The sequence below is a fragment of the Dendrobium catenatum genome, unplaced genomic scaffold, assembly GCF_001605985.2.
Source record: "Dendrobium catenatum unplaced genomic scaffold, ASM160598v2 fragScaff_scaffold_1023, whole genome shotgun sequence".
Taxonomy (NCBI): domain Eukaryota; kingdom Viridiplantae; phylum Streptophyta; class Magnoliopsida; order Asparagales; family Orchidaceae; genus Dendrobium; species Dendrobium catenatum.
This window is the reverse complement of record NW_021319485.1, coordinates 601,624-745,802: the sequence shown is the minus strand read 5'-3', so window position 1 is coordinate 745,802 and position 144,179 is coordinate 601,624. Positions and strand designations below refer to the sequence as shown.

At 35.9% G+C, this 144,179-nt stretch overlaps 9 protein-coding genes and 1 long non-coding RNA gene across 22 annotated transcripts in view; 2 read left to right on the top strand and 8 right to left on the bottom strand.

Moving 5' to 3' along the window:
- Positions 1-10,824, bottom strand: part of LOC110096759 (DNAJ protein JJJ1 homolog) — an 11,806-nt gene extending 982 nt beyond the window's left edge. For both annotated transcript variants that reach the window (XM_020822831.2, XM_028697979.1), the window contains exon 1: positions 9,109-10,824. In XM_020822831.2, coding sequence (XP_020678490.1) covers positions 9,109-10,677 — 1,569 coding nt within the window. In that variant the 5' untranslated portion in view covers positions 10,678-10,824. The remainder of the gene's footprint in view (positions 1-9,108) is intronic.
- LOC114580445 lies at positions 799-2,348 on the bottom strand. The gene is made up of 2 exons (XR_003701843.1): positions 1,255-2,348; positions 799-1,156 (listed from the first exon to the last, which is right to left on the bottom strand). It is a non-coding gene; the product is annotated as an uncharacterized LOC114580445 (long non-coding RNA).
- Positions 10,825-17,779: 6,955 nt separating the features above from the next.
- LOC110096744 lies at positions 17,780-41,068 on the bottom strand. Of its 5 annotated transcripts, none has more exons than XM_028697978.1 (10): positions 40,953-41,068; positions 35,960-36,045; positions 30,650-31,065; positions 30,351-30,509; positions 29,434-29,568; positions 29,207-29,303; positions 21,107-21,328; positions 20,324-20,457; positions 19,212-19,725; positions 17,780-17,871 (listed from the first exon to the last, which is right to left on the bottom strand). In XM_028697978.1, the coding sequence occupies exons 1-9, from the start codon at positions 40,977-40,979 to the stop codon at positions 19,253-19,255; spliced, it is 1,749 nt and encodes a 582-aa protein (XP_028553811.1). In that variant the 5' UTR covers positions 40,980-41,068; the 3' UTR covers positions 17,780-17,871; positions 19,212-19,252. The 5 variants fall into 5 exon arrangements, with proteins under 5 accessions (XP_028553811.1, XP_020678468.1, XP_020678467.1 ...); XM_020822809.2 differs by having other exon boundaries at positions 17,780-17,859; XM_020822808.2 differs by lacking the exon at positions 17,780-17,871 and adding an exon at positions 17,897-18,452.
- Positions 41,069-43,017: 1,949 nt separating this feature from the next.
- On the bottom strand, positions 43,018-44,010 carry LOC110096767. Its single transcript, XM_020822841.1, has one exon. The coding sequence runs from the start codon at positions 44,008-44,010 to the stop codon at positions 43,018-43,020; it is 993 nt and encodes a 330-aa protein (XP_020678500.1).
- Positions 44,011-44,959: 949 nt separating this feature from the next.
- On the bottom strand, positions 44,960-46,534 carry LOC110096766. Its single transcript, XM_020822840.1, has one exon. It carries the CDS (start codon positions 46,532-46,534, stop codon positions 44,960-44,962), a length of 1,575 nt encoding a protein of 524 aa, XP_020678499.1.
- Positions 46,535-46,536: 2 nt separating this feature from the next.
- On the bottom strand, positions 46,537-48,223 carry LOC110096765. Its single transcript, XM_020822839.1, has 2 exons — positions 48,131-48,223; positions 46,537-47,910 (listed from the first exon to the last, which is right to left on the bottom strand). Exons 1-2 carry the CDS (start codon positions 48,221-48,223, stop codon positions 46,537-46,539), a joined length of 1,467 nt encoding a protein of 488 aa, XP_020678498.1.
- A 5,100-nt stretch (positions 48,224-53,323) lies between these two features.
- On the bottom strand, positions 53,324-63,019 carry LOC110096775 (ureide permease 1). 6 transcript variants are annotated; one of them, XM_028697976.1, is made up of 8 exons: positions 62,893-63,019; positions 61,365-61,644; positions 59,531-59,669; positions 56,850-57,024; positions 56,699-56,742; positions 56,503-56,615; positions 55,041-55,415; positions 53,324-53,920 (listed from the first exon to the last, which is right to left on the bottom strand). In XM_028697976.1, exons 2-8 carry the CDS (start codon positions 61,599-61,601, stop codon positions 53,765-53,767), a joined length of 1,239 nt encoding a protein of 412 aa, XP_028553809.1. In that variant the 5' UTR covers positions 61,602-61,644; positions 62,893-63,019; the 3' UTR covers positions 53,324-53,764. The 6 variants fall into 6 exon arrangements, with proteins under 6 accessions (XP_028553809.1, XP_020678515.1, XP_020678516.1 ...); XM_020822856.2 differs by having other exon boundaries at positions 61,365-61,638; positions 62,688-63,017; XM_020822857.2 differs by having other exon boundaries at positions 61,365-61,638; positions 62,709-63,017.
- A 1,184-nt stretch (positions 63,020-64,203) lies between these two features.
- LOC110096782 (erlin-2-B) lies at positions 64,204-83,613 on the bottom strand. 2 transcript variants are annotated; one of them, XM_020822863.2, is made up of 9 exons: positions 83,213-83,613; positions 69,194-69,314; positions 69,041-69,108; positions 68,763-68,822; positions 68,482-68,640; positions 67,070-67,216; positions 65,010-65,224; positions 64,810-64,918; positions 64,204-64,727 (listed from the first exon to the last, which is right to left on the bottom strand). In XM_020822863.2, the coding sequence occupies exons 1-9, from the start codon at positions 83,381-83,383 to the stop codon at positions 64,656-64,658; spliced, it is 1,122 nt and encodes a 373-aa protein (XP_020678522.1). In that variant the 5' UTR covers positions 83,384-83,613; the 3' UTR covers positions 64,204-64,655. The 2 variants fall into 2 exon arrangements, with proteins under 2 accessions (XP_020678522.1, XP_020678523.1); XM_020822864.2 differs by lacking the exon at positions 83,213-83,613 and adding an exon at positions 82,395-82,751.
- Positions 83,614-95,068: 11,455 nt separating this feature from the next.
- On the top strand, positions 95,069-113,584 carry LOC110096741 (bet1-like SNARE 1-1). Of its 2 annotated transcripts, none has more exons than XM_020822803.2 (6): positions 95,069-95,207; positions 95,942-96,010; positions 100,156-100,303; positions 112,657-112,713; positions 112,816-112,875; positions 112,977-113,584. In XM_020822803.2, exons 2-6 carry the CDS (start codon positions 95,997-95,999, stop codon positions 113,064-113,066), a joined length of 369 nt encoding a protein of 122 aa, XP_020678462.1. In that variant the 5' UTR covers positions 95,069-95,207; positions 95,942-95,996; the 3' UTR covers positions 113,067-113,584. The 2 variants fall into 2 exon arrangements, with proteins under 2 accessions (XP_020678462.1, XP_020678463.1); XM_020822804.2 differs by having other exon boundaries at positions 95,069-95,211.
- Positions 113,585-120,919: 7,335 nt separating this feature from the next.
- Positions 120,920-141,363, top strand: LOC110096784. Its single transcript, XM_028697974.1, has 8 exons — positions 120,920-120,969; positions 124,586-124,683; positions 131,394-131,491; positions 131,577-131,626; positions 132,121-132,216; positions 132,439-132,528; positions 132,693-132,732; positions 141,265-141,363. The coding sequence occupies exons 2-8, from the start codon at positions 124,613-124,615 to the stop codon at positions 141,312-141,314; spliced, it is 495 nt and encodes a 164-aa protein (XP_028553807.1). The 5' UTR covers positions 120,920-120,969; positions 124,586-124,612; the 3' UTR covers positions 141,315-141,363.
- The last annotated feature ends 2,816 nt before the right edge of the window (positions 141,364-144,179 follow it).

Below are 144,179 nucleotides of genomic sequence, written 5' to 3'. Positions count from 1 at the left end.
CAGAGGAAAACAGCAATTTCTATTGAAAAAATTAACTAACAGAAGAAAACAACAAGATATAAGTGATCATCTATTCGAGAGGAGGATCTTTCTATCCCAATCTCTAGACGAATCTAAAGCCCAAAACCTAAATATAAGAGACCTCCAATTTCATACAAATTCAAGATGCACTAACCCTAGGAAAAACAAACTATTTAATACATACAATTCAAAAGAAAATATCTCAACAATCCCTACCTTCAATTTCCCTCCTAAACTACCCCAAAAATCCTTCCTAAATTGCTACGTGAGTTTTGGCGGCTTAGTCGGGCGTACAAGAGAGGCGGAAGTGTTCCGCCTCTCTTCCCGCAGGCCGGTCCTGTATGGACCAACTGGACAAATCCATTGGACCGGTATAACAGAATCTTTGCGAATGAAATCATAGATGTTATGCCCACCACAGAGTCTTACACTCCTATGTAGCCAAAAGCTTATAAGCAAGATATGTGTAACAACCATCACGAGCGCAGCATACCGAATACGACCAAAGTAACTGCCACAACTGGAATGGAACCAAGAAACTTTTTGTTACAGATAAAGACGCCTTATTACAAGTAAATAGTCCAAAATAGTGCAGACCTAAAATCACATTAACCTACACCAATGACAAGCTTACATCTCTCGTCACTGCATGCACAAAAACTTGGAATAAATGCTTCGCATATTTAGTCATTACAACTATGCATTCCTTCAATAAATTCAACAATGAGATGAATATACCTTTGATGTGACCTGGTGGGGGGGGGGGGGGGGGGGAGGGAAATAAGGGCTTGGCCCGTATATTAAAAGAAAGAAGGTTACAAAAACCAGCACAAATGCTCCAATAAAAACCAGAGCTGCCCAAAAAGAGCACAAAACAAAGATAGAAGAAAATCCTGTAACTAATTACACAGAAACAGGAAGCAGAAAACTAAAACAGAAAAAGCCTGGAAGCAGCCAACACAAAATGGAACCGAAGCTTGAAAAATGGATCCATATGAGAGACTCCCAAAATCTTCACAAGCAGCAAAAGAGATCAATCCGTCCAGCCAGTAGTCACCTGCAGGAGCAAAAAAAAGGGAAAAACAGGCGGAATGCCCACAATGGCAGTTGGAATAAATGCTTGCATCTCTCGTCACTGCATGCACAAAAACTTGGAATAAATGCTTCGCATCGCATATTTAGTCATTACAACTATGGATTCCTACAATAAATTCAACAATGAGATGAATATACCTTTGATGTGACCTCTTAGTGGAAAGCCCAAGTTCCTTAGTTCAGAAATTGCAAGTTAAACATGATACCCCTGAAGAAGACTATAGCACAGGCTCCAATCATGGATAAGGGTGAGATAAAAAATAACGTTGTTTCGCTATGTCCTTGTCCTCAAGTTCACAAATAATTGTTTCAAACCTTGCATTAAAGTATTGAATTTTTTATGGGTAAAACCTATCTAGTGTTCCAAAGTCTAAATCGTCCTAAATCGTCTGCACTAGTGTCCTTAAATTGTCTGCACCCTTTGTTCAATTTCATTTAAAAACTTCAGCCATATCTTTCTTACCTCTAGAAGTGTTCTCGCGATAATTTACGTGATTCTTCAAGATGTAACTGTATGCAATAAAGTTTAATGAACGTTGCAAACTATAGATTGAAGCTATATGTTGGGCATGATTAAAATATTATTGGTGTTAAAATTCTATCACATGGTAGTCCCAATTCTCAGGAAAATAGTTCAATCAAAACAAGAATAAAAAAATTTCAAAATTAAACTAATCCAGGATCATCTGATATAAAATAGGAAATAGCTTAAACAAATGGAAATATTTTGGAACGAAATTTGTTTAGGTTTCATATGAAATTTAAGAGATATCACATGGATCATCCGGGCTTATGTACGGCACATAACTGGTCAACTGCGGAATTATATTCCAAATAACCACTTAAGGATTTAATACCTCAATCATATGCATAATCGTTCTTGGCTCTCTTTCATGCTCCTGGGATGACAAGCCACTCCCTCTTTAGTTGGGGTTAACTCGATGATCCTTACTTTTCATTGGAAGTGTTTCATAAGGATTTAAACTTATTCTTCGCAAATTATTTTAAAAATATCAAACTACCCTAGGTCTACCCCTTATCCTTCATAATCTTCCAAAAAAAAATTTATTTAAACATCTAATAGTACATCCCCTATACATAATTATATATCGTGAAAAGGTTGGAGTAGCTCCAATGGCAAATAAGATTTAGAGATAGTCGCCTTAGATGATTTGGTCACATAAAATGGCGGCCTTCCTATGACCCAATTAGGAGAGTAGATGTATTAGATTTGGCTTATGTTAAGAAAGCTAGAGTTAGACCTAAGAAGACTTAGTTAGAAAATATTAGAAATGACCTTTTTTTTTATTAGATTTAAATGAGAATTTGACTCTTAACGGGGCACAATAGAGAAAAAAGATTCATGTCGCCGACCGCACATATTGGGATAAAGACTTGATGTTGTTCTTGTTGCAGCTTATCGTTAATAGATGGACTCCAATCATTCATCTGATATAATTGTTCCTTAATATGTCCTTCCTAATTTTGTGACGCATCCATCAAATATTTTCAATTTTGTCAAGATTAATGTAGCTATTAATGACTTTTTAATGTCTCACACTCAATTCCATCAAACAAAATTGGTGGAATTGGAGCTTCATAAAATTTAATTTTAAGTCTCCATAATATTCTATTATTGCATAATATTCCCAAATCATCATCCTATAGTATAATACTCCTAACACCTAAGGTATTCATTCAACTTAACTCTTCAAGTTTAACTAGTGGTGTAACTGAGTCAAGTTGACTCATGAACCGCTCAGTCTCGACTCAATAAATGGTTTAAGAGCCAAATTTGATGAGCTAACAAGCTAGGCTTGAGCCAACCTGACTCAACTCGTCAGTTTACGAGCACGGTCATTTAAAAAATGTAAATATAAAGAAACCTTAAATATACATAAATTTAATATAAATTTGTTTAAATTATTAAAAAATATATATTGCTTTCTTATTTCAAGTGATTTATTATTCTTACTCATTTACTTTTTTAGTCTTCTTATTATGTTATTATAATAACTACTTAAATAAGAATAATATTCTTTCTTTTATAATAAATAAGCTCGCTCATGAGCCAACTTGAACTAGTAGAATTAAGCTTAAGCACAATTAATTAACCAAGCTCAAGCCAATAGTGGCTCAAGCTTGGCTTCACTCATACACACCTTAGCCTTAACTCCAAAAATAATATATATATACATTACTTATTAAAAAGACAAAAGAATGTCTTCCCATTGAAACAATGAGCATTGAAAATTCTTAACGGGTGGTTGAGTAGTTTCTATCTAGGTAACAGCCAAGTACTTGTTGCCACTAGCTCCCTCCATATCTCCCTTAGTCTTAATCTCAGTACCTATCTCATGAACCAAACAACAATCCACAAAAATTAATTCATGCTCGATGAATGACAAGCCACTAATCTCTCACTCTACCTCTTAGCCATTAATGAATAAAAAAGTTGAGGTTGAAGTGTTGAACTAGTTATGTCAGTGTTAAGCTCAATTTGTCAACTACTGAGCTGAATGAGAGTTAAGTTCAACTTTGATAAAGTTCTAAATACATTTTCAAAGTTTCCTTCATCTTCTAATAAGCCATACACAACGATTTACATGAGACATCCACTGATTAAGAGAATTGGGGATATAAAGAGGTTTGGACGCCCTAAACTTAATATTAGCATTTTGATATATGTTAATGAAAAAAGGCATGGCCGAAGTAATGGATTTTGACCAAGCCAAACAAAAATATCATGGAAAATAATAAATGTTCTTGATTTTCATTTTGGTCACTCAAATGCCAAAAAGAACAACAACAACAACAACAAAAAACAGAAGCGATATTTTACAATTATTTTTGGAAAAGTTCAAAACCAAAATCCCAACCACTTCCACCGCCTACGAACAAAAAATATAAGTTAGTGGATTGGGATAGTGACTTCATTTTTAATTGCATATGTTAAGCAATAAGCGACTATTGTTGCAGGAATTCAAATATTAATCTGATACAGCAGGAGAAGCAGGAGCAGCGGGAACGGCAAGAGCAGGAGGGCTGGGCAGCCTCAACCAAACCAGCTGGCCGGTTCAGCAGGAGCCGAACCAGTGAAAGCAAGAGGGGAGAGCCAAGGGGGGAATTCAGCAAAGCTTTGTGAGGCCCAAGGGGCAATTAATCAAGAAAAATTTCAATTACAATTGGGAGAGAATTAATTAGAGAAAGAAATATAATTTGAATTCAAATCTGAGAGGAAATTATTTAGGGAGAACCCAGTGGAGTTAATATTTATTATTTAAGGAGGAATAAAGGGGGTATTGTTTAGGAAAGTTTTAATTACAACTGTGAGGGAATCAATAAGGGAAAAAGATCTAATTTGAATTCAAATTTGAGAGGGGCTTATTTAAGGAAAGGGGGCTGATTTGGGAAAGAATTAGGAGAGCCTATTTAAGACTAACTATGGGATGATTTTAGATTATGCTTGATTTTGCTGGAATTAGTTTTACTTAGGTTGAGTGGGCTCTAGCCAACAGTTAGGGACTTGGGAGAGCCATATATTCCTCTCCAATTGAAGATCCAATTGTATCTTGTGTTTTTTCTTCTTAATTCTTTTAATAAAAAAAAAGTTTTTGAGTGTTCTTCTTCCTAACTTCTTGTGTTGTTCTCTAGTTTTGCAGAAATTGCATCCATTGCCTATCATATTGATATCATAGTGAGGTTTTGAGAGAGATGACAGCAAAGAAGATGGATGCATTTCAACAAAACCAGAGAAAGACATGGAGGAGAAGTTCTCAACTATCGAAGGAATATTTTCAACCATGGATGGAATTTTTTCATCCATAGAAAACCGAATTAGAGGGTTGGAGGAGAAGATGAGGAAGCCCTTGGACATGCAATCAAAAGCTCCATCGAAGATTTCAATGGCTAACCCTAACAAAGATTTGATCAGGATTCCGTTGGCTAAATCGAAGGGAAAGGAAATTAGATGGGAGGAGTTCGATGAATAGAGTTTATTTCATCAAGAGCCACCTCCTGGGCTATGATAAGAGGCGGATCAACATTTCCAGATGAGGGGCCAACAAGGAGGAAATTTTTTTTTTTGTGGTGGTAGGGTGGCCGACCGCTATGGGAGGCATTTCGAGCAAGGAGAGCGCACCATCAGAGAATGAGGGGGTCAAAAGCCACCTTCTAGGACTCCGATAAGGGGTGGAATAGGGTTTTCGGGTGGGGGGACAGCAGGAAGGGAGTGTCATAGTGGAGGTGGTGGGGTGGCCGACCATTATGGGAGGTCTTTTAGGAAGCGAGTGGATAACCGGAGGAGGGGGGCAAGCCAAGACATGGGGATCAAGCCATGTGAGGCGAGTAGAAGAAAGGTGGGATTCTCACCCTCGATACACAGGGAAACATGGAGGGATCACGACAATCGTTACACTGGAGGAGGAGGAAGCTATTGGAGCAGTGGCGATCCTAGGATGGGGAAGTTGAAGATGTTGATATTTGAAGGAGAGGATTCCCATGGGTGGGCATATCGGGTGGAGAATTACTTCAAAATGAATGGGTTGAGAGAGGAGGAGAAGCTCACGACCGTAGGGCTACGTCTAGAGGGGAAAGCCCTAGCTTGGTTCCAATGGAGGGAGGCTAGATACCCAATCTGCTCTTGGGAGGAGTTTAAGAACTATTTGTCGAAAAGTTTCCGAGTCATTTCAAAAGGAGACATACCGAGCAATTCCTTGTTTTAAGACAAGAGGTACTAATCAAGTGGAATGATCTACAAGAGTATGAAGCCACATGTGATCCATACAAGTTGATCGGGAGACAGTTCTCATCCTTCCACCTTAAGGACAAGGTGCATTTTTTGTCAGGGTAGGGGGGTGTTTGTATCATATGGCAGGAGGCAGAAGCAACAAGAGGGCTGGGCGGCCTGAACCAATCGAGCCGACCTGTCCAGCGGTAGCCAAACCAGACAAGGGCTGGGTGGAAGTAGGAGGGGAGCTAGGGGAGACATTCAGCTAGCTTTGTGGGGCCCAGAAGAGGCAATTAATTAAGAAAAGTTTTAATTACAATTAAGAGAAAATTAATTAGGGAAAGAAATCTGATTTGAATTCAAATCTGAGAGGAAATTATTTTGGGAGAGCCCGGGGGGAGTTAATGATGAGGACATCGACAGACGCTACCGACATGTTTATCGCCGGCGAAACCGCAGATCGTCGGCCACGATTCAGCGCCTCTACTTTTGATTGAGATGACATGATGTATTTTATTATTGTCTTGTTTGATTTACTGTTTTCCCATTTTACCCCTGTGGGGAGTTATGTTTCTTTGTAGCCCAGAGGGCAATTTAGTCTTTTTTCACTTTTATGAGTCAAGACCTATATATAGTGGTCTCTTGTATCATTTTGAATGGAATGAATATTTGAATGAAAATCTAGTTTTTGTCTCTTTGCTTCTTCTTCTTCTTGTCTTGCATGAGAGCTTGAAGTTAGAAAGGAGATCGAGAGCCCAAGGTGAGGGCGAAAAGCAACACCCACCAGTCATTGGAAGAGTCCGTGACTCGTGGTTTATCCCGGTATTCCGCTCTTCCTCATCTTCCCCAAAACCCGCCGGCCCCAAACCCATCCAACCCGTCGGCCACCACCCCTCCCTCTTGCCGCCGGCGAGACCTCCTCCTCACCGACCTCCTTTCCCCCATTCTCTACAACGGCTAATTTCGAAACTCAGGATTTGAAATTCGGAAACCTTCCAAATTTGGAACATCCAAATTAGGAAAGTTTTGACTCCGCTTTCATGACAAAATTCGAATTCAAACGGATTTTGTATTAATTCTCCTCACACATCATGCTTCCAATTTGGAAACCATCCAATTACTCCCCAAACCAATTTGCTCCTCTAGGTGCCGCCGGCCCCCATGCTTGGGTGGAGCCCATTAATGCCTCATTAAGGCATTGATTCCCCTTGAATTAGGAATTAACTCCAAATTATTTTCCCTCCTAATTTACTTAAAACTGAAATCAAATTTCAGTTTTAAGTTTTCAAACATTTTCCCCTCCCTCTATTGACCGCCGGCCCCTCCTCATTGATTTCCCCTCATTAATCCCACTTAATGCCTTAATTGCTAGATTTGAAATTTCAAATTCAAGTCATTTTTCCCTCCAATCTTAATCAAAACTGAAATTCATTCAGATTTTGATTAATCTCCCACTAGAAACCAATTAAACCAAATTGGTTTTCACGCCTTGCTCCTCCCCACACCCGCCGGCCTCCTTCTCCCCCGTGGAGCTTCGCCGCCCCTCATTCCCCCCCTCTTCCCGTCTCTTGAATCAAGAGTCTTAGAGGGAACAAAGGCGACTTCTTCCCTCTCCGTTTCAATGACGCATGGCGGACCCGAAGCTTGAGTGGGGTCTAGTATTCAACGCCGACGGGAGCATCAACGTCCTACGGTCGCCTTGCTTCGACGTAGGGTTTGAAGACGAAACTACCGTGGAGGAGTACTTGGAGAGAGTCGTGCCAATCCTTGCAAGCATCTACGACCGAAAACTGTCAAAGCACGCTAGGAGCCTCGACGGTCGTCTACGACTTCCATCCCAACCGGCAAATTTTCCTCCGACGAAGTTCTTCGGCGCCCTATCCCTAGTGGTAACTTCTCTCATCGCTTGGATCTTCTATCTCCGCCAAAAGTCCACTACATCTTGAGTGATACGGCCCCAAGGTGAACTTCTCATTGTTAAACGTTGGGTTTTGTTATTGTACTTTGCATATTAAATTCTCCTAGAATTTGGATTGAATCGGCTTGGTTAATCTCTATTGCGGATCTTTGGCCGAAGCAAGTTGATATTTTCAAATTCCTAACTCAATTTTATGTGCTAGTTTTAAAATTCATAAGAAGCAACACTTTCATCTTTTCTTTTTAAATTTCTAAGCAAACTCCTCGTAGTTTCACATCAGTTAATATTCATTATATAACTAGGAATTAAGGGGGAATTGTTTAGAAAAGTTTTAATTACAATTAGGAGGAAATTAATTAGGGAAAGAGATTTAATTTGAATTCAAATATGTGCAGGAATTATTTATAGAAAGAAGACTGATTTGGGAGGGAATTAGGAGAGCCTATTTAAGACTAACTATGGGATGATTTCAGATTATGCTTGATTTTGCTAGAATTAATTTTTCTTAGGTTGAGTGGGCTCAGGGATTTGGGAAATTCGGTCTACCTCTCCAATTGGAGAGTTGAATCTTCCTCTACAATTGAAGATCCAACTGTACCTTATGTTTTTCTTCGTAGTTCTTTAAATAAAAAAGGAGTTCTAGTGTTTTCTTCTTCCTAAATTTCTTGTGTCATTCTCTGATTTTACTAAAATTGCATCAACTTCGTATCATAATCCTATAAGGTTACGAGCCTCTTTGTAAAACTATAATATGAAATAAATTAATTTTTACTCGTGACTTATTTTTAGATAATATTGAAGCTTTGCCAAAAAAATTGCACAAATTCTTATTGAATTCAATAAAACTTTGATGAGGTTCTCACTAAAGGAGAAAAGAACATGCAGTAGATCCACAACAAACCAAACTAACATTTAAACTAAATATACACCATCATTTATGCTGACATTACGGCATGAGTACATTTGAGGAAAAAATTGACATAAACATGAAATAATAGTCTAAAACAATAAACTTCTCTGGTGCCTTGTAATGCAAATTTAAAGTGCTAATCATGTTAAACACCAAATTATTCATCTTTACACGAGTAATCTTTAACCCATGAATTCATATTAAGGTGCCTAAAACCATAAGATATTATCCAGAACCTGCTAAGGATTTGAAGGAAATATAATCACCCAAGCTCCTTAAGAAAGAATAGAAGAACATTATCAAAAAAAAAAAAAAACCATTTAATCTTTCAGCATTTTTTAAATCCCAAAACATGAGCATCTCGGACTAAATTCTACTAAGTCAAGCTAAATAAGGATGGTACAACTAACGGCTAAAAAACAAAAAGGTGATTACCTTCTGCTTCTTTCCTTTTGATGAGCTCTTTGAGTGAATTGTGTCTTCCCTTGCAGATCCTTTCCCATCTATTTGTTGCTTTTTAAACTTCAGAGTCCCGCCAACAACTTGATCTCCTTTAGTAATTTCTGAATCCTCCTGAACTAAAGAGGAAATTTCATTCAAATGGCCAACATTACTTTCATGAACTTCGCGTGCCCCACCAGTATCCCTAACCACATCCTCTCTAACAATCCCTTTTTTTGCTCTACGATTCCTACAATTCCTATGTTTTTTCAGCTCATGATATTCAGTAACGTTCCCAATTCCATTATCATTATCAGTATCAGGAACAGCAACCTGTTCATTTCTAGGTAAATCATCAGCATTCAAGTTCCCATTATCATCCCCTTCTTCCTTCAAGGTTAAACCATCCTTAAATGCCTCAGAAAACTTATCTGCATCACTCTCACTACTCTCATTATCCTCAGCCAGAGGCTCATAGTCAAAACTCACGCATAATCCTTCCTGACTAACATCCTTCAAGGCCTCGTCTTCATCATCAAATGCAGTCCGCAGCTCAGCCACTTTTTCCCGGTGCTTCTTAGACTGCTCATGATTCTTCCATTGCTTCTCGGACTTGAACTTCTTATTACAAACTACACAGTACATTTCCACCTCACCCTTCCCTTTCTTCTTCCTTTTATCATCATCATCATCACTCCAAATCATTTTGCTCTCTTCCAGATCATTCTTCGCCCAATCGGGCTCCTGGTACAGCATCGCCCTCTCCTTCTTCTTCCTCTCCTCTTCTTTCTTCCTCTCCCTCTCTTCAGCCCGCCGTTTCTCCTCTTCTTCGTTCTTCTTCATCTGCATATCCAGAACCCTCTTATCTCTCTTCTTCACAAAGGCAGCCAGCCCCCGCACTGCATCATTATGCTCCCTCTTGGCCTTCTTCCTCACCTTCTTATTTTCCTCCTCCATGAGCCTCCTTGCCTTCCTATTAGGCCCGGCAAAGGAATCATACTCATCCACCCAAGCAAAATCCATAACGGTGGAATACCCCAACCAATAACTGTAGAAGGCAGTGACTTGGGAGTACGGACTGTCGAGATTCCCGATAAGAGGCGCCGGAGCGACGGCATCAGAGGGAAACCCTAACTTCTCGGCGAAATTGAGCTCCTGAGCGTAGATTTTAGCAAACACGTCACCGTAAACCTTGAAGAAGCCCTTTCCAGAGTCAGTATACCCGGAATAGACGGACTTGGTGAAGAAAGAAAAGAGGTCGAGGTCGAAGAAAGACGAGCGCGATTTGGAAGCGGAGGAAGGGTCCGAGAAGAGAATCTGAGAACGGTGGGAGTCGTACCAAGCGCGCTCTTTGGGATCGGAGAGAACTTCATATGCATGCAACAGCTCTTGGAAGGCGGCGGTAGCGTCGCCAGCGCCGTTGGTTGCGCCGGATTGAGCAAGCTTGTCGGGGTGAAGCTGTAGGGCGAGGCGTTTGTAAGCGGAGCGTATCTCCTCCTGCGAGCAATCGCGACTGACGCTAAGTACATCGTAGAGACATCGTTTCTTCAGCTGCTCCGCCATTCCCGTGGGCTTATTCTACTTCCTGTTCTTACAGAATTAAAGCTAATTAGGGTTTTGGAGAAGAGGGGAAGTCTCGCCGTCGGCGATTTCTTCCCCCCGTTGGTCCGTTCTAAGAAACCTCAGATTAACAGAAATTATAAAAATAATGCGCTTATCTTTAACTAGGACTAAATACATATATAAGAAAAATAATTTTTTTCTAGGATATTTTTATCAAATTTCAACCTTGGTGATCAAATAAATTGCTAAGAAACCATGCCAACAAGCACCAAACACTGGACCACCAAGGTTACCCAACCTTGGCCATCAAACGTGCATGCAGTAAGACTGTTTCCTCATAGTCCTGATCCAAAATAACCATGACAGCCAAAAATGAGATCAACCAAAAACCACAACCACGAAAATAGTCACGGGAAAATCATTTCTTCTTAGTTTTCCTTTTACGGTTCCTGACAAAAGTATCAAACGAGCCAGTTTCCAAATTGCTATCAAAAGTATCATCCCCTCCAACAAACGACAAGTCATCATGAAGCCAATCACATTGCCACCGAACACTTTCCCCAGTAAGATGGGCTCTCAAATTAGCATTTGAAATAACAGAAATAGACACATCCACAAGAGGCACAATGCTAGCCTCCCCAAAGTCAACTAAGGAATCATCACGACCATAAGCTAAAGAACCATAATTAGTACACGATAACTCCACACCAACTGTATGAATATGACTCGCTCCAAAATTAACACAGTAGTTACTATTAAACAAAACCACACTGCCATAAGCCATAATCGGAGGACCCTCACCCTTACCAAAACCACACGGGCAACAGTGGGCAAGATCCCAACACAGTGGCATTATCCACCTTCAGCGGATTACCAAAGAGAAGCCCCAATCCATGCAAGATACGAGGAGAGAAAAAAATAGGGACGCAAATTAAGGAATGAAAACTAAATCGAGACAATGGAAGACTCATCCCCAATGTCATCGGAAGGAGACCATTTAGACACCTCATGAAGCAATTGAAAACTAGATAAGACCTATGACAAAATACCCTACTATAGTAAAGATCATTATCCGGTCTAATGATAACATGAGATGGATCCAACAAGGTAACAAAGAAAGCGCCATTTTAATGAATGTTGAAAAAAAAAATTTTGAATTGATGCAAGCGGAGGCCACCGCGAATGGAAGAAGCCAACAAGTGAAAACTTAAATGGTTCGGGAAGAGCAAAAAAACTCCTCTTCTGAAACCAAAAGAGCAAGAACGCCACAAAAAGAGGATCATATAAGATCGAAAAATCTACCAGGAGAAGATACCGTTAATGCCTCCAAAAACGAGCGGGACCTCGCCGATCCATCCTGAAAACCAGGATCGACTAATCGACAAACCGCCATTCTAGTAAAAGAACAAAAGAAAACGAAAGGGGAGAAGAACTTCCCTCGACGCGTGGAGGAAGAAACCAAGCACCGCTGGCAGAGAACAGTTAGGGCAAAGCCCTAGCCCACCACAGAGACAACGCCAGGAACATTTTTTTTTATCTTTGCATTATTTGAGACTATAAAACATGATGTTGAGTTAGTTTAGGTTACGTTTAGGATGGCTTTTTTGCTGCTTCTTAAAGCAGTGTTTTTGTTTAAAAGTTTAATTTTTGTAAAAAAATTGTTTTATGAAACAGTAAGAAAGTCGTCACAAACGAAGCCTTAATTAACTCAAGTAGTTGTTGATTTCAACCAAGCCTCACTATCATTATTTACATCATTAGTGTGCCGTCATTATTAAGGTTGTCATTATGAAATTTTTAATTCATTTATTTTTATTAAGTGATGCAAGAGATTGTCAATTTATGTTATATATTAAGAAAAAATTTACAATTATAAATTATAAACTAAATTCATATTATAAAACTACATTTATAAATCATTCATGTTAGATCATTTATCATTAATAAATAGATAAAACATAGTTTTTAATAATGTATAATTATAAATAAATAAATAAATAAACAATTAAATATGCTTAATCAAAAAATAAATATTATTCATATTATTAAAAAAATTAATTAGAAGTACATTAAAAGATAATATTATGTATATGTTGTGAACTTAAAACTTTCGATTAAATTATTTAGTCCACATAACATGAGAGCTTTGTTTTAGTCTAATGTATATAAATTTTTTTATTTGCATTTGTTAAAAGTTCACATGGGATCTTGGGAGTATTGATTAATTGGCAAATAATAATTATAAAAATTTAATGGTGCTTATAAAATTAAAATATATTAAATATAATATTTAAGTTAATACTATACACTAAATTTATTTAATTATTTAAATAGGATAAGAAATCAAATTCAATTCAATGATTGAATTAACAACTCTGATCGGTTCATTCTGGCTTGATATAAAGTTGATTTTAAGATAAAACGAACCGGCTATACGACTGGTTCACGAATGAGCTAGTCCAATTTTTGGGAAAATTTTAGTTATTATTTTTTGCTATTTTTAGAAAAATATGATTTTAAAAATTTGCTTTATAAAACAGTGAGAAAAATGCTCCAAATAAAATCTCTAACTTCTAAACATTTATGACACTGTTCTATTTTTCACAGTCCAAATGAAAATCATAGAACACAAATAAGCACTGATCAATTAAGTTCAGAAATCAGAACCGACTCTATATGCAAGAACCAAAGAATCTGTATTGGCTAAATTTTAAATGCATAGTTAATGTTGACTATTATTGCTGTGTCAAGAATAGAATAAGAGAGTTCATTATCTAACAACAACATCATCATCATCAACATCAAACCTTTATCACACTATAGGGTCGGCTACATGAATTCTTTCTTTCACCATTGCATTTAGTTAAGAGTCAAATTCTCATTTAAATCTAATAAAAATGACATTTCTAATATTTTTCTAACCAAGCATTTTTAGATCTATCTTTACCTTTCTTAACATAAGCTAAATCTAATACATCTACTATCCTAAACAAGTCATTAGAAGGCTGACATTTTTTTGTGACCAAATCATCTAAAACGACTCTATCTAATCTTATTTGTCACTGGAGCCACTCCAACCTTTTCATGTATATGCTCATTTCGCATTCTATCTCTAAGAGTAAAGCCACTCATCCACTTGTGCATCCCCATCTCTACAACACTTAATTATATGCTTCTCTTTTAATGGCCAACATTGTTCGCCAAAAAGTATTGACCATCTTATGGAATTTTCTCATAAATTTGAGGGATATTTTTCTATCACACAACATGTCTGATGCATTCCTCCACTTCAACCATCCAACTTTAATTCTACTAATAATATCCACATTTATTTCACCATCAACCGAGACAATAGACCCGATATATCTAAAATTTGTGCTCTTATTAATGACTTGATCTCCCAAAATCACAATCCGATCCACTCAAACGAAAACCTTTACAGCCTCCTTGTGTTTGAACACATCTAACAGCTCCTGCATACATATCCTTAAAGATTTGACTATAAGCATTATTAACCCCCTTCTTTTCTGAAACTCTCCATAGTACTTCTCTTAAAACTTTATCATAAGTTTTTTTTAAATCAATAAATATCATATGTAGATCCCTTATTCTCCTTATACTTCTCCATCAAATCTAAAACTCCATAGTACTTCTCTTTTAATTTATTATCTTAACATTATATGAAAATCAAATATGCATGGACAAAAAAAAAAATTATAAGAGACTAAATTTTTTATATGAAAAACTATATATATATATATATAGTCCGCATCGAAAGAGAGAAGAGCCTTACCACATTACAACTATCTTTAATAGACCATTTGATTATTTGTTTGATTGAACACTTTTGAGGAGTGACTAGAGACCAAGAAGTTCAATATAAATCATAATATTGATATTAGGAGTCAGGTTAAGTTTCAACGACATGCTTCAATCTTATAAATGATGACATGCATTGATATTGTTATTGATGACTAGTTATAAAGTCACATGCATCAATGTAACTAGGAGACAAATAGTTAAACTATTTAATGTCGAAGGGCCACAATTGATCGACAAATTTTGGAGGACTGTAATAATGTTATGATGGTCGGAGGATATATTCAAGCGACAATGGTCAGAGAATTGTAGTAGTGCAATAATGATCGGACATAATCGAGGGGCAGTCGTATGTCGATGGTTGAAGAACCGTAATCATGTGATGATGGTTAAAGAAATAGTTGGGTGACAATTTTATAATGCCCAAGAATCAAATTTAAAAGAATTCTTTCTTTTATTTTTTAATAATAACAATAACAATCAGAGCTATCTATAATTTTTACCAATAATATAAAATAGCAACAAAAAATCTATTGATAAAAACATCAATATACATATGTATTCATAATCCAAAATTATATACAATAGCAAAGAATTACACAATTACTACATACAGTCTATCTACTCCTCATTATAAAAGAAATAACTAAATAAAATAACATAAATGATCCTATTATTGATCAATCTCACGCTCCTGATCTCTACCCTAACCTGAAATCATTTAAACCATAATGAATTAAAAAATTCAGCAAACTAATAAATCCTACAATTGAACTCAAGCACAATAAAGAAGCAAAATTCGTAATGGTAGCAATCACTATGATCATGAACCTATGCATAAAACACAAAATTTATAAAACAGTAGAACAATCGATACAAAAACAAGTAAAACGACGCATTATAAAAGCAATAGAATCGATAAACCAATAAACTAGTAAATTGATAAATCAATAAATCAATATGGATGTCGAATCATATAAGCAGAAAACAATCCTCTCAAAATCATACGTCGTAGTAAGGAAACGAATAAATCAATAAACTAGAAACATCTATGAAAATTATTGGAATTTATAACTATACAGTACAATCAAATCAGTATACACATGAGAATCAATCATTCTATATCAATATCCAATCAGTATCATATATCTGATGCTCAATATAGAAAACATGCATTTAATAACAATAAATCAATAGTAGCATCAGTAATAATATACAAAGTCGACACTCATTGCTCGTCAGAACAGAAATAACTAATTATAACTTTCAATCAGTGAATCACGTAAATCAATCGAGGATAACACTAAATCTTAGTATTTAAAGAAAAGCTTATTACCATCATCATGTACAAGTCAATCATTCTCCAACCAACGTCAATAAAATTATCATTTACTCATCCTCACACATAGTACTATCACAATATTATAACAATAATAGCAACCAATTATTATTGAATCATACACTCATATTGATTTAAAATGCTTATATTACCAATCTCTATATATTAAAAAATATAATATTTATTCTAATAAATCATATAAATTATAATAATTTTTATTTTACCAATTGAACTTATGAAATCTTCAAGTTAAAATGCCCAGAATAATCACTACTATAACATATAAAAGATGTGTGATTAAAGTTCACTAAATCGAGAAAATGCAATAAATTCAATTTAAAAGAAATCAAATGGTCGAAATAAAAAAATTCAAAAACATAAATAGGATAACAGTCACATACCATAATCTGAGCAATTTTCACAAAAAATGCGAAGCAAGTTAATGACCAATATCCAGACTTTTCTTCTCTCCTCCTTTCCTCCCCTCCTTTCTACGGCTAGTCACAAAGCTAGTGGTGTGAGGGTCGAGTTAGTTGAGAGAAAACGGAGAGAATATATATATACACACACAAACACAACGTAATTTAGTTTGTAGCACTGTCGCGTAAACAACCAACGCCGCAACATTGCATTTTGAATTCATAATTACAGTAGAACAGAGACTTTAATGTCACGACAGGTGATGGAGGTTGTAGTCAATGGTCAAAAAATTGTAGCAGGATAATTGTACTCGAGAGGTTGTAGCCAGGTGACTGAAGTCAGAAGACTATAATAAAAAAATATTAGGATAAGTGCACTAGTCGGGGGATTGTCGTTGCAAGACCACAATACCAGAACGGGCAATATTGGTCAAAGGGCTATAATTGGGCGATAATAATTAGAGGACCATAACCAAACGTCAGTAGTCAGGATGCTGGTCAAAAGACCGTAGTTAGTCAATGGATGGTTGTTAGACTATAGTCAAGTGGTGTTACTCAACAATTTATATCCAATCGACATTAATCGAAAGGCCATAATCGAGCAATAATGGTTAGAGAGCTATAGTTGGGTAAAGGCGGCTAGAGGATTATAATCCGGTGTCAATGGTTGGAGGACCACCAACAAAATAACGTAGTCAGGCAATAATAAATAGAGGAATGTAACTAATCAATAGGTAGTCGAAATACCATATTAAGGAGAAAGATCAAAGGATCATATTCACACAATGATTGTTAAAGAACCAAAATTAGGCAATGATTATAGAAAAATTATAATCAAATGACGAATGTCGAATGATCATGAATCGATAATAATTGTCGGTCAATCATAATCGTGCAACAAAGATTGAAAGATGTTGGCCAATCGATGGTCCAACATCAATTGTGTTATGACAATGGAGATCAAGTAGCGATCTGGCAAAGATGGTTTGGCAATGGTACGACAGCAATGGTCAGTTGATGTTTTGATGACCCCAATTAAGAAGTGGTCTAAAGGCAACATTGGAAAGTATCTCACTGTTGATACCCGAGCGGAGCATCAAGATTCTTAAAGCCTTTAAACTTCCTTAATTCTCAAGCCAAGATCCTCCACCCTTCATATACAAAACATAGGCATATTTATAAATTTTTAAGATCAACATGCCACAAAAATATAATAAAAAATTATAATACGATCAAACAACCCATATTAATTCTCTCGATCATACACTATTCGTTTGGCATTTAAATACATTAATGAACAAAAAATTAAGTGATATTGAGCTCATTGATTTCATATCATCAACATACTTGATTTAATCATAAACATGCAAAACATAGAGATCATTTGAACTAATTAATATCTTAAAATTTCTAATACATTTCAAGTTCTTTATCCAAGCTAGCTTAGCACCTAAAATACAATTTTCAAATGTAATTAACATTTTTATCTTCAAGCAACAAAATAAGCAGTGTGGAGCAATACCTGAATACCTAAAGAAAACCTGTAGCAACAATCCAGTGAAATTCCCCAAGATGAATAAAGGAATGCTGCCATTGCCACTGCCACTGGCAAATCATCTAAGCACTTGTAAGTTCAAATAAATTTCAAGAACAAAGAACCACATCAAAGAGTGCTAATTAACAAGCAAATATCGGTGTAGAACAAACCATCTTGAATAAAAAAACAGAGGCCAAATTATGCAAAACTACTGAATAAATGCTGTTGACTAGTTTGAAGAACATTGCAGACTTCAGAATTAGCTTCATCAAAGGGGAAGAAGGTGGATTTGCCTAAGAAAATTGCAGACAAAACACCACCAAGTTGTTCTCAGAATTTGGAAGCTGAAAATCTATCCAAACAAAGGATTCAACTAAAGACTAATTCTATAGATCTAAACAAGTAATTTGCCAGTATTGTATTTACATTTTATAGTCATTTCTACTTCTATGTTATATAGTGTCGTTTTCAGTTTTTTCCAGCAACCATCTTCTTCCCCTTAAGCCAATCCTTGAACTTTTTTTTTTGGGTGGGGGAAACATTTTTCTTTTTCTGTTCACTAGCTATGATCTTGACGACGCCGGGTTTGCGAGGGATGGAAATCACAGTGTTGATGGGAATTGAGCCTCATGATTGTTGAGGCCTATACAGAAGAATTTTCCTGGAGAAGTGTTGCTGATCAGAAAATTTTTCACATCATCTTTTTATAACAACTGTAGCCTAAACCTAGATGAATGTATTAAAATAGATAAAGCTGTGAGAAGTAATAAAATTCAATACACTTGAATTTATGCATATAAAATGAATTACCATTTAGAAAGAAGTTTCTAGTTAAGTGTTAAATTTTACTTTAGATTCTCTAATTTTGAACAATTAAGATTGCCAGTCAGCTCATGAGAGCTGCATAAACCATATGATGATTTTAACAGAAAGCATAAATACTGAAATCATCTTATCACCACCATTACCTCAAAAGTTCTCAACTATGGACAAAAAGCCACCATAAAAATATGCTTCTCTCTGTTAGTAATGTATGCAAGATTTTCTTGGACTAAGAACTTCTACAACTCCATATTTTCAGGCCTTCTAAATGAACGCATGTCATAATCACAAACCTAATGGTTCCATAGTTAAATAAGATGAAAGGATTACGTGATAGGATACCCATAATATGCTTCCAAAAATGGTAGAAAAAAATAAGTGATAAAAGGTTTGTTTAAATGAAATTGCAGCAATTATAAAATCAAGGAGAGAGAAATCAGCAAATTTCTATCATGATTTGCAGTTCTATATAGGCAACCTCATTGTTCATCCATGTTAAGAGATTTAACCAAGTTAAATTAAGCCCAGTTCAATAACATTTAAACAAAAAAAGAATTAGAGAAAGATCCACATGTAATTTTGTAGATTTTTCCTTTACCTGGTAATGAAAGGAGCCAACTAATTTGTTGTTGGGCCGGCTCAACCATAATTTGTAGTTGTATTGGATGATACAAGATCCTTGGTTGGCGTCCCCCTTGGTGCTGGTACAGACCTTTTGTAAGCAGGAACTGGAAAGCCTGGTGGAGTACCCAAAAGATGCGAGTTAGTAAACTTCTTTAGGCTGAAGTTCTGAGGGGACCTCTGAATGGCCTTTGGGAAACCAGATGGCACGTCTTCAATCTTTTTGGGAACATCAATTCTTCCAATGGGCCAACCACCTAACATGTCAATTTCCATGTCAACTTCTCTTTCAAGAGAAGAACCTTGTGGCATATCAACCTTCATGTCGATTTCCAAAGAACTAACATCCCGGGGAATCTTAGAGTGACCATGTGTAAGATGCACCTTAGGCGCCGAAGGGCTAGTTGATTCAGCCTTTTCATCTCCATGAATAGCTTTCTTTTTCTTGAAATGTCGAAATACACCCCAAAGATACATATCCCCATCAAATACTGTAAGCAAATCACAAAATTTATATGATAATCCTGAGTGTTACCTCAATAAATGTAGTAAATTGTCATGCTACCTACAAATCTACAATCACTACTACAACAGTTTCATGACTGGATGAACTGGGAGCATTTGAATTAAAAATGAGCCATCCTCACCAAATAAAAGATGAGTTGACCATTACTTGTCAAGTCCAGTGACTCCTGTTTTCTAATCATTCAGCATATGTGAAAGGAGATTTGAAAGTGAAAGCAGAACAAAAAATAAAAAATAAAATCACATTTCACAGTATATTGGTGTGATTACAAACATAAACAGCAAGAACAATATAGAAATAGTATGAATAGCAGCACATATTGGGCAATGAAGAACTAATTTAAGAACACAACACCCAACAGTCGCTCCAGTGAATGCATGTAAAATTGATTCTAATCAAAATGCATGTCAACTACTAGAATCTTTCATGTATCTTCAAATTCTAGAAGGTAATCAGATCTCTTACAGTTACAGGACCTTGAAACAAGACCTTACATTTTATAGAAACCTTTTCCCGGTTATGCAAAATAATAAGAAATTTCATGAGATAATTCTGTAACTCACTCTGGGAATCAATTTGTAGTTGCGCAGATGTGAATATCAGTAGCTCAACATCTGCTACATCTGCTACGAAACCTTGTAATGCATAATCATGAGAATCAATGTGCTGAATAAAATGAGCATAATTTTCTTTATGCCTGCATTTGAAAAATGAATAGTAACATTAAATGGATCAGAATAACAGGAGTTAGTTTCAAGAAAGGGTGGAATGCCATAGAATAATTTAAGCCCAATAAATAAAAGATGCAACCCCGTTAACCTAAAAACTAAAAGTTAATGAGTAACAGAAACTATAGGTATATTAGAAACCAATCTCTCGTTTTAATTCTGATGTGGAACTTTTTACTCTCAGCACCCCAACAATTTGCCCAAATAAAAGATCAAGCAACTATTCAACATTTCAACCTAAAACGAAAGCTTTTTAACACTCAAATGACAAACACTTGGAGGTCAATCAATCACGTGGAAGCCTATGTGGGAGTCGAGATCCCTTTTGAATCTTGGTCGACCATGATACAAGCCACAAAGACAAATGAGAGTCGCAAACCACATAAAACATTTTAACTTTAGCTAAAGTATTGGCTCTGATACCATTTATTAGAAAAGAAATATGGAGCAGATACATGGTAACATCACTCTCATTTTACACATAATGTGGGATATTTTCAACAGGAATAAAATGAGAAAGTGTAAAATTATGTAATTATTATCAATCTTTAAATCATGAGAGATTACAGAAGCATACACCACCAACGGGACTAAACTTTTGAAGAGTTTCTTTATTACCTTTCTACCTCACACCTGAAGTACAAGGCCACATCATCCTCTGTTGGAGGACTAAGCTTAAAAATTTTTGGCCACACTCTTTCGCGAGAATGTATCTTGAACTGTAATGTTCCAGGCAAATGCTTTGAGGCATCATATGCTTTGGGAGACACTTGGCAAGGTAAATGCCCATTAACTGGACCATGGAACTGGGTAACCAAGTCCACCACCTCAAAAGCTCCCCTGTATAAAGAAAAGAAAGAATTATATACGAAATATATCAAATCAACAAGATTAAAGAAATTAATCAACACTTCTGAAATCTCCAGATCTGCAACAGATTTGCAGCTTACACTACTCAATGGAAAATGCACACCAAGTTAATGGTAATGCCACAAGGAAAGCTCAATATGTCCATGAATGGCATAGTAAAGCGTTGGAAGAATATGTCCGATCAGTTCTAAACATATCATGTTAGCAGATACTCGTAGTATAACGTGGTTAGGAGAGGCATTAGGTTTTTATTTTTTTTATCTTTGTAAATCGCTTATTAGCCGTTTCTTTAGTAATTTCTGTCTTTTAAGTTATTAGATTTTTTTTTCAATAAATACCCAAATCTTATATATGGAGGGGGAGTTTTTGGAGAACTAGTTTTAGGATTAATCCTGACAAGGGAGGGAATTCCTGTCCTTTGGGTGGGTTTCCCTAAATCTGGAGAGATGAAGAGTGAGGTTGTAGAAGAATCAGGGACTATCCTATCATCAAACACGTTTATCCCCATCCTTCTAAGGCCACAAATGCTCGTTGGAAGGTTCCAACCGGCAGCAGCCACCGTGCCCATCCTTCAGCCAAGACGCTGGCGGTTCAAGTTTTAGTGGATTTTCAAGTAGCTAGGCGGGAAAGTTTCTTGGTTGGCTTCTTAGATATGGTTCTTGATCAACAAGAAGCTGCTGTTAGGCAGCAAAGTTCAGGAGAAAGTTTGGCAAATTTCTAAGTGCCATTTAACTACAGAAACTACGTAAATAATCAATGGCCTTAGGCCATCTCCAACCAAACGCTAAACCAACATTTACCGTCCGCGAGCTGCTCCACCTGAACACGAAAAACCTACATTATTCTCGCAACAACAGGCAACGTGAACAGTGAGAAGCCAACATTGTTCACAAATGCTATTTTTTCCGTTGGAGAAAGAATATACCCAAAATATTCTTTTTTAGCGTTATGAAATGGAGTTCGGTTGGAGATGAGTTACAACATTTTGGAGTGGAAAATGAGCTTCAGTTGGATAAGCCCTTAGACCCCATGTGGCTCAACCACCTTATATAGGAAATTTGCAAGGAAGCTAAACCTACAACCGTCATTAACTTTTAGCTACAATCAGGTTCTCTCTTTTCTATTTTGCTCTAATTGACTTTCTTTTCTTGAAAACAGTGAATTTGTTATCAGGTTTTCTTTTTTCCACGTAGTTTGTTCATCATAGATTTTTTTTTTTAATGGCTATCTATTTAGTGTGCTTCGCACTTTGGTATGTGGGTTCGAACAACTCCAACCACTAGTTTAAGTAATTGATGTTAGTGGGAGCTGCTATTTTCTTCTGACCGCAAGCTAACACAGCCTTCAGTTACTTGGGAGTGAGAATAAGATGAGAAACTGTCTTATTTCAAGTTTGGAAAGTGGAACCTTATCTGCTTTCATTTTTTTTTTCTTTTGTGTTGTAGACGACTGAGTGAAAATTTTGTCTTGGGTTTCTTGTACATTAAGTGGGACTTAATACAATTGTTTAAATCTATTTTACATGAATATCAGCTAGAAGAATTCAATCTTTTCCCTTCTTAGTGCCGTTATCAACATCAAATTTTGATATTAGAGCCTTAGTTTTAGGGTGCCATCTAGGTAAAACTAACCCCGCAAAACCAATAAATAGCTATGGAAGAATTAAATAATAAAATTCAGCAATTACAAAATAAATTAGCGCAGTATGAAAGAAGTGAAGAAAACCCCATTTGTTTCATTCAGATAACAAACATTTGGATCAAGAGATGTGAAACCCTTTCCACCAAGCACTTCAAGAATCATCCAAATAGGATGAGCCTTATCGCAGAAGCGAACCAATGATACGTTCATAGATTAGTTGTATACAATAGAGCGTGTATTCAAATATAAAGATATATCTACTGATATGCGCATAAAACTGGTAACCAATAGCCATCGTCAAGAAAAATTATTTCCATTTCGGGGGAAAATCTTAAAAATGAAGGGATAAATAGTGTAGGAATAAACTCATTAAATGGGAGAAACAAAAAAGAAATACATAAAAGGTACTTGCAATATAATTTTAAACAAGATGCCTTCATTGAAATTAATAATTTCCAATAACAAAATGTGGGTTCCAAAAATTAGCACCCCGGCCTCTCCGCGCCTCTTTGTTGACGGGAAAAGCTTTAACGGATTTAGGTTTTGGGGTAAATTTTCAAAAGGAAGATTGGATTTTAGATAAGATACTACCCAGAGATTTCGCTCTCATTTTACAAGGACTTTATCATCTGAGTTATGGTTCTCATAGGCGTAAACTCCTATGATTAATTATTCATCCCGATAACAAGAAAAAATTTTCAATCAAGGCTAGCCGTTCAATAGGTCGCAATAATTACCTAACGTATAATAATAACAATTTTAGGGTTTGAATTTGGTTTTCAATTTTAGAGTTTAAGATTTGAAATTTATCATCATATATTTAAAACATGTGATGGGGGGAATGAAGACGAGCCCTATCAAGATCCCATGGCTCCATCTTCGCGGGTTGTCATGGTCTCTAGAGTCTAGTATACTTAGTCAAAGGAGCTAGTGGACTCAACCTGACTGAAAGAACCTTGTCAGCAGTAATGTATTTCTTTGTCCAAGAATACCTTGTCGACCTGAGGTGAATGTTTGTCTAAGATGGTGAATTTAAGTCAACCTTAGCTAACATAGGGATTTAAATCTTATAGAATTCACCCTATGTTGACTTTTAACCATTAAGAAACATAAGGGCTTTGGCCATGACCGTAATATAGTGGTACTATTTTGCAACAAAATCATCTAATCGGAGGGCAAGTGTCATGTCTTTGCCGGCGATAAATCAACTGAAAATGAATTGTAGTAATACATCACACAAGACCTCTGCTCTTTGTGAGCTGAAGTTATTCTCCAATTCATCATCCTCGACAAACTGATGCCAAGTGTGGCAGGATTTTAATTTTAAATTAATTGTTAATAAGATTTTCATTTAAATGTTTATAATTTGATTATATTTTAAAATTTTAATAGGAGTTGAGAGTTGAAACCTTCAGTTGAGATTTACATTCAAAGTGGTCATCATTGAGATGGTAGAACACTTTAAAATGCTTTTTTGGATTTTCATAAAAATTTTGAAAAGCATTTTAAAATTATGGGATCCCCTCCGATTGAGATTCACTTTCAACACAGTCATCATCGGGGTATTTGAGCATTTTTAGCAAATTTGCAAAGCATTCCCATATCTTGTATTTATAAGCTTGACGTAAAGATCAGAGCACATGCAGAACTTGTTTTAGAATATTGAACATAGCTATTGTCGAGGTATTTGAATAATTTTAGTGAATCCATGAAGCATTCTCGAACATCTGGATTTAAGAATCAAATATGGCGATTGGAGCACATGCAAGATATATTTTCAGTAATTAAGTATCCCTTGTTATCAAATTTAACAATTTGGATATGATCTTCCAAATATGGATGGAAGGATAGAAGAAAAACCCAATTAAGGTCATCAAAATCATTTGATACTTTTTTATAAGGTGGATCGATAAGATAGCCCTATTAATTACTTAAATTCTTTCTCATCATCATTTGTGAAGTCTTATTAATATTTATTGCACATTGCATTCTACGTAGCTCAAGGCGGTGTGTCCACAAGACTTGGACTACTTTATGTAATATATCAAATCAATAAGTAATTTGATAGGTCCAATTCACTATTTCATTGGCCATATTATTTCCCTAGACTTTATTTTTGAAAAGCCTTCTAGGATACTTAACCTCCCAAAACATAAACAAAAGTGATTCATTATCTTCTCAATGTTAGAACATTATAATAACTGATTGACTTTTATATAGGAACTTATTTAAAGAAAAATAATGATCATTGAAAATAATGTCTTGCCTCAACTTAATCTTACGTGTTTTGAAGAAGTTCACCTATTCTCCCTTTAATCAAGCAATTATTTTTATCATGGCTTTGATTTCAAATTGAGAATATTTAGGTTATCTGTTCGTTAATGAAGAATTATCAGAAGCCTACACAAAAGTATTTTGTTATATATCATACTGATGATGATCACTATACAAAAGAATTGGTTAACCACTAAAAGCATCTTGGAGAAAAACTCAAGGAGGCTCCTCAAGGGTTGAGAGATATATAATTGCCTGAATGAATCATGACTCTCGAATCATTTTGATTAAACGATAATATTCAAGAATTACATTTATGTTATTTTCATGTTTAAAACTGCATCTTTAATTATCCACTCATAAAATTCTTCTAAGACAGTTGGTGGCCACTACCAAACACTCAGCCAATAAAGTTTTCTTCAATGCCGAAGTGGATCTCAATGTCACGCAAGTCATCATATAAAGACTTGGTTCATTGGTATTATTATATTTTTGAATTGATTTTTGAATGTTTGAATGACAAAGAAGTCAATGATTAAGTTTAAAAGCGCATTGACTTCAAATCCCTCTTAACTTTAGAATTAATCTTCAAAATTATATTTTATTTATTATATTTTTTTTATTAGCCATTTTCACGAAAATCTAGCAACCTCTCGACATTCCCTTCCCCGCAAGTTGATAATTAGGAGGCACTTGCCGTTGTTCTTCTTTTCCGAATCAAAGATACGAACAACGCGATGTATTTAAATCAAAATTTTCCTGCTCGATCAAATATTGATGTAGACAAAGGGGGAGCAACTCATGTCAAAAAATAATTAGATTTTGGCTTCCCTTGAGTCTACTAGCTTTAATAAAAATGTGAGAAGCTGTAACCGATGTTGTTAGCTATTGTATGAGCTGGTCTTTAGTTCACTTATTGAACTAAGGGTTAGCTCATTATTAAGCTATTGATTTTAGCTCATAGTTATCTTATATTAAATGTTCTTTTTATGTTTTTAATTTTGTAATCATGTATGTCTCTTGGAATTCCAAACCGCCTTTAGAATCCCAAGATTACTTTTCCCATGAGTGGCTCCTTGGCTCCTCCATGGCCTTTAGTATTTTGTGCATTTGCCCCCTTGGATTCCGGCCGGCTGCTAGTTTTCCCGTGCCTGGGCTCTTTCTCGTAACCATGCCCCTTGGTTCCCGTGGATGCCTCTTCGGTTCCTTGGCTTGGGATGTTTTTTAGGTATTTTAATGCTATGTGATGTTTAGAATTCCTATGGGAATTTATTAGGTGTCTCTTGGTATTCCTCTTTCATACCTATAAATATGTTGTAATGTTTAAAAAAAAGTTATGAAATGTGATTTTTGGAAAAGCTATAACCTGCGGGTTTGCTTTGGAAATCCTGTGGGCTCTTTCCACCCTTTTTTCTCATCCCCTCCGGAAATCCTGTGGGCTCTTTCCAACCTTTCTTCTCGGGCTTCTAACCTCTTTCGTCTCTCCACAAGTGCCACTCCACCTGTATCCTTCTTCTCTAAGTGAAACAACTTTAGGGTGCCGTCAAGTGATTGAGTCAAAGTTTGTAAGTCGGTTAAATTTTGCAAGAGTCATTATTGTAAGTCTTTTGATTTCTAGTTTTTTACATTTTATTTGAAATGTAAGAGTTTGTTCTTCCCTTTTCTCATCCTTAGTCATTTTCGTCGGTAGAAGTCCAGTCCCTTTATTTGTGGGCGAAGGGTATAGGCACCCCTATATTTTTTGCCCGCATCAAATATACAATAGCATGAGAGCTTCAAATCAAACATTCCTGCCCGAATAAAAGATACAAAAGTGCAGGTCTTCAAGTTAGTAGTAGATGTTATTCAATTATTTAATATTTTTTTGAAAATCCGGCAACCTCCTGACATTCCCTACCTGCAAAAGGAGGTTAGGATGGCATTTGTCGTTTTTCATCCCGCTCAAATCAAAGATACGACAGCGCAAGGTCTCCATATAATCATCTCTCCTGCCCAGATCAAAGATACACGGCACAGGTCTTCAAATTGGCAGGTACCTGTTATTTCTCCCTCTTTTTATTTATTTATTTTACAAACACTCTCTCTATTTGATTTGTATACTCATATGCAGTAGACAGGTACAGATGATGGTAGGTTCAATCAAGTGGAGTCGATTGGGATTCTTGTGGCAGGGGGAAATCAGGTCGATCGGGATGAAGCAGACTACGAGAATACATGCAGCCGAGGGCTAGGGATCAGGCTGGTGATCGCGTGCGGGAGCAAACAACTCGGGTAAGAGATAGGGTGCGAGGGAAGGCTGAGAAGACGAGAGGGCAAGGAGCTCTAGAGAGTTGTTCCTGAGCACTTGAGTGCGAACGGACCAAGAGAGTAGCGAGCACGTGAATGTCGAATTAATTAAAAGGGAACAATTCTTCTGAGAGTTTTCTTATCGTGGGGGAGTTACATAAGGGAACAGATGTTCCATTTGGGGGTGAAATGGCATGTGGGGCCGGGCTGGTTAGCAATCAACACAAAGTTTGTTCATAGAGAAGAATAAAAAGCTGCATTTGAATAACTAATGTTGAAATGCAATGCTATCAAATCTGAGGAGCATACTATTACACGGTTCATTGATGTTTGCATCCTACTATTACAAATATCATATAAATACAATAATATTGGGCGTTTTTTCATATCACCAAATTAAATCTATCTACTTAGGAGCCTATAGCCTATAAAGATGATACTGGATAGATAAAGGAAAGGAGATTAAAAGTAACAAAAGAATATCAAGTGCAGTTTTTCATAGATAAGAAATTGCAAGAGTGATACAATGTGATTGCCATGGATGCCTTTCACTTATTATTATGACGACCACAATAATATAACAGACATACTATCCATGATGGTTTTAAAAACACTTTATCTATAAAATATGAAGGAAAGGTGGTGGTTTTGATACCCATGAGAGATTTATCAAGTCCTAGATTTTTCTAAAAACAAGTGAAAGACCATCCTACCCCTCCTTCATTCCAAATAGAAGGATAGGATTAATGACAAAAATTTTTAGGGGATTTGAAGGCTAATTCGGCTAAGTAATTAATCAATTTTATTAGATTTGTATTTGGGTTGATTTGGTTTGATTCGAGCTAATTAGCGTCGATTTAATTTAGGTTTGGGTCGATAGCGTTTAATTGAGTCGATTGAAGTACGCTCGATTTGAATTTAATCAATTTGATTTCGTGCGTTTAAATTTATTTAAGTAATAACCAAATTAATTTTTGATAATTTCAGCCTCGAGCATAGTCAAATTAACTCGTCGAGGCCCAATTAAATTTACTTGATTATTAATTATATTGATTTGGGCTTGAATCAACTCAATTTAATGATCAACGACAACATCGAGGTCAAATAAGGCTCGAATTGAGTCAACTCAAACTCGACATTGTCGAATTAAATTTATGCAATATAGTCGACTTCAATTAACTCAAATTCGGCTCGATCTGAAATTTATCGGCAATCAACAGGACGGTTTGGGTCACCAAAATTGAGGTCAACAACAGTCACATTGCATTGCTCAATGCATTCAGATAACAAGTTAAGAAGATAGAAAGCTGCACAAAACAATTATGCCTTCATTATTAATGCTAACTATCTCAGTATCATGCCACCACGCCTTTTTGTCGTTAAAAAAGTATATTAACAAAAGCATTGAAGCCAATGTTTCAGATACTCTCTAAATCTTGACAAAAAATAAACACAAATCAATTCTTTAAAATATTTTTCTGCATTCTGAACAAAATCTTGACATCGGAATAGAAATTTATAAAAACTTTGAAAAGATGCTTTCATCAAGAAATAACATTTTAATAACTTTGCAACAGATTTATCATTTGCCGGTTTCTTTCCTTAGTATTTAGAGTACCACAGTTAACACTGAGGAGAAAGGAATACCTCCAACAGGCTTCTACAGCATGATGAAGCTTTTCATCTGAACTAATAACCAATTTGAGTGGAAGCAACATTTTTTTAGATGAATTTTCGGCAGTGCCTGTCATCAATATGTAATAGGTAATGTACAACTGCAGAAGTGGAATATGAGGAAAACCATGAAAACCAGCAGGTTCACAGATCATGCTACTTCAAATCTGTATCTCTTTATTCTAGGAAAAGTAACTTGCCTGAATCGTGAACTGGCAGTACATTTGCATCACTTTTATCATGCAAATCTCTTTCTTCCTTGATAGCAATAGAGGTATTTGCAGGTTTTTCAACAAATAAGCAGTCATCCTGAGGCTTCAGAGGTGCTTTATTTTCTGAAAGAGGTCACAAAACTGTTGAGAAAAATTAATAAAAAAGGGACTGAATTAACAGACTACCACAGATCAAAGCTAATTGGCACTTTAGATAGCATACTAAATCATATGTTTTCCCATTTCTTTTCGCATATCTCAAATAATATTATCACATTTTGAATGAAAATTCTCACTTGAGCATGAGATCGCTATTCTGCGATAACTTTCTTTACAGGTGTTGGATAGACATGTTTTCATAAGTTTTTCTTTTTCTTTTTTCAATATATGGGGACAAAATTTATGTATCAAAGAGAAGGCTGGTAGTTGAGCTGATGGTAGTTAACAAAAACTATATAAGTTAACATTTTTTAGATGAATCTGATTTCATTTATAGAAGGAGAAAACATATAATTGCTTCCAGTAATAAAAATTTAGGTCTATCCAGAAGTTTTTCAATAACGAATCATAGATAATGCCAAGATTTTATAGGCTATGCACATTATTATTCCCAACGATTTAAAAATGGAACTGCTTTATCTATTCCACCTATCAAAGAGCTTGAAATAGCTTTATAGTATCGTTCTCCCCTTCCAGAAAAAATGTCATTGGATTGCATATAAGTAATGATTTAAATGTCAAAAAAATTTTGATATTTAACATTTTAAAGTTAAGGAATCAAGTATTAGCAGGTGAAGTAAAGAATCATTGAGAATCAATGGAGAAAGACATGAATATTTGATGATATTGGTTAATATTAACATGTTTGAGAGGAGGCTTAATATACAAATAAATCTTCATCATACCTATATGTTTATCTACCATGCTTATCTGTCCATCATCAGCGTGCAAAGTATCTACAGTATCAAATATAACCTCACTTGGTTTAGAAGAAACGTTACAAGCTAAAGTACTAGCTTTTCCTACAACAGGCTCCATTTTGAAAACTTGGGCAGTAGTCTTTCCTGTAAGAAAATTTAAAATACAAAGTATGCAAGCAAGCTTAGCACTGAACCATCCACCAAATTTTGTAGGAATACCTTCTCAGATAGGCATATATAAAACTAATTAATGACATCTAAAGTTCATTTAGATTATGCCTAACCTTTTTCCTTACTAACAGGTTTTGATGCCATAGTGTGCTCTGAAGGCTTAATGTCAATGACGTCAGAAACAGACCCTTTCTTGGGTGTAAAATGGGTTTTATTAGCGTTTGAACAGAGTAATGTAGGAGCAACTGTCTTCCGTGATATTGAGGGAGGCTTAACATATGCAAAATCACTACGGTGTCCAGAAGCACTTGGATTTCCTCTTCCATGTGACCTTTTCCACGATGTCAGTGTAACCACTTCTTCGTTGGTAATAAACTTTACTTTGCCAGCTTCAATTTTCCTCCAAGTTCTATTGTGCGAAAATTGGTGAGCTGGTAAATGTCTTTTACTAACAGCTTCAGCACTCCGTAAACATTCCTCACAGCGCCACCCATTTGGAACTTCGAAACACACAGAACTCATACAATACCTGGAAATATTTTAAAAAAAAACTAAATCAAACTATCACTATAAGAATCTAGAAACCTGATACTTGCAGGGAAAACCACCTATTTAACAAACTTGGTTACTGCTAAAAGACATTATAAATCTTATATGAAAAAAAAAAAGGTGGGGATATCAAAAACATAACTTATACAGTCAACTAGTTTAAAACTTAAAAGGAAATTTCAAAGTTGCAATTAGATTGGCTATACGATATGCATGCAAAAGTTGGGCAAAAAATTGTTGAAAACTATTAAAATAATCCCAAATATGTGGCCAGCATATTTCCACCTAGAACAACTCAATAATATGTTGAAAACACCTTTACCTCTATAAATATCCAATAATCCATGAACAACTTTTCATCTACAACAATCCAAATATATGTAGACAGTAGCATTCCATTTTTATCTGTAGTTAATTTTGAATTATATAATTAAATATTGATGTCCATATTTGTTTTTTTCCATAATGATTATATCTCTATATATTTATTGATAACTTATCATCTTATTTTATACATAGAACAAGGAAAATTCAATATTACAATTTTCCATTTTTACTCTCCCATGTTCTTATAATTTTCAAAATGGTATCTAAGTCATTAAGGTTCCACTCCTGGAGGTCAAAGGGTTCAATATGGCCTCTCTTCTCCATGCGGACTGGTCCTCCACAAACACAAAAAGGCAAAATTCATCTAATAAGAGTGGCAAAAATATATGTGAAGCATTCACTTGGAAAGAAAAAAGTAGAAACTTCCGCAAAAAAGATGATGAAAATTGCCATGAACAAGCCAGTGGTGAAGGAGCCAGAAACTCTGACTCTAGTAATCAGCTTAAAACCAAGATCCAAAACATAAAAAATCCATAATGAAATACTAGGCTAAAAATTTCCAAAGAGAAACAATAACAAAGACAATTGTGCCAGCTCTCTCCTTTCTGCTCCTGCCAATTGAACAACATTAATCAAATGCATTCAACTATTCTCCCAGTAAAAGCATATTCTAGAACATCAATGAAATAATCTTGGTTTCTTAGAAAAGTAAATTCCCATACGCCCTGATAACAAACAAGAAGCAAACTACAACTTGGTTGGTAGATTCAAAAGCGTTAGATCATATGACGAGAAAAAATGACTTTCTCAATTATAATCTAAGTCATGAAAATTAAAATGTTTAAATTGCATATGAGTTACCATCAAAAAGGTCGAAATAGATTCGGTCACTCTCTCAAAAAAAATCTGGCACTCGACTCCATGCTGCTAGTGCCTGATTAGATTATAAGTTACTATCAATCAGAAAGCTCACTTGTCACAATTGTATACCTAATTTTCATTTAATCTTCATCACTTTCAGGACTTGAACCTGCGGAGAGCAAATGAGCATGGAAGAACACAAGTTGCATGAGCGCGGAGAAGCATGCAAGTTGTGCGAGAGCGCAAGTTATGTGCAACGCATAGATAAGCAGAACAAAGTTAATCGGCATCGTGTGGAAAAGCAAGGCAAATCAAGCATTCACCGAGATGAAAATTTGCTAGAATTCTTTCATTGCTTATAAAATAAATGCAGGAAAACTATCTCATCTATTTGGTTTGGTATAAAATGTAGAGCATGATGAATCACTAAAATATAACAATAAGGGTTCCTCCACTTCGATAAATGATTTATGCTTTATTACGGTAAAGGCATCAAAGCAAAAGACTTGGTGACCTCACAAGAAAATTTAAATTAACCGCATTCAAAAATACTCTAAAAGCTTAAGGCTTCTAGGAGTATGAATTTGTAGCCAAAGAAATAAAAAATGAAACTCCTGATAATATTGATTGATTGGTTGCATGAGTTACTTCTACTTATCAATAAATTTATGCTTCATCAGTTCATTTGTTATGAAATAAAATTTTCTCAATTTATTAATAATGTAAGCATAGTTGTCACCAAAGCTAGAATTTTACATAATCGTGCGAAGGTTACCAAAAGACTACTAGGGGTAGTGAGGGTAAAATTCAACAATGATGTCCTAGTGCAAAAGCTGTGAAGTTAAGAGACTAGGTCCAATGGTACAATGCAAGCAACAACAGTAAAAGGGCAAATAAGTGATGACGTCTGAAAGCATCATTATTAGAAGGTAGCTGGAGTTGAGGCAAATGCCTTTCTTGGCATGAGGCTCCAACTTCCGATAGTGCATTTATGATTATTATTACCACGATGGGCTTGCGATGGTTTTCAAATAGACGAGTAAAGAATGTGAACCAGGTAATAAGAAAATCATTGAATTCAACATTTTGTTTTTGCAAGTAAACTCTATTTTGAGGCATTTAAAATACTTATAAAGTTTATTTAATAAATTTTACTTTATATCAAACACTTAAAAAAATAAAATTCCTACAATCCATTTACTTTACACCTAGAAAACATAAACTAAACAACACCTATAAGTACTATGAAAAGAGTTGTTAGAGTTTGTCATACATAGCTTTGACCTCTTGTTGAGCCTCTCAAATTAGAGGGGCAAGACAAGGACCCTTAAGTCCTAATATGTTTGGTATAGATCTAAATCAACACTTTCCTTTATTGAGGAACTTAACAATCAACATCCATTCAAGTGCCTTGTCACCAGATTAGAAGCAGAATTGGCAGCTATATCATGATTAGATTCATCTAAATATAATTCCTTCGACAGTGATAGGAATATCAATTATATTCAATTCATCTAAATATAATTCCTTCGACAGTGATAGGAATATCAATTACGGGATCGTCCGAAAATCAAATCCGACGTCGAAGAATTGGGAACGGAGGATGTCGACCCTTCCGTTGTCGTCGTACTCAAAGCCGTAATTCCACTCTTGCTCGTCCATGCATCCTTGGATTGGATCCGGATGGTCGCCGCAAGAAAAAATCTTCCAAAGGGAAGGTGGACGGCGGCTGGCTAAGGAAGGGGTCGCCAGCGGGAGAGCAAGGAGGAGGGGGCAGCTTGGTGCACGGCTGAAATTTGGTTTCAGTTTGGAATCATTAGGTGGGAGAGTTTAGGAAATTTTGGAATTGCAATTGATGTCATTAAGGACATTAATATGGGATGGCAATTGGGGAGCATGCACGGGAGCCGGCGGTAGAGAATAAGGCTGAATTTGGAGCTTAGTATTAAGTGGGAGAAGAAAGCCGAAAGAAGAGGGCCGGACAAGCTATTAGAGGGAAATAATTAGTAGGGGTTATATCAAGTTGGGCCCCACAAATATTAGAAAACAGATTTAAAAAAAAAAATCTGTAGGAATTTAGTCTTCAAATAAAAGGAAAGTTTCCTTTTATAAGCAAACAGATTAAGCAATTTGAATTTCAAATTAGTTTTGAAATTCCCATCATAACAATTGCTTAAATTATGGATTTACTTTAGGTAAGTAATCAAGCCTCAAAGATAACCGTAAAGCTTCAAATTCATACGCTAGAATAATGGGCTGTGAAGGCTGATTGAAAGATTAGCTAATCAAGCATTAATGGCTTGATTTTCCACGGCTGGAGCAACACAGCAACTCACGGCAGCAAGGGGGGGGGAGAAGGCTGCAGGAGAGGGAAGCCGTGGCCAGCACCTGGGAAGGCTGGCCGGCGGGTGATTCCAGCCACAATGGCCGGCGGCTCTGAGCAAGCTTTGCTGGGCGGCGGCAACTGTAGGGCTAGTGATCCAACTTCTCTCCAACGGAAGGTGTGGGCGGCGTGCTCGAGGATGAGGAGTAGATCGAAGAAACTAATGCCCGGAGAACTCACAAAGAGATCTCATGATAAGAACTCACTAAGAGATCCTTGAACTCACAAAGAGAACAACAAAATAAAATTTTCATTCATCAATTCATTAATTCAAATACAAGATACAATGGCCATATAAATAGGCCCAACAGAAAATAATGCGCAAAGTCTAAAATGCCCCTTGGGGCTACACAAGCAACTATTACCCTCAGGGGTAAAATGGGAAACTACGAAAATACAATCATAAAATGAAAACTGAAAATACAAGTGAGATCAAAAATAAAGGCTAGCAATCTCGGCCGTCGATCTCCGTGGTCGTCTCTGATAAGCGCGCCGAAATCTCCTATCGATGACCTCATCATGACGGGTCTTGCTTTGCCCTCACCTAGGGATTTCACATAAACTCTCACAAGAACTCTCAAGGCTCTCAAACACACCAGGACACAAAGTGTAGAAATTTTTATTCATAATAATCATCACCCTCCCAAGGGGGAGGCGAAACCTATAAATAGACAAAATACAACAAAACATCAAATGTCAAAAGTGCCCCCCTTGGGTCACATGATCCTACTCCCTCAAGTGAGGGTTAAAACAAAAAAATACACATAATAAATCAAACACAAACAAATGCTCATAAATAGAGTAATCTGATCATAACCGTAGATCTCCGGCCCAACTCAGCCGGATGTCCTCATCACCTAGTTTATAAAACACCATTAAAAGTTATGATATATATATATATATAAGGTCATTTGGTTCCTTGAAATTAGACATTATATTTTTTAAAAAACAATGCAGTTTATTAAATCCAACATTTGGTTGAATTTAGACGCCAACATTGATTTCAAACTCCATAGACCTCAAAATTCTCTCAATGCGGTGATTTTATTTACACACTGAAAATGACTGAAAATAAAATCATTGTTTATATTTTCTATTTACAAGAAACCAAATGAGCCTTGAAAGAAATCAGAAATCCCCCTTTCTCTATCTGATGACACATCAAATTATCTAGTCTGGATAATGCTCACATGATGATACCAATCTTGGCATTTCTAACCTGTTTCTTCAGACATTGCTTTACAATCATGATTAAACAGATTCAAGGTTAAAAAGTTTGTATTTCTAAAATAATGGCGCATACGTGTGTTCATTGTACACTTTGCAAAGAGAACAAGTTGCGATGGAATCAGCAAACCCAGTATGACCGCATGTATGGCAAACTTTGTCCTGGAAAGTATAAGTTGCACCAAAAAATGGTGTAAGATTTCGCTGAGGTTCACAGAAAATCTAATTTGTAAATGGTAAAACAAAACATACATATAAGAAATTTCTGGAAGTTGTTTTACATTATGCAAAAATCAAGCAAACTTAAGAGAATATCAAAAAGTAATTTAAGAGAACTTCAAAAGTATTCGATCATAAAGATAGCAGAACATGAATTGGATAATGCTTCACACCCAAAATAAATGCACAAATAAAATACGGTTTCCTTCAATTCTGTCCAACTTCCTCATTTAATTAAGCCCCAGCTCACTCACAGAAAATAAATGACAACAACTGCCATATCAATATCTATTTTAAGAATATTTCTTTTGGGAGTGTAGCATTGCTCTTAAGCATGTAAGATCCAAAATGGCAAGCACTTAATAGGTGTTCTCATTTTTTGGTTGAACAATTGCAATCCTCGTATCACTAAAATAACCAGTCTAATATTTAAACTAAATAAATAAATGCAAATTGCACTCAGAAGAGAAATGCATTCGATGATCGAGGTAGCATGCAAATTAGATGAGACAGGAATATTAGAAAACAAATATGCTAGCAACTTTTGGAAATAAAATTACTTAAACTACCTGCTAAGCTCTCATTAGAACATCATTAAACATGCCCTTATATTTTACATTTAGGACGGGTAATCTAAAATTTCACCATAACTTGAGAGGGCCAGTGTGACTCGTGATGTATGCAAAGGCAGGTCATTCAGTAGATTATATCAGGATAAAAGAACAAAAGATTGTGAAAGCAGGAAAAAGTTCAAGAAAGCTCGTTCTATAACAAATCAGATACCTATTTAAAAAAATTAAATGGGTCTAGAATAACATCTGACCATCTAGAACCCCTTAACTCATGAATCCCCACCAACCACTTTTGATAACCAAAAAAAGTCTTGGATGATCTGCTAAACTCCAGGTAATGTTACCCAAAATCAAAGCCCAAAAACAATGTTCAAGCCCTAAATTAGCAATAATCCCGGGGAAAAGGAAAACCACCACGTCAAATTTTCCAGACTTATAAAATTTTGGCTCTGATGAATTATTAAGCCGTTAGTCCTCCAAGGGATTACCAATAGAAACATGATGTGCGGTGGAATTGAGAAAATGATAGGAAATAGGATAAAAGAAACAAAAGAGATATCACAGAAAATCATCAAGGCATCTCAGTAAATCCTTAAGGAAAGAAAATTTGAAAACTGAAAAAAGATTGCAGAAAGTCCTATGAAAATCAACATAACTAGAAAATCCAATTAATAACTAGGGATGTCTTCAGTCTCAGCATCCAAGTTGGCGCCCTTGTCGGCTTGGTCTGGCACATTGACTTTTAGTTTATGCTCAACAACCTCTAGTCATCTCATCGTGTTTCTTTTTTTCCTCGAGATCGCATTACCTAATATAGAAGTCATCATCTCTAATGCCTGTTCTTCACATTGTTTCTTCTGACTAAGCTATTCCTTTGCTGCCATCAAACCCAATGCTTGAGTTTACCTCATGGTTCCTCTTATTGTCTGGATAACCATGGCTATTATTTCTCTTAATGTCGGCGCTTCTCAATCATTCGTTATAGTTAGTTATTGGGGTGATGATGGCTTCAGAATCTTAATGGACTTAGTCTACCCTGTTTTCTTTGTTTTTCCACCAAGGATTATATCCTCATCATCATAAAAAACTACATTTCAGATTAAATCAGATCTAATTCTTTGAATCTGTTTCTGAGCTAGTCAGTGTACTCTATTTCTTTATAGTGAGAAAGTTTTTGATGAGACATCCAATTCTTGAGATTAAACATATATTTATGTCTGACTAACATTTGGGTCAAGAAAATTCTACTCGACTTCTGAAATCTCATCATATTATTATTAGATTATTGGCGAAAAAAGAGTATTTTAGCACTTTTCCATAATACCTTATTATGCATGCGCCCTTTTGATGCATACCTTAAAGTGGTCCTCTCACTTTGACTCATCCATGGAACCTCCTTTCACCCGATTTAGAGTTTATTTTCCTCAGCTTCAGCTACACTACTTAAATAGTCTATATTTCTACCTTTGCAAACCATTGCACATTGATGCTGCTATCCTGTCTCTCGAGACTGTCTGTGACAAAGGTTCTGGTGGAAATGAAAGCTACATTGCCTTTGGAAAAGGAGGCTTAGATTGGCTCCTCCACCAGTGCCTATTGGTAGCAGATTGTTATTTTATGGCATTCCTTCGTATTACACTTCTTGCAAAGTAATTGGACATAATTACTCTAATTGCGTCAATGTGCATCCAAAATTAAGAAATCATTTGTTATTGATCTTAACAACAAGAACAAGGGAATCATATAAATGATCAAAATCTATCTTCACTCATAGATGATGCAATTCCACTTTCATCAACTCAAGCAACACAAAATTTAAAATAAACTCTACATGGTATTAATGAATCAGAGCCTTCAGATCCACCCCTTACTAAACCAAGCACGAAGAAGGATATCATAATCTCATCAGCATCTAAGTACATTTGTGCACATCCTCCAAATGAGTTATCCCTTCATTTCCCTCCTATTATTGAGGATATCGATGCACTAATTCTAAGCAGCTTTCTGACCCATATAGTAGTTTACTGAGTATTAATGGCCAAGTGAATGGGAGATCTGATAATATGTTTATCAACAGGGGTAGAAACAAGAAAAAACTTATCCTCATTCTTCAATATTCACTAGGCAACAAGCTAAGGACCAAAATGAGAGCTTTTATAGATCCTTTTACCTATTAGATGAATAGTTTCATTTTTATCAACATGCAATTTTAAAAATATATTTTTGCTTATTAAATTTTAATCTAGAAATTCATTATAATAGCCTTATATGTACTCATTTCATGATCTAGTTATAATATTAAGATTTGAAAGAATCTTTATTACATTAAAATCTAATTTAAAGTTTTAAGAATAAATAATCAAATTTGACCATAATTGATAATTGATAATTGGCCCCAAAAAATGAAAATACATGGTGGTTCAACTTCTTCATCTATACTAGTTAGATGATGTTACTAAATCCTTTCTCGTAAGATGGGAAGAGCTCTTCTATGGACAGTAAACATGGTAGAATTTCTCCCTAAGGATGAATATCAAAAACACTTTCCATGAAAAGAATCATGGAATTCCTTGAAGACAAATGATACATACAATTTGTTAGAATATTTGTCACATATCCTAATGCTACTAATAAAAGTATCAACAGTAGCAACAGAAGCATACCCTGAGTCCCTGACCTATTGCAAAACTTTGATGCATGCAAATGATTTTAGAGGGTTGAAAGAGAGTCGAAGGGAGAAACATCAATAATTATTTTAAGGTCCAAAAGGAGAGTGAAAACTCTAGCAAAGCATTTAGAAACAAAATAAACAGCCTGCAGCTGGAAATTGACTCCTACTTATCTTTACAGCACAGAACGCAACCATAATGAAATTGATGTAAGGCATAAGTTATCAGAAGAATTGCATTATTCAAGCCATTCAATTCACTGATATGGAATGCTTCCAGCAGTACGTTTCTCAAAGCAGCACTAGAATCAGGAGATAATTAAGAGGAATGGTCAAAATATTTCAATTACCATGATTGACACAAAGCTAAATGTCGCAAGCAATGTTGGAAGTGCAATTTGATCACTGAAGGAAGTTATATTAAGGAGACCAATCGCAACTGCAGGCAGGATACCTAAGGCATTTAGGATTGTTGTTTTTGATCTTCACAACCAATATTTTATGAAAAGTTCTGATAGGGTTTTTAGGTGATGAAATAAGAATATGATTTTCAATAAAAGATGATTTGATTATGAGACAAAATTTTATGAAACTAGGATAGCAATTAAGATTAAATTTAAAAATGAATTTAAATTCAGTCTTTTGAATGATTTATTAAAATATTAATTAGTTCAGAGAATCTGCTATTGTTTTTCACTATGGTTTTTCACAAGAGATGAGAGCAGAGAAAAGGGGTGTGAATTAATAATGTGCCGAATTCAGGGTTTTTTCCAAAATAAGAAAACAATAATCAGCAAGGGATTGGGGAAGGATGCACAAGGGTGAAAAGAAAAATGATGGAGGATAAGAAAATTGGAGTAAATTGCTGTCATCAAGAAATCAAATTGCAAAAAATCACTAAAATCAAGGGAGTGAGAATAAGAAATGATGAAAATGTAAAAGCAATACAGCAACAATTTCACAAAGATACCATATTGATGCAGAATATACAACAATATTACGAAAAGAGATAGAGAATATAAAGAAAACTAATAAATGAGATGCCATACAGTGAAAGAAAATCTAATTCTTATCTAAAAACTGGTAATTCATACAAAGGCAGTACAAATATCCTACATTGTTGGTTCCTTCCCTGCTTTCCTTCAATTGTTCTCATGGGTAGTGCTTCGTGCAACTATTTCCAAAAGTTCATGTCATAAAGTGATGTTTGAATTGGATAGTAAGAAAGTGAATATTCGTCACCCATCCATCAAACAATAATATCCTTCAATAAGAGTGGAAAAACCTCCTTGGCTTAAACAATGCACAGCATTAAATCTAACCATGAACACTCAAACATAATGACAAATCAAAGTACCGTACGGCGTACTGACACTAGCAAACAGACTAATCTTTTAAACCCTAAGGGACAGAAAAAAAAATAATCAGTTCACAGACAAATATGCGGTAAAGAACAGAGCCGATCAAACACATGCATTTCACCATCTAGCACCCATCACACAAATAGAAATCTCGTGAACAGAGGAAAGCAATAAACCATTTTTCCATTAAAAAAAAAAGCAGTAAAAGAAAGAACATTGAACAAGAGAGTACAACAGAGGCATTCTCACCTCTGAAGCTAACCCTCTTCTCTCCATTCCGCGACAGAGTGAGAGAGGAAGAGAGGGTTAGGGTTTTGAAACCTTCGCACTGAACTCAGACCCTCATTTGCAGGAAACCGCCAAATGCTCCCTTCAATAAACATTTTCAGATAAACGGCAACGTTGGAAAAGTTTGCGAAAAATATAAACTAATTATCGCGCGCCACGCGTCATAATGGACGATTATGATCTTATCTCACTTGTCGCGGGAAAGTACTATATTTATAATTCCCAAAAAAAAATACTATATTTATTTAAATTGACGCGATTACGGGACCTGGACGTTTGACCACCGACGCTAAACCCTTTTTGGTTTTCTTACTGGGCAGTCGCAACGCCTCTTGGAGTTCTTTTGTATAGTTAAATTCGGGTCTTTGTATAGGATAGAGCCCTGACCGTTATGGAGCTCAAGTATTTCACGCTAGGTATTGGCACTCGGTACCGTTGGGTATCGCTGGGTACCGTTAGGTACCCATATTTGTGCGGACGGTGCACACTCCGCACCTAATAATTTTTCCTCAAGCAGGCAATCAATTTGCAAAAAATATTCGTACATTCAAATTCAAATTAAATCATTGGCGTAGTTTGAAGACGTGAATATTTAAATTGAATTTAATTTTTAATTTTTATCTTATCGTTCCGATCAACTCAGATCTGAGTTTAAGCATTCCTTTTAGATTTAGGTTTTAAGATTAACATTCTTTTTTAAATGAAAATAACGACGAATGCTATGCAATATATAAGATTTTAGTTCAATAAATTTTTGATATTGGCTGAGGAAAAAAAACAACATAGCTTCGATCATTTGAATTCCTGCGAATTTAAAATTTTCATATCTGGGTCGGGTCGAGTCGGTCAGGCTGACAAGACAAAAATAAAAAAACGAAATCCAATTGAATATTCCACACGTTCGCTCCATGTGTTAAGATTTAATTGGAATTCGGACAGAGAGCTACGTCCAGACTCCGCACAAAATAATTTATCCAATTCACGCATCGCATACATAAGACTCGAATTCAAGATATCTTAGTTACTGGTCAAAACTTCCAACCAACTGGTCAAGATGAGTTGTGCTCTAAGCTTAAAGATATTCATGTTCTAATTAAAAGTTGAAAGTTGGCATATATACCGAGGAACTATTTTAGATTATCACATATTCACAATAATATAGAAGCAAATATAGACTAATAATGAAAAGAGTAATGCTTCTTACTTTGAGCAAAAGGTTAAAATGAGCAAATGATTCTTAAATTAATTATGATGGACTATTTTTTTTTTTTTTTTGCTTCTTACTTTGAGCAAAAGGTTAAAATGAGCAAATGATTCTTAAATTAATTATGATGGTTTTTTTTTTTTTTTTGGGGGGGGGGGGGAAATTTTGGGGCATAAACCCATATATTTCTATAAAAGAGAGTTACAAGATTGTAAAAAACAAAGTAAATCCATCATAAGAAGGACAAAACTCTTATGAAGGAAAGAGAACATAAAAAACCCCAACTATACTACCCTTACAATTGTAACAAAAAAAAACTATAAAAGCTCAAGCGGTAGTAAGTAAGATTCCAACAGTAATCCTTGAGTTTGCACAACCCAGTCCACAGCAAAAATCCCAGCATCGCAAGACTGCACAGAGATAACAAAAAGGCTCCCAGAGGTAGCCAACTGGACTCAGAAAAATCGGAAAGAACGTTTGATAGAGCCCTGGTTGCCCAAAGGCCGTCCAAGGTATTATCTAGGAGCCTCATCATCATCCAATTGGCCCATATATTACTCGAGATAGGGACAGAAATTCTCGAATTGCACCAGAAAGAGAAAACCCACTTAGGGTCAATACAGCATAAATGCCCGAAGTGATCAACATCAGCCCAGAATCTCTTAGAATTTAAATATGAGAATGTTAGCACGAATTGCCTCTTGGAACAACCACAAAATGAGGGCCACCAAAGCTGGTAGCGCACAGGCCAAAAGCAGCAGAAAAACCAAAACAGAAGTGACTTAATCCAGAATTTTACCAAATCCATTTTGCAAACTCTCTTTATCCTTCCAGAAAAAAAAATTTCTTTTTGATAGCATTGCAAATAATCTCTTTAACAGCAACAGGATTACTACAGGTATGGGAAAATTTCCTTTGATTCCTTTCTCGCCAAATGAAGTAGACAGTGGCCGAAATGACCAGAGAACAAAATTGTTTTTCCTTGGCAGAAAAATTCGGTTTGCGCCAAAAAAACTCATAAACTTGGAAAAGATTGGGTCTAAGATAAAAGAAACCAACATCTGGAAGCATCAAAGATAAAACCAGAAAAGTGTAATCACAAGAGAAGAACAAATGATTATGAGATTCATTGTTCCCCAAACAAAAACTGCAAGAGGGATTGGCAGAAATTCCCCTATGGATGAGTAAATCAGTAGTTTTAAGCTTTCCCATTAAAGCCATCCAAGAATAACAAGCAAACCTGATGGCATGCCTGCGATGCCAAACGTATTTGCTCCAGTCCACATTATCTAAATCCTTATAGAAATGATTAATAAAAGTCTTAAAAACAGGATGAGAATCCCCTTTCCAACCCAAGCAAACCGTGGAATCCATAATACCAATGTTACAAATTTTAGCAGTGATATCAGACGGCCAAGAAAGAGGTAAATGCCACATCCCATCTAAAATGATATCTTTAACCCTTAAACCAGCCATATCATTGCAGTAAAAAGTATTGCATAAAGAATCCTCAAACAGCCAAGGATCCCATAAAACAGAGAATTTCGAAGCAGGCGAAATAGAGATAGCAGCCTCCTCTTTAATAAGTTGAGCCTTTGCACAAATTAATTTCCAAAATTTAGAAGCAGAAGGAGAAGGGGGCTTCCAAGGTGATTCATACATTTCAAAACACCAATGACTTGTCAGAGAGTTCACATTATACATACGGAGAATGAAAGAACAGGCAACCGCATGATAAAGAGCTTCAAAAGATGGAATACCTAAACCACCCATACATTTTGGAGTAGTAACAGTCTTCCAAGAAATAACATGCATTTTCTTATCAGCATAATTTCCAAAAAAAAAGGAATTTAGCACATAACTTGGAAATGATCTTTTGGCATTTTTTAGGAATGATAGCCCCCCTAATCCAATAAGCAATAGTATTAGCAATCGTGAATTTAAGAAACTGCATTCTACCTGCAAAAAAAAGTAATTTGACTTTCCAACACGCAAGTAGAGCAGAAATTCTGCTCAGTAAGGGTTGGAAGTGAGAAAATTTAAGTCTTTGAGTGGTAATAGGAAGCCCCAGGTAAGTGAAATGATCCTCCATCATAAAAATCCCGATAAAGGAAGCAAGCTGATCAGCAATGAGAACCTTCTTAGAGAAGGTGATAGAGCTTTTCCCCTGATTAATAAGCAAGCCCGAGGCCATAGAGAAAGTGTGCAGAATATGTTTAAGGCAATCAAGATTTTCCAGTGAAGCTTCACCAAAGACAAGTAGATCGTCAGCATACATGAGGTGAGTAAGACAAAAATTTTTATGTTTAATACCCAAGAAAGAAGGCTACTAATGATTGAGGATACATTGAGACAACCCATCCATTGCAATACATAAAAGCAAAGGAGAAAGAGGGCAACCTTGATGAAGGCCCGAAGAGGACCTAAAAAACCCTTCCAGAGAACCGTTAAGGCAAATGGAGAAATGAACATCATAAATGCAGCCTTTTATCCATCTAATGAAACAATCAGGAAAACCTTTACATCTCAATCTATCAAGAAGAAAATCCCTAGAAAGGGAATCAAAAGCTTTCTTAATGTCAAGTTTAGCACAAAAAACTTTTTGGTTTCCTTTAAAAAGCTTAAGCATTTCAGCAGCCAGAATAATATTGTTAGAAGAAATTCTCTTAGCAATAAAGCCACTTTGACTGTCATGGATAATGAAAGGCATGATAGGCTTCAATCTAGAGGCAATGATCTTTGCAATAATCTTATAAAATACATTTCAAAGGGAGATAGGTCTGTAATCATTCATGGAAGAAGAATGAGAGCCTTTAGGAATCAAAGTAATAGCCGTAGCAGAAGCTCTTTTAGGCATACAACTAGAAGAGAAAAAGTGCTTAACCGCAAGACAAAGATGATACCCAATGATGTGCCAAATTTTTTGATAAAAAGCAAAAGAGAACCCGTCAGGACCAGGAGCTGAACTAGCTTTACCAGCAAAAATAACATTCTTGATCTCTAAATCAGTAATAGGAGCAATTAATGAATCCAAATACTGAGAAGGGACTTTATCAGCAACAGGAATGTTGCTAAAAGCTCTCACATCAACAATAGGAGCATTAAAGAGATCCTTGAAATACCTCACAAAAGCATCAGCAATATCATGGTGAGAGGATAACCTACCCCTAGGAGAATCCACCTCTTTAATATTATTTAAATTCTTTATAGATCTAATCTTGGCATAAAGAAAGCCAAGATCATCCTCTCCTTGAGAAAGCCAATAGGCTTTAGATCTTCGAGTCACCCAGGAAGCCCAATTTGCCTGCAAATGACTCAAAGTTTTATTCGAATCCTTAAGAGAGGCATTAAGCCGAGGATCCAATGGATTGGTTTGAATATCATTCAAATTTTGCATTTGATTCTTTTTAGCTTCCAGAATTTCACCAGAAAGAAAATTAGAAAATGGCCATCTCTTCTCTTTAATCTTGCTTTTAAGATCCCCCAGATAGTTATAAAAAGCAGATATAGGACTAGCAGTAAAAGGTTTACCAAAAGCATTCAGTAAGACCTCCCAAAACTCATCACAGTTAAGCCAATAGTTCTTAAACAAAAATCTGGAAAAAGTCCTCTCATCAGATTTTGATTTAAAGATTAACGGTGAATGATCCGTACCAGCAGGAGGATCAACTTTGTAAAAAGCAGTAGGATAAGCATCCAATAAATCCGAGTTAACCAGAATTCTATCCAACTTGATATGGATGGGGAGATCCACTCTTTGATTAAACCAAGTATATTTCATCCCAACCGAAGACAAATCTTGCAAACCACAGTCAAAAATGAAATTATTTAATTCACCAAGTCTCCCTTGCAATAAAGGAGAACCACCAGCTTTCTCATGCTCAAATCTGCAACAGTTATAGTCACCCAAGATGACCCAAGGCAGATTAATACCAGAAGACAGCATCAACAGATTGTCCCAAAGATCCTTCCTATCCTCCTGAAGGTTGCCAGCATAAATAACAGAAATAATAATAGGAGGAGAGCAGCCAGAAGCAAAAACCCCATGAATAATTTGGGAAGAGATGAACGTAGGAGAAAAAGAGACAAGAGATGAGTCCCATTTAACCCAAATTCTGCCCGGAGATGAGACATTGAAGTTATCACAGCATTTTTCATTTTCAAAAAGATTATGAGAAAAAGCAAACCAAGGATCAACAGCTAAAGAAGCCTGAATCTTAGCTTCTAAAATAGCCAGAAATTTGAGGTTATACAACTTAATGAGGTCTTTGCACATATTAACTTTAATAGGACTATTAAATCCTCTCACGTTCCAAGAAGCAAAAGTCGGCAAGGACATGGCTAACGAGGGTTTTTTGCCTTTTTGGTAGTGTTTTTGGCTTTAGTTTTTTTCGGAGGAGACTTAACTTTTTTGGCAGAGGCGTTAGTGGAAGAAGAACCAGAGGATTTCTGATGATTGGATTCCACCGTATGCGAAGAAGAGAGATCCTCCTCTTCTGGAACCTCCTCATCATCTCTGTCTTTAGCCGGAAGAGAATCCGTGAGGAGAGTAGAGAAACTATTAGTGAGGATAACTTGTGAAGGAAGCAGTACTTTAGAAGAAGAGGAGGTGTTAGGGATTGAAGTATCAACGTTGGGTAGGTTCAAATTGGGAACAATTCCCATATCAGCAATATGGGAGGAAGAAGGATCTTTAGGAATAACAGGAGAAGGAGAGGAGGTAGGAACATTCTCAGAAGAAGGGATAATAATGACTTGTGAATTGGTGGGGAGAGAAGCAGGAGAAGGATTCATGGAGGTAGAAATAGGAGGTTTAGAAGTGTTACCGAGAGGACGCGCCGCATGATTCCTGCTGCGGCTTCGACCACGCAAAACCTTCGAAGGAACCATCTGCTTAGGATCAGGATTAGAGGAGCAGGGGGCAAAAGGATGAAATAAGGAACCGCAACCTTCACAAGGAGTAGGCTTCCAATCATAAACCACCTTCAAGTTAATGTCTTCCCCATCCATATCAATAGGAATGACCTCCGGCAATAAGGAATTCTTAGTGATATGGACACAAACTCTAGCAAAAGTAAGTCTAGTTCTTCTGGCAGTGAGAGTATCAACAGATAAAGGCACACCAATGTAACTCGCAATCTTAGAAATACCTGAGGGTGTCCATAAAGCAAGTGGAAGATCCATAATTTTGATCCAGATGGGAATTGCAGCATCCTCATCCCTATTAGGTTTAAATTTCGGGTTCCATTTTTGTAAGATAAAAGGCTTACCTAGCAGGAACCACGGACCGCCTGAGAAAACCAACTCCATATCCTCCGCAGACGTAAATTTCAGGAGGAAGAAACCATCCGCCATAGACAGTAAAGAGAATGAGCCTTTGAGAACCCAAAGCTTGTTCATAGCCGCTAGAAGACGTTCATAATTAGGGCGTTGCCCAATGGAATAGCCTACCAGAGAATGAGTCCAGATATTCGCTCCTTCCGTAAAATCTACCGCTTTGAACGAAAGTTTTTTGGACGGAGAGACAAAAGACATAGGGAAATCGATGGTATTAGCTGAGGGGTTGGCGAGATTTTGAGCATAGGAGACTTGCGGCTTACTTGGAGGAGAACCAAGAACAGAAGAACCAGGAAGAGGGGGAAAAACATCATGACCCCCTCCATGATGGAAGAAAACGGCCTCACCGGCCGCCAAAGAGCCGGAGGAAAACAAAATCTCCAAGGAAAAGGAAACCCTAGTTGTATACCTTTTGCATTATTTTCCCCTTCGTTCTAATAAGAGTAGCGATCATGATGGACTATTTTAATTATGGACTTTCATAAGCATTTAGTCTGGCCCACCAAATTTGGTTAAAAATAGTTCATTTGCTTCTTAAATTTGATCCAAAATATCTTAGCATATGAACCACCAAACATTCATTACTCGCTCCCATTACAATTATTTGTTCAATTATTTGTTGACTCAGATCGAGAGCTCCATCTTCGATGCATGACATATGCACTCTATCGAGCATATCTTTGAAATTCATAACCGTTTTACCAACTTAAGTTCATCTTACAATCAAAATGGATGTTCGTCGACCTCAAGATCCAACGAACTCAACTTTCAACATATAAGGATCTCTGTTATTAGAAGCACCTTAGAAGGTTATAAAACTCCCATCTTTGGTGTCCACCTTCAGTAACTCAATTTAAATTATTTTTAAGTTTCTTATTAAAAAAATGCAAGATTTTAATTAATGAATTTCAACAATTATGAAAAAATTTCTCAAAAGTTTGCATTACCTCTAGTACTTCTTACAAAAAATTTGAATTTTCTCAAATTTATAATAGGTTAATGTCTCTATGTTTATTTAATTTCAAAATAACTCCAAACTGATAAAAACTTATCCCAAAGGTTAGAAGTGATCTAAGGAGAATTCCATGAAAATTTAGGATTATTTTGTTTTTTTATTTGATTTATTATAATTTATTTTATTTATTCACGTATTTTATTAATAAAAGTCATTAAAATGTTAGTTTTACTTTAATTTCTTAAATTCTAATTCTTATTGATTCTAATGATAATATATTCTTTAAGAAATTTTATTTTATATTTTATATTTTATATTTTGAATTTTATGAATTTTCCTAATTCTAAGTCATTAAAGGGTGTTTTTGAATTAGCAAATAAGAAGTTGAGTTTTTTTTTTTGCGACCTTCTGAAAGTTTAAGATTATTTTGAATTTTTAAACTTTTCATGATTTATTTATTTTTAGAATAGCTTAGGATTTAATATTTTATTTTATTTGTTAATCTTCTTAACCTCAAGCCATATTAATTTTGTTTCCTGAGTTAATTGTGAATTAAAGGCTTTTTGCTATTTATTTTTCTAAGTTTTATTTAAAGCTATGTTAGTTTTATTTTTCCTGAGTTAATTGTGAATTCAAGGCTTTTTGCTCTTTATTTTTCTAAGCTTTATTTAATTATTTATGATTTTTCAAAATTTATTAGCTAAATTAGTTTTTTTCTATTAGATAAATTAGGGTTCTTTATTAGGATTACAATTAGGGTTTGAGTTTTAAGTGGCTAAATAGATTAAATTTTTCATGAAAGATTCTATATAAGTTAAGGATGATTTCAAAAAAGTTTCGTGGAATTCTAAAATGTTCGAAATTTTATGTGATTTTTAATGATTTATTGAAGATTGGTCTGACCAAAGTTTAACTTTCAAGTGAATTGTACCTCATGACTAAAAATCCTATGATTTTTATTTTTTTCTTACTTCGTTCTATGTTTTAATATGAATCTAATATAGTTAATTTTCTATTTTTCTAAATTTTATAGATTTATTAATGAATTTTTAAAATTTTCATATAGAACTAGGGTGTTATAAAGAGTTCATTTATGGTTATGATTTGACCTATCAAATTTGTTGAAATTTCCTTAAAATTTAAAACTCAAATAATTAAAAATATGAAGTAATATCACTGAAATTTGAACTTTTGGAGTTAATTTGAGTTTTTAATGATTTATTCATGTCTATTTTAAATTTATTTTTCTAAAATTAGAAATATGCATTCTTAAGCTTAAATTTGGTTAGCAATTTTTTTTTCCCAATATTCTATGATGTATTTGGCTCCTCTAAAAATTGGTTTTATATTTTTACGATTTAAATTAAATTATTTACACACTACACATAAAGTTATAATCTTGACCAAACTTTCCTATGCTCCTAATGATCAAAGGGACTCAATTTTTAAATTCTAAAGAATTCTCCTCTATGGATTCATTTTTTATGAATTTTCAAAATTCTAACCTTTATAGGTCCTGCAAGACTAGTTTTTTTTTTTTTTTTAAATCTAGTCTAAATTTATCCTAAGTGATTATAGATATATCTCTTTTTAAATTTAATTTTGGTGTAGTTATGCCATCATTGACCCTATTAATCTAGTCAACTATCTCAACTTGACTTAAATCATGGTTCATATGATTATAAATTTATCTATGACTTTGGTTGCCCATATACTTCATCAAATTAATATCACATTAAGTTAATTAACCTAATATTATTTTTAGTGATTGCAACTTTTCTTTACTTAAGTGGAATTAACTCCCATAATGGGTGTCAATTCGGGTCAGCGGGTCAGGTTCGGGTCGAACCCGGAACTGACCCGGCACTATTCGGGTCAACCCGAACCCGACCCGTTTTTAAAAACGGGTCAGGTTTTTGGATCCGAACCTGACCCGATTCGAGTCCGGGTCAACCCGACCCGACACGGATGACCCGAAGTTGACCTAAAATTACTAATTTTCGGGTCAAATCGGGTCAATATTCGATTTTAGGGTCAAAATCGGGTCAATCTCGGATTTTCGGGTCAAATATGAGTTTTCATGTCACTTTCGGGTCAATTTCGGGTTGCATGGTCAACCCGAACCCGACCCGATTTTTAAAACGGGTGGATTTGTTCAACCCGAACCCGACCCGTTTCGGGTTCGGGTTGACCCGAACTTGGATTTTAGGCAAAAGTAAAAAAAGAAACATGCTTTCACGACTTAGCTCAAACCCATGGTCAACAATGATACAATTCTATGATTAACGTCAACGAGGGATTTCGACATTAGTTACACGAATCTCAAAAAGGCATAAGAATATAAATCATGCTTCACTTATATCATACATGATCATACAAACTCTAACCGAAACTTATGAACTCATTAGATATAGGAGAAATGTGTTCCGCGCTTGCTTGTCCAACCTCTTTGCTTGGTTAAGTTGTGTAATATTTCCTAGCATGCATTACTACAAATACTTTACATGCACTCAATGAAAGATGCTATAATTTTAAGATCTCTACATGAGACTTTAAACTCACATCACGTGATGTAACTATCGAGAGAGATTAGCTCCTATATATTACATACATAGATAATGTGATTCTAATAAAGCTTGCTACAGGACGCATTCATGCTTTATAAAACCATATAACTTGACATCTTCAATAAAAAGAAGTATCTCATTCACCAAAAGAGTAACTCTGATATATGAGAAATTCTCAAACTCCTTACACAACATGAGATTTTCATAACAGTCAAAACATACAACAAATTTGTTTCATGAAAATAAAACTAAAGTATGGATTCAATCATGGCTCCTAAAGTGCAGAAATCATTCGCATAAAGAAAAAAAAAATCTTTTTTTTTTTTTTTATTTTTATTCTGCAAACAAAACCATCCTCTTTCTCTCATGACCAAACTCAATAAAGGCTTATAGCACAAGATCAACAAATATGTCAATCACCTTCATCTTCAACAATCAGTTAACAGACAAACTTATACTTTCTTAGTTGAGGGAGAGAAGAAGGATGGAGAAGAATTAAGAGCTACAGAAGAGATGGCTAAAGAAATTTCAACAAAAAGAGAAGAGAAAGAAATAAAAAGGTGAAGTGGAAAATAAGGAAAGAGGAGAAGGGGAAGAAGAAGGAGCGACCTGTAGTGGAGTCGGCTGCTAGAGCTGCGGGCTGACGGGGACTAAAGGGGCGTCGAGCTCGGTCCAGACGTTGGGATCGGTCCGGAGGGGGGAGATCTAGGTCGGTCTAGGCGGATCAGCGGCGGGGTCAGTCCGGGGTTGTGCGAAGCCGGGAGAGTCGGGTGGCCGATGGGTTCGGTGGAGCTGCCGTCGGACAAAGCAAGGGGGGGCTCGGGTCCGTCTAGTAGAGGCCGGCGTCGGGACGGGAGCAGGAAGAGATCGGACGGGAGTCGGTCTTGCTGAGGTTGTGCGAATAAGAGAGATCAGACAGAGGAAGAGAGACGCGAAATCCAGAGAAAAAGTCCGCGCGAGAGAGGGAGAGGAAGAGAGAGCTTTTTTTTTTGCCTGAATGCCCCTCTCCGAAGTTTCATTCTGAGTGAATCGAACTCTTCGTCGAAAGAGGAAGCCCGCCAGTTTTTCGTCGCCGCGCTCCAACCTTCGAAAATTCCTTAAACAGCTTTGCTCTCTGTTCGATCTCTGCCTCTATCGCACTAACTTTGGATTAATTAAGCCGAAATCTATCATATACATCTTAATTGAATCACATAATTCATTTTGACTTAACCTAGGCTAATTCAAATGAATCTAAATAGACCCAATCCCTCAATTGAACTAAATCAAGTTTAATCAAACCTTAAATTTGAGAATAATTGTGCTTAAACACTAAAAAGAACTTGTATAAAATAGTAATGAACAATATACTAGCCTTAGAATCCTAAATGGTTGACCTAACCCAATATTAAACTTAATTCATCTTCATTTAGACTCCTCTTAGAAATCTTGCTAAATTGAATTTATATATGGTTTCCTTGAGTTTATCATAGTCACTTAGTAAATAGTTATCCTTGTAATAACTGTCATTTTAGAACTTGGTTGACTTGACCTAATTTGGTATGGATTCTAAATTGTTCTTATTTCATTTTGAAATTTAAATTACTTAAGTTATTTGAAATTGTTCTTATTAAATATGTAATAATCACCTACTATCTTTAGAGATTGCAAACAACTAAGATTACTAAGGCTTCGTTTGGGACAGCTTTCTTACTACCTCATAAAGCAATTTTTTAGTACAAAAATTTTAATTTTTTAGTACAAAAATTTTAATTTTTTAGTACAAAAATTTTAATTTTTTACTAGAAAGTTGATTTAAAAAGCAGTAAAAAAGCCGTCCCAAATGAACCTTAAGTGTTCATATGAGCAGTATGCCCAACAATCCTGCATCCATTTTGAAACTATCAAAAAAGTTAAGTCTAGCCCATAGCGGGAGTAGAATAAGCGCTTATCTCTGAAGTTGATGCCATTTAAATTTCGTTTAAGACTTTTAACCGTTCTTTAAAGTAAATTTTTAGTACAAAAATTTTAAATTCAAAAAAAAATTGTAACTAAAAAACTGCTTTTAAAAACAATAAGAAAGTTATTCCAAACAAAGCCTAAAACATCTTTCAAACTAAGGTTTCGTTTGGGACGGCTTTCTTAAAACAGTTGTACTAAAAAGCTGTTTTAAGAAGTAATAAGAAGCTATCCCAAACGAAGCTTAATCACTCCACGATGCATTCTAAGTTCAAGAAGCACTGAGTTGAGAAGAAGAAAATTATCATAAAAAGATAGGATTCAGATGATTGAGGCTGTAAGAACTGAAGTTGCCAAACTTCTAGAAGTCCAATACCTCTGCAACAATGATTGTCATGATAAAGAAGACCAAAGGAAAATAGGGGCTGTGCGTGAATTTCAACAAGAACACTGGAACAATACAATTTGTTTTTCATTCCAAACATAGCTGAGCTATTAAATATTTTTGCAAGACGGAAAGCTGTCACTTTGCAGAATTGGACAAGGGAAAGAATCAAAAGTTATGAAATATTGAACTGTAGCTCCAGAGAATGCAGCCTTGTAAGCCATTCCAACCACCAAATAGTAATTCTGGTGCTGCAGCAAAAGCGCAGAGCATATGTGCTTCATTAAGAAGCATAAGAGACAGAAACAGCTCAGTTCTTCATTCTGTTGCACCAAAAGAGTAGTTTATATATTTTGAGATATTAGAAAAGAGAAGATGGGAGCATCATCAAGACTTTCTGTGTCCAGAGGAAGCCATTAGAACAGCAACTGCGACTATGAACATGACAAGCATGCTTATCAGCAAAATGTAGGTTTTCTTGGATGATTTCCTGTATTCTCCAAAAAGAATTACGCCCCAGAAAGTGCTGACAAGCGGCAAAGCCTGAGGAACAATGGTTAGTTCATGAGATATTACTCATTAATCTCAAACAAGTTTAAAATAACATAGAAAAGGAAGCTACTTCAAGATTCTATGATATTTAAGGGGAAAATTTTCTAAATTGGTTTTTATGCAATTCACCAGTTTCTCTTTGGTAGTAAGTTATTTGGGTTAAAGATTAATCGGAAATCAATAGTAAATCCAGGCAAAGATTAATTTCCTTTCATTTCATTCACTTTCTTGCCATCCTTGAGCGAATTCCAGTTTATCAACTTGAATGAATATCTTATTAATTGGCTATAAAAAAGGACACCTATAAGAAGTTTCTGTTCGACCTGAACTGGTTGATGTCTATTACCGCCGGTCCAAAGGAGGGGGCAGACAAGGGGGGTTGGGCGCAGCAATTGTGGGCCAATGGCTTAAATTAAGCAAGGTTTGAGAGGGAAATTTTGAATGAGGGGTTGTTAAGGGATTAAGTAATTTTTCTTTTGCTTTAATTAGGATTTTTTTGGTAGGGTTTGAGGTATATTGAATTTGAAATCAGATTTGGGATATAGGGTTTAGGGGTGCAACCGAGTCAAGCCGGCTCGCGAGTCGGCTCGGGCTCGACTCGTTAATGGGCTCGACGAGGCTCGATAGCGAGCTCGACGAGCCGCTCGATTTGACGACGAGTCGAGCTCGAGCTCGGATTTTGAGCTCGACTCGAGTTCGAGCTCGAGCTCGAGCTCGGGTTTTGATTGTCAGGCTCGACTCGAACACCCCCTGGCTCGAGCTCGACTCGACTCGTTTGCACCCCTAATAGGGTTGGTTCTTTTGGGGCTCTAGGCTTGGCTAGAGATTTTGGAGAGTTGTTTCTTCCTCTCGAATTGAAGAAACTTATATTTTTGCTGTTTTCCTGCATCTACTAGTGGAATCCTTTGTTTTCTATCAGTTTTCCCCAGGAAATCTGCTGTTCTTTGCTGTTTTCTGCTGTAAACAGCAGTTTTACGCACTGTTTTCACCATAGGTTTGCTTGCGAACTCAAGTATTTCCTAACAGTTTCATCCCAATTTATGAAGAAATTTAAAAAGCCTATTAAATTAGCACATGAGCAAGTTACAATCTATGTTTATCAAGCACTCACCTGAACAGCATCTGCTGCAGCATATCCAGCAGCTTGCCCACCCATGAATTGAAAGCCGTTTCCAAATCCACAAAGAAGACCTGCTAGAAAAGCCCATTGCCTCCCGTTCCAATCTTGAATGTAAGCTTTAAAAGATGACCTTGGTAGCCCAAGAATGGGCCTGTAAAGAAACCATATATTTAGAGCAATTGCAAGGATAAAACATGAGCTGGAGAAGTAGAAAAACGCTGTATAGACCACAAGATGGGGCACTCCCTTCTTTAGGGTGTGCCATTGGTCATTTGTGGCCAAGTTGAATGCTGGAGAGAAAAGTGAGAAGCAAATGCCAGCAAAGAACACAATGGCCAGCCCTAGAAACATGTTTGAACCAAAAACCTGATAAAAACCAATTATTTGGTCAGTTTGAGCTAAGAAGCTACAAAAGGAAAGATCAATTGAGATTGGAAGATTAAGCTCAGAAGATGCAAAACATTAAATGAAGGCTTCAGCTAAATAAGTACAACAACAACAACATCAAGCTTTTGTCCCACTACGTGGGGTCGGCTATATGAATCCTTTTTCGCTATTGTTTCATATTAAAAGTCAAATTCTCACTTAAATCTAATAAAGAAATATCATTTTTAATATTTTCTAACCAAGTCTTTTTAGGTTTATCTCTTCCTTTCTTAACATAAGTCAAATCTAATACCTCAACTTTCCTAACCGGGTCATCGGAAGGCCTCCATTTAACATGACCAAACCATCTAAGAAAACTCTCTCTAATCTTATCTTCCACTGGAGCTACTCCAACCTTATCTTTAGCTTTATAAACAAATAGAAATACCTAGGTTTATTGTTGTAATGTGAACTCAATTGTTCCCTTGTTTGAACATAAGCATCAATTCTATTCTTAAAACTTAGAGGCATCAAAGAATTATTTATGGCGACATAAAAGTAATGTAGATTTATATTATTCACGGTAAGAAGGATGTGCATGTATAAGATTTTCATGGAACAATCAGCCCGACAATATTTTGAGCCACTTCTCAAAATCAGTGAAAACAAAGAAAACATAAAGATGATAAACACACAAAATACATCAATAATTTTTTTTCATGTTCACCAAATTGATGATTGTTCTATTACCACCCATGTAAATTTCAATATAACAAAGTTTGTGAAATTTCACCGACCAAATATATCCAATATATCACCTAATGATGCCCCATAAAATGAAAAATTGGGGCAACTAAAGATCACAATGAAATCCCCAAAATACACTAAATAAAACAGCCCATAAAATTTTTGATAGTTTTAGGACTCTACCCCAGAATTGCTGAGATGAGGTTCTTTGCCCCCTACAAAATCTCTTGACGACTTTATCTCAAAAGGTCAATTTGCGACGAGATATGGACAGGTTGTTTCTTCGTAGGGCATAAATTAGACTTTCCAACAAAACAAAAGCTGCCTAAAAATTACTCGCCTTGATTGATCTCTGTTCTTCAAGTTCTAGAAGGTATTCAGCTGTGCCAGCTTTTGACTTCTCTGTCTTCTTGTTCGAAGAATAAGTTGCAATCTCTACATCCTTTGCCACATCTGCAAAATGTGTACTAAAGTTACAAAATTATTAAATATCCATTAATTATTTATTATTTTGAAAGAAATAAACTGCCGAATACCTTTCTTTGGTTCTTTGCTTCCATTCTTGTAATCTCCCCAGGCACTGCATTTTTTGTACAGTTTAAGTTTGTAAGTTGTAGACAAGCTTATAAGATAGAATAGTAAAGTCTAAGCAGAGAACTAAACGCATTAGGCAACAAAAAGCTATACCAAGCGTTTCCACGTTTGTTACATGAGGAGCCACTTAATTTCTCTTTATTATCAGCTGCATTGGAGGAATGAACAGCAGATCCAAGACAAACGGCAACCAAGAAGCATCCAACTCCAGGGAACAGAATCTCGGCTTTATTGATTCGACCATCTAAGAAATAATTCATAGTTGTTCCTGACAAGCGCCATGATGTTAGAGATGAAATTTTATGCTACAACATTTTGTCACTCAATACAAGTGGCTGAGAAGCAATGCCATCTACAAAAGCAAATGGAACTGTAGAGCAAGTTTGAATAATGTGACTGGCATCAATTTTATCCACACAAAGTGTTAAAAAGAACCTGCAATTCACTTTCAAGTGTAGCAAAAACTTTTTGTACATCAAAGTTATAAGTCATGATTGTTCTTGACAATTTTGGGAAATTAAGTACTGCTTTCAGAGGTGATAGTCTCCATATGCCTAATTGACTTAGGTGGTATCCACAAATTTGATAGATTTAAGTAGTCTACTTATACCCAATATGCATAAATTCCTCAATAATCTTAACCATCTTTCAAGAGTTTGACAGGAAGCCTGTTTGATGGCTATAACATACCCATTCATGATCATGAAGATCCAATCTACCTTCGTTTGATCTTGTGCTATTGAGCTTAAGGCCATAACGTTGCCTAAATGACAAGAGTAAAGCTTGAAAAAGTTGCATGATGATGAAAAAAGAGAATTTTAATGTTAATAAATAACTTCATTATGAGTGAAAATAAGTATGAATGGAATTTTAATAAAAGACATAAATCCTATAAATAATGGTATTCTTTTTTAATACATCTTATTGAACCTAGAGAAGAGGCAACATTGAAGAGGGTATGAGAAAAATAGCAATTTCATGCTAATAATTGAAGTTATTATGGGTTGATAAACCATTAGTATTGATTAAAAGTATAAATAAAAAGAAACTATAATAAAAGAGAGAAATTATGTTAATAACGAGACTCTTTTCAAAGACATCTTCCTGATACTAGAGAAGAGATATCATAAAAAAGGGAACTCCCTACCCAACGCTCTTACACTTGCTTGCCTCCCTCATGTGTGCCACAATTGCTTTGCCAAGATCCTACTTACGATGCCACAAGACTACTAGCTACTTTTCTAACAAACTTATCATATTCAAACTCCATCTCGCATGTCCTCTCAACACCATTCGCAGCTAAATGATTTCATACATGATTGTGGAAATCTTGTAGCATATATCTTTGCCAAAACTCTAAACCACCTACTTTTCTTTCTATTTTGCAACAAGTTGGAGCTAGTAGATGTATATGCTCCAACTTTAGGGGGAGTATTCACCCATGATGCACCGACACTTCTCCTTAAAGAGGCGTGCAGTGTCTGACACGTATCCGACACGACACGCGTCTGACACTCCTCCGACACGCCATAAATGTGTCCGATTAAAAAAAAAATATTAAATACAAATTGGACACACGTGTCTGACATGTGTATCTTAAATATTTTATGAATTTTTTAAATATAATTTCTTGTATTTAAAATTTTTACTTATTTAAAATATAAAAAATAAATTTCTTATTTCCTATCCACAATACCAAATCAATCACCCGCACTTAATACCCCATTCATCGAATATTCTCATTTTCATTTCTCTTTGGCGGGTTACAACTTCGATTTCACAACAATGCCTAATGTCATCTCAACATCGACATCTGCATCGTTACAACATCAACATTTCAAAACGATCTCCATATCAAAGTCTAACATCATCTTTATATTAATGCTCGATGCTAGCAATTTCTACACCAACAACTTGACATCTCATCTTTGTCCAACGCCTTCTTAACATCGACGACCAACACCCTCTCAACATAAACGACCAACACCCTCTTAACATTGATGCCCAATATTTACTACATAACATCAATGCTCGACTCTCGACAGCATTGTCATCTCCTCTCTCGATAAACGATGAACGACATCAACGCCCGACTTTCAACATCCTAATATTAATCATTTCAAGCACAAATTCTTATTAAATAACTTATTATTCTTAAAATTATACTTATTCAAATTTTATACACTATTTTTAAAATATAAAAACTATAGTATCGTATCCAACCCGTGTCCGTGTCCTATATTTTCAATAATTGACGTGTCCCGTGTCGTGACGTATTCATGTTGTCGTGTCCGTGTCTGTGCATCATAGGTACTGACACATTAGATAGGTAACTACATTGAGGGATATAAGTATAATATTCAAATAAATGCTTTTATGTTATGTTAATCGTGATATCATTCTCTTTTGTTTGTTTCCTCTTTTCTACTCACATATGTATATTTATTTATAGGATAATAAATACATAGACACTCAAGTTCTTCCGGTAAGCAACATTTCTTGTTAAGAAGTTATAATTACTTTCAAGAGTGAAGATGGTAGAATATATTCAAATTAACAAAACATCATACACGGTCAAGAGATGCTACCAATTACAAATCAATCCCAAATATCAGCAAATAAAACTAATTTGAGATCAACATCATCTTTGGCCCAATCCCCAATAATGTAAAAGACACCAAAAGTTGTGTGATAAAAGAAGGCTTTCTAGAAGAATAAATAGACAAAAATAATGAGATGATGATGCAAGCAAACACAAAGTATCAAGTCTTTACCTATTACCACTGTTATGCTACACGTTATCACTTCTGTTACTGAAAGGCCAACATAGGCCCATGCATATTGTGTTGATAGATTCCCAAGACTCAGCACAATCCCACCCACCATTGCAAACAACACTGAGGGCCAGTTATCCTGCATATGAATTTCTGAAATATTAATTACTTGACAGGAAAAACCTGCTTCCACCCATTACATTAAGGAGAAAACAAGAAGCTAGAATCAACAGCAGACAAATAAGCATATACAGAAAGGAAATATTATTAAAACAACTTTAAATTTCTGAAAAACTGTTTCCCCATGTAAGTAAGTTGAACTTTGCCATATTCAGATTCATAGAAGAAGAAGCATAACATTCAACTTTCCTATTTCTTGAACATAAAGTGGTTGTATTAATGAACTGGTAAAACAAAAGGAAGAAACAATATGTCATTGACCAAAACTATGAATGATTCCCAACAACCTGGCAAGTTCGTTAAGAAGCACATTTATAGATTGTCATGATCTTCTAGATATGTCCCCAAACCTTTGCTTTGAAAGATTCTATCACCCTCATCAATAAATTGCTAAGATAACGATCAAAATTGTCCTCTAATTATTTATGAAGTATCAAAATGGTTTTCGACTATTTAAAATTCTCATTTAGTAACTGAATTTTTAAATAGGGACCTAAATGATCCCATGAAATAACTAATTTTATCCATGTTCAAAGAGTCAAATGATCAAATTTGTTCTTTTGTATTGTTGGGGACTATTTTGGTCCTTCAAAAAAAGTTAGGAGACCAATTTAATCATTTTCTCATAATTGCTAAAGAGAAAAGAGTGTATGTGATTTTTCAGTCACAAGAGAAGGATTATTTATCATGTTTATGCCATTTACCAAACAGTTTGTAAGAAATTAAACATAGGTTATACAAGTATTTTACCTCTTCTTGGGTGACTTAAGAATTCAAATAAAATTTGATTAAGTGTAACTTAGGGTCAATCATTCTTGTAAAGCAAGAAATTGCAAAACTTTTGAAAAAGTTAGAATATAGTATAAAACTAAAATATCAAAAGCAGTTTGAAGTAAAGAGTCAATTACTTGGAACCCATCATTCTTCCTTCATTTACGTTAGCCTTGTCACAACTAAATGGGATAAACTTTATAAATCCTCATTTTTTATTGATTCATATTACATGTTAAACAACGTGCTATCTTTATTTTGAGTAAATTTTTCTGTATAAAATTTCCTTATGTTATCTTTGATCTATCACTTTTCATTTTTTATTCTTTACTATCTATTTCATCTACCCATCTTATTGGTGAATCATCTACATTCTTTAGAACATGTCCAAACCATCTGAGGGCTTGTTTGTTATTGCCATTTTAGCTGCATTGCTTTAGGAAAAGTAGATGAATGTTTCTATGATGTTTTTGGGTAAAAATTTTTCTGTTGTTTTACTGAAGCAGCTACACAGACGAATATACCATAGCTATAATTTTTCACTGCCTAATATTCAATCGGCGCAACTCTTGCAGTCTACCTTCATAAATATTTCTCAGACTATTCTTTATGGTTTACACACCCCCAAATAATTCTCACTTAAGGTACTTAATTGGACTCTCAATAACATTTTTATCACTTAATACTCACATATATATAACATAGCTAACTTATGCTCTTGTAAACCAACATGATGGTTTCACTAAATTAAATAAAGCAAGCATAAAAACACTTGCCCATGACTAAGCACTAAAAGATCTTAAAAGAGGCTATAAAAAAATAGTAGTTAATAATAAATAAATAAGTCAAAATTTACTTCACATATTGTAAAGAGGGGAAACACCTGGGAAAGCTGAGTGATAAAATTAGGTTGATTAGGTTTGCTATCTCCAATTTGGCCAAATGTAAGAGCAATTAGAATGGCAGCGATCAGATTTGTAATGGAGTAATCCAGGTATGTATGTTGAGGAAGACGACCTCTTCTCTCCAAAAGTGTCAAAACAGCAGGCCAGGTGCCCAAAAACAGCAAGGAAGCAATCATCAGAGCAATTGCTCCTCCTTTATCTTCAATCACATACATCTTTCAAAATTTCTCTGAAAAACTCAGAGTAAAAAACCTGCAAAAAAATTTAAAAACTTATGAGATCCTTTATTGCCCTTTCTCTTGATGCATGCAACGCCAATATTTTCTAGGAGATAAAACACGAATGATAAAGATAACAACTAACTATGGCTTTCAAACTAATGAAAGGAATAATCAGAAATTAACTTGAACTGAAATGGCTAAAGACGAGAAAACCATTCAGAAGTAATGTTTGTCTAGGGCTTGTAGCTTTTGATCCACTGATTGCTTGAGGTAAGCAAGGAATAAAAAAGCTTCATAACTATGCGAACTCACTCAATTATATATCCCACAAAAGAGTTGACTGAAACTACTATGAAGAAAAAAATATACAAAAAAAGACAACTCGAAGCGATTACAAAAATTCTTGCTTTCTTCAACAGGCAATGGGTCAATAGAAAAAGAAATCATAATCGTATTAAATCTTCGCAAGAGGAAATTTTATAAATGAATCTGAATGATTTAGATACAAGAGAAAGATATAGAGCACGGATTAGTTGTATGAAAAAAAAAACGCATAAAGGCCACAGAAACCTTGATGAAAGAAGCTAGCTCCCCAGAACTCAGATTCAGACAGTGATCATTGATAAAAAACATGCAAGAAATTAGCAAAAATGTCTTTGTTTTTTGCTTCGATTATGAAGGGTGCCCAATACGCAAAGGTCAAAAGAAAAAAAAAACTACTCAAGAGACTGTTTGGCAACAGGATTTATGCAGAATTTGAGCAGGATTTATGCTAAATCCTGCCAAACAGGATTTATGCAGCCCGTAGATCTCAAGGCGGAATAAATACCGGATTTATTAAATCCTGGAGCTCGGCGGATTTACGGGATTTGGCAGAAGAAGTGCGCGAAAGGGAGAAAGATAGTAAGCTTCACAGCGAGCGAGCTCACGTCCGATCCAACAGGAAGAAATTATAAAAAAAGATCAGTTCTTCGTGCATAAAAAGTGCAAAAAGTTAGGAGAAATTAAAAAAAAGGAAATCCAGCCACATTGCTGACTTTTATTTTTCTTTAAATACACATTACGAAGGAAATGAAAAAACTCTCATGAAGAATTTATTACGTGCGGTCAACGAAGACGGCAAGCGGCCATTAATAGAGAAGAAAAAACGGCGAAGACACTTTATAGCCAGAGAAACCATTCAAAACCAATCACATAACAAACGAAGAAGATGACTTAAAATAGACTAAAAAAAACAAAGAAATCATAAAAATATCTTTGAGAAACAGAAATCTTTTTCCTTTAACTTCAAAATTTAGAAAATCTTTGGAGAAGAGAGGGGAAATGCCATCTGTATTGCTGAAAAGAGCTGCTCATAACGAGCTTCTCAATGGGAGAAGCAATGATCTTTTTACAGAATATGGAAGTTCCTATTGAGGATATCCGTCAAACATAAATATTGCACTAATTCAATATACATATTTTTAATAAAAAAATCATAAAAATAAATTATTTGAATTTAGATCTTCATAAATTAAGTTGAAAATTTAAAATGGAATTTAAATTATTTTTAAATTAATCAAAAGAGTGCGTTCTTAAAAGTTTGTCTGTTTTCGATGAGCATTTCTACTACATTCTCTTTTTTTACCACTCTCGTTCTCTTTCTATCTCTATCGAACAAAAAATAAAAAAAAAATCTAAATGAAATTTTTATCAGAAAGGTCTTTTAAAATTTAATAAGTAATATCAATTTTTTCTCTCTCTCTCTCTCTATATATATATATATATATATATATATATATATATTATTAATTTTTGTATGGACTCAGTGTTTTATATTAAACTATTTGATAAGTTCAATATTATTACTAAATTTACTGATGTGAAAACTAGAAACAAAAGAAAAAAAGGAAAGAGAAAGAGAGAGATTAGGAAGAGAGACATTTAAAGAGAGAAAAAGAAGAAAAACTTGATGTTTGAAAAAAAAAAGTTTGAGTAAAATAAATGTAATATATTTGAGATGTTTATAATTGTTTTGTTGAATATAAAATAAATGCATGACATTATTTTTCTGTGTTTAAATTGAAATAAAATATGATGATGATGATTGACATTCACAATAGTGATCACCCACTTGTTGTGGGTGTCAATGGTTGGCAAAGACAACTACGTCTATTGGTAGCAGACAAAAGTAAGCTTTACTTTTTATTTTTTAAGCTTTACTTTTTATTTTTTTTGGAACATGGATATCTACCCGTTGTCCCTCCAAAAGGAACGTTTGGCGAAGTAACAAATCCCTCGATAAAATCTAACGAGATTACCCACCGGCAGCAGACCTACTTAATTTGCCCCACTGAAGAATCGAGGCCGTTGTAAAGGAGATTCGAACCATGGATTAGGGGTTCTCAGTCGTGCTCACCCACCAACCATCCTAACTCTCGGTGGGTAAGGCAAAAGTAGTCGCTAGCGATAAAGTGAACTATTAAGTAGCAGAAGCATTTAAGAGAAAATATTTGATATTTTGCCATATTAGACAATGCTTTTGTTGATAACACAGTAAATCAACTGTGAAAAAAAAAAAAGGAAATAAGATGAAATCAATTTTCGATTAGCTGCATTAGGAAAAACCCTTTTTCATTTCCTTTTACTTGTGTTCTGACCAATTTGTGTAAAAAAACATCAATTCTCAACATGAAAGCAACAGGAACCAGATAAATTATTCTGGCAGACACCGGACTGTCCGGAGCGAATCAGAGCGCGTCACATTACCTGATACACAGCGAGTACATAGCCGTAGCACACATCCAAAAGATGACGTGGTGCATTCTGATTCACCTCCGAACGGCATCCGTATCCCAAAAAAAAATAATTTCACCACGAAAACTTCTGCTGGCAACAAAGAATCACCAACTCAAAACGCTCCAAATAAAAAATTCAATCTAAAACCAATTATAAACACCCAGAAACTTTTACTATAATACTTGGAAAGATATTTTTAAAAAAAGTCTTGACATAAGCACCAGTCTTCCTCAGATCCATTCAAGCCTCTATGTAAAATATTGAAATCTCTCAAAGATCCTTCTTAGCAAATCCATTAAGAAAATTACCAAGGAGCCTTTGATCTAAAACCATGTTAGGAACCTGCATTACAAAAAAAAAAAAAAAAAAACTGGTTAAAGATTGCCAGATTTCAAGTTGTTTGGAGAGTGAAAAAAGTCCTAACCTTCTCTCCAAAGAAAATTTTTGAGTTGTTTGCAATGGCTTCAATGAATTTGAGTTCAAGAAACTCAGGTGTAAGTTTCAGTTTATTAGCCTCTGCTTCCTTCATCACCCTAAGTTTAGTAATATCATAAATAACAAAAAACAAAAAAAAAACGTCTCAGCATTAGCAAGAAAATAATAATAATAATAATAATCACCAACCTGTAAAAATTAGCGTCTGCTTGGCTTTTCTCACGAGCAATGTACATTTCATTCTCGATTGCTTCTTGCTGCTTTGAGCTGTCTTTTTCCATTAATTTTTGCTCCATGAGAATCTTGCTAACTTGGGCATTCTTCTCTGCTTCGGATAAGGCTATCTTCTTTTGGGTCTCAGCTTCTTTTTCTGCAACCTTTTGTGCCTCTATGGCAATTAAAGCCTATGGGGATGAACCCAAAAGTAACACAATATAAGCTGTGTAAGAAGACTTGAACAAAAGGTGTTAATATCTCTTCCACCGCTAGCATGAATTAGTTAGTGATGCAACCAAATTTTAAAGGAAGCTAAGGTTGCAAACAAAGATGATGTCTCCCTTTCGAAATGACATAAACATATACAAATAGAACAAAACGATACTATTATATCCCACAATAGTTTAAACAAACACTAAGATTCCTTACAACTTCAAATAAAAGGACATAACAACACCATAGGACTAATCAATGTTTTGAGAAGAAAGATACAATGGGAGGGTTACCATAGAAAGAAGAATTAGATAAGAAGACTGAGATGAAGTTTTAGAGGAGAAGGGGAAGTAGACTAGCTCACAAGCTAATAAAAAACCCTCAGGTTTTCTTTCCAAAAATCATCTCCAAAAACTCTCTTAAAATAGCCCAAAACTCCCTTATAAATAGGCTAGAAAATGGAGGCCAACAGCCATATTCAGCTGCCCACAACAACCAACCAAAAGGGGAGAAAAAATAGCAATAAATGCAGGTTTGGACCCTCACCCGAACAGTCACAGTTAGGGAACCGGGATAGCCAAGGAGCAGGAACCGAACAACCAACAAGGGGAACCGGGAAAGCAAGGAGTGGGAATCAAACAGCCAGCCCAGGGAACCGGGAAAGCCAAGGAACCGAACAGCAAAAGGCCAAGGGTATCAGAACAAAGGAACAACCAAGCCAGAAGAACAGAAACGGAACAGCCAAGCCAACAGAACAGAAACCGAACAGCCACCCCCCCCCCCCCCCCCCCCCCCAAAATCATCTTAATTAAAAAAAGGGGGCGGCCAAGCTTACATCAGTGAGTATATATTTTATGCCGATCCAAAAGTTGGCATAAGCACAAGTCTAATGGATGCAAACATCAAAATTTATACTCATCCAAATGTAGAATGCAGAAGTGAGATGACCAAATCAGCCTTCTAAGTTTAGATGTTAGCAATTTAGGCTTCGTTTGGGATGGCTTTATTACTGCTTCGTAAAGCAACTTTCTAGTACAAAAATTAAAATATTTGTACTAGAAAGAAGCTTTAAGAAGCAGAAAAAAAAAACAGTCGCCCCAAACGAAGCCTTAATCTCATTGCTTTCTGAATTTTAATTTATTTTATGTAACATGTCCATAATGATAATGCCAATGGGAGGTTTTCTCTAATATTTTGAATTTAAACGAGAAAAATTCATGGGAGGTTTTCTCTTCATGAATTCAAACGGAAAAAAAATGAATTTAGTAAAATGGGAGTCAAAGTCAAAATTTAAAAACAAGCTAGTTCATGTCCTATGAAGTATATCATCATTCAGATTCAGCAAAAAAAGATAGCAAAGTTGTGCAAGTTCTAAAGCGCAGAAAGGTCTAGAAAAATACACATGATTTAAATGAGAGACGTCTAAATGCCCATATCTCAATCCTAGTTAACATTAAAATAAAAAGAAGGCTAAAGATGGTGCAAGTTAATAGCTAAAAAAAAACAATATAAATGAATACTTAATGAGTTGATCGATATAGAATTTTGAGCTAAGACGATTAATATTTGATGGCAACTGTATTTTATCAATGACATGAATAGCAAATAAATCAAAGGTTAGATAAAACCTTAAAGAGAAAAGTTGAATACTTTAAAATGACACCTATATGACTGCATGACTCCAGTGCCTTTAAAAAACATTACCTGCTAAAATAGCAATGCAAAATGCAAAGAAACTTAAAAACGTATAAGTCTCAACGACTAGCCTTAACATAACCTTATCCCGAAAATTCCGAGTTAGCATCTGAAGAAAAATATACCTTAGTGCGTTCCTCCTCCATAAGTTCAAAATTGCGCTTAATAATTGCAGGAATATTGGGTTTTGTAACACGAACGCTGATAATTTCAACCCCCGGGGCATACTGCGTGCAGTCCATTTGAAGAGCTTCTTTCATTTTGTCATCAATCTGATGAGTGGATCATCATTACTAAACTAGATAAACAAAATCAAGAAAGAGACATATTGATAACTTCGATTAACATTCAGGTGGCAATAAATGGGTGTAATCATTGTTTAATTCACCGTTATGTTGTGAGTCCTATCAACTTACTCTCGTATGCTTGTTCAAGATCATGCATTGGACAATTATTAGATTATGGAAATGAGAATTACAACTATGATAATAGAGAAATGCAAAGAATGTGACTTATAATCCAGCCCACTAGACAGTGCAGGCTTAAGAGTTTTTTTTTTTTTTAATTGAATTTTCATTCTACAAAACCTTGAATGCCTTATACTCTGTATGACATAATATTTTAGCTCTGCGCTTGGACAATTGTCAATATTAGATGATCATGCCCAAAATAATAAGAATACAAAAAGTATGCCAACAAAATACAAAATTGGCATGTTAACTCCACTTCTTATATGTGGAGATGAAACTTATACAATACCTAATACGGCGAGTGTAAGGTGCTTCAGTGCCCCCCATTTTCTAGACAAACACTGGGACCATTCATATTTTTTTATTATACACAAATATATATAACCCTCCTTTATTAATATTGATATTTCTATTTATTATTAATTATTATTTTATCCTATTAAGAGGGTGTGTGTGTGTGTGTATATATATATATATGAATATCCAAGAATATTTTTGTGTGCAAAGTGCAAACTCTCTTATGAATTATCTCCCTCTCAAATGGCAAATTTTCACTCTCCTCAATTCGCAACTTGAGCAGTAGAAGAGGCCTTTCGGGACTATTTTATTCCAACATTCTGCTGCATTGGGTTAGACCGTTTGGTGAAATAAGTAATGAATTTGGGATGGTTTTAGTTGATTTCTCGTGGAAGCATGCCCACCTACCTCTATTATAGTTGCACTCAACCAAGTCGGCTTGTGGATCACACGTGGAGGTCTACATAGGTGGACGATCAAATATAGCGTGTTTAGTTCGACTCTATCATAAATAATGTAATGTTATTTAGAAAGTTCAATGATAATTAGCGAAATTCTTTTTTTTTTTTTAAGACATCAGATAACTAAAACATAGAAGTCTGCAAATTTAACCAACATCTTGTTGTTATAAAAAATAGGACTTAAATATCATTTATGAAATTTAAAAACTTTAGTAAAATAAATGGATGGCATATGCTAATAATATAATATTAAGTAACATATATCAATGAACCAAACAACTACTTCGTATTATGATGAGAAAAGCTTACTTGATCGAACATATCAATATACACTTGCTGCAAAGAATGAGAGCTACAGAATTGATTGATCTCATGGTGAATCTTATCATATATCCATGTCTTATCGTAGTTTACACCATAATTGAGAAGAGTGTCATACACATGTCCCTTATTAAGGCGATTTACAACCTGCTTAGTACATAATTCACTTATTAGAACCCAAAGGAATCACTAACGAAGCAAAAGCCACACATATCACACTTTGGAACTTCATGCATTAATAAATCAAAGGAAATGAACAAACAGGGCACCTCTATCTTATCAAAGCTGATCATTACTCCACCTTTTGTTCCACAAGGAATATCTCTTACCTATCAACTCAAAGTAAATAGGTATGAAAGTATTAACAGTGGATAATTTTTCAATGCAAAACAAATTTGGAGAATGTAGAATCAAATATCTTGAATAAGTTAGATAAAGATTTTAGTTTAAAAGGCATGCATCAAAGCAGCATATAACAGACACTCCTTTTAATTCATTTCTTTAAGTTAACAAGAGTAGTCAAACCAGAAAAAAATAAATTAATTACCAGATCTGTTTGAATGGTCACTTGGATGGGCTCAAATTCCGTGACTAGTGGAAATTTGAGATGAAAGCCTAGCAACAACGAGAAATTAAAAAAAGTCAAATAGCGCCACTAAAGACAAAATCCAATAATCAAATGTCTCTAAAATGGGAAAACCTGGATTAGTGATCGTTTTCAATAAAGCACCGCCCCTCCAGTATGCACCAACATAACCCTCAGGGACTTGATGTAACACAGAAAAATTCCAGTTTGTTGAGAATGAGGTCGAAAGAAAAATCTGTGAAGATCACCCATGATAATAAACTTCCATAGCATAATCAAAAATAAAGGAACAAAATAATGTTGTTTCAAAAGAGAAGTTGGTAACAAACTTACGAATAATAAGAATAACTGATTTAATAAAATCTTTTTTTTTTCACCGTAAACAATTTAATTTTTCATAACCCTTATGAGGAATAATATTAATTATTCCTAGATCAAAATGATATGTCATCTTAATATATACACATTAATTATACAACACCAAAATGTAAAACTAATTGATTTCTTTTGCTTCCTGATGTTGAACCCCATATGTGATCCACAAAACGTTTGATCAAATGCTATGACAATGGTGGAAAATGGCACAATATCACAATAGATCATCTTGAAATATCTAGTTTAAATTTAAGAAAATTGATGAGGACATCAGATTTCGACATGTGTACTATCGCCGGAGACGCAGATCGACGGCTACAATCCAGAGCCTCTATTTCTGATTTATTTGTATTTTATTTATGCTTGTATTTCGTTTCCTAGTTTGTCCTATGGGCATTGAGTCACTTATGTAGCCTTGAGGGCGTTTGCGTCATTTCATTTTATTTTGGCCTACTTATATGATGCCTCTTGCAATATAATAGTTAGTTTTTGAATGAATGAAATTTTCCTCTATTGATCTCTTTGTGAGTTCGTGCCACCATTCAAGATCTCTTTGTGAGTTCTTGAAGAGGTGGAGCTTGTAGATCTCTTTGTGAGTTCTAGTGGAGGAGGTGCATGAGGTTTGAAGTTTCATCCAAGTCTTCCAAATCTTTCCCTTGATTTTCCAGCCCTAACTTTCCCCTCTCTCAATAGCCTCCTACCACCGGCCACCTTGGGCCGCCCAAGCCACCGGCCTACAACCCCAAACCCCTTCCAATCCGCCGGCCTCCTTCCCCACTTTTCCCCTCTTCCCCTCTCTACCTGCCGGCCCTTCCCCCCCTTGGATCTTAAATTTGAAATTCAAATTCCCCAAGAGACATTGATTACCTTCCTAAAATAAGTCCTAAATTTTAGGCAATCTTCATAATGGGATTTCAATTCTAATTTTGAAATTCAAAAAGTTGCCTAATGCCTACATGTAAATTAGGAAACCTTCCTTTTGTTTAAAATCTGAAATTACTTCAGATTTATTCAAATCAATTGATTAATCAAGTGGGCCCCACCTCCTCAAAACCGAACCCCTCCTCTCTCCTCCAGTTTGGCCGGCCCCTCTATGGACTCCTCTCTCCCAAATTAATTCTCAATCTCCACTAATTCAGCCCCAACTCCCTCCCCTTTACCTCCCCTCTTAGGATTGATTTGAATTTTCAAATTAAATCCTTCATCTAATTTCCCAAAATCTGAATTTCTCTCAGATTTCCTGCACCTCCCTCCTTCCTCCCACCCGAGCTCCTTCCCCCTCCCTTCCTCTTGGCTGCACCTCTCCTAGGTGACATATCCTCCACCTTTACACCACCTCGACGCCGAGATCTCCCATGATCATGCATGGCGGATCCCGAAGTTGATCACAGATTGGTACTCGACGCCCACGGAGACATCCACATCGTTCGATCACCTTTCTTCGACGTCGGGTTTGGTTTTGACGACGCCGTTGAAGATTACTTGAACCGAATCCTTCCCCATCTCGTGGACATCCTCGACGATCAATTCTTGGACTACGAGTGGACCATCAACGGCCATCCACCCGTTTCTCCAACTCTCGCTTCTTCCCCAGCGACGAGTCCTCTCGGCATCACTTGTGTAATAGTGGTATCTCTAAGTGTGCTTACGATCCTCTTCCGCTAACCTCCACCTTCAAGACTGATTAAAGGATCTCGAGGTGAAGGACCTATATTTTAAACGTGAGACTTTCTTATAGTTGGCTATTTGCATTATTTGGATTTTTTGGTTATTCTTTTGCAAGTTCTTGTGATCTCAAAGTGTAACCAATTGCTATTATTTAATCTTTCATGATATCTTCTTAAAACTTCCACTTGAGTAAGCTAAATTTTATTGGTAGTACACAAAGTTTATAAACTTTTATTAATCTCTAAAGTGCAATTCTTGCTTCCGCATTTAGTTTCACATCAAAAATGCTAAACCCACTACTCATTTTGTCAATCATACCATCCTGATGCATTTAAAACACCGAAACAATCGAGGAAGGCATCCCTACTTGAGTTAAAATGAGGGGAAACCTACACGTGCAAGAAGGAGAAGTTATAGGGAAGTTTGCATATGCACAAATATTCTTGAGTGTGTGTGTGTGTGTGTGTGTATATATATAAAGAGAGAAAGAGAAAGGAAATAAAAAGAATACTAAAAATATAAATAATAACATATAAGAATAAATAAATATGTGAAAAATGTCATTTAATAAATAATAATAATAATAATAAAGATGATAGGTTGTCTGCCAACCCACCTATATTTTAAATCAGGGATGTTGAAGCACCACCCACTCGCTCATATGAGGTGTCATCTAAGGCCCTTAATGTGTGGGCTATTCACCCTCTCTTTTATTAAATAAAAAATTAATATATAGAAAATATTATTCCTCTCATCTCCCCTCTTTCTGTCTTTCAACCCTAGCATACACTAATCTCTCCTCCCTCACTCTCCACGCAAATACATTGTCAACCTCACTCAAGGTATACGGAGTGACCTCATCACCCTACATAATCCCCATGTATTTTTTTGGATCCAATAGCAAGTTTGCTTTGATCCTATTTTGTGTTATCTTTGTGCAAGAAATCACCTCAATGTCCTTACGCACCTTCATTGGCATGATAGCTACAAATATTGCTTGTTCAAGAGCTCCGCACACAACTCATAAATGACTTTCTTGATGCATTGGCTAAATTAATTTTGGTCATGTTTCCCCATACATCGCTTAAGCACATTTTTCTTGGAATAATGGAAACTGCACATATGTTTTTTTTCCACCCCTTTATTGAGTTGACGTAGAAGTGCTGCCAAAATCTTACTGCAATTGAAAATGAAGCTAATGGACTCTAACAGCACTATGAAACAACACAAAAACTAAAGCTTGCACTACATGTCATGTAAACAGAACAAAAAAAAAGATTAAAAAAAATTTTTATATAAATAAAGGTGACTTGCTAATTAGCATGAAAGGAATCCCTCACTACATCCTAGAATGCTATACATTCAAATAAGACACAAAAAAGACATGCAAGGACAACTTTTATATGTTTGGATTCTTCTCGCCCGGGACTAGCCTATCAGGACAAAACAAAGAATAAAATTAGGGTTGCAAGCGAACCAAACGTTCGACGAGCTACTCGTTGCTCGGTTCGATTAAAGCTCGTTTGTAATCGTTTAACGAACTAAACAAACAAACTTGAACAACATTTTTAATACTCGATCCTTACATAAACAAGCTTGAACACTAATGTGTTCGATTCATTTATGTCCACAAACAACATCATTTGAAGCTCGTGAACATGCTCGACATTAAGCTCGATTTGTGTTCGATTCAGAACTCGTGAATAAGCTCGACAAAAGCTCGATTAATATTTAATTATAAAATTGATAAATATACATAATATAAATATTTTAATTTATTATAACATAATGATATAATTCTTTTATTAATAAATTTCAAAGTAATTAAATATTATAATATATTTTGTAATTTTAATTTCCTTACAATTGTTAATTTATTATAGTACATCGTTAGATCTTGCTCATTTGATAGCTCAAGAATACTCGTTAAATTTGTTCATGAACATGCTTCGTTTGATAGTTTAAAAAAATTCTCTAAATATGTTCACGAACAGAGCTCGTTAAAGCTCGATAAGCACTAAATGAACCGAACATGAACACCATTAATTTAAACGAACCAAACATAAACACAAACAATAAAGCTTGAATCAAACACGAACCGATTTTGAACAAGTTAATAATAAGCAAACTCAAACATGAACACTCACATACTCGGTTCGGTTCGGTTTGTTTGCAGCCCTGAATAAAATAATATCATTTCAAACTTTTGCCAAAATTTTAAGATGCAACATAAAATCACAAGTGAACTTGAGAATAAGAAAAAAAAAATGAACATAATGTCATAAAAGCATGCGAACCACTAAAATGCAACATATCATGCATGATTATAATGTTGGGCAACGTTCTAAAACAGAGTCAAGAACAAAAGTCTAAAAAAATGATAATTTTAAATGGTAGACACTTCACAAACCAAAATCCAATTTAAGTAAATGGCATTAATAAAGCATGAATGCACACACTGAGAAGCATGCTACTATGTGAAAACACAAAATCCCATGTGCATTATGATAGGACGTGATGCAATTTCCACCGAATCAACGAACCACAAGAAGAATTTGAGAAGAAGAACACATCAAGAAACTTTTTATTGTAGAAAATATGAAAGAAAAAAGCAATATACAATTGGATCTTCAATTGGAGAGGAATATCTGGCTCTCCTAAATCTCTAGCCAGCAAATAGAGCCCTCACTACCTAAGAAACCCTAAATTATGCCCAAACATATCATAACCCTCACCTTGGGAAAAAACCTACTTAAAGCATACAAAACCTAATCAATGCCCAAAACAATCCTACCCCTTCCTTTTCCCTCCTAATCGGCCCCCTCCCATTTGAAAATCCCCCCGGGCTCCACCCCAAGGGGCGGGATTCCCTCCAGCAAACGAATGGGATCCGCCCTCCATGTTCCACCCCACTCAATAATTGGTCGGTCCAAGAGGGACCGACCCAACTATGACCAGTCTAGGAGGAGCGGTCTAACACATCACAAAGAGAATATCATTGTCAAAGAGAAAATCAAAATTATAATTAGAATGGCTCCAAAAGGTTACACGAGCTCCTTGAGGCAAAACAAACTCAAATCATGTCGCTCTAGAAAATGAGCAAGTATATGACTCCTATATTCTCTCTCAAAAATATGAATAACCCTCCAACATTCACAAAAAAAATATTAAAGATGGCATAAGCAATGAGAAAATGTAAAATTTTATCTTCGATAGGATTATAAGACAAGGTCCATAACCCTTTTTTAAGGCATTATACTTACATATAGGAGTAGAGTAGACATGGCCCATATGTTAACAATTACCCCGCTAACAAAATAATAATTACAAGCACAAGTGATGCAACCATGTACAACATTATAGTGTGATCATATAAAATCTTGTATATTTTACAAAACTCTTACCAATAAATTAACTAATCATATATTATAACACAAATAGATATGAACCTAATTAATTTTAAGTCGGATTAACATGATCTTTTGCTAAATTCACATAAACTCAAGAATAATCTGAATGATTTTCAATATTAGCAATCTTGCTTGACACTTGACAAAAAATAGGATCAAGTTGATTTTCGTTTAACTAAAAATTTTGGTGATTTTTTACATAATTTTTTTAATTGAAAAAAGTACATTACAAATTAGATGGGCATAAATGGGCATTATTGGGATAATTAATAAAAGCCCACCTTAAATCTGGCGTAGCCAAGTCAATAATGCGCTTTGAAGGCCTTAGAGAACACCATCATGCGACTTCAAGTCGCAACTATGTTCAATTAGTTTAAAACTGAAGTTAGACAACACTGAAGAAAAAGTGTGGAGAACTCAGTTCAAGATCCGTAAGAATCCACTTACTTTCCAAGTCTTAGCATAAACTCCACAAACTAGCATGGCCATGTTATGGATCTCCTTGAGGATCAAAACATCTCTCGAACCTTATCCTAAGTTACGAAGAAAAGTAAAGTGAGTTTAAATTTGGAGAGATTAATAAAAGAATTAAAATACTCATATATACTCCTATTTAGAAAACAAAATCATAGGCTATTAAGGATAGACCCAATAATATTTGCCAAGACTTTTAAAACTGGACCGGACTGGCCGATTCAACAAGTTGAACTGTAAACCGATTGACCAGACATTTCAGTTCCATCACAGAACCAGGCTCGTAGAAAACAAGTAAAACCCATTCGGACCGGCGATCAGACCGTGGAACCAAAGAACTAGCGCCGCTTTTGAAAAAATGTGTTGTTCAATTAAAACACAATATGAGCCGTTGGAATTAGATCAAGCGATCTATCAGAAAAAATTTAGGAAAGAAAAAACCTAATATTCATATTTCAATCCCGTTCGTCTCCTCTTCGTCCGCGTGAATAGTTTCCACTTGTATCAATCTCAGCGTCCCCTCTTCGTTCTCAAACCCGATGAGGGGCTACAACCATGATGAAGGCTCCTCCCAATGCAGGCATTATTCCTCTCCGACATCACACTCCCTTCTTCCGTCTTCTTCAAAGTGTAGGATGTAAATTTTTTGGAAACAATATTTTTACCAGCTTTTGTTTTTTGTACTTTTTTTAATGTTTGAGTTGAAGACCCTTTTGTATGAGCTTTTTAAACTTGTTAATTTTCTCCTGTTTTTATCTCTTTGAGTTGTGTTTTGGTATTACTACAAGTTGGTGATATGCTGGTTTGGAACTTCTTGTGAATTGCAACATTGCATCATGATGTGGAAATGCTTTTGTTTTTGTAATTTCATTTGTTGTGGTAATCTTCATATGAGTTTTGTTGATTATAAGAAGGCTTGTGGTTGAACAAAATGTAATAATGATTAGTATTAAAAAAGTTGAGTGAGCTGTTTTTAATTAGTTTTATTATTAAAAAAATTTAGCATCTTATATTATCTATTTTTTCATCATTTAAAATCTAATTAAGGCTCTTTTATACAAATAATTTATTGAATTATGCGCATAAAGTTAAATTCAGTAGAATAATTGATACAATGTTATTACTTTTAACTATATCAATTTATAATCAATCATGAATATTGGCAGAGCTACATTTTTATGGTAATTAAAAGTTACTAAACACCTAATATAATTGATTTCTATTTTCTAATTAAATCATAAGCTTTAGAAAATAACTTTTAATATTCTTTTATATAGACCATATGTTAGTTATATAAATCCAATGAAATATATTAAGGATTTTTCTTATTTTTCTATTGACTGACTTGAATTACTAGAGATTCAATTCTATTATTATCTGGAGATTCAATCGATCTGATATAATAGAAAAATCTTGTTCATCAACCAAAGGAGAAACACATGGTTCAGAATTTAACTTTTCATATTATTCTATAATTGACAAAGCTTCCTGAAGTTGCGAAGGGAGTTAACCCCTAGGGATGCATTATTTGATGATGCTAACCTGGAAATGATTAGTAGATTCACTTAGGCTTTAGTTTTTAATGTGAAAACTGAAGTGAATGATTAAATGAGGACTATTGTTTTTTTTATGATTTTATCTTTATAACATGAATGTATAAATTCATTATCTTCAGAAATTTTATGTTGTACATGTATTTTGCTTATTGTATTGCATATCTGTTATTGGATGTTGATTTTCTTTTCTTTATTTCATTTTCCAAATTTCATCTACTAAAGGAAAGGAAATGGAGATTTCAAAGAAAATTTAGAAGAGAAATTATGAAGATATATGTTACTCAATATTGTCTTTAATTTTAAAAATAATATATATTGCACTATTTTATATATTTCATAATTATTTATTTTATCACATATTTTAATTGACTGCATCATTATGTTATATTTAAATAAAATTAGTATTTATTATATATGTCATCCGGTTCAATCCAAGTCGAACCTTTAAACCCTAAACATCTCCTTCATCTAGTTCATTAGCTAGTCTTCACAACCTTGGTATTTGTTAGAGACCTAAGGTGAATAAGCATGATGCGTGCCATCATGCCATTTGTAAAATGTACCTCATAATCATTTGATTGATGGCTACCAACATAAAATATACAAGCAAGTTTGATATGGACCAAGTTGATTAGCATTTAAACTAATTAGTTTAGGTTTGTAACTCTTTTTTTATAAGAGGGTCTCTTTCAAAAGAATTTGAAATGTAGCTCCACAACAAGCCCTTGGTGAATGAAGAAGAAGAAGGATGCCATCACTGTAAAACCCGAAATCGACGATCGTAGGCGTTGCATGCATTTTGATGCGTCGCGACGAAATTTAAGTGAAAATTCAAAGTTAACAGATTTTGGCGTAAATAATTTTATAAAATTCAAAGCAAAAGTTTGAACGAATTGATATAAAAAACCAATATTTAATTTTGTCTAATTTTGAAGATAAAAATCATGGAAGTTTTATTAAGACTAAAATGCCCTTAATAACTATTAAAGTGAAAGAAGTTTTACGAGGGCATTGAAGTCCTTTGGCCATCTAAAGGAATTAAAGAGACCAAATTCATTCGGTCCCTCATTCATCCGTTCGGCTTAAAATTTGAAAATTAGGGTTTTTTCTAAAAATTGAAATATCTTAAAGTGCTTTTACAAAAGTGATTTATATAGGTCCTAGGAATGTTTCTAAAACAAAATTTTGAGTTTTAGTAAGAATTTGCATTTTCTTTATTTTTCTAATTAAATAATCCGAAAATAATTAAGGTAATTATTAAATTAGTTTTAGAGAAAACTTTTGCATGAAGATTTGAGGAAATTTAAGAATTTAGGGTTTCCAAAAATTAGGGATTTTAATAAATCCGAAAATTCAAATTAAATTATGTTAATTTTCTTAAGCTTTGTAAGAGTCGATTAGTGAGAAATGAAGAATTTAAACAATTTGGAAATGATTAAAACGTTGAGAAAAAATTATCGTTGACACTTCTTTATGCGTGACTATTAGGTTGTGATTAATAAGGGGAGCGACGCGTGTCAAAGCGTCACTATACAAAATTTATGTGCTTGTGTTAAGATAGGCACTCATATTTCTTGTAAAAATTTCATATATATATTTTTGCTCTTTTTATTCAATGCAAATTTTTAGAGTTTTCAAAGTTATATGATTTATGAATTTTAGTATGCAAATGGCATGTTAGTAGAATCTCTTTATTTCAATAGGTTAGTAAACTTACATGTTATTCGTGATTTTCATATTTTGAACTAATGATTTATGAATCATGATTGTTTTTCATTAAGCATATAATTGACTGAAAAATATTTTATAAGTTTATGATATGAAACTGTGCATGTTGATGCGGAGTGCCCAAATGGTAAAAGGGCTCTTCAGAGGCAAATGGTAAAAGGGTTCTTCAGAGCCAATGGTAAAAGAATTGTCAAATAAATGAAAATGTGCACCTGATCAGTACAAACTCTATGGGTACCTTAGAGACGGATGTTATAGTAAATACTATGCATATTAAGGTTTATATTTCATTTTCTATGCATAATGAAAATTTATGTTTGAGGAAAAGTTATGAAAAGGCTTCTTATACAGAAAGGTTTTGAATTTACGCAATGTTGACTGTCGTTTAAAGTTTCCTTTTGATGGTTATTTAATTGTATGAAAAAAATATTTTATTGTTGTTTTAAGTATTTTTTATGAGAAATATGAATTATATGTTGAGCGAGTAAGATCATCCCTTATTGTGGGATTCTTTTTCAAGGAGAACTATCTTAGAACTGATGGTAGAGAGGCAGTTTACTTACCGTCGTAGGACTGGACAGAGTCAGAGTGACCGAGTGACAGGTTTTTCTTTCAGTTGGTGTCTTGTGTGTGTAAGGCATAGAATGCGTGTTTTAAGAACTTTGGGTATTGATGCATTTGGCATGTTAAGTGTTTGATGTTATAAAAGACTTGAAAAAGAAAAAAAATAAGTATATGTGTGATTTAATGGCTCTTTTATGTATTATTGGAATGAATTTTATTATATGTTTATATTGAACTGAATGTCAGTTTCTAGCTTTACTCTTAGAGAAAGAATGTGAAACGAGCATATACGAGAAAAGATTGGAATAGCTCTAGAGGCAGATAAGAATAGAGAGAGTCGCCTTAGATGGTTTAGTCATATAAAGCGTTGGCCTTCCAATGATCCAATTACGAGAGTAGATGTATTAGATTTAGCTTATGTTAAAAAAGGTAGAGGTAGACATAAAAAAGATTTGATTAGGAAATATTATAAATGACTTTTTTTAATTAGATTTAAATGAGAATTTGACTCTTAATATGATATAATGGAGAAAAAGGATTCATGTAGCCGGCCCCACATACTAGGATAAAGGCTTGATGTTGTTGTTGTTGTTGTATAGGATGGCCACAAAGCAGGCAATGGTCGCCCTGCACTTATAGGAGAGAAGTAGAACAATCATTTGAAATAATTGTACGGTTGATATAGCTATTGCTTGTTGCAAAGTGCACTTACTATCCATGTCTACAACATCAAATAGATAAGGATGATGGAAAAAAAATCACCCCAATGTTATGTAGCATCTCCCCTCTCTATTTCTATTGGTCTGTCAACAATAAATCCTATGCCCATCACAGCAATCAACAAGAATGGGGGTCATATGGGCTTGGATCTTGATAAAGAAGGCATATAAAGGACCATATAGAATCAAGAGGATTATAAAAGGCTTTTTTAGAAAAATAACAGCAATTCTTTCAATCTGCCTAGTTTAAGATATTACAATACTTGAAAAGATAAGATTTGACAACCTTATGTCAGCATTCATGCTCATCTAGGTATTAGTATGGATAAAATAAAGTTTTGTGGAAACTTACTAATACTCCAACTTTTTATATATTTGTGTGAGGACTCAAAAATATCACCTTTTCTTTTTCTCTTGTAATATTTTTCTGTTAACCGCCAATATTCCCTTAAAATCCTATAATGATAAATCTCTGCCTTCCTGGCCTTTAAATTTTCACTCAAATTCTGTGAAGAGACGTGTTAAAATATAACTATATTTTTCAATAGTGTATTTGTGGAGATGGAGCAAAGAATTGGTTAGAACAATGAGACTCACGACGTTTGCCCTAGAGAAAGAAACCAGAGCATCACTTCTGCCTATTCTTTTTAAGGAGATGAATAAGTAGAGCTATAATATTGAATTAACTCTCTTAGAGAATCAATCTAGGTCGAACCTTATCCAAAACTCAATACTTATGCCTAGTAACTGTTAAAGCCACTATTCAAAAATTGATTCTTGGGCTTATGTGAGGTGTGGGAAAATTTTATCTGCCTAAAATAACTCATGGCTTAATCTGAAGCCCCTCCAACGAGAGTCGCCTAAGACCTGAAAGTAGAAAAGCGATCAAATGTCAATATTTAGGATACCCCTGGGACTCTTATCAGCTTGTGTAGAAGCTTCTTTACAATGAGTCCTAAGACTTAGAGAAATGCTGGTCAAAGCATCCACATCTTAAATCCTCTTGAAACTCTTAAATAGCTTGCACCAACCAATTCAAGGAGTATGGCTAATAAATAGAATTAGTATGGGCCAAATTTTCTTCGCCTAAAGATCCTCCTTGTTTGGGTTAAAGGAAATTCACCAAGTGCTCTTCTAAGACCTGGAAAAGATGTGGGTCAAACCCACCACATCTTACATCCTCATGGGACTCTGTATTAGTGTGATCAAGAAGCATATTCAATAGGAGTCCTTGTACGGCTTGAAGGCCATAGGGCCAAACTCTTCATACAGATTGAAGGAGAAAATTGATCATAAAAAAATTATTAATCACACAGCCGATTAAATTTATAGAATTTTAGTAGAGCCTTAATTTGCAAGATTGGAGAGCGTGAAGATAATGAATCTTTACTACAAAATAGTATTCCCATCCACCTATTAATCTCATTCAATGCATTGGACGCTATCATTGCAGCTTGTTGAGATCTATGTGGAGGTTTTCACCCTATCATCATTGGTAAATGGCCACCACAATGACCAAAAGCTTTGTCATATATAAAAAAACCTAAAAAAGGAGATGTTTGTTGCAAAGCTCTAACTCGTGCAATGGTAGCCACATTAAAATAGAGGGTAGTTTTTTACTATCATGTTCACCCACTTAAAGTCATTTGATGCAACCAATGATGACACAAACCAAGTATCTTCCTCAAGTAACTAGGCTTTATCGCATTTCCTAGAAGCAAGATTAACCCTAACAGCATTCCTCAACATTCATGTTTGTTTCCCAATGACATTTTTACTGCTCTATCTCAAAGTTGGAGCCACCATACTAGTTGTCATCTTCCATTAAAAGGCCAACGACAAGCCTCTCCTACTCTTCATTTAGCCTCCAAACTTCCCACAACCATCCTCTGATGACCACAATGGTGATGGCTACCTAATACGACCTTCTTCTAATGGAAAGATCGGCTAACTTAACTCACAACCTCCTCCTGTTGGGAGAATTCACCTCATCCAAAAGAGTTCCAGGCCAAGATAAACCAGCTGAATAGATTTAGTTTGATTCAACATAGGCCATTCAATTGAAGTTAGGACTAGCTCAATAAAATAATTGAAAGACATGCTTTATAATGGTAATATGAACTATTTTGTTGTCAAACGCCACAATCTCATAATGAGTTTCAAGCTATTCCAACTTTTTTTTTCCCGTAACCGTGGCTTATAAATAGGAATTCAAATCAATGTATTCACTTCCTTCCAAACAATATACTTTGAACAACTTAAAACTTCTCCTTCCCCACCTCCCCCACTGTCCCATTTCTAGTTAATTTATTCTATAATATTTAAGGTTAGACTCGGTAGCTTAGTGGAATCTGAAGTAATCCACCTCCTTCTCTAAGTAGACACAGCCAATTTTGCAAGCAACATGTTGTATAACTTACTCTTAAAAGAGTTATGTATTCTCCTCTCACCAAAAATAATATGCACAAGCCGACCGTTTAGATTTACTGGGCGAGTACTTATTACGTAGCTCAATTAGATTCGATGATTTTAAATTCATTTGTTTTTTCTTGTCCTTAAAGGAAATTGGATTAAAAAAAATAGCGGTTCAACTGATGAATGAGAAAAAAAAACCAATTTCAAAAATCAACACAAAATGCATGGCGCAGATCCAAGAATGCACATCCTTCGTCTACACTCCTCTTTAAAACCAAAACATCGGGAAGTGCCCAATCAAGACGGCCCTCAACACAAAAGAATTCCCGCTTGCCTCGCAAAGAGAACAGCCATGTCACACATTAAACCCTATAAAAGATGAATCAATTGAGATCGAAGATCTTACTATCGCGAAAGCGACAAAGATGATTCCCAACAGCAGAAACGTCGTAGCATCGGCATCCGACGGCGGAGGATTTCGTTGACCCTGACTATTCTGCTGCTGCTGGGGCGGCTGTGGTGGAGTCCCCTGTGGAGGCGGCTGTGGTGGAGGTTGAGGCGGCTGCGCTTGCATGGCTCTTCCAAAGAACACCTTCACTCTTAATCCTAACGAGATTCCTGCCTTGCTCTCGGGTGAAGCGACTGGAAAGAAGGATAAATAAAGGCTTCAGAAGCACAGCTTCGCGGGCCAAACCGCCCAAACTTTGTTCATCATGTAGACTTGCCGGCAGTTTTATGTGCGACAATGCACGCATGCGACTACTACGCTGCAGCGGTTCGTCATTAATGCTATAGTGAGATCTGAGCTGTTATAATGGTTGCTTACTTTTTTGCTCTGTGAATAGGGGTGTCAATTCGGGTCAGTGGGTTGGGTTCGGGTCGAATCCGAAACTGATCCGGCATTATTCGGGTTAACCCGAATCTGACCCGTTTTTAAAAACGGGTCAGGTTTCTGGACCCGAACCCGAACCCAATTAGGGTCCGAGTCAACCCGACCCGACACGAATGACCCAAAGTTGACATAAAATTGCTAATTTTCTGGTTAAAATCGGGTCAATATTCGATTTTTGGGTCAAAACGGGTCAATCTCGGGTTTTCGGATCAAATATGAGTTTTCGGGACGGCCCTCAACACAAAAGAATTCCCGCTTGCCTCGCAAAGAGAACAGCCATGTCACACATTAAACCCTATAAAAGATGAATCAATTGAGATCGAAGATCTTACTATCGCGAAAGCGACAAAGATGATTCCCAACAGCAGAAACGTCGTAGCATCGGCATCCGACGGCGGGGGATTTCGTTGACCCTGACTATTCTGCTGCTGCTGGTGCGGCTGTGGTAGAGTCCCCTGTGGTGGAGGCGGCTGTGGTGGAGGTTGAGGCGGCTGCGCTTGCATGGCTCTTCCAAAGAACACCTTCACTCTTAATCCTAACGAGATTCCTGCCTTGCTCTCGGGTGAAGCGACTGGAAAGAAGGATAAATAAAGGCTTCAGAAGCACAGCTTCGCGGGCCAAACCGCCCAAACTTTGTTCATCATGTAGACTTGCCGGCAGAGTTTTCTGTGCGAAAATGCACGCATGCGATTACTACGCGGCAGCGGTTCGTCATTAAATGCTATAGTGAGATCTGAGATGTTATAATGTTTGCTTACTTTTTTTTGCTCTTTGTGAATGGTGGTTTGTCTTGCTGACATTATTAGCTTGTTTTTTATATTTTTTAGTTTGTTCTTTTTTTGTTATTTGATATTGTTTGTGTCTATTATTTTCAACTGATTTTTAATCTGGATTGACATTAATAGCTTATTTTTTGTATTTGTTTGCTCGTCTACTTTTTTTCTGTTGATTGTTGGTTGTTTTGTTGGCAGGATTCGTGAATCTTGTGAATTCATATTGTGGTTCTTGTTGTTGTTGATGCTTGTTGGTAGTAGCTGTCTGTGGATTTGTCTACCGTCATTGGATTTTGCTGGCTGAATCTTTGTTGGAAGGCTTGTACTCTCTTATTGCTTCAGATTATATTTGCGGTTGTTGTTACTTATGTTATTGTAGGTTGATGTTGCTACAGTTGCTGGTTAGAGGTTTGCTGTTGATGCAACTACTAATTTGTGGATTATGGGTTCATTTGGGACGGCTTTTTTATTACTTCCTAAAGCAGTTTCCTAGTATAAAAATTTTAATTTTTGTACTAGGAAGTTGCTTTAGGAAGCAGAAAGAAAGACGTCCCAAACGAAGCCTATGTCTTTGGACTAGGTTGATGTTGTGCTCCATCTTTTGGCTCTTCTTTGTGAATGGTGGTTTGTTGTATTTAGCAGTTTTTCTGCTGATTTTTTATTTTTATTCTTAGCTACTTTATTTTGTAGCTTTATTTCTTGGGATGGGTTGTTAATTCTTATTCTTTTTGTTTGTTTGTTTTTTTTTTCATTAGGTTGTAAGTTTTTCTTGTTTTTCTTACTTCCTTTTGATTTTGTAATATTTTTATTCTTTAATGAAAATTGGGTATGTTTGCCCCCTAATTTTCCCAAAAAAAAAATTCTATTCTCTAGGGAATATTTCATAAGGATCTATTATATCTATTATAATGATGGATTCTACCCCCACTTCTTCTTCTTTAGGTTTAAATTTAGAGTTCCTATCTGATTCATCAAATACCATATGGGTAGACTCTTCTACTTCCAAGGTCCTTTTATTGAAGATTATATAGGCCTTACCTAAAGATGAGTGACATAAGAAGACACCTTTATCAGACTTGGAATCAAATTTTCCAAAGAGTGGTTTTCCATTGATTAGGATTGTGGGTCTCCGAAAGGATTCCGCTCGTGTGGTTCGAATGCAATCCAAAGAGTGGTTTTCCATTGATTAGGATGAAGGATCTACAGCCAAAAACATGCAAGTTAGAAAGGCTGGGTGTCTTAATCTTAAGAAGTTTATAGGGTATCTTATTAAGCTTGGATCTAACATTCACCCTATTTATAATAAGGTTGCTCTTTTATTTAAGTGGACTAATATATACTCATAAAAAAGTATAGAATCTTATTGTAAAATTTCATTTGGACGATTTTTTTATTACTTTTTAAAACATAATTTTAAAACAAAAATTTTAAATAGAGAATAAAAGTCAATGAAAGATCTAAAACTTATAAAGTTGCAAAAAATATATAATAACAAGGAGTTACCCTATATGACGGAAAATTATTAGGTGCGGAGTGTGCACTGTCCGCACAAACATGGGTACCTAGCGGTACCCAACGGTACTGAGTGCCGTTAACTAGCGCGGAGTAAGGCTTGTGCGAAAAGTTCTCCCCGTCCGCACTCCGCACCTAATAATCTCTCCTATATGACAAAGATGAACCTTCAGATCAATTTAAAAGAACGATAATACTTTTCCAAATAGGAGAGAAGACTACCCTAAGGAATAATATATAACAACATCATGAAGGAGGAATAGCTTAGTTAGAGATGGTGATCAATGTTTATAAGGAGTTTATTTTCTTAAATTTATGAATTCCAATCTTAAGATATGGAAGCTTAAGAGAATGAAACTTAAATATGACAATATCAAAATGAATGAGACTTACATTATGTATTAACGACACAAAAGTTGGTTTTGATTGAAAATTGGTGCTAATTGTCGATAAACATGCCATTGAAATTCTCTAAGTACATGAACTATATCCATTAAAATGAAACCACTATGGGGCTCCCTTTCTCTTTAAATATTTACGAAGAAGACATTCTCGTCGTATTGTCTATATATTTAGACATCACGTCAGCACAATCGAAGTATATATACAATATTTGAAGGATGTTTAATCCTCCAATTGGCCTTGAAAAATTTATACTTATGCATCTTTGATTTATATTAAATTTTACATAATTAAGAGTTTTATTACCATATTTGAGTACATTTTATTAATATGCTCTTTTCCAATATAAGTTTGCTGAAGGCAATGTTCATATGATCTTAAAATTGATTAAGAAAGTTTCTTATTCAAATATTTGGGTATTTTGAGATTTGAAAATTTGCAACAATATGTACTTGAACACATGAATTTTTTTGAGCATATCAAGGAGAAAAATGAGCATATATATCTTAATTTTATTTTTGCATCAACTACTTTATATAATATTCAAATTCAATAAATCACAATTGATTACAATCTATTACATAAAAAATCACAAGTAAATCAAATTTTAATAATTTGTATGATAATTTAATTATTCATCAAATATGTGAAAAATATAAGACTGATTTGTGACATATTAAAACCATATTGAAAGTCTAATTTTCATAGTATATTCTCTATCAATCAAAGCAGTCAAATACATACAATATATCATAAAAAAACTATCTTATAGGCTTTATTTGAGATAGTTTTCTTACTGCTTTATAAAATAACTTTTTAGTATACTTTGAACTTGAAATTTTTTAACTAGAAAATTATTTTTAAAAGCAGTAAGAAAGTTGTCTCAAATAAAGCCATAATTTAAACTCATTTGAAACTCTCTATATTTTACAAGCAAAATTATATTTTCATAAAACAAGAGCCATTCATTTGTAAAGTAATTGATGTGTTTGATCTATGATCAAAAGATCTTAAGAAATATTATAATAGTCTATACCAATACTAGTAATAATGCTTAAAATGAATGAGTAGTTACATATATATCACTATATATTACTCTATTTATATATCTATTGCCTAAAATTTTAATATTACATACATACTACCATAGTTCACTTTCATATCAAATATGGGTGATATGAATGAAATATATGAGTGGTGGGAATGAAATATAGGTGACATATTTGATATTCAAATAATATAAAGTGGCATATATGTAATATTAAATTTTTTTTTATGTTATATATGTAAATAGAATAGTATAAAGTGATATGTATGTAAATTCCCTTTTATTTTTTCATTTGAAGTTAATACTATCAAACTTACTTTCATAAAAATGATAATCCTCTTTGTTGCATCTTGGAATATTCGCGACAGTAGAGAAATATAAAATTTAATGTCTTAGCTTTGTACAAAGATCCATCACACAAGATGATAAAAGTGAGGGTGTAGAGTTCATAAGAGACACCAACGTTTTTACATGGAAACCCCTGAAAAGGGGGAAAACCACAGAACTTGGCCCAGTCTGAATGAATCCACTATTATTTGCAGTATATTACAAATGAGGCCCTTCCTTGGGGAGAAGGTCTTGGGTTGATGTAGCAAATGTGCATCATGTTACATGGTGGGAATTGGAAGAATTAGCATTTAAATTTTCATTTAGTCGGTAAAACCGTAGTCGGCGGGCAACGAATGTCGGAAAGACCGTGGTTGGAAGGACTGTTGTCTAACAAGGAAGACAGAAGGATCGTAGTCGGCGGAAGATAGTGGTTAGAAAAATCGTAGTATGATGAGGGAGGTTAGAAGGATCGTAGTCGGTGGGAGACAGTGGTCATAAATATCATTGTCTGGCGATGGAGATCGGAAGGACCGTAGTAGGTAACCTCCATTGTAGTTGGCAGGAGATATGGGTTAGAAAGACCATTGTTTTGCGATGGAGGTCGAAAGGACTATAGTAGGCGACAAAGGTCGGAAATACCATAGCCGGTAGGAGACAGGGGGTTAGGAAGAGTGTTGTCTGGCGATGGAGGTCGGAAGGACCGTAATAGGCAATAGAGGTCACGACAAGATATAGGGGTCAGAAAGACCGTTATCTGGTAATGAATGTCGGAAGGAATATAGTAGGAAATAGAGATAAGAATGATCATAATCGACAGGAGATAAGGGTCAGAAAGACTGTTATATGGTGATGGAAAATGGAAGGACTGTAGTAGGCGACGGAGGTCGTAAAGACCATAGTCAGCGGGAGATAAGGGGTAGAAAGATCATTGTCTAGCGATGAAGGTTGGAAGGACCGTAATAGGTGATAGAGGTTGAAAGGACTGTAGTCGGTGGGAGACAGTGGTCAAAAAGACCATTCTCTAGCGATGGATGTTGGAAGGATCGTAGTTGACAGGAGATAGGGATCAGAAAGACCATTATATGGTGATGAAGGTCGGAAGGACCGTAATAGGCAACGGAGGTCGGAAAGATCATAGTCGACAGTAGATAAGGGATTAGAAAGACCATAGTTGTAAGGCAGTGGTCTGGAGGAAGTCTGGGTGATTTTCGATGGTCTAGTTGAACTCCAAGTTCTGTCAATGGTCTAGCAAAAGTTTGAGCCTTAGTTGGCGGTTCAGTAGTGGTTTGGCAAAACTCCGATGTTAAGCGGTGGTTCGGCGAAACTCCGGCGTCAGGCGGTGGTCTGACGAAACTCCGGCTTCAGACGGTGGTCCGATGGAAGTTTGACATCGGGTGGTGATTTGGCAGAACTCTGACATCAGATGATTGTCTGGCAGAACTCCGGTGTCGGGCGGTGGTCGAGGAGGAGCGAGGAGATAAGAGCAATCTCCAATCTCTCTCTTGGCCTCTTGATTTTTTTTTTTTGAAGAAATGCAAATTGCATTAAAAACAAGAAAACCTAATACAATCTAGAAAGCAAAAGCAAACCCTTTAAAACTATCATAATGGATATGCGATTTACTAAATTCCATTTTAGATCCATTGGGGTGATGGGGATACCAAATATTAAAAAACAACCTAAGAGGTTGGTTAGTATCCCAGCTTTCTCAAAGGATGGAAAATGAAACCTAGTGAAAATCCCATATTTCATCATAATGGTTTTAAAAAGGTGTAAGAGTCCTATAAGCAAAACAAGTAAAAGAAAAATAGTTACAAGAAAAATGAAAATAACTTCTAAGCCAGCTATCCAAACATCTTCGTGACCCTCATCAATCTTAGGGTCCAACAAGTTCCAAACAGCCTCTTCACAAGCTAAGTCATATAAACTGAAAATCGCCATCACATCCATCATACTGGCAAGAACAACACCAATGATAATCCAATGTAAAGCCATAACATCGACAACCACCTCAAGAAGCCAATAACCGGCCTCATCAATGCCACAACCAACCAAACTGATAATCATAACCATTCTCATTATATAGACAAGAGAGAAACCAAAAAACTTCAAGTCCTTCAAATCTTTAATAAAAAAGACTTGATCTTAAAAAAAAAAAAAAAACAACTGAAAAGCAATAGACCAAACAACCACCTCGTCATTACTGACATCAACCAAAAACTACCTCAAAAAAGTCGATCCATGGCCAGAAGCTCCAATAGGCCAAGAGACGACCTCAAACAAACCTTGATCCTCATGGATCAAAGAAATAACAATGGCAATACCAAAAACCTCCTTCCAAATGTAGTCCCAAAAACTATCAAGCATAAGGATACTCACTTCACTAATATCAGAGCATCCACTTGAAAACATAAGAATGGCCTCAAAACCAATAACAAGTTTATTTAGAAAAAGTGCATCCAAATCTCCAAGAATCTTGAAGAAAAAAATAAAAAAAACTGCTCAAAAGATCTTTAAACATATCCGTTCCAACCAACATTTCATTCCTCAGTTGAAAAATTTCAATCCAAAAATCTCCAAGTAACAGCCGAATCCACCTCATGAAAATCCCAGGTTCAATCGTCAAACACCAGGAAATACCATATCCAAGAACTAAATCAATGTCATTAAGAAATCCATACAAAATTAAATGATAATTATTGAAGAACTTCCCAGGGCTTTTCAAAGCCAAACAACCATTCAAGAAGTCATCTCCAATCAAGAATTTAGCCTCTGAATAAAAATCACAAACAAAATCAGAAACCGATGTAAAGAGAACCAAAATCCGGCTAAGATCCATCAAACCCATATTGGAATCTATCATATCTCTACTCCGATTCTTCAAAGACCATGGCCAACGGAGAACCATCGCCCTCCACGGATTATGTCAAAATCGTGAAGATCTTTTCGTCGCTCAAGATTTGCTAAAAAATCGTAAAGATCTTTTCATGAGAAGTGAGAGGTATATTTATAAATTTCTGAGAATGACATGATATGTAAATAGGAGGAAGATCAATGGTATTTTAGGAGTGGTTTGTATGGACGACTGATGTTGATTCCCTTGATCATGGACCGTTTGTTGGGCATTTGGATGTCTTAGTGATATCATAATTCAGTGATCTTATGCTCGTTAGATTTGTCTCGTCGAGCCACTCGATTTAGCTATAAGAATGTCACATTTGAAAAATGTTTCGTGATCCAAATTGTGGTTTGAACATTTTAACAGTGCTTTGGGTCCTTAAATTAGACCCATTTGGGCCCGCATTGAGTCTAATTTGGTGTCGTTGTGTTCATATTTTTGAAAGGTTCAGTTCGACTATAAGTTTAATTTCAAATGATCCCAATTTTAATTTCAAAAAATTCCAGCTTGATTTTGTCTGGTTATTCATGCCCCGATGAAAATTATTTGTAGATGACACATCACTCTTTAAGGGGCTGTTTGGTATGCGGATTTAGCGGGATTTGGCGATGGATTTGGGCGAAATCCAGCCAAACGGCCTAAAATGCAAATCCAAATCTCACGGTATTTGAAATCCGCCGTTGACGGAAAAAGAGCTCCTTTTGCGGTAAATCCCGGATTTCGGAAATCCCCATATTCCGCGGATTTAACTTGTTACTCGCGGGAGGGGTGATTAAGGCCCATTTAGAGCCATGGTTGACCAAGTCCACGTTTGACTTGGTCAAACCAGTCAAGGGGGTCCATGGGGATGAGGGATTGAGCCAAGCCAAGGTCCAAGTGCATCCAAACTTGATTTGGACTCTAAAAGGGCTAAGTGGTCAACCTTGGTTGACTTGGTCAACCGGGTTGACCCCGGGTCCAAGCTCGGGCTCGACAGACTCGACTCGACCCACTGAACCCAGTGGGGAGGGCCATAGGGTCTAGCTTGGTCAATTTGACCAAGTTAACTCTTTGGGCTCGGGTCTGGGCAAAATCGAGGTCAACAATCACATATCCCTGACCCTGACAGAATCTCGACAGATTCTGACCCCTTATGCCTCTCTTCCCTGACACTAACAGAATCTCAGATTCTGGCCCCTTATGTCTCCATTTGTGCTTATAGCACATGAACAGAACAGATATACAGAATTTTCAGAACAGAATTATTTTCAGATTTCCCTGCTACAGACAGAATCTCAACTGATTCTGACCCCTTATAACTCCCTTCTGATAGCACATCACATCAGAACATTCAATTCAGAAAATCAGATTTTGTCAGAAAATCGTCAGTGGTATAATGGCAGTATACGGAATTTACACAAAATTCACAATTTCAGAAATTTACCAAATTACCACAGATAGTGCAAAACATCATTGTAAGACTTTCATTGTACTGTAGCAATAATTTCAGACATCTAGATAAATTATTATTCGATCAAAACCCCGTAGAATTCAAAATAGCCGATAAAAATCTTTCATAAAATACTCAAAACGTGCACAAATATCATTTCAGAAATATACCAAAAGTTATGCGGTAAAAAGTTCATCAGTACAAAACGGAATCAATTATTCGCTAACGGAGACAAAATCCGAAACAGAAAAGTCGTCAAAATCCTCTTTTCTGAAAATTGAGAAAGGCGGAATGTGCCTTACCTCGAGTAGGTCAACTTTTCCAACGACAGTGACGGACGGAAACAGACCGAAGTCGCCCAAAAATCACTTTTCTTCTTTTTTCCTTCGATTTTCTCTCTCATGGCTTTTCTCTCTCTTCAAAAAGATCTCATTTCCATATATATCCAACCAGATCGTCTCGGACGCTCCCAAATCATTCCGGGACGATTTGCCCACTGGATGAATTTCGTTCAAATGAAATAATTATCGTTCTCGGACGAGTTGCTCTCTGGAAAAATTTCGTATGTACGAACCTCATTTCGTCCTGGGACGAACCTCCCAACCAAAAATTCTGTACAAACCTGTACTGATCGTCCCTGGACGATCCTGGAAGGAAAACAGCTTTCACAGAGACAGTGGTCATAAATATCATTGTCTGGCGATTGAGATCGGAAGGACCGTAGTAGGCAACCTCCGCTATAGTCGGTAGGAGATATGGGTTAGAAAGACTGTTGTTTTGCGATGGAGGTCGGAAGGACTATAGTAGGCGACAAAGATCAGAAGTACCATAGCCGGTAGGAGACAGAGAGTTAGGAAGAGTGTTGTCTAGCGATGGAGGTCGGAAGGACCGTAATAGGCAATAGAGGTCACGACAGGAGATAGGGGTCAGAAAGACCGTTATCTGGTAATGGAGGTCGGAAGGAGTATAGTAGGCAGTAGAGATTGGAATGATCATAATCGACAGTAGATAAGGGTCAGAAAGACTGTTATATGGTGATGGAAAACTGAAGGACTGTAGTAGGCGACGGAGGTCGTAAAGACCATAGTCAGCGGGAGATAAGGGGTAAAAAGATCATTGTCTAGCGATGAAGGTCGGAAGGACCGTAATAGGTGATAGAGATTGAAAGGATCGTAGTTGGTAGGAGACAGTGTTCAGAAAGACCAATCTCTAGCGATGGATGTTGGAAGGATCATAATTGGCAGCAGATAGGGGTCAGAAAGATCATTATATGGTGATGAAGGTCGGAATGACCGTAGTAGGCAACGGAGGTCGAAAAGATCATGGTTGACAGGAGATAAGGGGTTAGAAAGACCATAGTCGTAAGGTGGTGGTCTGGAGGAAGTCTGGGTGATTTTCGATGGTCTAGCTGAACTCCAAGTTCTGTCAGTGGTCCGGCGAAAGTTTGAGCCTTAGTTGGCGGTTCAGCAGTGGTTTGGCAAAACTCCGATGTTAAGCGGTGGTCCGGTGAAACTCCGGCATCAGGTAGTGGTTCGACGAAACTCCGGCGTCAGACGGTGGTCCGATGGAAGTTTGATGTCGGGTGGTGATTTGGCAGAACTCCGACATCAGGTGATTGTTTGGCAGAACTCCGGTGTTTGGCGGTGGTCGAGGAGGAGCGAGGAGATAAGAGCAATCTCCGATCTCTCTCTTGGCCTCTTGCTTTTTTTTTTTGTTGAAGAAATACAAATTGCATTAAAAGAAGAAAACCTAATACAATCTAGAAAGCAAAAGCAAACCCTTTAAAACTATCATAATGGATATGCGATTTACTAAATTTCATTTTAGATTCATTGGAGTGATGGGGATACCAAATATTAAAACAACCTAAGAGGTTGGTTAGTATCCCAGCTTTCCCAAAGGATGGAAAATGAAACATAGTAAAAATCTCATATTTCATCATAATGGTTTTAAAAAGGTGTAAGATGCATATAAGCAAAACAAGTAAAAGAAAACTAGTTACAAGAAAAATGAAAATAACTTCTAAACCAGCTATCCAAACATCTTCCTGACCCTCATCAATCTTAGGGTCCAACAAGCTCCAAACAGCCTCTTCACAAGCTAAGTCATATAAACTGAAAATCGTCATCACATCCATCATATTGGCAAGAACAACACCAGTGATAATCCAATGTAAAGCCATAACATCGACAACCACCTCAAGAAGCCAATAACCGGCCTCATCAATGCCAAAGCCAACCAAACTGATAATCATAACCATTCTCATCACATAGACAAGAGAGAAACAAAAAAACTTCAAGTCCTTCAAATCTTTAATCAAAAAGACTTGATCTTCAAAGAACAACTGAAAAGCAATAGACCAAACAACCACCTCGTCATTACTGACATCAACCAACAACTACCTCAACAAAGTCGATCCATGGCCAGAAGCTCCAATAGGCCAAGAGACGACCTCAAACAAACCTTGATCCTCATGGATCAAAGAAATAATAATGGCAATACCAAAAACCTCCTTCCAAATGTAGTCCCAAAAATTATCCAGCATAAGGATACTCACTTCACTAACCTCAGCTTTATCAGAGCATCCACTCGAAAACATAAGAATGGCCTCAAAACCAATAACAAGTTTCTTCAGAAAAAGTGTATCCAAATCTCCAAGAATCTTGAAGAAAAATAAAAAAACTGCTCAAAAGATCTTTAAACATATCCGTCCCAACCAGCATTTCATTCCTCAGTTGAAAATTTTCAATCCAAAAATCTCCAAGTAACAACCGAATCCGCCTCATGAAAATCCCATTTCAATCATCAAACACCAGGAAATACCATATCTAAGAACTAAATCAATGTCATTAAGAAATCCAGACAAAATTAAACGATAATTATTGAAAAACTTCTCAGGGGTTTTCAAAGCCAAACAACCATTCAAGAAGTCATCTACAATCAAGAATTTAGCCTCTGAATAAAAATCACAAACAAAAATCAGAAACCGATGTAAAGAGAACCGAAATCCGGCTAAGATCCATCAAACCCATCTTGGAATCCATCATATCTCTACTCCGATTCTTCAAAGACCCTCCGTCTGCCATCCAGGCCGACTGAGAACCATCGCCCTCCACGGATTCTGTCAAAATCACGAAGATCTTTTCGTCGCTCAATATTCGCTCAAGAATCGCCTGACTCTTCGCCTCAAAGAACCCATCTTGCCCTCTTGCTTGGGGGCTGCTTTTTTCATGAGAAGTGAGAGGTCTATTTATAGATTTCTGAGAGTGACATGATATGTAAATAGAAGGAAGATCAAGGGTATTTTAGTAGTGGTTTGTATGGACGACCGATGTTGATTCCCTTGATCATGGACCGTTTGTTGGGCATTTGGATGTCTTAGTGATATCATAATTCAGTGATCTTAGGCTCGTTAGATTTGTCTCGTCGAGCCACTCGATTCAGCTATAAGAATGTCACATTTGAAAAATGTTTCTTGATCCAAATTGTGGTTTGAACATTTTAACAGTGCTTTGGGTCCTTAAATTAGACCTATTTGGGCTCGCATTGAGTCTAATTTAGTGTCGTTGTGTTCATATTTTTGAAAGGTTCAGTTCGATTATAAGTTTAATTTCGAATGATCCCAATTTTAATTTCAAAAAATTCCAGCTTGATTTTGTTTCGTTATTCATGCCCGATGAAGATTATTTTTAGATGACACATCACTCTTTAAAAGTGGACAAAAATTTAAAAATATAAGATTTAAATTATTATTATTATAATTAATAATCAATTAAATAATTAATGTAGGTGGTGACCCGTCTATGAAATCTTCTATGAATGGAAACGGAGGACAATAAACCCTTTGGTCGGGTGAACTCGGCAATTCTGCGAGCATAAGTAAATCTCTGGTTCTCAGATCTCGAAGCTCTGAGGTTTCTCCATCTGCGACAAGGCAGGTTCTTCATCTCTCTCACACTGCGCTCGCTCTTTCTTTTTTTAATTTCTTTTTCCATAAGTTCACCGCTTGAAGAATTGTACGGCATTTCAATTCGTTCTTTGTTTATTGCTATGGAATGTTCTTGATCATACTTGATGAACTCCTGAAATGAGAAATTGTTCCGTCCTTTTGAATTAATTTCTACTGTATTTGATGGAATTAAGAGTTGATGCCATAGAAAATGGATGTTCCATCTCTCTGACATATACGTGATGCGATTAATGTATATGCGTTGGAAATTGTTTTTTTTTTCAGACTATCTAATTGGGGCACTAGCAAAATATTCAGAATTGAATTCTAAACGAGGTTGCTTTTAGTAGGTCGTTGTCATTTTGGCCCCGAAACATTCAGATTAAGTTTTCCTCGATTGATCTATGCAAATCAGTGCGGAACCAGAGTTTGTTTCTGTGCATATTAAAGATCAGAAGATCCTTTTTTGATTTTGTATGTTTACTTGAAATTTTGAGACTACTACGCATATTCTTGTGCCTGTTCCTGTTGTCATAGAAAGTGAAACTATTTGAGAATATATTTTTATATTTTATTATGTAATTTTCCATCTTTTGTTAAAATTGTCTGATTAAGAGGTAAGATAGTAAGATGCATCTGCTATGCACTGACTTCTTTGAAGGATACGTTGTCATTTGATTGTACTTAGTTGTGATGAGTTGTATTTTTTTATGATTTAGGTTTTCTATTGCTTCTTTCGAAGTGCTTGGCACTCTTTCCACAACAAGAAGAATTATGAACTCAAGAAGGTTTGCACAAGATTCTCCTTATCCCATCTCCCCTCCCTCTCTTGGTCCGGTTGGATACAACAAGATACAATAGAGAAAAAAAAGGATTCATGTAGCCGACCCCACATAGTGGGATAAAGGCTTGTTGTTGTTCTTGTGTTGAATCATATTAGTTTATCCGAATTGATGTTATCTTTTGCCTTATTTGAAAGGACTATTGGTGACAACGTAAATAAGTAGTTTTGAACAATGTTTAATTAGGGGTAGACACATTCAGATAATGCAACATCATGATGCCTTCACATGCTACAAAGCCATGTTAATTACATTGCTTAAATGTCATAGTAGGCTAAGAGATATATTTGTTCATTTCTTAACTGTACCTGCTGCTCTATTTTGCATTTGAATAGCTTCGAGTCATTTTTTTTAGTGCATGCTCATCTTTAAGATGATATGGGAAGTAACTTTTGTTATCATAAGATTAAATCACCATCGTAAGAGTTATCCCAACCATTGCAGTTAATTTTATGAATTTTTATTTATCATTATTTTCGGCTTGTTGATGCATAAGCTGTTAAACTAATTCTTTGTAAATTATCTCAAACAACTTCTATCCATATTACCTCAGGAGTAGGATAGCTTAAAATCCTCATTTCCAAAATATAGTATTGACAAAAATATTATAGACAACTAAAATATAGCTTTAACTGAGAGATACCACCTACTTATAAAGGAACTATTGCAAATAGGACAAGTTTGTTCTAATACTTTTAAGCTATCTTCTAAGTTGTCTATAATATTCTAACATTTCATATATTTTGTTAAAAGCCTCAGTTAAAGCTATGTGATAGTTGATGATCTCGAGTATTTCCTATCCATCTTCGGAAAACAGCGAGCTTCTTCACAAAAATCCGCACAAAACCAAGAAAGCAATAGAAAAATTGTATTATTTGATGAAATAGAAACAAAAAATAGCAAGATACAGTTGATCCTCAATTCGAGAGGAGGATCGATCTCTCCCAAATCTCTAGACGCCGCTAAAGCCCAAAGAAAACCTAAATCTAGAGATCTCAAATTTTTGCCAAACTCAAGATGCACTAACCCTAGGAAAACAAACTATTTAATGCATACCATTCAAAAGGAAATTTCTAAACAGTCCCTACATTCAATTTCCCTCGTAAACTTTCTAAAAAATCCTTCCTAAAACGGCTTACGCACGCCATGCGTGCATTTGGCGTGTACAAGAGGCGGAGAAATCCGCCTCTATTCACGTAGGCCGGTCCAGTCAGGCTGTATGGACTGGTCTAACAATACTCCCCTCTCAATGATCCATCTTGTCCTCAAGGATGGGATGCTGTTGATAGCTTTCTTCAGCTACTATGTTAGTGGCCATACTATCGTTCACTGGAACCAAGCTAAAGTTTTTCCTTCCAAACATAGGGCCGCTGTTGCCAGTTTCTCCTCCTCCGTCACCCCATTCACCATGAGACACATCTCCACCCTGTACACCCATCCATAAGCATCCTCCCTTTCCAATACTGGCATCCCCAACTTCCTTTCCCTAGGATCACTACCACCCCAATATCTTCTTACTCCTTCAGTGCAGCGGTTGTCTTCCCCCATGTATCGAGGGTGAGAATCCCCCTTTCCTTCCCTTTGCCTCACATGACCCGATCCCCATGTTTCGGCCCGTCGCACTCACCTTGCCCAAAAGACCTCCCATAGTGGTTGACCACCCCACCACCTTCACCACGAAATGCCCTTCATGTTGTCCTCCCATCTGCTAACCCTACCCCACTCCTTATCGAAGCCCTAGGAGGTGGCTCTTGACCCCATCCTTCTCCGATGAGTGGCTCCCCTTGCCCAAAATGCCTCTCATAGTGGTCGGAGCCGTCTTACCGCCTCCACCAAAAGATTTCATCTTTGTTGTCCTCTTATCTAGAAACCCTGATCCACACCTTATCAGAGCCACACGAGGTGGCTCTTGATGAAAGAAACTCCCCTCCTTATACTTATCTTGTCCGATTTCCTTTCCCTTCAATTCGACATTTCGACCAAGGGAAACCCGATCAAATCTTGATTAGGGTTAGCCATCGGAACCACTAGTGAAGTGTTTGTTTGCATCTCCAAGAACCTTCTTAACATCTCCTCCACCATTCTAAATCGATTTTCCATACAGTTTTCCATATATGAAAAATTTTCTCCCCATGTAGAGAACTTCTCTAAGCCGGTTTTAAACTTCTCCATAACGGCTCCATCTTCTTTGTTGTTATTAATTGGATCTAGGCTCCAATTGCACAACAACCAAGATATCTTAATTTTCCGCCCAAAAAAGCGTTCTGATACCAATTTGATAGGAAGTACTCGATGATCTCGAGTATTTCCTATCAATCTTCGGAAAACATCGAGCTTCTTTACAAAAATCCGCACAAAACTAAGAAAACAATAGAAAGTTTGTATTATATGATGAAATAGAAACGAAAAATAGCAAGATACAGTTGATCCTCAATACGAGAGGAGGATCGATCTCTCCCAAATCTCTTGACGCCACACCAAAGAAAACCTAAATGTAGGAGATCTCAAATTTCAACCAAATTCAATATGCCCTAACTCTAGGAAAACAAATTATTTAATGCATACAATTCAAAAGGAAATCTTTAAACAGTCCCTACATTCAATTTCCCTCTTAAACTTCCTCAAAAATCCTTCCTAAAATGGCTCACGCATTCCATGCATGCGTTCGGCGTGTACAAGAGGCGGAGAAATCCGCTTCTGTTCACGTAGGTAGGTCGAGTCGGACCGGCTGGACCGGTGTAACACTATGCCATTTGCAAAAAGCTTACACCAATGCATCACACTTTGAATATTATTTGTTAGCATATCCATAACCAATACAAAAAGATATGGACTCCATGCTAATCTTTCTCGTCACTCTACAACTATTAATGTTAGTCAACGTTTCATCAAATACATATTTTTAATAAATGACTAGTACATTTTTTTTTCTATGGGCCAATATTGTGATACTTGATCAAGTCTTTTTAAGATCAATAAAATTTATATTAAGATACTTTCTCAATTATCTATACTTTTTTGTTAATTATTTTAACACGAAAATCATTTTCTTGGTAAATCTTCCTTGTAGCAATTGAAATTGATTCTCCAATGCTAAGGGGTTATTTGCTTGTAAGTTTTTAGAATTCAAGTGTAATTCAAAGTCGATGTAAAGTAAAATCAATGCATTTGAAATAATCATGGTTGTTTGGTTGGTTGTAAATAAATTTTGAAATTATTATTATTATTTTTTTGTGTTAAGTTGAAGGCAAAATAAATTCAAAATTTTGTATTAATATTTATTTTTAAATATATTATTGTTGTAATATGTATTTTGAAACCTTTTTAAAAATAGAGCTAGGGCATGCTTAAGTGGTTAGGAGGTTCGTTGGGTGGTAAGGGATGGTGGAGACATAGGGAGAGCTCGAGGTTTTTTGCAATGTCGGCAAGAGTAAAATGAATGGAAAAATCGATGGCGATGTAGGGTGATTTGGGATGAGCAATGTAAGGTGGCTCACGAGTGAGGTTGTTGGGTAAGTGCTACTTTGTTGATCTTTTCGAGTACCAGGACGTGCGAGGAGGCTCATGAGCATTGGGATGTGCGAGGACAAGGTCAAAGAGCACTAGTTTTGGAATTTTTTCAAATTGGGTGAATTCCAAATTACTAAAAAATGAATTGTTGGATATATTCTAAACCCTTAGAGAAATACCTTGCGTTCCTTTTACACTCAACTAAATACTTAAAAATTTAAAATCCATGCATTTCAAAATCAATTCACTCATAATACACTCAACCAAGCAACCTCTAACTTATTTTTTCTAGTTTTATATTTAGTTACTTTCTTCCATTCATAAGTTTGATTTCTTTATAATGCAATCTTAAACATCTCCCATATTTTTAATAGATGGGATATTTGCTATGAATTGTTTTCATTCTTTATTTTAATTATCTTGTCTTTTTGTTCCGGTCATTTGTATTTATTTTTTACAAGTACATATTGGACATTCTATTATATGCTGAGATCATTTGCTCTATGTGCATGCTCAAAGGGATGTATTTGGTTATACCAGGGCATTTCCTTCGTTACTTATCTATAGATTTTCTCTTCTAGGGACTATCGCAGCAGCAGGGCTGCATTGTTTGATGGCATCGAAGAAGGTGGAATCAGAGCATCATCCTACTCTTCCAATGAGATTGACGAGCATGACAATGATAGGGCTGTGGATGGACTGCAAGATAGGGTTAATATTCTGAAGAGGGTAAGCTATAATTACAATATTGTGGTTCAACATATTTCCATATATATTGAATATATGTGAAGTCACATTAAACAATGACATTTTGCTCTGCATTTAGTTTGGAGTTGCCAAATTTCCCGAAGTATCTTGCATTTATTTTATTATTACAATTACTAAGCTACTTACTTCAAAGTTTCAGCTGTTGCATTCTGCATTGGGTTTCTCGTTTATGTGGCCTACTTGAATTGGATATTGTGAATTCTGGTGCATAAATCATGAACAATAAGGAACAACTGCATATTTGTTTGTTGGTACATGCAGTTGAGTTTGGTGGAAAATTCGGGGATTTATTTCTGCTTAAGGAAACAAAAATTATGGAACTGTTTTAATTTGATTTTAGCTTTATAATAGCGTCTTGGGCTCTCTTTCGAAGGTGCTCGAAAGATGATGACAACCGCGGCAGCTCCATCGATGGCCGTAATGTTGATGACTAAGGTGAAAACAAATGAATAAATGGTTTGAGTGACAATGTTAAGGGTGAGAAAAGTTGCAATAATAGCAATGATGGTATGTTGAATGCGGTTGGGCACGGGAGACTAAGATTGCAACAAAGAATTGGAAGAAGCAAGAAGAGGAAGGAAATTAAGTTTTATATCTGATTGTTGATTGGAGTTATAGGGCTGCAAACAACTAACATTGTGATGGAAGTTTCCATTGGCATAAATTAATAGAGGTTTGATGGATTTGACCATCATAAAATAAGAAAATAACTAATGTGTCTATCGCAAACTAAAGACCAAATAGTTGACCTACATATATGGCTCATAAACCGATTTGGTCAAAGGCAATGACAACAAAGATAAAGAAGGCTTCATAAAAGATTGATTCAAAGCATTTCAAATTTGTCACTTACACAGGACCTCCCAATGCTTCCAAAATGTTGAAACCTCTTGAGAAGGCCCCTTGTACTACTCAAGTTGTACAAGGAAACATTCTACAAGCCCGAGAGAAATAATTTACGGTGCAATTTAGTTCAAATAATAATAATAATAATAATTATTATAAATTTTTAAAAGGGTAAAAAATAATAAAAAATGGTATATGTTAAAATATGACACATGTATACCTCTATCAATGAAACTTTTCATGAGACTATCCTTTTATTTTCTCCCTCCTTAGTCCTTGAGCTTTTCTCGTCACCAGTAGCTCCTCTGCCTACTGTTACACCTTTACAGGAATACTATCATCAAGCTCCATCCATGCCAATACCTCCCACCATATTGTTGAATTCAATTGAGCATCCACCAATTGATGAACACCATATCTAAGCCTTGTTGTCCTTTGGAGAGGTAAAAGTCAACATATTGTTTTGCTTTTCACTCGTATGTTTAATTTGATCAATTACTAATCTCATTTCATACTTTGTTTGTCTTTTTCATATGTATTTACTGTCATGATATATCAAGATGCATTGCTACATTCTTTATGGAAGCAAGCTATGAATATTGAAATAGATACCTCAACCATCATATCTGGACTATGATAGGTCCCCCTTCTGGGGTCAAATCTATTGTCTTTCAATGGGCTTTCACTATCAAATTCTATATTGGTGGATCGATGGATTGCTACAAAACTCAGAGGGTTTACTCAGATCCATGGGATAGATTATTTTGACACATTCTCCGTAGTTGAACATATGAAGTTTGTTTACTTCCTCATGCTTGTGACCATCAGTCATGGTTGGATTATGTTAGAAATGGATGTTAAGTAATGCCTTCTTTTATGGTGACCTGCAATAAGCCGTTTATATGGAGCAGTCTCCTTTATATGTTACTTAGAGAGAGAACTATATGTCTTCTCAAGAAGGTTATCTATAGCTCAAAAATAATCCACGAGCTTGATTTGATAATCTTTGTAATATCCTGATTAAGGTTGGTCTTCGTAGTTGCACTACCAATAACTCTGTCTTCATAAAACACTACCCTGCAGAATTTGTCATTCTAGCTATTTATATTGATGATATTTTACTAACTAGAAATGACCATTACCGCATCTGTGAGGTAAAATTGAGTTCGCTTATAGTAAAAAAATAAATGTTATTTCTAAAAAAAATTGGTGCTGTCAAAGTGTAGTTAGTGAAATGTCTAATCTGATAATGTCTTCATTGGTTCTAAGCATGTTGGTATCCTTTTGTAAACCCAAATCAGATTTGATGATGATGAACTTCTAGCTTTATATAAAAATCAAAGTGTAGTTAGTGAACTTATTTATCTCTTGATTATTAGATCAGACATTTCATTTGTTGATGGGGTAATGAGTTGGTATATGCGAAGTCCAAAGGAAAATATTGGGTGGTAGATCTACAAATCCTGGTATATATCAATAAGTTTTCAGGGAAATGGTTGTTATATGCTAAATCTAAGAATTTGAATGATGAAGCATTTGTTATTTTGATTATATTGGATTAGTTGATATCAGGAAGCCAACCTTAGGACATTGCATCCTTATTCAAGGAAATTAATTATCTTAGAAAAGCAAGGAATAAACTATTGTGGCTAGATCTAATGTTAAAGCCGACTATATAGCTATGACTCAATTTACATGCGAAATGATGTGGGTTAAAGTTCTGTTAGGAGAGTTTGATTTTCCTATTACTCAACCTTTCACTCTTTATAACGACAATTGTGCCGCTATCTATATTGCGAACAATCTTTTTTTTTCATGAACAAACTAAACATATTGAAGTAAATTATCATTTCATATAAGATATTATGCTTTTCAAGCATATTATTGCTCATCTCTTTAGTTAAGAATGTATATCTTAATCAAAGCTCTAGGGCACCTACCTTTTTATTGTTTATGTAACATGATGGAGCTAATGAATATATATGCTCCAACTTGAGGGGGTGTTGATGTTTTAGGTAGTACAGGAAAAATTGGTAAGTCTCCTAGTATTGGAGATGTGATTATATGCAATTTGATATCCTTAGAATTTATTTTTCTTATGGACTGAAACATAACAAAAAAACTAGCTTGACAGACACAAATCTTGATTTAAATTGAAGTGGAAAATTATGAAAATTTAGGTGCACATTATCTAAACTTTGATTTCAATTAATTTATAGTCAAACTGATCAACTCGATGAGATGAACCATTGACACTAAAAGTAATATGATATGAGTCCAAATGAGCATAGACCAAGCACTGAAAAACATGATTAGAAACATTTTGGAGGACCAAGTTATTTTGGAATTTTGCATGTTTATAATTAAATAGTGTTGATGAGATGAATCCGACGAGCTCAAGTTCGCTCAATTTTAACATCATTAAGACACTTAAATGCTAAAAAAATGATATATATGATCAATGGAATCAATACTAATCGTCCGATGGAATGCTGAGGCTTTTGGCTATTTCTATGAGGCATGCCACAATAAAAATTATAAGTAGCTTCCCACTCTCTTACATGAAGGAGACCATTGGCCTAAGATTCAAAAGAGCTCAGAGACTTGAAGAATCCCAGAGTTTTAGCTAAGGATCATCACCACCTAAACATCGTTATCAGACAATCACCATTAGATAGATCATTATTTGATCACATTCATTAGACAACATGTCGAACCATAGTCAGCCATTGCCTGACTACCTTCATCAGACCATTCGCCCAATCAGACCGCTCCTAGATCGTTGATGTCGGACCACTGCCCGATCGGCGATCGTCATCATTAGACCACCGCTTGACCACTGCTATTGGACAACAGTCTCTGGACCACTATTGTTGAATTGCCACCGTCGGACCAATGTTTGACCACCGTCATTATATCACCATTGTCTAACCATTGCCGCTTGATCGTCATTGTAAGAACGTCACTCGATCGCTGTCTTCAGACCATTGACAACCGCGCCTAGGCGTGGCCATCATACCACTGTTGGATCGCCACCCAACCATCACCCACAAAACAACACTCGATTGGGGTCATTGAACTACTACCATCGTTTGACCACCACCCAACATTTGTTATCAGACTACCATTGTCAGACAACCATCGTTGGAGCGACATCGACCGACCGCCACCTTTGGACCATTGTTTGATCCACTTGTCAGATCATCGCTTAGCAATCGCCGTTGGACCACTGCTCGACCAACTTCATTGGATTGTTGTCGCCCAACCTCTATCATTGGACCATCACTGCCCAGCCTCTATTGTAGGGTCACCACCACCCGACCTTTGTCGTTACCCAACATCCATCGTCGAAACGTCGTCAATCGGTCACAATCGTTTGAACAACTCTCCTCAACTACCAACTATATGATATTTTCCACCAACGACTCCTACTTAATCCCACCCTCTCCAATTTGGAGACGGCCAATTATTTGTGATCAACGCTGTTGTAGTGAAATTATTTCAACCAGGCGATACCCAATGTTTTTTTCCTTCTCTAGCTTTCCACTAAAAAATATAACATCTCATGTGCTCTTTTTATTTGTTTGTTTATATGGGGGATCATGTAAAGCTAAGACGCAAAACTCTCTCACCATACTATCACAAAATTTCTAGCATACAATAGGATCCTTATTCTTGCCTATTTATTGGCCTCTCATGTTCACTGAATAATATAGTAATTAATTTTCTTCTCACCACTTTCCATGAAGCCAGATCCATGGAAAAGGTAGGGCACAAGTGCACAACCTGAGAACTATTCCCTGAAATAGCAGATGAGAGCACTGCGCCATTATAAAAATTAAAAGTTTTTTGCACTCATGGGTTCTATACTGAATCACTGGTATTTACATGCAGGATCATCATGCCAGAATTCATGTGTGTTCACATAAAGATTTTTGTTTAATTACATGACACCACTCGGCTCGAACATATTCACTTGAAAATCTTTGGTGAGAATTTTGCAAGTCTCAATGACCTGGAAGAGAAATCGCCTTCCTTCTAGAATTAAATAGAATGATAATATAAGATAACTTAACATGTCAGTATCTAGAATTGAACTTAATGAATGCGCCAAATAATCAAAAGCACAACTTATCATAATTAAGTCAAACCAGGCATAAATTTCAAAGACTAAAAGCACCACTTACGATATGAGCATAAGATAAGAAGGACAAATAGCTTAAAAAGAAAACAAACAATTGTCTTCTTTTTCCTCTATTCTTGGAGATGATTTCATGGTATTCAAACTTCTGATGTAGCTTGATGCCCAATCTATTAGTCAAACTTAAATAAGATGAGCAGCGTAAATTATTCTTAAGGAGATAGGCTAATGATTTGATAATTATATGTTTTAAACAATCCTGAATCAGCATATGCTCTGTACTTGATGCTTGACTATCGGAATTGAGGTCTCACATTTAATGGAAACTTATTTTCCTTCCTGAATATTGGACTAAGGAGACTCTTCATATGCCTCAAGTGCATGACAGCCTACTATTGACATCCCTTAGTTGGGCCAGTTAGTGTCTTGGTGTGTCTCATCAGAATGAGGGGTTGAATCATCAAATAGAAATATTCTATAAAAGTTGAAGGCCATCTTATTGTGATTAAAACCTGAAAATTAACGTAGAACTTCATGAAATGGAAGCCAAATCTTTCCAAAATGTCACTCAATTGTTGACAATCACTCTTCACAAATGATTTAGGGGCAAAAATGTCAATTTGAATATTTCTTGTCATGGCATTAACTTTTATCAACAAACACTTCCAAGACACTCGAGGGAAATATATGGTTACTTATACAATTTAAATTTCAAAGTGGGCTTCGGACTATTCGTATGTAGTAAATTAGTCCTAGAGTAACACATCTATCCAGTTTAGTCACTTGATTATACAAAATTGATTCAAAATGGTCTCTTAAGGACCTAATTGGATCAATTTTATTTAGTCAGAGGATTAAATTGGTATCAATTTTGTATTGCAATTTCTACCTGAGGGATTATATATTTTGATCAACTTTTTATAGTCGAGGGATTGAATTGGAGAAATAGACACTCTTAGACTAAATTGGCTTCATGCGAATAATTAGAGGTTTTTTCTATGATTTAGCTTGTTACTTCTCGTAAATCATGTATCTTTGAAGGAAACTGAAGGCAATCCCAAATTAATTCTTGAAGATTAATCATTCTGATCATCTACAAGAGATGATGGTTTGTTTGAGATAGTTTTTTTGCTGCTTTTCTTTTTAAAGAACAACTACAATTTTGTTTGCCTACTATTTTCTTCATGCTTTTTTACCGCTTTTCTTAATTTATTTTGGTGAAAAATTTTCTTTTTATGACTAGAGTAGTTAAACTATTTTGCCCATAGCAACTTCACAACTAACTTTATAAAATTCTGCAGCCATTCCAAATAAATCCTAAGAGAGATGGAAGATTGAGAGCTTCTTAAGTTTGTTATGCCATATTCATTTGAAAAGTGATCTCTAACAAGAAATTGAAGATTCAACCTCCATGAAGCAAAATACCTAAAGATGGAGTACATAGTACAAAGAATGCCTTGTTAGGAGCTATGAGATTTGACTCAACATGATGAAAACAATTGTAATTTATTATTTGACATTTGTGGGATACCCACAAATTTAAGACGGAATAGTAGCCATAGGATATGAGCGTTGAACTTATTAGGTGAGATTTATTAATCTTTTAAAATAAATTGTTTAAAAGAGATCAATTTAAGCTCTAAAGTTGAATCAAGTTTATGTGCGAGTAAAAATGGCCATGATTTCTATGATAGTTTATGAAAGCATAGAAATAGATAGAATATAATTGAGTTGTGTTGATGATGGGGTGACGAGGTACCACAGGTTAAGATGATGGAATATCCTTTTAAATAATGACAAAACACGATTAAATTATAGCATACAAAGTTAGAATTATGTGAAATGGGTCTTGAGCAATGCTATCATTTTAGCTCTTCATGATTGGTATAGAGGTTAAGCACTAAAGAACTAAAAAAATAAGAAAAGAAGATGTATAAAATATTTGAGGAAGAAAGGGATCAATATATTTTTATTAAGATGTATTAGAAGTGAAGAAAATAGGATCTAAGTAAAGATGAAGGTCTTCAAATTAAGAAAATATTAAAATATTTTCCGGACAAACTATTAAATAAGAGTTACAATATTTTTCTCCATTAACAATATGAATTAAAGCATCCTATGCATCACCTGAAAAAGTTCTAAAGATGCTTCAAGCCAGTATGAGATACCTAGTGCGCTAATTATACGAGTCAAATTTATGAGTCATAAGAAGAAGCTATTGGGGAGGGTAATGGGATATATATTATAAAAAATCACATCAATATTAGAGGATACATTTGATTATTTGCTGAAAAGATATTTTATTGAGATAGTTTTTATGCTAAGACGAATAAAGGAAAAATCTTATAATTCATCAAAAATATCTTCATATAATTTTTTTATCTTTAAAGTGATATGTGATAGAATCAAGGACTGATTAGATGGGCATAAAGAAGAAAATATATATGCCAATCATTTTTCAAAATCATTAAAGTAATGTATGGTGGTGCAATGATTAATATTGGAAGTTGTTGTGATGTGACCTAATAGTTTTCAATCAAGGGTCGTGATTAAGATTTATTTTTTGAGTTTGTTATGGAGATGCTCAAGAAACATTTCAAAGTGAGGCGTATTGATTTATGGTGGGACCTCTTCTAAAATGAGGTAAGGCTTGAGTACTGAAATTTTTTTTAAAAGAGAAGGATTGGGATCATATATAATTTTTTTATGTGAAAATTATAATTATCTGTCTATATTGTTGAATACCTATGTGTTTTACTTTTAGATTGATATTCCTTATGTTTATTATAAAAATGGGGAAAATTGATGATGATATAACTTATAGAGCTGAAGTTGGATGTCTTAAATTGGCGAGAGCCTTAAGAGTACAATGTCATTAGAGAAGCATGGAGAAGTAATTGTAAACCTTATGAAACTATAATCAGAGTGGCTAGGCTATATGGATTTGTGGTTTGGGAAACAAAAAAATCCATTGATAGAGAAGTTGAGTGTTTAGTTATGGTAATATTAAGATGGATGTGTGTTAAAAGCAAGAAGGATTAATGATAAATGACTACAGTAGAGGAACAATGGAATTAGTGAGAATAAATAAGTTGTTTGGACATGTATAATGGAGCACAAATAGACAAATAGTTGAGTAAATAAATTATTAAAAATAGTCAAAGCCCAAAATAGCTCAAAATTGGATAGACTCAAAATTGACTTGAGTCGATTTTGAGCTCCATCTTTGATTTAAAATTTATTTCAAGTTTATCTAAATTTGACTTGACTTGTTCAAGCATTATTTGATTTGACTTGCAGGGGCAGATTGACGTTAATGTAGCTATAGGTTTATGCAAAAAGTATTTTCCAAAATAGCTCAACACTTAATGTATGCACAAGAGGAATGAATGGAGGTGAATTCATAAAGTCCATCCTAAATAGTTGAGATTAATTTTGATGAGAAGAAATGGATGTGTAAGAGCAAGTTTTAAAGATGCCTACTTTAATAATCCAGTGCCACATCATGCAAAAAAAAAAAACAATGCCACATAAATAAGTAATTCACAACGTAAGGAGAACTTATGATTATGCAGTTGCGCTAGGAACAATTCTTTGTTTAGCTTGTTGAATCACTCATTCTCCATTGCTGGCTGGGATATTGATGACTTATCAATGAATCACATAAACTAGTGGCATGTGAGAGAATCCTATTCTCAAATAGAAAGATAATGTAAAAAAGGCCGATTAGTGAAAGCAACAGTAGTCTACTTAGACTAAAATTTTTAGAATTCTAAACAAAGATATTATGATAGGCAAGTTGTCATTTCAAAGGTCAGCTTCAATCCAAAAGTTTTCTTTCCTTTTCCTGCCATTGTTCACCCTTCTTCTCTTGTGCTTTTTCTCTTCCCTTCTCTCTCTTCCTCTTTCTCTCTCCTCTCTCTATCCCTTTTCACAGAATATTGATTTATGCATAGAAAGATTCATTCTTCCATATAGTTAGTTTTGCATATTACAAAATCATGATATATTTACATTCAAATATAAAACCATTCATCTTAATCTTAGTAGTACAAAATTTCACAAACTTTAAGAATAAGCTTTTCAGTCATCAAGCATAGAAAATTGCCACCCAGTACACATTCGAGATATTGTGATATAGAGTAAAAGCTCAAAATAGTCCCCCGACTATTGATTAATGTCCAATTTAGTCTCAAAGTTTCGTATTGCCCCATTTTAGTCTCTTGATTATTAGAAATTGAGTCAATTTAGTCCCAAAGCCTAAAATAAGAGTTAAAGTTAATTCCAAATTTATATATGAAATGTATTTTAAATATTACAAGTGAATATAAGATTATATTACTTATATTGTTCTATTTTATCATTTAATAAATTATAATATATAGTTAATCTAGTACATAATAAGGGTGAATAAATAGTTAAAAAAAATTATATATATATATATTTTAAATAAAATCTAATATTGCTATTCTTTACTATATTTTAATATAAAATGAAATTTCCTTTAATAATTTTAATCTATTACATAATCTATAAAATTATTAAAATATGATAAAGAAAAACAATGTTAGATTTTGTTTTTAAAAAATATAAAATTTGTTTAGTATTTATTCATACTTATTATATATTAGATTAACTATATACTAGAATTTATCAAATGATAAAATAGAGCAATGTAAGTAATGTAATGTTATATTCATTTGTAATATCTAAATACTCTTCATATTTAATTTTGGAGTTAACTTTAACTCTTATTTTAGACTCTATGACTAAATTGGCTTAATTTCTAATAGTTGAGGAACTAAAATATGGCAATGCGAAATTCTGGGATTAAATTGGATATTTATCAATAGTCAAGGGACTATTTTGAGCTTTTACTCTTGTGATATATATTATTCATGCTTTATAAGGTGTATATGTAATCAAATAGATTGAAACTCATTTGAATATGTATATTACATTGTATCAAAAAGTTTCTATGTTGATTGCAGAAAAATGATACAAGTGTTGCGAACATGTATCATTTATTTCTTGATTCATATTTGATTCAATGATCATACATTTTAAAAAATTTGTTGATTATTATGCGTAAGTTTCTGTATCAATAGTGCTAGTATATAAAAATATTTTAATATCAAGAAGTTAATTGTGCGGATTATTTTCAAGCAAAACTAAAACTAGTATCCTTTATGCCTGTAAATATAATTTAGATTTTTTCCTTAATTATTACCATTACTATTTTAGAATTATCCCAGCTATTTTCCATTGGTTTATGAATCATCCATTCATTCTTGCTAGGCGCTATTTGAAGTATTATTTATTTTGTTCATTTTCTTTGTATAACTTATGGCCATCTTATTATGGCCTGCTGCTTTTTTCCTCCTAATCATTTAACAATAGTTCTGTAAACCCACCTCTTATTGGTCTACGTTCTACCTATAATTGTATGTTCCAAATCACATAAGCTGCCTTTGCATAGGTACAACCCTCACCTTTTTTCTGATATGACCATTTCCTAATTCATTCTTTTTAATTGTTCCATTATCTGAATCCAAACACTTCATCTTACCGGCACAATTTGATCACTCTCACTACTTTAAGTAAAGAGAGTATATAGAAAATTTGTGGGATACTTAGAAAATTATGAGTCTAAAAACAGACAGAGTATTCAATATATCAATCCAAAATTATCCAAACGGTTTCTCATCGCCCAATATTTATGGAGGTCTAAGGGATACATAAAAGATTACTCAAGAAAAAAATAAAAAGTGCAACTTTTTACACATTGTCCTAGATACGTGTCACCTTATGATTGGTTGAAGGAAAATGAGGTTGGAATACTTCAATTAGTTCTCTCTGGACGAGCTCGATGACATTAATTAGATAAGGGTGATTGTGGTCAGGCATGTCTACAAGCAAGTACTGAGATGAGAGGGGACTGGCGGTTGATAAATTGGTTTACACTATCCTAGACATGTGTTGCCTCATGATTGGCTAGAGGGTAAGGTTGGAAGACTTCAGTAAGTTCTCTCTAAACGAGCTCAGTGACATCGAGTAGATAAGGGTGATTGTGCTTAGACATGTCTGCATACAAGTACTAAGATGAGAGGGGACCGGCGGCTGATGAATTGGTTGACATGGATGGCAACTTGTATGGAAACTCTATAATCATCACCTAAGAAGAAGAGGGGCAAGTGGAATATTGCTGTTGGAAGGGAGAGCTCTGGATCAGATGATCACAACGAGTCGAATTGAGGGTACCATGAGTAGGCACCTTCATGTAACTGAGTTTGGTGAGAATGGTTGTCTTGAGAGATAATGAGTGATTGAGATGTAGTCTAGGCACGTGACGATTGTTGAGTTGCTAACGCTGAAGAGGAATCCTCAATCTGCCTGGTATAGGGGAGCTCCTGAGAAGGCCCGGATGAGTGTCGTCCGTTGATCATTTCAGGTGAGTTCTCTTGTGAGTTCCATGCGAGTTCCCCAAGTGGGCCTCTTGGGAGGGCGAGTTCATTTGTTATGCCTCGTCAACTATCTGCTACATACCCGTAAAGGCATATGCGAGCATACATACTTCACATTTAAAAAAAAAAATCTTGATATCATATTTTCACTGATTACGAGCTTTGCTATAGGCCTTTATTTACTTTCCTTTGTGTCTATTTGATATCATTTTTATTTTTTGTTTTTATTTTGTTTCATAAAAATATATTTGCTTGGTTTATTTTTAAATTGTTTATTTTGAAAAATAAACCAAGTTATTTTTAAAAAAGTCAAAATAATTTTTAAGTGTTTTGGATGTTTTTAAAAAAAATTATCACAACTGACTGACACCACTGTAATTGCCTCTTCGGCTACAATTGTTGCCCCGTCGGTTTTGTTATCCTTGCATAAATCAATTTATTTGATATTCAATAAAAAATAATATATTTTTATAATAATAACTATATTTTATTTCATATTAAATCTTGCAACAACAACAACAAAAATAACATCAAACTTTTATTCTGTGGGGTCAGGTACATGAATCCGTTTTCTCTATTGTGTCATGTAAAGAATTAAATTCTCATTTAAATCTAATAAAGAAACATCATTTCTACTAATTAAGTCTTTTTAGATCTACATCTATTTTTCTTAACAAATATTTTATCTAAGACATGAATCATATTAAATCTTTAATAAAATAAAATAATAATAAAAGTAATCCCAAAGGTTCCCTTAACCTTTCTGATGTTTTTCATGCATATGAGATATGACTTTCTCTTGCTGTGTCCTCTTTTGTTTGGCCTACTTATCCTTTCTTATTTAATCGCTTGGCCTTCAACAGCTGACAGGTGATGTTCACGAGGAAGTTGAAAGTCACAATCGCATGCTGGATAGAATGGTACCTTCGTTGAATAACCTGTCCTTTTTTTTTTCCATTTCTTCCTATTTCATTATAGTTTTCATTATTTTTTGTGTAACTGTCAGCCTTGTACAATTTCAGGGAAATGATATGGATTCTTCAAGAGGAGTCCTATCTGGAACCATGGATCGCTTCAAGATGGTAATACTAATACTCCATGTTTATTTTAATTATCTTTTCCTAATTATAAAGCCTTCTAGCATTTTATATACTAGCTAATCTCATATAATCTTACATATCAGGTGTTTGAAAATAAATCAAGCCGCAGGATGGTCACACTTGTTGCTTCATTTGTGGTGCTCTTCTTACTTGTATATTATCTTACAAAGTAACTATCCATCTATTACTCCGATGAATTATTCTGTGCGGATACCAGCCAGGGAGAACCGTCCGGTTCGTCCCCGTGAACAGTAAAAGCACAATGAACTGCGCTTTTGTTGTTCATGCTATGATTTTGATGTTCACAGAGACAAAACCAGATGATTCTTCCCGTCCATTATCCTTACAGAATAATCTATGTTACTCCACAACTTCCCATAGCTGAAAAAGATGACTACCTGCATATCATTTCATGAATGTTGGAATAGCTATAAGACTTTCTTACCTAATGCACCACCACTATACTATATAAGATCATGTTTGCCATGCAAAGTTGTATATGTGTGTGAAGTTTCAGTATAGTGAGAAGATTGTTTGGTTTCTCATATGGCTAATTACCAACTTATTAAGATAGTAATATCTGTGTAAAACTTAGAACATTGCATGCCATATGAGGTAACACTATGTGATTGAAGGATTATGTTATGTAGATTCAGTTGCAGATTGAATATTTAGAGAGTTATTTTTATTATGGATGTTTTGAGGTTTTTGCTATAATTTTGAGATATTGGAGGGATGATAGGTGATTTTGGAGATTAGTGTGTAAAATTTTGCAATTGAAATTATAGGGAGATATGAAGTAATAGTGATTGGGTGAGTTTGTATAAAATTTTTGATGTATTTTATGCAACAACAACATCACTAGAGTCGGCTATATCAATTTTTTTTCTTCATTGTATCTTATTATAAGAGTCAAATTTTCCTTTAAAATCGATGAAAAAATGATTTTTAATTCTTTTTAACAAAAGTTTTTTTAGGTCTATATCTGCCTTTTTTAATATACGTCATATCCAATACATATATATTCTTCTAATCGGGTCATCGGAAGGTGACATTTTTTATGTGCAAATTATCTAAGACGACTCTCTAATTATATCTGTCGCTAGAGTTACGCCAACCTTTTCACGTATGTGCTCCTTTTACTTAGTGTATTTTTGGTGTATTTAAAAACCATTAGATTTAGACGATTTTCAAATATATCGTAAATTCTTGGTCATTTCTCTAATTAACCATTGTTTGCTGCTACCAGCCACGACCAATTGCTGCCATCATCGACCGTTGTCGCCACTGCCACCAATTGCCTTCTATTTTCTTCCATCATCAGGCTTAACACCACATTTATTTTACATCAAGTCAAAAAAAAAAAAAATAATCATATGCATTTATTTTATATTCGTCCAATTATTTTGCCAATCTCACATAGTGGGATAAATCCTTGGTATTATTATTATTATTATTTCTTTTGTTATTCATATTATCTTAAATATTTTAAATACATAACATTTCTTATAAACTATATTTTATTTTATTTTACATTCCTTTTTTGAACCATCGAAACAACTCTTTTTTAGAATGTAAGTGCACATTGTGGGCGTCAATATATTTGATTGAGAAATGTTCGGTTATATTAAAGCAAAAGAAAAGGAAAATGTCAGAGCATAAGAGCAGGAAAGAAAGACAAATATTTTATATTATTGAAGGAAAGGGAGAACAACATACCTTGCTTAAAACAGCGAGGAAGCTTTAAACACAAAAAAGATATTTTTTGATATTTGTATACTTAACATTAAAACATTTAATATTCCTTTGGAATAAATTTAGTGTAGAAATTATATTAAAATAAATATATGAAAATTTTCAATTTATTTTTTTTAAATAATAATATTTTAATGTAATTTAAATATTGGAGTTCAATAAATAACTTTAGTGTTATGTATATAAATTTTTTTAAAAAATGAGAAATACTAATAAAAGAGATTATGAACCCTAAATCAGGAGCTTTTATTTGGTCCGGTGAAAGGACGTAGAGCTACGTTCGGTCCGCATTAAATTGTGCCACGTAGCATGCACAAAATCACGTATTTGTCGATTTTGCTCGACAATAATGAGAAATACCATTATGTGAAGATAAATACCGAGCAACACCGAGCAATACCGAGTTTTTTTAAGAAAAACTCGGTATTACTCGGTATTGGTCTTCATAGAGCGGTATTTCTCGTTATTGCCAAGCAATACCTAGCAATACTGAGCAAATACCGAGCAAATTCCGGGTAACTTAGTGGTGACCATACGTAGAACTACGTCCGGTCACCAGACCTAATAGTTGTTCCTAAATCAGGGAGGTGACAGATAAAGTATATGCTTTGGGTTAAAAAAAGAAAAAGAAAAAACAAGTGGTAGGATAAAATAAATTCTTTTTTTATTGATTAAATTATGAATTATTTTTATAATCCTAAAAAATAAAAAATTATTATTCATTATTTTTTTTTTGGAGGAGGTAGGTGGGAGTTATTTTATTTTTGTGAAGTTATGTATATACATTTATATATTACAAGTGTCCTATTTGGCAGCTGTGACTGCACCAAGCTTTTCATATAAAAAGTTAAAATCAAACCAGAATAATTATTGCAACTATTTTTTTTAGGTCATGCAGAAAAGTGCCATGACTTTTCTATTCTTTTTAAGGAGATTTAGGTTTAATGATATAGGGTTAATTTTGAGATAAAGTCAATTTTATTTGTGCTTAACTTTGGTTAACTTATTGAGCTAAAGTTGAGGGTTGTTGGTGTAAGCTCACGAGTCTACTTATTTATTATGAAAGAGAGATGATATGCCATAAAAAATTACATTGGTTGGGTATAAAATTTGATGCATATTTAAATTTTAAATTTCAAATTTTAATTTTAGAACCATTCGAGATCTTTTTTTTTTACTATTATCATTATCATGATAATTAGAACCATTCGAGCTCTGATTTAAGTACACTGGTCGATCCCAATGACATCAAAAGTGGTCTAATACAAGCCCGAATGAGCCTAAATCAAGGGTTTGAAGGAATCACTAAGGTCCACATGAGCACTGTCACCAGTGAACCCTTTATCGTATGAATGCAGAAAAATTTCACTAACTGATCATCACTGTCAAAACTCAGCCGCTAGACCTTTGCCCTACCTCCGCCACTAGACCTTAAACCAACCATTGTTGTCGGACTTTCACTGCCTAGATATCACCATCATATTTTCATTGCCTAGGCATCATTGTCAAACCTCAGCCCAATGACGAACCTTCTATCGCTGCCATCAGGCATCCATCGTTGTCATGCTTTTGCCTCCCAAACATTGTCGTTGAACCTTCGCCTAGCTATTATCGTCGAACCTCCACCCGATAGTTGTTGTCGGAAATTTTCTGGCTCGCCACAGTCGTCAACCCTTTGCTGGTGGACCATTGCTGCCGGTGTCACGACCCAATTCAACAAAATTTATGTATCATTAAATGTCATATTAGGCTGAGTACAAGATAGTGCCCCGTTTTTTTTTTTCAAATCAATTTCTTTTTATCATCCAAACAAACAACACATAGCCATTAAAGTCATCAACATATAATACTAAATCATTATTTGGCATGAAGAATGCAAAAATAGCCCGATTGGTAATACGGAACCTATAATTGCAAAGGAAAAATGAGTTTTGTCGGAATATAAAGTTTAGCGTCCTAGCTTTGTATAAAGATCCAACACACAAATAGATAAAAGAGTAGGGGTGCAGTGTTCATAAGAGACAAAATTTTTTATATGAAAAACTTCATAAAGGGAAAAAAATCACGGGGTCATGCCCAGTTGAACTGATTTCACTAGTGTTGGTGGTTAATTACAAATCATGCCCTTCCTTGGAGGAGGGTGTGGGCTCAATGTAACAAAATACATATTATATAAAGCACATTACTGTCACGACCCGACCTGAGACGGATCCCGCCCGCACCGGGCCGCGACCAGCTTAACGAACAGACAGACCAGGATCTCGGTATTTGCACTTTTTGACCTATTTTTGCCTAAAACCGAACCTTCTTCTACATCCAGTGAAAGGACCTAATAATTGCTCCTTCCTTGGAGGAGGGTGTGAGCTCAATGTAACAAAATACATATTATATAAAGCACATTACTGTCACGACCCGACCCGAGACGGATCCCGCCCGCACCAGGCCGTGACCAGCTTAACGAACAAACAGACCAGGATCTGGCTTTGGAATTTGTTTCGAAACTGATTCTTCCAAATATTTCAACTCAAAAACAGACGCTCAGAGCTACTATGAAACATCAAATGCAGCGGAACAAAACATATATATTTTTCTTTCTTTTTCTCTAAACAATCATCTACAACTACATACCATGGCTCAGACAGAAAGAAACAGAGCAGAAGAGCCATGTCTGTACAAAAATCAAAAGTACAAAATAATACCTACGGATCAGACTCTGAAATCTATTCCTGGACCTTCTTCCCTTTCCCAGAACCTGAAATCCACAAGAAAACAAGAGTGAGCTCAACAGCTCAGCAAAACAACAAACCTCCAATCAAAACTTCTAGAATCCAAAACCAAACACATCAAACCAAAATCCACTCAGAAATCGGAATAGAATCGTATCTCGAATCATAACAGAATCAAATCAGAACTTATACGAAAATATATCAAATCAAAATCAGAGTCGTACGGATCAGAACAAACAGATCAAATCAGAATTGATTAGATCCACAGAATCAGAATCGTACAGAAATCAGAAATTCAGATCATATCGGAACAGAACAGAATCGTGTCAGAATAGTATCAAAATCATGTCATCCAAATCAGACCAAATCATATCGTACAGAAATTCAGAAATCATATTTGCTTACAGAACAGATACGGAAATCAGAATCAGATTATATCAGATAGCATTATAATTAATAACTAAATTCCCTGACACTGACAGAATCTCTATGGATTCTGACCCCTTATGCCTCCCTTTGTGCTCACGGCACCAGAACAAATATGCTTATGTGCTCACGGCACCAGAACAGATGTGCTTATAGCACCAGAACAGATTTCATCGGATCCGGAACAGAACAGATATCAGATTTCAGATTGAGCTCATTTCAGATTTCCCAGACACTAACTGAATCTCTTAGGATCCAGGCCCCTTATATCTCCCTTTTTAATAGCATATATATAGCAAGAAATCCGGACGAATTCAGAAATCAGACAAAAATCGGGCAGCACAACGGCTGTATACGGAATTTACACAATTTTCCTGAAAAATCACAGAATACCAAATTTGCACAGAATATAGATAACAACATTGCAAGACTTTAATTCTACTGCCACAACATTTTTAGACATCGTAGAAAAATACAGTCGAAATAAAACACCGCCGAATTCAAAATATCCGGACAAAAATCTCCAGAAAATAACCAAAATGTGCACACTCGGCACGTCAACAACATACAAAAACTTACGCGGTAAAAACTGAACCAGTCGGAAAATACGGACGAAAATCGCTAACAAAATGAAATCCGGACAGAAAATATGCGCCGTTCTAAAAATTGAGAAAGGCGGAATGTGCCTTACCTTGCGTACAACAATTTCTGTAACATTCTCTCGGAGAAATCACAGCTTTCGCGTGGCCCGAAAATCACTTTTCCACTTTTTCCTTCGTTTTTTCTTCTCTCTTGGCTTTTCCTGCTCCTCTTTCAAATAATCTCTTTTCTATGATATATCCAGACGACTCGCTACCCAGGACAATCGCACTTCGTCCCGGGACTGATCTGGCTTATGACAAGTGTCGTCCAGAAGGAGTATTTAATTATCGTCCCGGACCGATCCTCTGGAAAATTTTTGTCCGAGACCATTCGTCAGACGATCATGCAGCCAGAACTGTTTTCCTTAAACACCTGTACCGATCGTACCGGACGATCCAACTTCGTCCGGACGCAACTGGAGCAAAAACTGATGTTACAATTAATAGTTTGAGAATGATAATAGCTATTTTATAAGATATTATTTGCTTATTACTTGTGGCTTAGGTCGTATTTGGATGGTAGTGGTTAGAGAACGTAGTCGGGTGACGGTGGTTGGGGGCATCGTAGCCGGTGGGCGACAGAGGTCGAACGAAGCTGTTCGATCGGGTGACGTGTGTGAGATACCATAGTCGGCAGGATGACGGAGGTCGAAAGGATTGTGGTGGGGAACACGTGCTAGAGGGATTGTAGTAACGAGCGACGGAGGTTAGAAAATGTAGTCGAGCGATGATGGTAATAGAGACTGTAGTCGACGAGAGACAGAGGTTGAAAGATTCGTGTTGCAGACGATGTTGATATAGAGGAAGGATCTTAATTGGTGGGCGACGGAGGTCGGAGGGACTATAGTCGGCGAGCAACGGAGGTTGTAAAGTGGGTTTGATGATGGTCTGTCGGAAGAAGTCTGATAGGATTGGTTCAAGCAAAGGTTATGTAGTGCCAGCTTGGCGGTACTAATTCATTGACAGTGTTGGTCTGAGTGGATCTCTAGGATTTTTCAAGTTCTAGAGCTTTTATATTATTCCTCCTCTCGCTCCTCCTTTCAAGTGAAGAATGAATTTCTATTTATAATTTTTTTGGAGTGTCATCTCAATAAATATGAAGAAATCTTAAGTAGATTTAGTAGTGTTCTATCACACGACTCATAGTGATTCCTTGCTCTTAGAGTATTTATCGAGCATTTAAGTGCCTCAAGATTCAGAATGTCAATTTTGCTAGTTGTATTCTCTCCCCGAGCCACTCAATTCGACTATAAGACAGTCATATTTGGATATCGTGCTTGGTCATCAAATTAATGTTTTAAAGCTTTTAAGAGTGTTATTGGTCCTTTGATTGGACTCATTTGGCTCTGATTGACTGAATTTGGCGTCATTAGGATTGTCTCTCGAGATGTTCAATTTTTACTAATAAGCTTGCTGAAATTGGAGTTTGGATGATCGAAAATTTTAATTTAAAGTTTCCAAATACATATTTGCGTTCGAGATCGTGCCTAATCAAGTTTGATTTTTGATGTTGATGACACATAAAAATATAAGTATATAGTAAATTATCATTTTATCTGTTTAATTATCTTCTTTAACTTTGATTTTATATTGAATAGAATGATGTCAGTTGATAAATAATAATTTGTCATTTATTTTGAGAAAAAATATTTGATTTATTGAAAATATAAGTAAGTATTGACTTTTTAAAAATATAAAGTCAAGTGTTATAAAAATATAAGTTTCACATATTATATTTTTTATTTTTTAATTATAATCAATTTTTTTTTTACTGACTAATATTAGCTTGAAGAGTAATAATAAAATTGAGATAATATTGAAAAAAATTATTTGTGTTTCCACAAGAAAATTTAAAATTTTTTAATATAAAAATGAGGTATTTTATTTAAATAATGAATGTTAATATTAATTTTTATTTAAATAATTTATAAATAACTTTTAGCAAAAAAATTATTTTAATTTAAATTAATTATATATTTATTTTATATAATTTTGAAAGCTCAAGGCTAAAAATCGAATCCGACCCGACTCAAATATTTAATTTAATTATTTAAATAATAGATTCCTTGTTAATATTTTAAATTTAGAATTTTTGTAATTTCATTAAAATTTTCAGGTGCTCCGTAAGCTTTCCCATTTTTTATGCTTTAAGCCGACTCCTGATGAAGTCCTCACGCGTACAATCCCATCCCTCTATTTAAATCTCGTTCCTGCGAGAAATAAAAATAAAAAATCCCCGCCCAAAAAAAAAAAAGAAAAAAGAAAAAGTACGTGAACCTGTTGGCTCCGGATAGGTGCTATATATAAAAACAATGGTTTGGAGCCATGCCATGTGCTCAGGAAAGCGGGTAGCGAGCGAGACTGACAAGGATGCCGGTGATCTTGATGGCGGCGACGGGCTTAGCAGAGGTATGGCGGCTTGTGTTAGGGCTTGCAATCGAGATCTCCTTCCTTTTCTACCGAAGAGGTTGAGGATTAGAGATCGGCATTTGAGGGAGTTCGCCAAGAGAATACAGAGGATTCCTGTGGAGAGAGCGCGATGGCTTAGGAGGTAAGTGCTTTTAAATGCAGCGGGTTGGTTGCTTTTTCTCGCCTTTTGAGCCTTTCGTCGGGATTTCTGGGTTTAATGTTGAATTGTTAGATTCGTGGAAAATGCATCGGATTAATAATCCTAACCCATCAGTCTGCGTAGTAATGTTGAGTTTTTGGGTTATGCTAATTTGTTCGGGATATCTTACCTGGACGGGTTTAGGGTGATCAGTATTTTTTTCGGGATGAGTAGGGGAATTAGTTCAAGAGAGATGGATGAAAAGAAGTTACTAAAATTTAGAGGGTTTATAGGGTTTTTTTTAATAAAATTTAGAAGGTAAAAGCCACTCTGAGCTTCTCTTGACTCCACCAGTTGAATTGTCTCATCAAGGAATCTTCCTGTTGTGTGACCTGATTGCCGTCTCAATCTACTGCATGCGATCGATTAGACCATTGAGCGAGCCTTACGCCATGCTTATATTCTGATAACTGTTTCGGCATTCTCGCCTGCTTGAAAAAAGACCGAATAAAACGTGCACATGATGCAAACGAGGCGAGATTAGAATGAATAGTACATCAAGGGTTGGTTAATTTAGTGATTAGAAATGCTGCGTTTGTATAATTCAACTAAGTGTCCATAAAAAAGTGTCGGTAGATTTGTTCATCAGTTTAAGGGACTGCATGGTGTCTATTTTAGGCATAGTTTAGTTAAAATTAGCTTAGATGCACAGCTTATTTTGATATGGTGGTTGGGGGTTTGGCTATATATATATACTTGAAGTTTGTGCATGTGATATGTGTATAAATTTAACTTAATTAGTTCAAATGTTAATAAAGCTTTTTAACATAATTTTGAGTATTTAAATTATGCTCTTTTTTAATCCTATTTTAGCTCTATTAATGATTAAATTATATTATTTTGATCAATTATTTCAGAAAATAATCAAACAAATGATCAATGTATATGATACGATAAGATTTATCAATTGTCATATTCATGGGTGTTAGATAATTTAGTTAATAAATATCCTTGTAGTTAGCTTCAATTCTTTGAATTTGAATCCCAACTTGTTCTTCGGTACCCAATTTTTTTTTTAAAAAGCCCACTTGTAGCTTGCTCGCCCCTAAAAAAAGATTAAATTGTTGTGTAGGAATCAATGCTTATTAAATTCAACAAATTTGGAGTGATTTTTTTTATTTGATAAATTGTTTTTGGTATGATTCACATTAGATTTTTAGCATGATCTATGAATCATTAAAGTAGATACGAGGATACAGTGATATATATATATATATATATATTGAAAATCTAAGAGATGAATATATATTTTAAAAATAATTATATACTAATTATCTAAATTAAAGAAATATTAAGATACTATAAAAATATTTATAAAAAATTAACAATAAAAATATATTTTATTTGTTTCTTTTAAATATAACATTTTCTTATTAATTGTTGACTTTTTATATTTTTTTATTCTTCATTATTTTACTTAATATACTATATTGACGTCTTTAATTAATTTATTAATTTTTTAATAAGACATAAACGTGTGATGTTGAAACTTTTTTTTTTGTTTGGAAAAGGCTGTCGCAGTGTCGAGACTTTGACAGCAATCACTAAGCAATATAGAAAAGGCCAACTTCCATTAAATCTAGGCCCACGACTCACTGACTCATGGCGCTTTCATCGGCTCATCAGCGGTCGATTCGGACTATTATTCAACGAAGTGGGTTCAACAGCGCTGGCACGTAGGCAGTTCATTTGATTTTTTGGTGGGGAGTTTGGTTATTGTTGAAGAGATATTGGATTTGATATGTGTAAATTTAATCTAAAATGTAAAAAAAAAAGCCCTTGAATAGGGGGAGATTATTGGGTTCGGACACCGGACGACATTCATAGCCCCATGAAAATGCGCTACATCACCCTCTACTCGATACTGAGCTTGGTACCGAGCTCAGTACTGCTTGGTACTGTGAAGTATCAAACTCAGTACTCGACAATATCAAGTTTAATATTACTCGGTGCTGTCACAGTACCGAATGATAAGCTGTATCTGATGTCCTGACCCAATAATCTCTCAAAGAGAGAAGCATGGGTTAATCCCAATTTGGCGTCAAGATTGGTCTTTTGGCCGTAGGCTATTATATTAGGATGCGTGGTGGGAAATTGGCGATGAAGATTGCTTTTTGCTGTATCAAGCACGTTGCTCGATAGAACGGGTTGCAGTGAGAGCGCCTGCCGTGGGATCTTCTTCCTCGTCCCACGACAAGTCAGGGGAGAACGGATGCGTGGTTCTCACAGTGCTGGTCCCAGGTTTACAACCCTCTTAGTGAATCTTTCGAAGAAGTGATTCAGGGAGCGAGGGATTAAGGGAGGAAAGCAAAGGTGGATTTGCTTGCGAGCCCAAGACAAGCATAACTTGGACACTTTGAGTCCCTCTATCGTTGTCCCTAGTACGTTTTAGAGTAGTGTGAGTGACAACGATAACTAGGGCATCCATCAATAAAGAAGATGGAAGAACTGTCCGTAGGAAGGCCCCTTGTCCTTTTTGTAGAAAAAAATCCGTTGTAATTAGTGGTTATTACGTGGATGAGTTATCCTATTTTTGTGTATTTATAATTTGTGGCTTGTTTTAGTTTATATGAAGCTCGTGCATGCATTATGATACATGTGATCAAATCATCATATATCCATGATTAACTCTATTCTTTATTTTCTAGAGTTCTTTATTTTCTTCAATGTGATGATTCTTTTTTAATTTTAATCAGCTCCAATTCTACCAAAAAAAAAAACCAGCTATTAATTGAAATCAATGATTTATTGTAGATATAACTAAATGCTTACTTTTTTGGGCATGATGAGCGCTTGAACTTGGCCCATCAAATTTATAAAAAAATTTTCCAACTAATGCATTACACTTTCCTAACTCCTAATTGGTTTCAGTGTTGTTTGATTCGCTGTCATCTACTATGTAATATCATGTTATTAATTGATGTCAATTATTCGGTTCCCTAATATCAATAAATACAAATTTTATAAATGAAATTAATGATCAGATCTGCCCACATTTAGAAGGCTATCTAACCAATGAAATAAAAACTAAAGAAAGCAAGATAAAAATCATTGATGGTCTTTGCTGATAACATTATATTATTAATGTAACAAACTATTATATAAATAATATTTTAAAAAACAAACCCTTAAATAATATTTTATACTTAGTAGTGGTTAAATAAACATTTTTTTATCATTGCTAGCTTGCTATTGGTGTCCGTTAGGGACTAGCTGCCAGGTGTTATATAATAATTAACTATGATTAGTCTCATAAAGTATTAATTGCTATTTTATGATTACTATAACTTGTTTAATAATGTTTACTGTCATCTAGTAATTATACAATTATGATCAGTAGCTGAGAAGTTGTAAATTAGGTCTGAACAGTTGCAGAAATCACTTACAAACTGCAATCACAAGTAAACTACATTAGTAAGGCCAACTGAAAAAATACCCTAAAACATAACAGTTTGTGTCTTCTATTTGTTTGTATAAAAGGTAACTTCTTCATCATATCTTGCTACAAGTTTTTTTGTGACTAACATTGCAAGTTTCAGTTCAGTTTCTCTAAAAGTTCTATCATGAGTAGCTGTGTCAAGCCGGTAGAGCAGCATAAATCAGAACCAGTTGTTCTCCTTCATAGTTTCGACAGGTATGCCAATTCCCTTTTAAAAGAAATGTGTACCTTGATTGTTCTTGCATTGAAAACGTAGCCCAACGTTAAAATATGCCTAGATCATATGTAAACACATGTACCGTATTTAGATAAAAAAAAAACTCTTGTAGTCAATGACCTGATTGATCCATTATTTTTTTAATCAAGGGCCCATTTGGTTGCTTGAAGTTTGAGAGAATATTTTTACAAATGGCAACTGCAGTAGATTTCATCATTTGCTTAGATATAATTAGAAATCAATGTTGGCTTTAAAATCTTCCATTTGGTCACTTGAAGTTAATGAACATCTTTTTACAAATGGTGAATTCACTAGATTACATCATTTGGTTAGATGTATGTTAGACCGGTTCATGGTCCAGAGCCAGCCGGCCCAAGGGCCGCTGGTCTATAGGAGGCGGAGGTTTCCGCCTCCTCTATTTGGTCCGCACAAGTGGGTGGGCCCCACTGCTCCAATCAACTGAAAATTCAAACGGAGTGGGGAGACTAGGGTTTGGGAGGGAAATTGAATTAGGAAAGATCTTGTACTAAAGGGGATGAGGGAATTAGGGAGATTCATGTTTTGATTGATTGAGAATTAGGTTTCTTGGCGTTTGGGCTCTAGACTCTCTTGTCTAGAGATTTGGGAGAGACGATCCTCCTCTCAAATTGAGGATTACTTGTATCTTGCTTTTGTGTTGGTTGTGCTTTGTTTCGTTATCGCAATCTATTGCTTTGGGGCTGATTTCGCCCAGATTTTGTTCTTTTTTCACTGTTTTCTCTCCAATTAGTGGTAGGTTTTCTTGCGAATTCAAGTATTCCCTTAGGGTTACTTGAGAACTCAAGTATTTCCTATTAAGTTGGTATCAGAGCGACTCTCGGGACCAATGGAGGGCTGTTTTCGACGGATTCCACAGCAGTTTTTCGCTCCAAATAGGAAGAAATTGTTGTTTTTTGACTCCAAAGTCTGTTTTTTGTTAATCTACAAACGCCGGATTGTGATGGCGGCCAAAAAAGTGGATGCCTTGGAGGAAAGACTTGAAGGGAAGATGAATCAAATCAAAACGACGGTCGAGGAAAGGATTTCTTCCGTGGAGGGACAAGTCGCTGACCTCCGTGATTGATGAAGAAAATGTTAGAGATTCAAAATCAAACGGCGGCTTCAGTGGCAAAAGGAGTGGAAGGAAAAAGTAAGAATTTTGAAATCTGTAGGGAGGAAGATGAGGTGGAGATCGTGGAAGGAGGAAGAATACATCATCTGGAGCCTGTCCAGAGGGATGAAAGAGGAAGATATAGGGAACGCTTGGAGGGATACTATGGCCGTTGAGGTGCTGATTTTGAAGAAAGGAGGATTTCGAAGGGAGTTTGAGCTATGGCAGAGCGAGGGAAGATCGGGAAACATGGGGTGGACCTAGCACTTGGGAACGGGGAAATTATGGAAGAATAAGGGCAAATGGTGGCAACCAGAAGGTGAGAATGTTGAAGATGCTCATGTTTGAAGGAGAAGATACGTATGGGTGGATTTACAAGGTAGAGCGGTACTTCGCCGTCAATGAGTTGACGGAGGAGTAGAAGTTGACAACAGCGGGATTGTGCTTGGAAGGGAAAGCCCTGTCGTGGTTTCAGTGGAGAGACCAGAGGATGCCAATCAGGAATTGGAGGGAATTTAAAGATTGCATAATAGAGCATTTTCAAACCGATCGGGGAGGAGACTTTTATGAACAGTTCTTTGCTCTGACACAGGAGGGATCCGTAGTAGATATTCGGGAGCAGTTTGAGCACATAGCTAGCAGGGTGGAGCGACTCTCAGATACAGTATTGGAGGGAAATTTCATGAAAGGGCTGAATGCAGAGATCCAAGCAACAATAAAGGTTTTGATGCCTAGTGACTTGGGGGAGGCCATGAAGTTGGCCCAACTGGTGGAAAATCAGAGGAATTTGGAGAAGGGAGCCAGGAGTAACAGCACCGAGGGCACGTACAGGATGACGACCACTCATCTTGCACCTAAAGGTCCTGCAACAGAAGGGAGTCGAGAGGCCACCAAGGAGAAGACAGAAAGAGGAAATGGAGGAAACTTCAAGCGATTGACAGAGAAAGAGATGCAGGAGAAGAGGTCTGAGGGGTTGTGCTTCCTGCAACAGAAGGGAGTCGAGAGGCCACCAAGGAGAAGACAGAAGGAGGAAATGGAGGAAACTTCAAGCGATTGACAGAGAAAGAGATGCAGGAGAAGAGGGCTGAGGGGTTGTGCTTCCGTTGCAATGAAAAGTACACACCAGGGCATCGGTGCAAGCACCGAGACAGAGGAGGAGATGGAGGAGAAGCTACACTTGGATCGGCTGAGGTTTCCTTGAACTCAGTAGTAGGATTCACTACGAATCACACCATGAAGGTGAAGGGAGAGATAGAGGACAGGGAGTTTGTGGTGCTGATTGATAGTGGGGCTACTCACAATTTCATTTTCACCCAGGTCGTCGACCAATTGGGAGTGAGGTTGGTGGACACCAGTTATTATGGAGTGATGATGGGTACGAGGAAGGTGGAGAAAGGTCAGGGGATTTGCGGAGGAGTGCGATTGACGATCCAGGGGATAAGGTGAGGGAAGACTTTATTCCGCTAGAGCTTGGGAGTATTGACATCATCCTGGGGATGAAATGACTACAAACTTTGGGAGACACCAAAGTAAATAGGGGAACACTCACGATGGAGTTGATGGTGGATGGAAGGAAGGTGGTGATTAAGGGAGATGCGGGGCTATCCAAATCCCTGATATCTCTTAAAACGATGGTGAGGGAAATTCAGGTGGCGGGCGGAGGGTATTTGGTGGAGCTGCAGGTTTGGAGGGAGCGAAACTAGAGGAGGGAGGAGACATGCCCCTCTCCTTTCAACCGTTGATTCAGTAGTTCCAAGAGGTGTTTCAGCCACCTCAGGGATTGCCACAGCAGAGGGAGCAGGAGCATGCCATCGTGTTGAAGGAGGGAGTGTCGCCTATCAGTGTACGACCATATCGCTACCCTCAATTCCAGAAGGATGAAATAGAAAGGTTGATTAGAGAGATGCGGGAGACAGAAATTATCAGACCCAACATCAGTCCTTTCTTTAGTCCGGTTCTATTGGTAAAAAGAAGGATGATAGTTGACGTTTTTGTCTGGACTACCAAGCACTCAACAAGGAGACTGTACCTGACAAGTTTTCCATACCAGTTATTGATGAGTTATTGGATGAATTGAGTGGAACAGTGATCTTCAACAAGATAGACTTGAAATCAGGTTACCATTAGATTCGGATGAAGAAGGAGGATGTGCCCAAGACAGCTTTTAGAACTCATGAGGGACATAATGAGTTTTTGGTTATGCCTTTTGGCCTCACCAATGCTCCCGCTACGTTCCAAGCCCTTATGATTAAGGTTTTCAAACCTTATCTCAGACAGTTCGTACTAGTATTTTTTGATGACATCTTAGTCTATAGCAGGACAGAGGAGCACTGGGAGCATTTAAAAAGGGTGCTAGAGGTACTGCAGGAGCATCAGCTGAGGGCCAACTTGAAGAAATGTTGTTTCGCATAAGTCAGTGTTGAGTACTTGGGTAATGTTTTGTCAAAAGAGGGGGTGACAGCAGATCAATCCAAAATTGAGGCAATGCTAAGGTAGTCAATGTCGAAGAATCTGAAGGAACTGAGAGGATTTTTAGGACTGACAGGTTACTACAGAAGGTTCGTAAAGGGGTGCAACACCATAGCATGACTACTCACTGAGCAGTTTAAGAAGGACGGATTCCTATGGGGGGAGGTGGCCACAATAGCATTTGAGAGCCTGAAGAAGGCGATGCCTACGGTATCGGTCCTAGCCTTGCCAGATTTCACTCAGACCTTCATTGTAGAGACGGATGCGTTCGGATATGGGCTTGGGGCAGTGCTTATGCAGAATCGTAGGCCCATTGCCTATTTCAGCCAGATTTTGACTGCTAGAGCCATGCTGAAGTCAGTCTATGAGAGAGAATTAATGACCATCGTTTTGGCCATCCAGAAGTGGCGACCCTACTTACTGGGGAGAAATTTTGTTGTCAGGACAGATCAACGGAGCTTGAAATATCTGCTGGAACAATGGATGGTGACAGAGAAGCATCAAAGGTGGCTGTCCAAGTTGCTTGTGTACGACTTTGAGATTCAGTATAGGCCAGGAGTGGAGAACAAGTCGGCAGATGCCTTGTCCAGATGTATGGGGGAGCTGCAGGCCGTGACACTATCTGTTCCTCTGATGCTTGATTGGGAGGCCATCAGAGAGGAAAGCGCTAGAGATGAAAACTTGGGAAAGATCAAGTCAGATTTGCTGAAAGAAGAGGGTAACAACCCAGGGTACTCATTGAAGGGAGACAAACTGCTATATCAGGGGAGATTTGTGATGCCCTGGACCTTGATCTACATTTGAAACTTACTCCAAGAGTTTCACGGAAGCGCTGTGGGGGCCATTCTGGCGTCCAAAAAACATACCGGAGGCTAGGAGGGGAGCTATATTGGAAGGGGATGCATAAAGATGTAGAGGAGATGGTCGCTAGATGTGAGATCTGTTAAAGGAATAAGTGCATGACCATGTCACCAGGAGGATTACTACAGCCGTTAGATCTACTGGGAAGAGTGTGGGAGAAGATATCTATGCACTTCATAGATGGGTTGCCCCGCTCAGAGGGGTTCACGGTGATCTTAGTAGTGGTGGACAAGCTGAGCAAGTATGCCCATTTCATTCTCCTCCGACATCCCTACACCACAGTGACCGTAACATCAGCCTTCATTGGGGAGGTGGTCAGATTACACGGACTACCAAAGGCGATTGTATCAGATAGGGATAAGGTGTTCCTCAGTCATTTTTGGAGGGAGTTATTCAGATTACAGGGGACAGTTCTCAAGAGGAGCACAGCTTACCACCCATAGACAGATGGCCAGACAGAAGTAGTCAACAGGAGCTTGGAGACGTAGCTGAGATGCTTTGTGTTAGAGACATCAAAGTTATGGGTTAAGTGGCTATATTGGGATGAGTACTGGTACAACACATCCTTTCATTCTGCTTCACAGAAGATCCCATTCAAGGTGTTGTACGGACGGGATCCATAAAACTTGGTGCACTTTGGGAATAGCAGTACCCCTGTTTCGTTAGTAGAGGAGTACTTGGAGGAGAGGAATCGAGTGCTAGAGGAGTTGAAGAGGCATTTACTGAGAGCTCAACAAATTCGGAAGAAACAATCGGATGGGCATAGGAAGGACATCCAATTTGAAATAGGGGAGAGGGTATTCTTGATGTTCCGATCGTATAGACAGAAGACAGTCGCCAATAGGAGGAATGAAAAGTTGGCTCCAATGTATTTTGGGCCTTATGAAGTGCTGGAGAATATTGGGGCAGTAGCATATCGACTAAAATTACCACCCTCGGCGACTATACATCTGTTTTTTCATGTCTCATAGTTGAGGAAGGCCATTGGTGACTACACAGCCAACCCCGAGCTACCAGCGACACTTACTAAGGATGTAGAGGTGATTCTGGAACCCTCAAAGTTGGAGGGGGTCCATCAGAACGAAGATGGAACTAAGGAAGTCTGATCAAGTGGAAGAACCTCATGGATTACGAGGTCACGTGGGAGCCATACGAGAGGATTAAACATCAGTTTTCAGATTTTCACCTTGAGGACAAGGTGATTCTTTGGGAGGGCGGTATTGTTAGATCAATTCACATGGAACCGGTCCAGAGCCAGCTGGCCCAAGGGCCGTTGGTCTATAGGAGGCGGAAACCTCCGCCTTCTCTATTTGGTCTACACAAGGGGACGGGCCCCACTGCTCCAATCAACTGAAAATTCAAAAGGAGGTGGGAGACTAGGGTTTGGGAGAGAAATTGAATTAGGAAAGATCTTGTACTAAAGGGGATGAGGGAATTAGGGAGATTCATGTTTTGATTGATTGAGAATTAGGGTTTCTTGGCGTTTGGGCTCTAGACTCTCTTGTCTAGAGATTTGGGAGAGACGATCCTCCTCTCGAATTGAGGATCTCTTGTATCTTGCTTTTGTGTTGGTTGTGCTTTGTTTCGTTATCGCAATCTATTACTTTGGGGCTGATTTAGCCCAGATTTTGTTTTTTTCTCGCTGTTTTCTCTCCAATTAGTGGTAGGTTTGCTTGCGAACTCAAGTATCCCCTTAGGGTTACTTGCGAACTCAAGTATTTCCTATCAATGTACAAGTAGAAATCAATGTTGGCTTTAAAATCAACAAACATCTTTAGGCCCCTTGAATTATTTTGATTTTGTTTTCACATACAAAAGAAGTGAGAAGGAAATTAATACTTTTAAAACCATGTTTTCTATCTACAAGAAACCAAATGAGCCCTAAATTGAAGCTTCAGTATAATGTAACTCAACTCCAGGCGCCACAAGTTCTTTTTTGCCATAATTAAATTATTCTTTTGACCACCGCTATATAAAATTTCATCATATTATACATCAATTTCAGGAGTTAAATGTTACTTTTTGCCATAATAAATTATTCTGCTGTCCATAGTTTAAGCACTCAGACAGTCATGTTGATTAGATTTGGAAATGATCTTACCCCTTACTCAGACAGTCATGTTGATTTGGTTTAAATGTATTGTGAGACCATTGTTTTCATGAAATTCTATCGTAGGCATTTGAGGTTTTCACCATTTGATCCAAAGTTCAACTAAACTATTTCTGCAGTTCGTGTTTAGAATGGAGGTATGCTTATCCGTTGCTTGAGGATTCTGGTCTCGAGACATGGGCTGTGGACATCCTTGGATGGGGTTTTTCTGATTTGAGTAATCGTTTTTCCTGTTTTTATATATACTTTATTGCTCTTTCAATTGGACTATTAGAAATAGTTCTATCCAACTTTTTGTATAGAAATGCTTCCATCATCTGGCGTGGTTGCCAAGCGTGAACACCTTTATCAGGTAACTCTGCAATTTTAGTATATTATTTTGAATTGGCTTGCTTGTATGCGCCTCTTCCGCTTTCATATAACTGATGTTGATTTGCTTTAAAATATATATTGAGGATTTGCCCGTCTTTTGTGCTGCATTTTGAGAAAATTTGATACATTTTCCACTCTTGACTTCTGATTAACCACTTAATAATCATCCATTCTTGTTTTTTTGTTAACGATGATTGGCAGTGCACCTTTGAAAATCCTCCATGATGTAGAGTATGTAATATTTTAAATAATTTGCGAAGAATGATTTTAATGCTAGATAATGTTTACTAGATGTATGAAACATGAGGATTCATGTAGCCGCCTCTAAGTAATTGGTGTAAGGCTAATGATTATAATGGTCGAGTTCTTACATTCTACATGTGGAAACATTATGAGCGCATCATTTGTATCACATATTTGTCTTCCATTCTTGCATTATTTGAGAACTAACGATTTGAATTCTCTTCCTAGCAGCTTTGGAGATCACATATTCAACGACCAATGGTATTAGTAGGGCCAAGCCTTGGTGCTGCGGTTGCCATTGACTTTGTAGTGAATCACCCTGAAGCAGTAAATTATCATTCCTTGAATTAATTTTACTTCATTGTTTCTTTAGACTGCTTGGCAGTTACCTTTATATGTTGTCGGTTTAAAATCTTTTATAACATTGAAGTCTCAAGTATCTTTTGATATCATTCCTTCACCGTTCAAAAATTATCCATTTCCTAATATGTTCTGTAGTTGGCATTTCAAGTACTTTGAATATACCACGGTTTCTTTTTTCTTTGTCAGGTGACCAGGTTGGTCCTGATTGATGCAAGTGTATACGCAGAAGGCACGGGAATTCTTAGTAAATTGCCGCGTGCATTAGCGTATGCTGGGGTAAGATCTGTTTAAATGTTGGTTCATTTTTTACTCCACAAATCCAGTTTGTAACTATTATTGATATCTTCCGTAATAAGTTTAGATTTCCAACGTTATAATATCTTAGGGTTAAAATTTTGAAATAATTTTTTTCTCCTCGTATCTTTTTATTTCTTTCCCAGGTGTCCTTATTAAAGAGCACTCCATTGCGATTTTACGCTAGTAAGTTGGCATTCAAGAAACTTTCACTTAGCCAATCATTTGACTGGACAAATGTAAGGAGTACTCATTTGTTCTTTGGACTGGTACATTTGGTAGCAAAGACACATGAATAGCTGTTTGTGCATGCTTCTAGTTGTGTTAATTTTTTAAGGTTGAACAAGTCTTCTTTGTTTTTTTTTTTTTCATTTTAGTGAGATTTGAATTATTCAATTTGAATTTTCTGTGTACAATATCAGTATGTTTACAAAAAAAAAAAAAAAAAAAAAATAACGAAAAAATATACTAAAAAAAAAAACTACGAAAAAATATACTTTTTTATTAAAAAAAAAACGAAATAATCTACAAAAAAATTTACTTCTTGCTACAAAGCTTCTGCACTTGCATTATCCTGTAATAAATTAAAAGCTCAATATTTATGTGTTTTCTTGACAAACTCTGCGTCATATTTATCTGACAAGCTATTTATTTTGTCATTCATTGTTTTTTTTATGAGCATCTGGGATCCAAAACCTTTCACTTCTATTAGTTTCTTGGCTCAACTTATTAAATATTAAATTATGGATTATATTATTATCTTTGTGCTGGATATTACTTCTTGTCCCCCATTAATGTGATTATGACATTTTTAAGTGTCTTGCAACTAACCTATTCAGATTGTCTTCATGGCATTGTTTGGCTTGCCTTTACTTTTCTTACTTATGCTTGGTATAAATTGGGCTTGAAGCATTGATAATTGTTAAATCTTAGTTGACCCTTGACACTTGATCCCATGATCAGGATGGGGATCTGTGCGAGGCTCACCATGATCATGCCGATCTCTTTCCATAGTTGAGTGGGCTGATTTAGGAAGGATTATATTAGGGTTTTTTTTTTAATATATCTTGTATATATCTATAAATAGGGATGTTTTTGTGCAATAAAATTAAGTCTTTTTCTTCTCGAATTCTCTGAGTGTAACATGGTATCCTAGCTTAAGGAGATATAATCCACGAGTCCCACCACTGGCCTTCATTTCCATTGTCGTTGCCAAATCTTCTTGCGTATAGAGAGGACAGGACCTTGGCTTCTTCGATTCCTGGGATATACGAATTGAAGGAAGTAGAGAGGAGCAAGCGGTCTTTATTGGCGTTGGAGATCGAACGAGAGTTGAGCGGTCCAAACTACTCATGCCCTTTGTTTCGTGCTTGCGGCCAGAAGAAGCAGGGACCATAATCTCTCGTGCGTATGTCTCTTACAGGAAGCCAAGTGGAGAGGAGTGAGCTGGAACCCTCGTGCGTATGAAGGAAACCGAGTCTCTTGTGCGCGTTCTTGCCTACGCAGAAGCGGAATTGAGCGTAGGATTTTTTTGTGTGCGTGTGCTTGGGAAGAGCCGAATGTCTGTAAGGGACCGATAACTTGGAATCCTTTATTCTTGTACCTGCGGCCTCTCTTGTGCACATCTTGGATAAGAGAGGGAGCAAGTTTCGACCAAGCTGGTGAAGTATTCTCGCATGCCTGGAAGTTATATCGAACATCTTGAAGTAAAAGTCTCTTTGCTTGCAACTAAAAGGAAGAATCAAGTTTTTTCTACTACCGTGCTATCATTGTCGTAATGATTAACTATAATTAATTGAAATTAATCAAACAATTATAATTAATAATTAATTACTAACTATTAATTAATTATAATTAACTAATTAATTATAATTATAATTAAATAATAATTAAAAATAATTAATAATAATTAAAATGAATTAAAACCCTCCTCTCTGGTTCAACAAATTTATTGGATTTGGCCGAAGAAACGCTCGGAAGGGAGAAAGTTACCTTCACAAATGGCGAGCTCCTGTTATTGCTTCCGATAAAAATATCACAACTTCCTATTCGGCAGGAAGGTGAAGTCGTCGAAGGGACAAAGTCGGACGACAAGGAACGAGCCGAGGAAGCGGTGCAGAAGGAAGCTACATTCTGAGCAAATGAGCTCGCGTTGTTGCTTCTGGCCAAAGTGTCGTAATTTTTGATCCTTCACAAGAAGCGGCTCCCGTTGCTTCCGATCCGACTGGAAGGGAAGGTCACTGAAGGAGACAAGTCGAACAACGTCGAAGGAGCTGAAAAAGTGCGCCAAAGGGCGAAGGTTACCCTCATAGCAGCGAGCTGCTGTCTTTTCGTCCGATCAAAAATGTTGGAACTTTCGCATCGACAGGAAGGGAAAATCGTCAAGGGAGGGTGGTCGATCGGCAATGAAGAAGCAAACGAGAGAGAGATGGGAGAGAGCGAGCGAGAGAGAAAGAGCTGAATGCCTTGCTTCTTCGGCTATTTAACGACGTGAGGTTGTGTGACGTGGGAGGAGCGTCGCGGACGTGTCTACAACGTGCAAAGGATGGCGATGACGTGCGAGCATGTATGGAATTCTGATCTTTTTTGATGATTTTTTTTATTACAAGTCAACAATAGTGTTAGAACCAAAGATTGTTGAAGGTTCAACAATGATGACAAGCAAAGAAGCGTTATGAAAGGAAAGAGATAAGGATTCCTTAGAAGTTAAAGACAAAGATTCCCTTTTGTGCAGTTATTGCAAGCATTCAAGAAACACAAATGAGACATGTTGGAAGTTATATGAAAATCCCTCAAGTAAGTAGTGGAATCAAAGAAGTGGACAAAAAGGGATATCACAAGCTAACATACAACAGGTCAACCCAACCCATAAATGCAGTCCAGCTTTAAAGAACTCAACAAAGAAGATATTGATAAGGTAAAACAACTCCTAGTATCCCTTGTACCTGCATCTTCTTCTCTTGCGCTTTTAGGTAAGTTTTATATATCCTTTGGATTAAGTGTCTTTAGAAATTATTTGAAAGGTTTATAGATCATTGACTAAGGAGCCACATATTTCATGATATATTCCACTATCCACTTCATCAACTACACTCCTTGCTTGAGTGATAAGAAAATTATCACTACTGATGATTTTCATACCACAATAGCAGTCCAATGAGACATACCCTTATCTCCCTCCCTTACTAAAAAAAATGTGCTCCATGTACCTCAATTATCCACAAACTTAATCTTCATACAAAAACTTACTAGTGATCATAATTGTCAAATTACAAAAAAAAAAAGAAAAACATGTAGCTTTTATCCCACAACGTGGGGTCGGTTGCGTAAATCCTTTTTCTCTATTATATCCTATTAAGAGTCAAATTTTCATTTAAATATACTAAAAAAGGTCATTTCTAATATTTTTTAGCCAAGTTTTTTTTATCTACCTCAACCTTTGTTGGCATAAGCTAAATTTGATACCTCTGCTCTCCTAGGTCATCAGAAGGCTGACATTTTGTGTGACCAAACCATCTAAGCCTACTCTCTCTAATCTTATATGCAACTGGAGTTACCTCAACCTTTTTACGTATATACTCGTTTTACATTCTATCTCTAAAGCTACTCATCCACTTGAGCATCTTCATCTCTGCAACACTTTATTTAATTTAACGTTTCTCTTTTAATGGCCAAAATTTTGCACCATAAAGCATTGTAGGTCTTACCACCATCTTATAAAAATTTCCCTTAAGTGTAAGGGGTACTTTTCTACCCCTCAAAAATAAAAGGAAAACTTCTATAAATTGAAAAAATAATGTTTTAATCCTTATAAATGCGTGACTCACCTCTTCACCTTTAAAGATCCATGCATTGTTGGCTAGCCATTGGAAAACATAACGAAAAATAAAAAGGTTATCACATATATACATACAAGAAAGGAAGAGAGAGAAATGCCTCACATTCAAGCCTCATCCTTGTCTATTGGGTTCTTCCTCTTAAACTCCCCACATGAAATGATTTCGTACTTCTTATCCATCAATGTTCCATGCTCTTCTTGGTATTAATAAGGGAAAGGTGCATCGATTGGTGGTTGATCCATAGCTATATTAGTTTGAATTTTTACATGATTCAAGACAAACTTTGCTTTTTCTTAGATCATTATGGTCGATCCAACTTAGATGGTCTTCATCCTCAAAATTTAATCTTACTCAACAAAGCACAGCTAAGAAATCAATTGTGTACTCAAAATTTTAAATATAAAAATAACCATTTTTCATATATGCAAAGTGGTACAATAGGCGAATGTGCCTGCTAGCATGTCCTAAAAAAGGTTTAATGAGATGTAAAGACCTAAATACACATGTTACGATAAGATGTGAAATTTATTTGCAAATAAGATACAAGAAAAAGTTGGATATACCAACTCTGAAACCTCACATCAAATTGATACTAGTATTGCACAATACACGTAAGGAGTAGGCTGCGTAGGCCAAGAACTATTGGTGTACTCAATAATAAGCACATATTCACATCATTATGCCAATATGGAAGAATATGATGAATACGGTCAATCTATGTACTTTGATTTATATTGCCGACTATTACAAAATAAAACACCTTTATGTTTAACAGTTTTGCCTCATTATACTTGGAGATCTTACAATCTCTTCATTTAAGAAACTAACATTCTTGTCAGTAATCTTTCATATTTCTCATAATCATTTCTTAGAAAAATAGAATTTTAGGGTAGCCTTTACACGTTCAAGAGATTTCTCCCACTATATAACACTTGTCTCGTATGACATTATTGATCCACACACCAAGTACGAATGAAAAGGAGTGAAATCAACGACAAAAATAATGATAGATGTGCGCAAAAGGCCAAATGACATCCGTTTATCAAAACCACTCCACCATTGCAATCGAATTCGTCTAAGAGGGAATCCTCACAGTCAAATCGGATGAGATCGGTCAAAAGGGACGACCGACACCCAAAATTGACACGTGACGTTGCCCAAACGATGTCCGATCGCAAAATGGACTTCATCGTTCCACTCGAAGTGTCGAGAATAATACTCAAAATGGTTTGTAAATTTGTCCAATGAAATTCACGTGCGCGAATCAATGCGATTTTCAAGACAAGATGTACAAATTTCAAGAAATTACGTGAAAATTGATGCAAAAATCCACATCCCGATTTTTGTAGCTTTAATAATAATAATAATAATAATAATAATAATAATAATAATAATAATAATAATAATAATAATAATAATAATAATAATAATAATATAAAAAAATTGAATCAAATCCAACAACGTACCTCGCATTATAACCCGGACGTCTGGCGGCGAGCTCAACACGTCGATGATAAGCTCCAAGCGACCTCCGTCTGTCCTCTCACATGACGTTCGACTTAATTGCTGCTAAATGCTTGTCTTTAAATGGGAATAAAGCGAATGTTTCGTTTTCAATTTTTCACGTGTAATCGGACCTTCTCAAGCTTTCGAGACTTCAATCCCATCATTTGTTCTTCACAGGCCAAACTTCACAAGCCTCCATCTCCCTATTCGAACCCCCGCATCGAGCTTCCAACCAAACTCCCGCAACTCGATCAACGTTCTCTTCCTCAAACAGCCGAAAATACCTCCCCAAATCGTCAGTCACCCTTCAAATTGTGCCCAGCTCCTTCCACTCGAACAACCCGTTGACCCGACGCCTGAGTTCGACAAGCCGGACTACTCACACAGTTGCAGCTTCCGATTTCGATCCACTCAGTCACTGCGTCGCACATCTAGTTGCTCGCATTCCAGAGCCTCTTACACTTTCGACCTCAACGGGATCTAGCCGCAAGCACTGTGCTGAACCGGTTCGTTCGAACGTCTCCTCCTCTTCCCGATTAGCTGCAGCTAATCCATCAGTTTGAATCCTTATAGCCGAATCTGCACCCATCAAATCATTCTCCTCACCCGAATGGACCTATTGTTTTCCGGTTCTCCTGCCGCAAGCAACACAAGCCATAATCTTCCTCTTTTCCTCACGCTATAACTCCGATCCCGTTCGATGTCAATAGCCGTTCGCAATCCCCACTGCTTTCATGAATCTCCTTCCACTCAATCCACTTCAATATTCATCTCATGTATACGCCTCAAGCATCCAACCTCCCAATCCCGATTCCTCCAAGATTCCTGTTTTTGCACATCTTTGAGTGATAGTTGCCCACACAATTGATTAGTGCTATATATTTTAAAATGTCATCATACACGCATTGCAACATGAATGACAATTCATTTAAACATATTATCTAGCATCGCGAGATACATTTAATTGTAACAAATGCATTGCATTTACATGTTAATATAGTCAATATACACGTGTCATAACTTATGGAACACGGGCATGTCATCTAATATCGTTGTTACATGTTAAAATGACCTCCTACATGTATTTTTAAGATGTAAAGGGTTTTATTCAAGCATTTCATTTGACAGTGCAATCATAATTTAAAGTGATCTCTTGCATGCATTGGTAGGATGCAGAGGGTTTCATTCAAACATGTCTTTTGACATTGCAATTATGCTCCAAAATATTCTACCGCCCGTATTTGCAATATGTAGAGGGTTTCACTCCAGTATGTCATTTGACACTAAAATTGCTTCTCAAAAATCGTATTATGCACACATGTGAATGCATTATGCCATATACATATAATAACATATACTCGATGGGCTCTTGCGAGCGTGTTGCAGATACACACGTGATGTTTGAAGATGCTACACGGGTTAGGGAAGGAATTTAGATTTGAAAACAATCCTTTGTCGGCAAGTAGACATAATTGATAAGATTCAATCAATAAAAATTTAACAACCCATGAAAGCCCTGATGATGGTCGTGTTGAATGTAAATCTCAACAGGAGGGATTAATTCTCAAGAATATACCAAAGGCTCCAAGTCTATAACAAACTCGATCCTTTGTCGGCAAATAAGACATAGTCAACAATGTTCAACTAATAAAACAATATTGCCTATAAACCCCGATAATGGTCGTGTTGATAAAAAATCTCAACCGGAGGGGACATTAAACACATAAAAATACCTCCAAAATGCCATTAAAATTCAAAAAATCCAAAAATACCAGAATTTAAAATATTTAAAATGAAATAATTCATCAAGTACTTAAAGTCAAATATTCATCCACCTTCCGCAACAATTTGCCCAGCTGGAAAAATTTGAAACTTTAGCTCACAAAGAGTTAATATCTAGTTGAGAATATCACTAGGATTCATTCTCAATCCGTTTCTTGAGAGTAAGGACGTGACATGTGTGATCTAACTTGTTTGCCAGTTTTGCCACCAAATGGCACCACACTGTGCATTCTGCCGCCAAATAGCCTCGCAGGTAAACAGTTATGATCGGGACCCTTTGAACTGGGTGGTTTTGTTGCAAAATGACATCATTATATTACAGTCATTGTTAGAGCCCATATGCTCCTCAATTACATTAAATATTTGAGATATGAATCAATAGGATATGATCGATAGAGCACAAATCTCTCTGTTAGCTAAGGTGGATTCAAAATATTCTCTTAGACAAATATCCACATTAGGTCTACAAGGTACCCTTGGATGAAGCAATCCATGACTGCCGACAAGGATCCTTTTGTCAGGTTGGGTCGACTACCTCCTCTAACTGAGTAGACAAGGGACCACGATGGCTCGGGATGATGGAACCATGGGATCTTATTCGGGCTCTTTGAGCATTTAGTGAGCTAATTGTTCCTTTTAAGGACTTTTGTAACAATTTTTTAATATAACGTGTAAGCCCCTACAGTGGGTTTTATCTATATAAAAAAAAAAGTTCACTCTATGTATCGAGAGGGGTAATTAAATATAGAGGCTTGCACCTATCGGAAACCAGAACTCGGATCATAAAACACTCGCAAAATGAGGGCAAAATCTCTGGGTAGTGTCCTATCTACAAACCCAATATGCTTTCTGAAAATTTACCTCGGAACTTAATTCGTTAAAACTCTTCTGAAAGCAGAGGAGGCTGTGACGTGAATTTTCGGAGCCCAAGGTTAGTTTGTTTGTATCTTTAGGCTAATGGATTATGCGGATGCCTTTTTCACGACTTAAACTCTTATTTAGATATTATTCGGTTTCTCCTAGCAGGCATCTGCTTTGTCCACTTGGTGCAACTTCCCTAGAGTTAAAGCTGAACTCTTAACTAGTTGGACACCTTTTGTTGTAAACTTGTAATGATATTTGTTTTATTAGGATTTTTAAAATTAAGCATGTTTTTCTTAAAGCAATTCAAGGATATGTGAAATTTTTGGAAAGTTGTGGTTGAGGATAAAACTACGAGACCTAGTGAAGCAAAGCAAAAAATATCTCATTGGATTATTGTTTTGATTGTGATAGTTTCAAACGATATCAAGGCTTCCTGCGTCAACCCTTCCTTTTGGCCCGCAGTGGTAGGACGCGTCTTGCTTTTAAGCATCTGAAACAAGTATTAGCTATTTGATAAAATTTTGATAGGTCATGCACCATTTGTGAAAATTTATCTGAAAGAAGTCATTCCCAGTATATCAAAATTAAAAGAAATAACAGGCTCTTTCAAATTGATTATTGTTAGCATGTTCTATAATCTTTTTGTCACGTTCAGATCACAGATATTTCATTGAAAACTTTTTAATCATTTATAGCATAACTTTTAAAAAGTGGCACTGAATTGCAGGCAACTCGCCTACACTGCTTACTACCCTGGTGGGAAGATGCAATGGTTGATTTTATGGTAAGCGGGGGCTATAATGTCAGACATCAAATAAAGCAGGTAGTCAGTTGTTCGTGCCCTTCTTTACAACAAAATGCTTAATAGTATAAACGCATCCAAGAAACCAATATTTTTTCGTGATGAAGTTTACATCAAGTTAATGTGCATGTTATTATACAGTCTCTTTAGCAAGTAAACTTTTCCAAGACATTCTTGTTCGGTGACTTAACATGATTTAGAAGAAAATACATAGTAACATGACAGAATTTGAGAATCTTTTCAGAACTGAAGCTTCATCTCTGCTAAATTATAAGCAACATTGATAACATGACAAAATATGATTAAAGTGATTTGTACGTATATAACAAAGATAAAAAATACACCCATTAAATTACTTGATAAATTTTTTTTTTTTGGGACATTTAGGCCATTTAAGGCAAACTCACACGCACAACGCATACACATAGACTCGAACCCTGAACCTCTTAGTTGGAAGCCTAAGCTCACAACCAATAGGCCAAGGAGAGTTGTGTTACTTGATAAAATTAGCAAAGGAAAAGTGGTGCACGTTAACTGGCATGGGTAGGAGCTTAAACAAAGAGAAAATTTTAAAAAGGAGCTTAATTGAAAATTAATTAAGGAAATGTGCAGGATTAGAAAAAAAAATAAGTGTAAAAACACAATGAAATTGGGTTTTCTGTGGAAATGCCAAACTATTTTGGATTTTCTATAGAAAAACAAATATGGTTTTGCGTTTTTACCTATTTCCTAAAACAAAAATATTATAAATAATTAACATAATAATTTTTATATAAATTATATTCTATTTTGTATTAATTATTTATTGAAATATATAATTAAAAAATACTAAAAAAAATTAAAATAAGAAAATTTATTTTATTAAATTTCTTTTGTAATTAATGTAAAAATATATTCTCTTTTAGTGATGTTACTAGTCATTGGTAATGGAGGGATCTATTTTCGTACCCCTAGACAGTTGTCATTGTTGGGAGGGTAAATGAAGATTACTATGATCAAATATATTTCTTAAGACATTCCGCCTCCAACAGTCCCAAGACAATGCTCTGATACCAATTTGATAGGAAATACTTGAGTTCGCAAGTAACCCTAAGGTAATACTTGAGTTCGCAAGCAACCCTAGTCAAAATCAGCCCAAAACAGTGAGCAAAACTGCTGTCCCAGCAGTTTTACAGCAGCTCCGCAGCAGGAAATGCACCCAAACAGAGAAAAATAAGGAAAAGAAACAAGGTTTCCACTAGTAGATGCAAGAAAACAAAGAAAGATACAACGTCCTTCGATTCGAGAGGAAGAACAACTCTCCACAAGTCTCTAGCAAACCCTAGAGCCCAAGCACACAATGAGATCTCAAACTTTTCATTCAAATTCAAGATGAGGACCTAATTCCCCCCTTTCCCCCTCTTTAACTCTCATTCCCATACAAAATCCCTAAACAGCCCTTCTATTCAAATTTCCCCCCCTTTCCATTCAAATTTTCCCTCCAACCCTTGAATTAACTCCATGTGGGGCCCGCCTAGAGTAAGTAAGGATCGGAGGGGCCCGCCTAACATTACTCCCCTCCCAAAGACTCACCTTGTCCTCAAGGTGAAATGAAGGGAATTGATCTTTCATTCTTTCAAATGGCTCCCACGTAGCATCAAATTCGGGGAGCCCTTTCCATGCGATCAACACCTCTTTGTTTCCTTCCTGGTCAAGTCTCACATCTTTCAGCTCCAGAGGTTCTAGGATCACTTCCATCTCCTCAGTTAATGTGGTTGGCAGTTCAGCACTGGTTGCATACTCCCCAATGGCTTTTCTCAGCTGTGATACATGAAATACTGGATGTATAGTGGCCGAAGGTGGTAATTTCAAACGGTATGCCACTGCCCCAATTTTATCTAATATCTCATAGGGGCCAAAATACCTTGGGGATAACTTCTCATTTCTTCTGTTGGCCAAGGTCCTCTGTCTGTAGGGCCGTAGTTTTAGAAATACCTTCTCACCTACTTCAAATTGGATATCCCTTCTGTGTGCATCCGCCTGTTTCTTCATGATCTGTTGTGCCCTCATCAGATGTTTCTTCAACTCCTCCAGCATCCTATCCCTTTCTTCCAAATGCTGCTCTACTGAAGATACGGGTGTGCTGCCCCTTCCATAATGCACCAAATGTGGTGGATCTCTTCCATATAGCACTCTAAAAGGGGTCATCCTGGAAGCTGAGTGGTACGAGGTATTGTACCAATACTCTGCCCAGGCCAACCATTTGGCCCATACCCTTGGTGTTTCAGAAGCAAAACACCTTAAGTAAGTTTCCAAGCTCCGATTTACAACCTCTGTTTGCCCGTCTGTTTGCGGATGGTAGGCTGTGCTCCTTTTGAGAATAGTCCCCTGTAACCTGAACAGCTCCTTCCAAAACTGGCTGAGGAACACCTTGTCGCGATCAGACACTATCGACTCTGGAATTCCATGTAATCTAACCACTTCCCTGATGAAAGAAGCCGCCACTGTCACTGCAGTGTAAGGGTGTCGAAGGGGTGTGAAATGTGCATACTTGCTCAGTCTATCAACCACCACCATAATAACAGTGAATCCCTCCGATCGTGGTAGGCCATCCACGAAATCCATGGACACTTCCTCCCATACTCTATTTGGAAGCGACAAGGGCTGTAGTAACCCCCCTGGAGCCATCGCCATATACTTGTTTCTCTGACACACTTCGCACCTCGCCACTGTCTCCTGCACTTGCTTATGCATTCCTTTCCAGTATAATTCTGCGGCCAGCCTCCGATATGTCTTTTCTACTCCGGAATGACCTCCAATGGCGCTCCCATGAAACTCCTGTAATAGCTGGGGAATGTGGA

Excerpts from the sequence above, each read along its gene's own strand:
- LOC110096744 (XM_028697978.1), bottom strand. The coding sequence starts at position 40,979 with ATGGAGAGAAGAGGGTTAGCTTCAGAG. Across the intron at positions 36,046-40,952 it reads GAAGAGGGTTAGCTTCAGAG|GACAAAGTTTGCCATACATG; the intron begins GTGAGAATGCCT and ends TATACTTTCCAG. Across the intron at positions 31,066-35,959 it reads AAAGTGTACAATGAACACAC|GTATTGTATGAGTTCTGTGT; the intron begins GTATGCGCCATT and ends AAATATTTCCAG.
- LOC110096784 (XM_028697974.1), top strand. The coding sequence starts at position 124,613 with ATGAGTAGCTGTGTCAAGCCGGTAGAGCAGCATAAATCAGAACCAGTT. Across the intron at positions 132,217-132,438 it reads TAGTGAATCACCCTGAAGCA|GTGACCAGGTTGGTCCTGAT; the intron begins GTAAATTATCAT and ends TTTCTTTGTCAG. Across the intron at positions 132,529-132,692 it reads GTGCATTAGCGTATGCTGGG|GTGTCCTTATTAAAGAGCAC; the intron begins GTAAGATCTGTT and ends TTTCTTTCCCAG.
- LOC110096741 (XM_020822803.2), top strand. Across the intron at positions 100,304-112,656 it reads GGGTTAATATTCTGAAGAGG|CTGACAGGTGATGTTCACGA; the intron begins GTAAGCTATAAT and ends GGCCTTCAACAG. Across the intron at positions 112,876-112,976 it reads CCATGGATCGCTTCAAGATG|GTGTTTGAAAATAAATCAAG; the intron begins GTAATACTAATA and ends CTTACATATCAG.
- LOC110096766 (XM_020822840.1), bottom strand. The coding sequence starts at position 46,534 with ATGTCCTTGCCGACTTTTGCTTCTTGGAACGTGAGAGGATTTAATAGT.
- LOC110096767 (XM_020822841.1), bottom strand. The coding sequence starts at position 44,010 with ATGCATGTTATTTCTTGGAAGACTGTTACTACTCCAAAATGTATGGGT.
- LOC110096775 (XM_028697976.1), bottom strand. The coding sequence starts at position 61,601 with ATGTATGTGATTGAAGATAAAGGAGGAGCAATTGCTCTGATGATTGCT. Across the intron at positions 55,416-56,502 it reads AAGAACAGAGATCAATCAAG|GTTTTTGGTTCAAACATGTT; the intron begins GCGAGTAATTTT and ends GGTTTTTATCAG. Across the intron at positions 53,921-55,040 it reads CTGCAGCAGATGCTGTTCAG|GCTTTGCCGCTTGTCAGCAC; the intron begins GTGAGTGCTTGA and ends ATTGTTCCTCAG.
- LOC110096765 (XM_020822839.1), bottom strand. The coding sequence starts at position 48,223 with ATGAATTTCAAAGATATGCTCGATAGAGTGCATATGTCATGCATCGAA. Across the intron at positions 47,911-48,130 it reads AAATAATTGAACAAATAATT|ATTTTGTTTTCCTCCGGCTC; the intron begins GTAATGGGAGCG and ends TTTTCCTTGGAG.
- LOC110096782 (XM_020822863.2), bottom strand. The coding sequence starts at position 83,383 with ATGCAAGCGCAGCCGCCTCAACCTCCACCACAGCCGCCTCCACCACAG. Across the intron at positions 68,823-69,040 it reads TGACCATTCAAACAGATCTG|GTAAGAGATATTCCTTGTGG; the intron begins GTAATTAATTTA and ends TTGAGTTGATAG. Across the intron at positions 65,225-67,069 it reads TGGAGGAGGAACGCACTAAG|GCTTTAATTGCCATAGAGGC; the intron begins GTATATTTTTCT and ends TCATCCCCATAG.